Consider the following 144,179-nt stretch of genomic DNA (forward strand, 5'->3'; position numbering starts at 1 on the left):
GATATGTAGAGAACATGGACAACATTAAATTTTGTTCAATAGTTTTTGAGGAATTAGAATTTTGAGGAATTTAGAGCACTGTGAGGGAAAAAAAAATCTGAAGCCTTTGCTCTTATCCAAAATGTTATTGAAGCTTAATACATACGCAAATACATCAAACTTCCCAGAATCGTATCCAGAAGTACATGAACATCTTTGTAAACATCATATGAACTCTTTGTACTGTGAGCACCATCAATGAATGATGGCCTGGAAAGACAAAATTATCCATATATCCATCCACCCACCAATTTAGAAGCACTAAGTGTTAGTGCTAGGCGTTGGGACACAGAAATAAAAAAAATGTCATGAGTAGAATTCCTGCCCTCATGGAGATCCTGCCACCCCAAATGTAGGAGACAGAAATGAGGGTAGAACCAAACCATGAAGGACTTTTTATGCTGTGGTAAGGCATTTGCATTTTATTTTGAATTCTGAGAGGAAATGATGAAGCTGTTAAGCAAGAAAATAATGGTAATGATTTATGTTCTAGAAATATCTCTCTGGGAGCATTAGAAGTAATAGAGTGGAGATGTAGCAAAGCAAGTTTGAATATAGGGAGGTGAGAAATAGACCATTGGATATTCAAAATAGTCTCTCCAAACTCTCTTTAAGAATAGGTATCCACATATGAGTGAAACATACATCTGTCTTTCTCCGACTGACTTACTTCACTCAGCATAATACCTTCCAGTTTGATCCACATTGCTGCAGATGGCATGATTTCATTCTTTCTCATTGCCAAGTAGTATTCCATTGTATATATAAACCACATCTTCTTTATCTATTCATCAGTTGATGGACATTTAGGCTCTTTCCATAATTTGGCTATTGTTGAAAATGCTGCTATAAACAGAAGACCTTGGGGGAAGGGAAGGGGAAAAAAATAGTTACAGAGAGGGAGGGCGGCAAACCATAAGAGACTCTTAAATACAGAGAACAATCTGAGGGTTGATGGTGGGGGGTGGAGGAGAGGGGAAAATGGGTAATGAGGAGGGCACTTGTTGGGATGAGCACTGGGTGTTGTATGTAAGTGATGAACCATGGAAATCTGCGCCAAGAGCACACTTTACACACTGTATGTTAGCCAATTTGACAATAAATTAAATATATATTAAAAAAACAACAGTAGAGAGTCAATCACCCTCAAACTAAAAAAAAAGAATAGGTATCTAAACCACCAATTGGAGAGCTAAAGATATTTCTGGCTGAAAACTGTACCAGTTTAAAAGCTTTCTGATCATGCACACCAAAGACGAATTAAAGCAACCCGGGGCTTCTTGGCTTTATAAAAGGAATTTATTTTGAAAACAAAATTTGGTTATAATTATAAGCATTTTTATTAAACTTATGTGTAATGAGATGCTATATTTATTTAATTTGTTGAATTAAAAAAAGCATGGAGCTTTAAAAAATAAAGTTGCATTAAAAGGACTTGAAAATATTTTATGGTTTAATAGAACTTTTTGTTCTCTCACATAGGATTTTATTTTATTAATAAGACATACTAAGATTCAATTTGTTTCCTTCATCATGACTGTGTTCTCTCCAAAGAGTTGAAGGATTCATTTTCATATAAAGGAATGCATAAAAAAACTATAAAATTCAATGAAAGTAATAAAATTTTGTCTAGACATGCAGAGAAACATTTCATGAGCAAAGATTCTTTAGTTGACACACCAGAGAAATTTCAGAGATCTGCACAGCTGTTACCCACCCTACTGTCTAATTTGGTTAAAAGAAAATAATTCCTTAGCCTAGATTTGGTCCCTCCATTTCCCCCTCCCCCCCGCCCCTCCTACCTTGGAACAAATAGGACATTTTTAGGTTGAGCATCTTGTGGGGCCCATAATTAAAGATTCTACTGTGCACATAAATTTAGGTTATCCTTTTCAGTCTTGATGGGAGATTTATAACCCCACCTATCAAAAAGTCAAAATTCTGTTGCTCATTAGTCCTAATAAAGCAGCAGAAGTTTCCTGAAGGAAATGCTGATGAGCCTAATTGTTCACAGCTGGAGGGTGAAGGGTTGGTTTTATCAATGAAATTTTAACCTTCTTCTTCCCCATTTTGGGAAGGTAACAGGATAGAGAGTTATTGTGCAAAGACCAATAGTATTTCTATATAGTAGCAATGAATAACTGCAAAATAAAATTAAAATAACATCATTTACAATAGCCCAAATCATAAAATGCTTAAAGGTAATTTTATCAAATATATACTGTACCTTGAAAATTATAAAACACTGATGAGAGAAATCAATGAAAACAAAATAAATGTAGGGAAATGCTGTGTTCATAACTCAAAACATTTCATATGTTTAAGATACCAATTCACTTCAAACTGGGCTAAAGATTTAACATCACTCTAATTAAAATCCCACCAGACTTGTTTAATAAAATTTTTGGAGGGGGGTGTCTGGCTCCCCAGTCAGTTAAGCATCCAACTCTGGATTTCAGCTCCAGTCTTGATCTTGAGGTTGTGAGTTTGAGCCCCGCATTGAGCTCCACATGGAGCCTACTTAAATAAATTTTTTCTTCTTAACTTTTATAATGCAAATTCTAGGAATTCTAAAATCTTTGAAGAATTAGAACAATTTTGATGAGAAGAAAGTTGGAGAACATATACTATGTGATTTCACAACTTACTATAAAGATATGGCAATCATTCAGTGTGATTTGGGACTGTGACTGACACGTAGACAGACCAATGCAGCAAAATAGAGCCCAGAAACAGACCCCCACATGACTTGTCAATTGATATATCAAGGTAATTTCATGGGGGAAAGGATGGATTTCTTCAATAGTCTTGGGAGAATTGAATATCTTTATGTAGGGAAAAAACCCAACCTTCAATACTTCCCTCATACTATATTCAGAAATCAATTCTAAGTGGATCATGAACACAAGTATAAAATAAAAATTAGAAGAAACAAAAATTAACATCTTTGTGACCTTGGGGTAGGCAAAGATTTCTTAGGAGAAATAAAGCACTAACCATAAAAAGAAAAACAGATCAATTGTTCTTCATCAAAGTGTAAGTATTATTAAGAAAATAAAGATGAAAAGACAAGCCTCAGACTGGAAGAAAATACCGCAGTACATATATTTAGAGCTTTTATTAAGCACAACAAGAAGCAAAACCACCAAATTGACCAAATGGGCATATTTGAACAGGCATTTCACAAAACCAGATCTATAGCAAACACATAGTAGATGCTTGACATCATGAGTCATCAAGGAAAAACAAATTAAAACCACAATGAGAACATAATTCTTCCATGAGAATTGTCAGAATTAAAGACCCAATACCAAGTGTGAGGATGTGAGGCAGCTGGAACTCTTATATAGTTCTGGTGAAATGCAAAATAGTAAAACTATTGGAAAAATAATTGGTAGTTTTTAATAAAGTTAAATATACACTTAACATAAGACCCAGCGATGCCACTGTGTGGGTATTCATTTACCCAAGAGAAATGAAAAAACGTGTTTACAAAAAGACTTTTATGTGAATATTTGTGGAAGATTTATTTATAATACCAAAATGGAGACAACTCAAATGTCCATCAATAACTGAATGTATAAACAGATTGTGCCATATCCATATCAAACAAAAAAAAAACTATGCATTACTGATAGATACAACATTAATTCATCTTAAAACATAATGGTGAGTGAAAGAAGCCAGTCCCCCAAAAGCATATGGTATATAAATTTCTAGAATAGTCAAACCTAACATATAGTGACAAAAAGCAGATGCGTGGTTATCTCATGCAGAAGATGGAAGATGACTGGATGAGGCACAAAGGAACTTTTGAGGGAGATGAAAACATATAAATCTGTCATACTGCAGGTGTATGGGTAAAATGTGTGCATTTTATTCTATGTAAATTATACCCAATAAAGGTGATTCAGAAAGTAAAAAGACATGATATGTATCCAAATTGTATGGTTTTGTTTTGTCTTGTCTTTTAGAATAGGATTAATTTTATATATAGGTAGCACAGTGTCCAATATAGCAAGATATGATATAATTAAAAATTAATGATAGAATGCTTTTAGTGCATGATTTATGTTATATTTAAGTTCAGATTTTAAATTATGAACCTCCACAGTAAGTAACCAAGCAGCTTTTTGGTTCACTAAACAAAATCTTAAAAACACATTAGATTGTACATACTAGTTTATTCCAAATAGTCTTAGAAGTTGTTAAGCTCTTATTCCTTCTGTATCTTCATTTTCTTCTTGTTATTTTAATAAAATGAAAGTGTAAAAAGTATGTTACATTGGCTGATTTCAATCTAATGAAAGAATGCATCTGACAGCCATAAAGTATGGATGAGAAAATTCTAGTTCTCCTATTTGCAGTAAAGGAAACCAGTTAGTATTTGTTTCCACTGGAAAAATATTTGCCTTTCATAACTTTTTTTTATATACAATGGGTGAATTAGGGACCCCAGAGACTTGTTCAGGGCAAGATGAAGGAAATGTTGCTGATTTTTTCTTTAGAATTTTGGTTACTCTTTATTGCATTATTCTTTTGCATTGTACCAATTTGCTAGCAAATGGCAATTTAGTCTCATGTGTAAACCTCTAGACTCTATCACTCTATGATAGAAAATTTTCAAAGCAGTTTGATGTGGGCATGTGTTTCGGTTCAGGTCAAAAAGTGTATCTTTGAAAATAACAACTTAAAATATGACCATGGTGGGGTGCGTGGGTGGCTCACTCAGTTAAGTGTCCAATTCTTGATTTCAGCTCAGGTCATGATCTCACAGTTTGTGAGATTGAGCCTTGTGTTGGACTCTGCACTGACAGCATGAATGCTGCTTGAGATTCTCTCTGTCTCTCTCTCTCTGCCCCCTGCTCACACACATCTCTAGCTCTCTCTCTCTCTCTCTGTCTCTCTCACTCTGTCAAAATAAATATACAAACTTAAAAAAATATGATCATGGTACTAGATTTTTAAAAGGACAAGAATGGAATTTTTCTTTCATAAATTCAGTTCGGTGAATTAAATGTATGTGTTTCAAAGCACTGTGTTGGGACTACAGGGCAGACACAGATGAATAAGGCACCCACTATTCCAATATACTTAGAAAAACTAAATGACTTTCTTCATTTGAACATTAATTTGCACATGGTTTGGTGACTGGAAATACAGCAACAATGTGATAGTACATCAGTGAAAAAATGAAGTTGATGGCAAATAAAATGGAAACATTTGATTAAACAAGTCACTGTGAAGGTCATTAGCAATAAGAAGCTGTCTAGTCCATAAGTGTTGAACAGTAGTAGAGTCAGGACACTTGCGTGTTTATGAGAAAGAGGTGTGGGCGCAGAGCCCGTGGTTTGGTGTGCAGAGGCCACTATTATCAGTACTAAGGCTTCCCTTTCCCTGAACGGATACAAGCTCCAGTCCAAGGGTGTGTGTTGTTTCTGCCCCTATTTCACCTCAGCTCAGCACCCTTGCACTATTGCATGGTAGTGGTCTGACCTCAGTATGACAGCTGAATTAACAAGGGCATGTTCAAAGTCAAATTATACTTTTATCTTTCAGGATGATACTGTGTTACATTCCGCTTTTCCTTCCAGGAAGGAAGGGATTGACAGACTTTTTGATACCCTATTTCTGTGCTTATTCAAGTTGAATCCAGTCATTCTTTGGCCAAGAGAGACAATTATTTCCTGTATGTGTGTGGCCTGAAAAGTGTAGGCTATACATAGTGTTTTGGTATTTTCAACTGAGTTATACTCACTGTTTTAGTAATGTCTACTTTGTGTGCCTATGTTTGCTGGACATTGTGTTAAGCCACTCATATAATTGATCTCATTGAAATCCTTTCAACCTTATAAGGCAGAAATTATGATGACAACTTTACTGATAAGACACCTGCAAGCCAAGGAGGTTAAATGGCTTGCCCAGTCTCCCATATCATCACTGGCTGAACCAAGATATAAATGGGTCAGCCTCCCTTCCTGGGCTCTGCTGGATTGGTCACACTCAGATGTCCTGTGGAAAGAAGGAAGCCTAGTCTTGAGATCTTAGAATAAAAAGAATCATTAGAGATCACTCTAGAAATGGAGGCCCAGAGGTTTTTCAGAAGGTCTAAGGATTTGCCCAAAGTCACGGAGATAAAATAGAAGAGTTTGCCTGAGAGAAAAGGGTCTTTATTAAAGGGTTTCAAGAATCAGAACAACAGCTGTCATCAGCAAGCCTAACTAGTGAGTAGTTACTATTTAGGGGACACAAGGAGGCAGATCAGTGCCATGAATAAAGGCTTGGATTTGTGGGGTCATCTGGGCCCCAGTAACATCCTTGGTCTGTCATTCACTTGTTGTGTGACTTTGGGCTACATGACTGCCTCCATTTTCCATTCTGGAAGATGGAGATGGTGATAGTAATAACTCCTGCCTGGTTAGAGCGAAGATTATGTCGGGCCATCAATATGTAGTTACTACTATTATTTGTAGTATGTGTAATAGACGAACCCAGTGACAATGCTTGAATAATAATAAACAACAACAATCAAAAAGAAAAAACAAAAACCTAGTTTTGATAGGGACAGAAAGAAGTTTCAAGGGATAAATTTGGTTTTTGTTTGTTTGTTCTTTGTCTCTGTGATTGTATTTTACTGTCTCCTCTTTGTGCAGCTATGTAGTTGCTGTTCACTGCCTCACCCAGACCACTTAAGGACTGAGGTAGGTGTCTGGGAATCTGCAGACAGATATCCTCATTGTCAGAATTCATCATAGATATGGATCATAACAGCTGAACAAATTAGAGTGTTTTTTATTGATTTCTGTTTTTACATTAAAAAACACTTTGATTTGATTAAAAATATTAAATTACAAGCAAATAGGCATACAGATTGCATAGTAGGACATAGTAGAATTTCTAATTTCTTCAGCAGCTTTCCAACATAAACTTCTTTTCTGTGCCTTAAATCTAGATTGTCAGGTCTATGGAGAAATCAGGAAAAGGTTTCAAAAGTTACAAAACTGAAAGAAACATATTTCATTTTTATATAAACCATGATTATGATGCATACATTACTTCTACAATACTGATAGACATATTAATCAAACTTTAAAATCCTGGTGTGAATAACGTTTGTATATATGTCTTGAATACTCTGTATGAGGGTCAATGTGGTTCTCATTTCTACTCTACAATCTTATTTATGGCTTTCCCCTAAGGAGCTAGCTTTCTGTGAGAGTGAAAATTCAAAATAAAAAATAAAAAAAAAATACACATCAAATATTTCAGAAGTCAAGAGTTTAAAAAAGTCTACAGGCTGTTTTTAACATAACACAGATCTTTGTCCTCAAGGTAACAATAATCAGAGTTCCAACTGCATATCTACAGAGCTCTTTGTCCAGGTCACTGTCTCTTCTCTGTGCCTTTTGATCTCTGGCTACTATGGCCTGCTCCAGGCTTGGGAACTTTCTCCAGGGCAGTTAGCTGGGACAATTGTTTCCATCTCTCAGGGGTCCAGGGGTCACTGGCCTTCCCTGCCTCATGTTTTGTGTGATTTTTGTCATTTGGCTTGATTTGCTTTGTTTATTAGGAAAGGTGAATTTTGGTGTTTGGCAAGATTGTGCAGATAATGACTTATTCCTCACTTTCTAGCCCCATCTGCAAGGGTACTCAAATGCTCATACCTTAACTGTAAAGCCACATTGAGACTGGGAAGGATAGTAACCTGTTCTTTGGATGAGTTTTGTTTGGGCTAAGAAAAAATTTATTGTCTCCTATATCAACAGTATTTACACGCTTTAAATTGTGCTGTGTTTTATTAGGCCCACCTACTCTACTGAAAGGCTTTAACCACAAATGTAAGGTGATCTATTTGAGGTGGAGCTGTAGGTCTGCCAGAAGCTGAGGTTGCAGACTGTCTTCTTTAGCCCCTGTGTGAACTCAGCTCAAGAAACTCATGGGCTTTAATTTTTTTTAATTCTTTGTTTTGAAATTATTTTAGATTTAGAGAAAAATTGCAAAAATCATACTAACTAGGAAATTAGCATTGATACAACTTTATTAAGTAATCTATAGATCTTGTTCAATACCTGCCACTGTTTCATTAATGTCCTTTTTCTGGTGCGAGATCAACTTCAGAATCCCACATAAAAACACACTCATGTTAAGTGTACATGTAAGTAAGCTTTGACAAATTTATACATCATGTAACTACCATCTAAATTAATATGTAGAACATTTTTCCCATTCCCAAAAGAATCCCTTATATTTCCAACACAGCCCAAAGTTCACTGTGCCCCTTCCTAGTCCATCCCCCACCTACTTGCAGCCATGGCAACCACAGGTCTGCTTTCTGTCTCCTTAGATGAGACTGTTTTTTTCTAGTATTTTAAGTAGATGCAATTATCTAGCATATATTCTTCTGCATCTGGCCCTTTGTGTTCAGCATACTTACTTGGAAATTCATTCATGTTGCTGTACCTGTAGTTATTTATTTTTTTTTATTGCTGAGTTTGGAAATACCACCACAATTTGTTTATTTGTTCACCTGCTGATGAATATTTGGATTGTTTCTGGATTTGAGGTATCTAGAGGAGAAATCATAGGAAGGTGGACCCTTCCCTCCCATATTGCTTACTCTTCCTCCAAGTGGGATTCTTGACTAACAAAGGTAAATACAAAGAACTAGGCTAGTTCTAGCAGGCTAGAAACCAGAATACCATTAAATATCCCTGATTCAGAGCATTTTTTTCTGAAAGCTGCATTGGTGAGATTTATTTTGGGCTTAAGGCTTTAGTGAGGCTTCTTCTTCCCCCTGCCTTAAACCTGAGATGTCTGGAATTATAGATCTGGCTCCAGCCTAAATTATTCACCCAATTTCAGACACAAAGCTGGGATAAAGAGAAAGAGAGCCAGTATTGAGAATGTGGGCTCAAAACCAGACTGCACAGGTTCAAGTCTCAGCTCAGCTAATTGCTGGACATATGACCATTGGCAAGTTAATTCACTCTCTGGGCCTCACTTTTCTATAAAAGAGGGGTAACAATAGCACCTTCTTCCTGGGGTTGTTATGAGGATTGAAAAAGTTAATAGATGTGTTCATCCTGTCTGACCTCAGTATACATTCAGTGGATTTTAGATGTTGTTATTAAAATATTCAATATGTGCCTTTCATTCAGGTTTGCCTGGATGTTCCTAGAGGTCAGATTCACAGATATGTTTTTTATCTTTTCCATTACCTCTAAGTCTATCACACGGCTGGACAGATGGTAGCTGCTTAATATTTCTTTTCAAATTGAATATTGATGTCCAAATCATTCATCATTTTCATAGTGATGAAGTTATAGCTATTCTTTTGTGGGTTTCCGAAACTGAGCAGTAATATCCTGTTATTCTGGGTTATCAGTCTTTATAACATATATCATTGATGTATTTGTATCTCTGGGAATAGTATTTGAAGTTTAAGTATCTTCTTGGAAAGGCGAAGATAGAGATTTTGCAGATGATAATGTAGGTGGTAGAGCATCAGTGGTTAAGGACATGACCTAGGCTTAAATCTGACTTTACTTACTAGCTGTGAGAACTTGGGTAAGTTACTAAGTGCCTCAATTTCCCCTCTGTAAAATGTAGCTAATAGTAGTACCCATGTCATTGAGTTATGCTGAGGAGTGATATATTAATGCAAATAAAGCACTTAGAAAAGTCCCTTGCACAAGGTAAGCATTCAATACATGTTATTTGTTGTTACTGTTTTTTGTTTTTTTTGTTTTTTTTTTTTAATTTTTTTTTCAACGTTTATTTATTTTTGGGACAGAGAGAGACAGAGCATGAACAGGGGAGGGGCAGAGAGAGAGGGAGACACAGAATCGGAAACAGGCTCCAGGCTCTGAGCCATCAGCCCAGAGCCCGACGCGGGGCTCGAACTCCCGGACCGCGAGATCGTGACCTGGCTGAAGTCAGACGCTTAACCGACTGCGCCACCCAGGCGCCCCATTACTGTTTTTTGTAAGGTGGAATGTCCCCAATTTTTGAAGGTAGTTTCAATGTCAAATATTCTACTTCACTAGCTTAATTGTGCTAAAATTTATTGCCCCCTGTATCCCAATTAGGAATTCAGAAAATCTGATTATAGCAATATTGGCTTTTTTAAAAAGTCTTCTTAGTACTAAGCTTACTTACGCACCTGCATGAGTACGTACTGAAAGACGTGATTTTGTTTGCTTGGATTCCTTGGAGCTCTTCTGTGCAGTAAGTTTGGACAGATGGAAAGAGAAGAAAAAAAGATATTAAATTCCACATACTTATAGTCATGCAGCTAAGAGAACACTGAACTTCAGAAAACTCAAATTCAGGTTCATTGTTCACTGCCTCTGACCACTTTACCTCTGTGAGCCTCATTCTTAATATGGGGACAGTGTTACTGTCTGCCAACCTCAAAAGAGTCTTTCAAAGATTAAATAAGAAAATTGATGGAAAAGCCCAGTGTAACCTATACACTGATATATAAATACATAATGTGTATATTTATTTGAGTGACTGATAGTCTGGCAAATTAAATGTTCAGATAATAGAGAATTCTTATACATAACAAATTATTAACCAATCAGCAAAAGATTGAAATGCATTGAGAAAATACTTAGCATCTAAATCATTTCGACATATACATATAACATGCTTTTCTCACTCATCTTTACCCATGATTAGTAGAGTATTTAGTTCCTGACACAAGAGCCTTCTCAATATTTCTGAAAGTTCCTCTGATGATATGCCAGATGTTCTCCCAAAGTACTGTTGTCTACCTCTTATTTTGGCTCTCATCTCTGCTATTGCCCTCTGGTCCTTGGACATTGCCTCTCCACCCATTACCCAATTCCGTGGTGATGTATTCTTCTATGACTCCAGAGTGGCACTGTACAAATGTTGTACACTGCAGAATCTGCCCTGCTCAAAATCTGATCATGCCATGTACTTAAAGCCCTTCCTTGGCTCTCCACTGCTCAGAATAAAGGTAGGATTCTTTAACAGGCCTCAAAAGCTGGTTTTGTTCCTATCTCTCCCTTTCTCCCTAGCTTCACCTCTTACCACTATGCCAGTGGTTGATACTCCTGCCATATTGAATTTCCTTCATTTCCTTCCACATACTTGTTCTCTTTCAATTCTAAGATTTTTTTAATGCTCTTCCAAGTCATCTTCTGTCATCTCATGAATTCTTCATCATTCTTTATGTGTAAGCTTCAGTGCCATTCTTTCAGGACATTTGTCCATGACCCGCTGTCAGCTTCAGCTTGCAGCTTTTCTCAGCTTGGGATGCTAGGTCTGTGTTTTGGGGGCGGGTTGAGAGTTTGGTCTGAGAAGCTATAGTGTAGTGATCTGGTCTCGGGTTTCCTCTCTCAACTGTGTGTACCCTGTCCCTATGGTCAGTTGTTTTCCACTTGGAATTTCTAAATTAACCTATTCTATATAGGGTTCTATTTTATCTCACAGTTTCCAATATGTATATTTATATTTTAAAATATTTTGTAGAGGGCCCTTTAGGACTGCACACTGCCTAAGTTCTTCCTTCCTTCCTTCCTTCCTTCCTTCCTTCCTTCCTTCCTTCCTTCCTCCCTCCCTCCCTCCCTCCCTCCCTCCCTCCCTCCCTCTTTCTTTCTTTCTTTCTTTCTTTCTTTCTTTCTTTCTTTCTTTCTTTCTTTCTTTCTTTCTTTCTTTCTCTTTCTTTATTTCTACAAATGTTTATTTTGTATTTACTGTGTGCCAGGGACTATTCTAACTTATGGAGACATCCAAAATATGTGAAATGAGGTGGTTGTTTTTTAAATAAAAACCAACACTCATTGTATTACAGACACCCAGAAATACCAGTAAATACAAGATATCAAGTCAAAAACATGCTGGATAAACCAGCTTTTATTTTGCTTCTACAAGGTCTAGATTAGTTGATGGCTTTGAGTTTGTGTTGCGTCCTACTCTACTATTAGGCTCTGGGCTTCTGGATAAGAAATTTCCTAAGCCTCATCTACAAGACAAGGAGGAGTTCTGACTCAGACCATTGTGAGGATTAGAGAAGATAAAGCATGCAGTGAGTGTGCTTTGCACAGAGAACAGCACATATTAAATGCACTAAATGCCAAATCTGTTATTATATTGGAACTTCCCTGTTAACCACATAAGTAGCTGATAGCACCAAAATTGATTAAAGCTATTAATTGTAGAGAAAATAGAAATGATTCCTTTGGGGGCTCTGACTAAGTTATGGCATAGTGTATTGAGAAAAACACTGGACTAAGCATAAAGAATCTGAACGCCAGTTGATTTTTGACATTTTGACACTACATGACTATATGACTTTATGTAAATCATTTGATATCTTTGACTTTCTTTTTCTTATCTATAAAATTACAAGAGCCCGTATGGTCCCTTTTTATTAGAGTATACTAGAACTTTCAAACTGGTTTAGAGAATTAAAATTATATCCCCATAGGTCCTCTGTATCTCCTATTTCTACATTTTCTAGTATGATAACAGGACATATTTTCTTGTACGCAATTCTTTCTTCACAAGTAACATGCTGGAATATGAGTTTAACATTTTAGGAAGAAGAATTTATTGTAGCTATGGAGCAAGATACTGAAGGTTAATTGGAGTTTTGATGCAGTGGAGACATTTGTGAGTGTCTTTTTTGACTGGTTGGACAGCTTCTTCCCTTCCAAATCTGCCTCTGATTATCAAAGGAGACATCAAAGGTTGTTCTGCTCCTCTGTAGAATGCCATTGGTTATTAAAGTTTAGATGAAGCACTTCATTTGTTTAATGGAGTACATTTCAGAGAGAACCCACAGACACTTAAATTCTCTTTATTATTTTTGTTAAACTGTAATCTTTCCTAATATGAGATGCGTCTTTGCAGTTGAGGTCAGCTGAGAAATCTTTTTCCCTACTGTTCAAGGGGAAATAGGATTTCTGAATTTTTCTTCTAAAAACTTTAAATTCCAATTCTTTCTTATTAGAAGATATGACCCTTTCTTCCTCCATTTTATTGCTTAAAAGAACAAGGAAAACTATATCAGTATGAGTAATGTTTTAGAAATTTTATATAAAACTCTTTGCTATTTATAGGTATAATGTAAAATAGTAACAACTCTTTGCAATGAGGTGATGGTCACCAGAGTCAGTATTTAGGCAAAAATTAGTAAGTGTTTATATATTCTATGAAGGGCTTGAAATTCTACCAGAATATTTTTATTGAAACACCAGATATTAAGGTGGGTAAACAATACTTTCCAAGTGGTTCTTCCCCTCCATTCTGTTGTCCATATCCCAAACTGCGAGCACTCTTTTTTTTTAAGTTTATTTATTTTGAGAGAAAGAGCGCAAGTAGGGGAGGGGCGGAGAGAGAGAGAATCTCAAGCAGGCCCCACACTGCTAGTGCAGAGCCTGATGAGGGGCTCAAACCCATGAGCCATGAGATCATGATCTGAGCTGAAGTCGGACACTTAATCGACTGAGCCACCCAGGCACCCCCAAACTGTGAGCATTCTTATTTTTCACCCTGGTTAAGCACTGGCTGGAAAGAAAAAAAAGAGATCAAGAGAGTGAGAAAGAGTAAGAGAGATAGCAGAAGTGGGGAATGAGAATTCTACCTGGAGTAGCACTAATGATTTTATAAGTTCATTTAAGCTCAGTAAATATTTATTGATCATCTTGCTATAAGGTTAGGTATATCATTGTCATTTGGTGGTACAAATGAATAAGGAAGAAAGCTTCTTCATTATCCAGGAGCTCACAAACTTGTGAGAGGGATGGGTAAATGCATTTTTGACTACTATCAGGCTGATTTCTTGAAAGGGCTATCATAAAGACACCAAAGATGAGTATCTACAGAGTTAAGAGCAGAGACTCCCAAAGAGGCCAGACCTGGTGAAGCTAAGCTCTGTTCTTTATATTTTGTGTAACCTTGGCCAAGGTATTGACTGTTCTAAAGATCCAGTGTCCTCCTTTATAAATGGAGATAATGTCTGTCTCTAAGGGTCACTTTGAGAATTACAGGTATAGAAGATTATATGCATAGACACCTATATGCATTCACACAATGTCAGACATTTGGTAAAAGTTCTCAAAATGATAACTAAGTGATAGGAAAGTCCAGGGAATGGAGATATTAAATCCTACTGGGAGATTGTAGATACCCTCCTTGAGAAGGTGAGATTTTTATTTTGATGTTAAAGAATGAACAGATCTCTGCTAGGAACCATGGGAAGGAAAGGCATTCTGGGCAGAGGAAGCTGTTTATTCAGAGGTTGCAAAGGACAGAGGAGGACCCAGAGAACCCAGGAGAGATTTGGGTGTGTTGTAGTGGGAGAGCATCTGGATATGCCAGGTAGTCAGAGTTTGGAGATTTTGAATGCCAGGTCAAGAAATTTGGACTTTAATTTTAGTAAGAGCTATGTATTTGAAATGAATCTCACAGTTTTCAAAGAGTTTTCTCACACATTAAAAAAAAAGTCTTTGTAGCCTATGAGGTAGGTCAGGAAAATATTACATCATCTCACTACATACATAAAGAAATTTATTTTCAAATAAGAAAGAAGTACAAGGCTGCAGACCCAGTAAGTAGTAGACTTAGAACTGGGTCTCACATCCTTTGGCCTAGACAAAGTGTCTTGCCCTAGATGCTACCTCTGGCTGCAGTGAGTGTGGCTGAAGGTATTGATTAGGGGGCCTGGTGAGATCTTTTCTTTTCAGAAGGGAACTCCCCTTCAAGTGAATGGCATTGAGGAAAAACAGCCAAGTTGGGAAGACCAGTTGAGGGGGTGGGGCTTTAAGGTAATCAAGGGGGAGATAACAGGGAGCCCAACTAAGGAACTTTCAGGGCAGCAGACTGAATAGCCTTCATGAATATGGAATCAACAGGATCAACAGGATGGGAAGACTGATTAGCCATGGAGGATGAACTTTAAGTAAGGAGAAGGAGTTTATGGCTTTGATGTTTTGAATGTGACCAGCTGAGAAGGGGGATGTTCAGGCTCAGAGAATTTGAAGTGTTTTTATTATTCACTGTCTTTGTAGCAGCAAACCTTGGAGAAGTTGAACAAAATTGAAAAGTAGCTAATGACATTGGAATAGTGCCTTGTGTTTACACAGCACATTCAGGTCTTTAGCTCATGGTTGAATTAAGTAGCTGAGAACATCTGATATAATTATTATTTCTAGTTCTTTATTGTTCTCATCTATAAAATGGGGAATATAATGATTTCCCCCCTGGGCTTATATTGCGTTAGTTAATATATTTAAATCACAGCAGTGTCTGGCACATACAAATTGTTTCCCATTATTATTTTTGGTTTTATTGTTGTTAAGTTTCAGTTCTATAGGCTGTATATAATAAATGGGCTGACGAGGAAAATCCCACAGGCCACTTTTATAGGGATGCGAGGGAGGAGGAAGAGATTTGGAGAACTCAGTCCCTGAATTTATGAATTTCAGTCTCTGATATAGAGTGGGGAAAAGGCCAGATCATTGTTGGCTTATTTTCTATTTTATTATGAATTGATAACGAGAAATAGAAACCTTGAAATAGAGGTAATTTCTTAGAATTAGAATAGAATGGTCAGTGACCCTCATTGCTATGGAAAGCTAACTCTTAATTAAGAGTAAATTATTTGGGGGTGCCTGGTTGGCTCAGTTGGTTGAGCGTCCGACTTTGGCTCAGGTCATGATCTTGCAGTTTGTGGATTTGAGCCCCGTGTTGGGCTCTGTGCTGACAGCTCAGAGCCTGGAGCCTGCTTCAGATTCTGTGTCTCCTTCTCTGTCTGCCCCTCCCCCATTTGTGCTCTGTCTCTCTCTGTCTCTCAAAAATAAATAAATGTAAAAAAATTTTTAAAAAGAGTAAATTATTTGGTCCCTTTATATTCACTTCTTGAGGAAATGGAATTTTTCTTGGAGGAAGAATTGCCAAATAAGAAAGAGCCTCATAAATAGAACTCTTCATACAACACCCCTACCATACTTTCAGGGAACGGGAACATGAGAAATATACTTCAACATAACATTTTAAAAGAAATCCTCAAACACAAAGTTTGTCATTGCAGAAAAGAGGAACCACTTCTAGTTTCATTTGCTATGTTAAAATAAGTAAACAAAAGAAGAAATGGAGAAAATAAGCTTTCGGGAGTACTTTTTCATTTACCTCCAGCCCCCCAAGTACCTTTTTCCACACTGCCATTCTCTTTCCTTTCTTACTACTCTTCCTTTTGATCCTATAAAGAAGTTGCAGGAGCATATGATCCAGTAATTCTACTATGGATATTTACCCAAGAATATGAAAACACTAATTCTAAAAGATATATGCTCCCCTATGTTTATTGCAACATTATTTACAATAGCCAAGCTAAGGAAGCAGCTGAGGGGTCCATCAATAGATGAATGGATAGAGAAGATGCGGTATCTATACATAATGGAATATTACCCAGTCATAAAAAAGAATGAGACCTTGCTATGTGCAAAAACATGGATGGCTCTAGAGGGTATAATGCTAAGTGAAATAAGTCAGTCAGACAAAGGAAAATACCATATGATTTCACTCATTTGTAGAATGTAAGAAACAAAACAAACAAAGAAAAAAGAGACAAACAAGAAAACAGACTATTGACTATAAAATGATGGTCACCAGAGGGGAGATGGGTGAGTGGAGATGCATAAAATAGGTGATGGGGATTCAGAATACACTTATCTTGATGAGCACTGAGTAATGTATGACTTGTTGAATCACTATATTGTACACCTGAAACTAACATAACACTGTATGTTAAATATACTGGAATTAAAAATAAATAAATAGATAAAACTAGAAGAAAAAGATAAAATAAAATTAGATTAAATAAGCAAGAGAGATAGAGAGAGAGACAGAGAGAGAGAGAGAGAAGTTACATAAGTAACCAGAGTTTGGTCTTTGTGATGTTGAACTGAAAATAATTCCACCAGGGAGCCAGGGTTGAGAGGAAGAGGATACTTAGCTGGGCTTTAGCAATTTGGGATCACAGATCACATTGAGATTGAAAATCAGAGGTAGACTTTTACCCCCAAAATGTTTTAATGCAAATATATGCAAAATTTTTCTTATAATTTCAAGGGTTATGGACTGCCTTAGGCCAGTCCTGGGTCAGGAGGCTGCACCTGTTTTGGGAGAGCTGGTAGGACCTCTGGGCTTCCTCCTTGCCAAGCCCAGAGGGAGCTAACATAGGAGGAGGAGAGGGAGCTAACATAGGAGGGAGGGAGATAAATAATATGGTGCTTGGGGTGAATCCAGTCCAGGGCTTACTAAAAGGGATTCGGTTTTGTTTCCAGATTCTTTTCTTTTTTTTCCATTCCATAAATACTCACACAGCCAGTTTTCTAGGAACTTCTGCCAGGATTGTTGGTATGGTAGCAGGAAACCTGGTATTAAGAGAGAAAGAAGGAGGAGTGGGGAAAGAAGACACACGATCTGAGTGAGCTGGTCATTTCCTCTCTGTGCCATTTGGGTACAGTTAGGTGTTAGGAAGTATATGAGGCCACATGTATTTTCTAAGTATCAAAACAGAAGCTTCTTTTGGAATTACTGATTCACTCTGGTAGTCAGGCTTTACAGGATTTTCCCTGAGAGAGCTCATTCAAGTTCAAAATTTTGAGGGAAATGGGGAAAAATACTCTGAGGAAAAATTGTATGAAAAAAGAGTGAAAGGGTGAGGATAAAGTAGCAGTGTGTGGAGCGTAAGGGTGAGAGAAGTGTTTGTAGGATTTTATGATTAGATGCAACTCTCTTTGTCTCCTCTCTGTCCTTAAAATATAGTTGATTTGCATATAGTTTGCACATAGTAATTGCCTCTGGATATAACCAAAGAATTTATGCAAAATTTGACATTGAAAAGAAAGTAAATGATCACATAATTTAAAATTGTGGGCCTGAAAATCATAGAGGAAGTGATGACACAGGATGTAAAGCAGGTGGCCACGGAGCCTACCTTTGAGGCTTATTAACTCTGACTTTGGGGAAATTACATAACCTTGCCTACCTATAGTGTCCCCTCCTTTTTAGTATAAGCAATAGGTCTGTTTGGGAGATATTCAATAACATAAAATAACTCATTTATTCTACAGAATAGAACTATGAGGTAGATAACTATTATTGTCCCCATTTTATAATTAAGAAAAATACAGAGGTGTAGAAAAGTTAAATAAGTTGCCCAAGATGTCCCAGAGAGTAACTAGCAGAGCTGGGGGATTTAGACACAGCTGGTCTGGCTCCAGAGGCCATACCCTTAGCTTTGGTCCTTGTTGGTTTGCAAATAGGCCCCCATACATGGAGAGCAAGGAGAGACAGAAGAAAGAGGCAGGCCACTCCATATTGGCAGGTGGCAAGTATAGTAAGCAAGGGAACTCACCTACAAGAATTGTCTTCAGCAGCCACAAGAGTACATTTGTGTACCTGCTGGCCAGAATCTTCAAAGTTTATATAGAGGCCTTAACTGGGTTCAGTCCTGTATACTGTCCAGGTGGTCTCAACAGAACATCACTATCTCAAGGCTATTTGCTTGGAACCACTCCTACAGTAGGAACAGTAGGCAGAATGTATCTTCCAAGGATAGAGTAGGGAGTGACCAACTCCAGAGGGTCAAGTGGCAGTTATGTCCTCTCAAAGACCTCTTCCAAAAGTTCTTTACAGCTATCTGAAATTAATGCAGGTTGAGTGAAACATTTTTGAAGAGTAAATTAGTTTTGAAAGAATATTATACATGTAGTATAGTCTTAACATTGTTTTAGGAAAAATTTTTCCTTCCTGTTTCACATATCTGACTAAAAAGTAGCAATAGGTATTTCTGTTCCCATAAGACTGTTTTTAAAAGGACCATTCTGGTCATAAGCTATGTAAATATGTGTATACTTTTGGACTGTCTGGTAAGAAATGTTTTTGCTTTTATTTGGCTGAGACATGTATTTCATAAAATCTGCGTTGGAGTCTAATAACATGATCTAATAACAATGGATCTTGCTCATCCACTTGAAGTTGCTGAATCAATAAATGGTCCCACAAACGAAATCATTCTCCTGTGTTGTTGGAGTCTCCCAGTCAGCCAGCTTAGGAGGCCAGCCTTGTGTGATATTAATCTTTCTCATAAATTCCCTACCAACAGTTATTTATAAAAATATCTTTCTGTTTATTTGTAATGTCAGTCACTAACATAATGTGCTTATTTACCAAACATTAAAACATATTTGTGGGAGAAGAGACTTATCTAAAAATGGCCTGAAATGGAGATCAGCTTTTAAAAAAGTGGGAGGACCATGTGTCTAGAAAATACCCTAAAGCATCTTGCATAGAATTAAGATGCCATTGCCTGCCCTACAAATCTTTGTGTTTGTGTGTATGTTACTGTGATGAAAGTTGTCAAATTTCAACCCATCTGTTATTCTTTGAATAATTCAAGTCTCACAGATCACTTTACTATCAGTTTTCTTACGAGTTTTGTTGTTGGTATCACTACTTAAATGTCTTTAAGAATTTAAGTTTAGTCTGAAAATTCGTCAGTTACCTTAACCCACCCTAAAAGAGGACATTGTGTAAATATGAAATTGAAATGATGTTAAATTATTGCATATCTACTGTCACACTAACATTGGACTGATGCCACATGTGTATCCCAATTTTTGGATTTGGGCCATTATACTAATAAGTCTGTGATATGCATTTAAAAACACTTTTTTAATGTTTATTTTTGAGAGAGAGAGAGAGAGAGAGAGAGAGAGAGAATGAGTGGGGGGGGAGTTGCAGAGAGAGAGGGAGACACATAATGAGAAGCAGGCACCAGGCTCTGAGCTGTCAGCACAGAGACTGATGCGGGACTCAAAACCATAAACTGTGAGATCATGACCTGAGCCCAAGTCGAACTCTCACTGACTGAGCCACCCAGATGCCCCATGTGATATTCATTTTTTAAAAATCCAGCCATGACTACTTCAAAATATAATTCTTTGTCTTTTATTCAAGTGAAGAATGCGCAGACCACTGGAATTGGTCTTCACAGAAATGAGAAGAATGTCCAGCCTCAACTGTGAACAATACTTGCCAGGGCAGTAATGTCACCTCAGCCTCTGCAGTCCCCCTGCCCAAGGTAGCCACAGGGTCCCACTGGTCAATGAGATGAAAAAAAGGGAAGGAAAATCTTCCCTTGGGGTCTGTTGAAATAAACCTGTGCTAGCATTTTGTGTTAAGTCATTCAAGAATTGGCATTTTTCCAACTGTTTTCATGCAAGAAACAACAACATTATGCATCACATTAAAAATAACTTTCAGAAGGCTGCATGAGCAGGATGGTTAAGAGCTCAGGCTTTGATCTGAAAGCCTGGCTCTTGCCATTTTCTAGTTGTGTGACCCTGTACAGATTACTTAACTTCCCTAAGCCTCCATCTTTGTGTAAAGGGTGGGGTAGGGGGTAGTGATACCTACATTCTCGAGTATTATGAGAATAAAGTAAAATGAAAAGCATTTAGCACAATGATAGAAGGGCACAGTGACAAGCAGCTGCTACCTTATCAGTTTTGCCTTTGCCTCGTCACCTTCCTTACTTGCTCTTCTTCCACACAGTGAATTTTGCTCTTCCTCCTCAGTTCGTCATTAAGATAGCAAAGCTCACCACAAGGACTGTGTGTAAAGTGTCTTGAGATGACCAGAAAGGTGTATCACTCCACTGAGTGGTTATTTAGTCCTTAGTTTTTTTTTTTGTTGTTGTTGTTCTGTGGAGCAATTTTGCTTGTGCTGCTGTATTTCTGCCTGTGGATGATGGAAGAGTCCAGGCTACTCTTCCGAGCAAGACAGTCCAGTTTCATTCTTGCCTAACATTTTTGCAAGGTCAGTAGGAATGACATTTGAAACCTCATCTAGGTATTTGTTGGATAGTTTTAGAAATCTTAAATGTTTTATTTTGGTTTTGTACTTTGAGGAAACAAAAGTCACATTCTGTTCAGGGTGTGGAGAAGTTAAGAGTAGTAAAAAGAAATTAATAGGTATTTTTGCAAAGATACACTCAGTCATGTCTTTATTTGTCCATAAGAGTTCTAGAGTTATTAGGTCAGAGGGTATATGTTGATCAATGAGTTTGATTCAATGATAAGGCTTTCATAGAAATTGATGGCATTATTGGTTTGGTTATGGGGCTATGTAAACATTCTATTATATGGTACATTTACCACATGGAGTTTATATTTATTTATTACTTTTATTGAAGCATACTGGCATATAACATTGTATAAGTTTCAGGTGTACAACATTATAATCTGTCAACTGTATGCACTACAAAGTGATCACCACTAAATGTCTAGTTACTATCCATATGGTATTTATATGGGAAACTGTATAAATAATGCTAAATTAGGACACATTTGTTCTTTTGCATTTAACTTCACCTTGAGGTCTACTTTTTAAAAAATTGGAACTCAAGATTTTAATTTGTGGGGGAAGTTTTGAAGGATATTTATTGATTGTCACCATGCTATCAATGATGACTGTAACAATAATCATGAAAACTGTATTTAGAAGCATCTAATAAACTCTTTTATGTTCTTTCAAAACCTGTAAAATCAATTCTGAACAGCATATGGAAAGCTAGAGGCAATTATTTGAAAGTGAGACTAAAGCAGGGTGGGATTTCATTTGAGAAAGTGAAATATTAATGAATATCAACATCTTCTTAATTTCTACACCATTGAAACTGTTTATACTAGCGTGTAATACAAAAAATATGATGTCATATTTAATAAAAAGGTCACACTTCACATTATTTCCTTTTTTATCACAAAACAAGTCAGCTGTAATAACTTCTGATGCTTATTTTTAGCTACTTTAGAATGATTTAAATGATAAATTTTCATTTTTAATGTTTATATATTTATTTTGAGAGAGAGAGAGAGAGAGAGAGAGAGAGAGAGCGCACATAAGTGGGGAAGGGCAGAGAGAGAGAGAGAGAGAGAGAGAGAGAGAGAGAATTCCAAGCAGGCTCTGTGCTGTTAACACACAGATGTGGGGCTTGATTCCATGAACCATGAGATCATGACCTGAGCCAAGATCAAGAGCCAAATGCTTAACTGACTGAGCCACCCAGGTGCCCCAAAATAATAAGTTTTCTATTATGTTATCAACATTTGTTACAGGGGCGCCTGGGTGGCTCAGTCAGTTGAGCGTCTGACTTTAGCTCAGGTCATGATCTAATCACTGGTAAGTTTGAGCCCCGCACCTGGCTCTGCACTGACAGCTCAGAGCCTGGATCCTGCTTCAGACTGTCTCCCTCTCCCTCCACCCCTCCCCTGCTCGTGCTCTGTCTCTCTCTGTCTCTCTCTCTCTCAAAAATAAATAAACATGAAAAGATATTTACAAATAGACCTTTAACAAAAGCCTCCAGCAGTGTTATACTAGGCCTCTACTCCTATTTGATAGGCCAACTTCTATCATGTGTGATTCGGTGAAAGCTGGGAGGAATAGCAATATAGATGGTGGAGAGTTGGAGGTTAAGGAGATAAAAATGAATATTAATGAGTATTATTTTCTATTTATATCTCCTTAACATTTACTATCCTATGTGAGGGTTATATTCCATAATATTAAGATATACCAAATAATATGTTTATTATTCTATATATTTATAAATCCTTTATTTTTTAAAATATTGTTTTAATGTTTATTTATTATGAGAGAGAGAGAGAGAGCAGGGGAAAGGCAGAGAGAGGGAGAGAGAGAGAATCCCAAGCAGGCTCCGTGCTGTCAGCATGGAGTCCAACATGGGGTTCAATCTCACAAACTGTGAGACCATGACCTGAGCCAAAATTAAGAGTTGGATGCTTAACCAACTGAGCCACCCAGGAACCCCTATATATCCTTTAAAAATACTTTATTATCATCTGAATTTTCTCTATGACATAAGCATTAAAGGTATAATTTAAAATTTTTCACATAGTTGAGCAATTTTAGAGGCTGCTTTTGTTATTTCTCACATCACAAGGTGAAAATATAGGTTATATAGATTTTATGCCTTTCTGATACTTAATTTTTCTTACTTAAGCAATTCTTTATATATATATAATATATATATAATAATTATATATATTATATATATTATATATTGTCAAGTTAGCTAGCATAACAGTGTATATACAGTGTGCTCTTGATTTGGGGGGTACATTTCTGTGATTCATCACTTACATACAACACCGAATGCTCATCCCAACAAGTGCCCTCCTCAGTGCCCATCACCCATTTTCCCCTCTCCTCTGCCCCCCCACCCAAAGCCTCAGTTTGTTCTCTGTATTTATGAGTCTCTTATGGTTTGCTTCCCTTTCTGAAACTATTTTTTCCCCTTCCCTTCCCCCATGGTCTTCTGTGAAATTTCTCAAGTTCCACATGAGTGAAAACATATGATGTGTGTCTTTCTCTGACTGACTTATTTCGATTGGCATAATACCCTCCAGTTCCATCCACATTATTGCAAATGGCAGGATTTCATTCTTTCTCATTGCCAAGTAGTATTCCATTGTGTATATATACCACATCTTCTTTATCCATTCATTAGTTCATGGACATTTGGGCTCTTTCCATAATTTGGCTGTTGTTGAAAGCACTGCTATAAACATTGGGGTACATGTGCCCCTGTGAATCAGCACTCCTGTATCCTTTGGATAAATTTCTAGTAGTGCTATTGCTGGATTGTTGGGTAGTTCTATTTTTAACTTTTTTGAGGAACCTCCACACCGTTTTCCAGAGCAGCTGCAGCAGCTTGAATTCCCACCAAGAGTGCAAGAGGGTTCCCATTTCTCCACATCCTCACCAACATGTGTTGTTTCCTGAGTTGTTAATTTTAGCCACTCTGACCAGTGTGAGGTGGTATCTCAGTGTGGCTTTGATTTGTATTTCCCTGATGATGAGTGATGTTGAGCATTTTTTTCATGTGTCAGTTGGCCATCTGGATGTTTTCTTTGAATAAATGTCTATTCATGTCTTCTGCCCATTTCTTCCCTGGATTATTTGTTTTTTGTGGGTTGAGTTTGGTAAGTTCTTTATAGATTTTGGATACTAATGCTTTATTCAATATGTCATTTGCAAATATCTTCTCCCATTCTGTCGGTTGCCTTTTAGTTTTGTTAATTATTTCCTTTGTATTGCAGAAGCTTTTCATCTTGACGAGGTCCCAATAGTTTATTTTTGCTTTTAATTCCCTTGCCTTTGGAAACGTGTCGAGCAAGAAGTTGTTATGGCTGATGTCAAAGGGGTTGTTGCTTGTATTCTCCTCTAGGGTTTTTATGGTTTTGTCTCACATTTAGGTCTTTCATCCATTTTGAGTTTATTTTTGTGTATGGTGTAAGAAAGTGGTCCAGGTTCCTTCTTCTGCATGTTGCTGGCCAGTTCTCCTAGCACCATTTGCTAAAGAGACTGTCTTTTTTTCATTTACCTAGGCAATTCAAAAATATTAATAGATATGGATTTAGTAAGAAAAAAAAACAAACAAAAAAACCCAGTGACTCTTCCATCTTGTCATTAAATTTTTACTATTACAAAGTTATTTGTCATTTATTATTTGATGTAGCTTTAAAAATTCTGTTTTATCATTATTCTTAATGTGATATCTACTAAACCTGGTATTATAAACTGATGAGGTTTTCAGGTACAATTATATTTTCCATTTTTAATCTCTTTTTCTTCAGAATATGTTGTTACTATGTTGTTTGGAATAGACACATGTGATATTGTTAGGTAGTGTCTTCTTGAATATGACTTTATATATGAAGTTATTTGTTTATTAATTTGTCCTAACTTTTTGCCATAGTAGAAAACTCCAGATTTTTTCTTTTTGTATTTGCACAGGTACAAAAGACTTTAAATTATCACTTAACTTTTAGCCACTTATATTTTAATTTTAAGTATGTCTCATATAGGCCTCAGCTTGTTAAATTTTATTTTTATGCCAGTGACCTATACCTTATATTGGGGTTTAGTTCATTTACCTTAAAGATTTTAATTGATAACTTTCTACCACTTCCTGTTTTCTCCTATTGTTATCTTCTTTTATTCCATTTTATAATATTTCTGTAGCAGATTACAAACTTTTTAAAAAAGTTTCTTTAAATTCCAATTAGTTAACCTACAGTGCAATATTAATTTCAGGTGTACAGTTTAGTGATTCCATATTTACATATAACACCCAGTGCTCAACAAGTTCCCTCTTAATCCCCATCACCTATGAACCCATCCCCCCACTTACCTCCCCTTTGGTAGCCATCAGTTTGTTCCCTATAGTTAAGAGTCTGCTTCTTGGGTTGCTCTCTCTTATTTCTCCCAATGCTTGGTTGTTTTGTTTCTTAAATTCCACATATGAGTGAAATCATATGGTATTTGTCTTTCTCTGATTGACTTATTTTGCTTAGCATAATACTCTCTGGATCCATCTATATTGTTGCAAAATGCAAGATTTCATTTTTTTTTTCATGACTGAGAAGTAATAATCCATTTATTTATCCATTTATCAGTTGATGGGCATTTGGGCTCTTTCCATAATTTGGCTATTGTAGATAATGCTGCTGTAAACATCAGGCTGCATGTATCCCTTTGAATCAGTGTTTTTTTATACTTTGGGTAAATACCTAGTAGTGCAATTGCTGGATGGTAGGGTAGTTCTATTTTTAAGTTTCAAGGAATCTTCATACTGTTTTTCAGAGTGGCTGCAACAGTTTGCATTCCCACCAACAGTGTAAGAGGGTTCCCCTTTCTCCACATCCTCATCAACACCTGTTGTTTCTTGTGTTGCTGCTTTTAGCCAATCTGACCGGAGTGAGGTAATGTCTTATTGTGGTTTTGATTTGTATTTCCCTGATGATGAGTAATGTTGAGCATCTTTTCATATGTCTGTTAACTATCTGGATGTCTTCTTTGGAGAAATGTCTATTCATGTCTTCTGACCATTTCTTCACTGGATTATTTGTTTTTTGGGGGTTGAGTTTGGTAAGTTCTTTATAGATTTTGGATACTAACCCTTTATTCAATATGTCATTTGCAAATATCTTCTCCCATTCTGTCAGTTCCCTTTTAGTTTTGTTGATTGTTTCCTTCACTGTGCAGAAGCTTTTCATTTTGATGAAGCCCCAATAGTTTATTTTCGCTTTTGTTTCCCTTGCCTCAGGAGACGTATCTAGTAAGAAGTTGTTACTTCCTGTATTACTGCCTGTATTCTCCTCTAGAATTTTAATGGTTTCATATCTCACATTTAGGTCTTCAACCCATTTGGAATTTATTTTTGTGTATGGTGTAGGAAAGTGGTCCAGTTTCATTCTTCTGCATGTTGCTATCCAGTTTTCTCAACACCATCTGTTGAAAGGATTTTTTCCCTGTAGATATTCTTTCCTGCTTTGTTGAAGGTGAATTGACCATATAGTTGTGGGTTCATTTCTGTATTTTCTATTCTGTTCTATTGATCTATGTATCTCTTTTTTGTGCCAGTACCATACTGTTTTGATCATGACAGCTTTGCAATATATCTTGAAGTCTGGAATTGTGATGTCTCCAGTTTTGCTTTTCTTTTTCCAGATTGCTTTGGTTATTCGAGTTTCCATACAAATGTTATGATTGTTCTAACTCTGAAAAATACTGTTGCTATTTTGATAGGGATTGCATTAATTGAATAGATTGCTTTGGGTAGTGTAGACATTTTAATATTTGTTCTTCTGATCCTTGAGCACGGAATGTCTTTCCATTTCTTTGTGTCCTCTTCAATTTCTTTCCTCAGTGTTTTATAGTTTCAGAGTACAAGTCTTTCACCACTTTTATTAGGTTTATTACTAGGTGTCTTATGGTTTGGGGTGCAATTGTAAATGGGACTGATTCCTTAATTTTTCTTTCTGCTGCTTCATTATTGGTGTATAGAAATGCAACAAATTTCTGTACATTGATTTTGTATCCTGGGACTTTACTGAATTCATCCATCAATTCTAGCATTCTAGAATTCTTTGGTGGAGTCTTTCTGGTTTTCTATATAGAGTATCATGTCATCTGAAAATAGTGAAAGTTTGACTTCTTCCTTGCCAGTTTGGATGCCTTTTATTTCTTTTTGTTGTCTGATGCTGAGGCTAGGACTTCCGGCTTCCAGCACTATGTTGAACAATAGTGGTGAGAGTGGACATCCCTGTCTTGTTCCTGACCATAGAAGAAAAGCTCAGTTTTTCCCCAATGAGGATATTAACTATGGGTTTTTCATATATGACCTTTATTATGTTAAGGTGTATTTCCTCTAACCCTACTTTATTGAAGGTTTTTATCATGAATGGGTGTTGTATTTTGTCAAATGTTTTTTCTGCATCTATTGAAATGATCATATGGTTCTTATCCTTTCTTCTACTCATTGATTGATTTGTGAATATTGATCCACCTTGCAACCCAAGAATAAACCATGATCATGATGAATGATTTTTTAATGTACTTTTGGATTTGGTTTGCTAGTATTTTATTGAGAATTTTTGCATCCATGTTCATCAGGAATATTGGCCTGTAGTTCTCTTAAGTGGAGTCTTTATCAGATTTTGGTATCAGGGTAATGCTGGCCTCATATAATGAATTTAGATGTTTTCCTTCCCTTTTTAATGTTCTGGAATAGTTTGAGAAGCATAGGTATTAGCACTTCCTTCAGTGTTTGGTAGAATTTGTTTGTGAAGCCATCTGGCCCTGGACTTTTGTTTGTTGGGAGATTTTTGATTACTGATTCAATTTCTTTGCTGGTTATCAACCTATTCAAGTTTTCTATTTCTTCCTGTTTAAATTTTGGTAGTTTATATGTTTCTAGGAATTTATCCATTTCTTCCAGGTTGTCCAATTTGTTGGCATGTAGTTTTTGATAATATTCTCTTGTAATTGTTTTAGTTCTGTGGTGTTGGTCCTCTCTCATTAGTGATTTTATTTATTTGGGTACTTGTGCCTTTTCTTTCTGATAAGTTTGACTAGAGGTTTATCAATTTTATTAATTTTTTCAAATAGTAGGCTCTTATTTTCATTGATCTGTTCTGTGGGTTTTTTTAGTTTCCATATAATTTATTTCTGCTCTCACTTTATTGTTTCCTTCCTTCTGCTGGCTTTGGCTTTGTTTGTTGTTGTTCTTCTAGCTCCTTTAGGTGTAAGGTTGAGTTTTGTATTTTAGATTTTTCTTGCTTCTTAAGGTAGGCCTGTATAGCTATATACTTCCTCTTAGGACTACTTTTGCTGCATCCCAAAGGCTTTGAAACATTGTGGTTTCATTTTATTTCTTTCCATGTATTTTTTTAAGTTCTTCTTTGAGTTCCTGGTTGACCCATTCATTGCTAAGTAGCATGTTGTTTAACCTCAATGTATTTGTAGTCTTTCTAATTATTTTTTGTGTGTGGTTTACTTTAAGTTTCATAACATTGTGGTCAGAAAATATGGATGGTATGATTTCAGTCTTTTTGTGTTTGTTGAAGCCTGATTTGTTACCTAGTATTCTGGAGAACATTCCATGTGCAATTGAAAAGAATGTGTATTCTCCTATTTTAGGATGTAATGTTGTGAATATATCTGTTTAGTCCATCTGGTCCAGTGTGTCATTCAAAGCCATTGTTTTCTTGTTGATTTTCTCTTTAGATGATGTGTCCATTGATATAAGTGGGCTGTTAAAGTCCCCTACTATTATTGTATTATTACAAATTAGTTCCTTTATGTCTGTTATTTTTTAAAAATTTTTTAATGTTGAGCATCTGGGCAGCTCAGTTGGTTAAGTGTCCAACTTTGGCTCAGGTCATGATCTCACAGTTTGTGAGTTTGAGCCCCACGTTGGGCTCTGTGTTAACAGCTCGGAACCTGGAGCCTGTTTTGGATTCTGTGTCTCCTTCTCTCTCTGCCTGTCCCCCACTGGTGCTCCATCTCTCAAAAATAAATAAATGTAAAAAAATATTTTTAATTTTTTAATGTTTATTTTATTTTTGAGAGAGAGACAACGTGAGTGGGGGAGAGGCAGAAAGAGAGGGAGACACGGAATCTGAAGCAGGCTCCAGGCTATCAGCACAGAGCCCAACGGAGGGCTTGAACTCACAAACTGCAAGATCATGACCTGAGCCAGAGTTGGACACATAACCAAGTGAGCCATCCAGGTGCCCCTCCTTTATGTCTGTTATTAACTGTTTCATGTATTTGGGTGCTTTCATGTTACATGCATAAATATTTACAATTGTTAGATCCTCTTGTTGGATTGTCCCCTTTATTATTATATAGTACACTTCTTCGTCTCTTGTTACAGTCTTTGGTTTAAAATCTATTTGGTCCCATTTAAGTATTGCTACTCTGGCTTTCTTTTGGCATCCATTTGCATGAAAAATGTTTCTCCATCCCCTTACTTTCAATCTGCATGTGTCTTTAGGTCTAAAATGAGTCTCTTGTAGGCAGCATATAGATGGGTCTCATTTTTTATCTATTCTGACACCCTGTATCTTTAGATTGGAGCATTTAGTCCATTTTCATTCAGGGTAATTATTGATAGATATGTGTTTAATGACATTTTATTACTTGTTTTATTGTTTCTGGAGATTTTCTCTGTTCCTTTCTTTTTTTTCCCCTTGTGTTCCTTTCTTTTCTTTGTCACTTTTGGTCTTTGCTTTATACTCAAAAAGTCGCCTTCAATATTTTTTGCAGGACTGGTTTAGTGGTCACAAACTCCTTTAGTTTTTGTTTGTCTGGGAAACTCTTTAACTCTCCTATTCTGAAGGATAGCCTTGCTGGGTACAGTATACTTGGCTGCAGATTTTTCCCATTCAGCACATTGAAACAGTCATGCCACTCTCTTCTGGCTTGCCACGTTTCTGTTTAGAAATCTGCAGTTAGCCTTATGGTCTTCCATTGTAAGTTCAGGACTTCTTTTATCTTGCTGCTTTTAAGATTTTTTTTCTTTATCACTATATTTGGCAAATTTAATTATAATATGTCTTGGTGTTGGTCCTCCCCCCCACCCCCGACTTTTTTTTTTATTTTTATGGGAGTTCTCTATGCCTCCTGGATCTGGATGTCTGTTTCCTTCCCCATATTAGGGAGTTTTCAGCTATTATTTCCTGAAATAAATTTTCTGCCCCTCTTTCTCTCTCTTCTTCTTCTTTTTATAAAAATAATGTTTATTTATTTATTATGAGGGAGACAGAGAGAGCATGAATGTGGGAAGGGCAGAGAAAGAGGGAGAGAGAATCCCAAGCAGGCTCCATACTCAATGTGGAGCCCAATGCGGGGCTCAGTCTCACAGCTGTGAAATCAAAACCTGAACCAACATCAAGAGTTGGATGATTAACTGACTAGTCACCCCGGCGCCCCTCTCTCTTTTTCTACTGAGGTTCCTATGGTATGAATGTTATTACATTTGATGGAGTCAGAGTTCCCTAAGTCTATTCTTGTGTTCCATTACTCATCTTTCTGTCTTTTGTTCAGCTTCATTGTTTTTCCATTATTTTGTCCTCTATATCACTTATTCATTCCTCTTCTTCTTCCAGCCTTGGATTCATTGCACCAAACCTATTTTCAATCTCAGTTATTTTTCATTTCTTTTTTTAACTATTCTTTCTTTAAATTTTTTTAATGTTTTATTCATTTTTGAGAGAGAGAGACAGAGTGAGCAGGGAAGGAGCAGAGAGAGAGAGGGAGACACAGAATCTGAAACAGGCTCCAGGCTCTGAGCTGTCAGCACAGAGCCCAATGCGGTGTTTGAACTCTGAATGGCGAGATCATGACCTGAGCCCAAATCAGACATTTAACTGACTGAGCCACCCAGGTGCCCCTATATTTTTTATTTATAACTGATTCTTTTAACATTATTTTATCTCTGTTGTATCTCCCTCAAGTCTTCCATTCTTTTCTCAAGCCCAGTGAGTATCCTTATAATTGTTGTTTTAAATTCTCCATGAGGCATATTTCTTATATCTAGTTTGATTAGATCTCTGGCTAGACCTTATCTTGTTTTTTCATTTGGGATGAATTCCTCCTTCTGGGCATTTTGTCTAAGTTTCTGCCTTCTCTGTTAGAAAAGCCCATTATGTTTCCCTCTTCTAAGAGTAATGGTTTTATGAAGATGCAGTCATATAGTGTCCAGGGCTTAGTGCTTGATTGAGTGTCTCTGGTGTGTGCTGCGTGAGCTCTGCTGTTTGGCTGCTCTATCTTTCAGGCCAGTCATCTGCAGAGGCACTCCTTGCCTGCAGTGGGCAGTGTTTGTTCCTTGGCCAGAATGTGGCAGATTTTAACTAGGTGTGCTCTGGTCTGCTTATGAAATGGGACCTGACACCACCTCCACCAGAACTGAGGCCCCTCAGAACTCTCTAGTTGGGAGATGTGTAGGTAGGGGTTTGTGCTGGTCTTCTGGGGAAGGGGCCCACTATGCTAGGACTGAGGCAAGCTTGACTGAGAAGGGCAGTCTCACCATAGTAGAGGGGTGTGGCACTTGGTATAAGCAGGTTATGCCTAATAAGTAGCTAATGTGGGCACTGCCCTGCTTCCTTTAGGTGGTTCTGAGTTTATGCTGAGGGGCAAGGGAGAGAAATGGCACCAGCCAGCTCCTTTGTCCCTGAAGAAGCATCTCTGTGCTACTTCTCAAGGAAACACTCCAAGAAGAGCAAATAATCTCCCTAATGTGTACCCCAGTCATTCTTCAGATCACTGTTTCCACACTGTCTCCAGGTTGTTTGTTGCCTTCTCTTTCAGGAGCAGGGCAGTGCCTTTAGCGATCTATCCCAGCCAAGCCCACCAACCTTTAAACATCCTGTCTTTAAGCCCCATTGGTTGTAAGAGCTCACGAAAATCAGCTCCTCTCCCACCCAATGGCTTTTTCCCAGTCAATGGCTTTGGAGAGAGGTCCTCCTCGTGCATTCCCCTGTGTGCTCACCTTTCTCTGAGACCATGGCCCCTTCCCCTCCACAGCACCTTTGATCCTTTTCTCCCACAAACCACATCTCCACCCTTCCTACTTTCTTCAATGTTTCTTCTCTCCCTTTAGTTGTGGAGTTTGTTCTGTCATTCTTCAGGTTGATTTATAGGGTATTTAGAATGATTTGATAGTTATATAGTTGTGTTCGTGGGACAAGATGAGCGTAGGGCCCTTCTACTCTGCTGCCATATTGTCTGATACCTGATTTTAAAGGTTTTATTTCCAAATGAAAAGATTATCTACCAATCTGATTACCTATTTTTAACAACAATACATTTTGACACATTTGTCATCATTAGTTTTAATATACACTTCAACTAAATAAATTAACCTTTATCATTGTTTTGGAGGTGACATGAAATCTAAATTCTGTGCTGGCATTTCCATTGGCATAGCCTGGAACACTTTATAAAATATTTATATGCATCTCAAAATGAGGCCTAATTTTACATGGTATTTCTAACCATTCCTTTTATTAATTTTGCAGTCCACTGGTTCTTAATAGTTATCTGTCATTTCATTCTTCTCACTGGAGTATTTCCATCAAATTTTTTCCAGGGTTTTGAGGTTTTCTTTCATTTTCAAAAGCTATCTTTTGTCTTCAAAGACAAAAATGATCTTTGTTGGATTCTGTTCTTTTATAATGCCTCCTTTTCCCTTAGCTTTGGGTTGATGTCCCTTGAAGCCTGCCTTGTGCCTCAAGGCTGAGCATCAGGGCATTCTTACCTTTATAGTAAGATGGAGCCTGTTTTTTGAGGCCACCAATCTCTAGAAAATTAAGATGCATGGTCAAACAGATAGTTAGATGAGAGCAAGTGTAATCCTCACACCAGAGTGCTCTCAACTCACCAAGCAATGATTTCTATCATATGTTCTGCCATCAGTAAGGAAGTGGTCCTACACTCCTTTGATCTCCAACTTACTGTTCTCCAAACTGTGCCATCTTAGCTGCCCAAGGGCTTGTGTTATGGCTTCTTATCATCTGATGGCCTGAAAAAAAATTCTTCCCTTTTATTGGTGGATCTCAAGGCAAAATTAATACATTAGGTCATTCATTTATCAGGCCTTTCCCTCAACTCCTAAGAATCCAGACATATACAAGTTATAGGAGTAAAAATACTCCTTAGAAGGGGGCTCTGGAGGAAATTTGACCTTTGACTTCTCCATATGAGTTTATCCCGGTGTCTACACTCAGGTTACACAATCCATAGAGTGCAATAAAAATATCCCATTAATCACGTCTTTATCTTCTTTTATGCCTTTCTACTCAAGACCTCATATTCTTTTGTTCATGTGTGTCAGACTTTAAAAATGTAACAAGTAGGTACCCAGGTATATTTCAGTGAAGACTGTTTCCAACTGACTTTTCATATTTGTTCAAGATATCTGTATTGTAATTTGATTTCTTGACAGTCCATAAGATTATCTTTAATTTATTCCCTAAGTAAAATTCCACTTTATTTACATTTTTATTTCCTTTAATACATCAATTATTCTCAAATTGGTTATCCTGGTTTTTACCCTGGTTTGTAGGTTTCTTTTCTTTGTCATTGCTGTGTACCCTTGATGTACTTTCATTTGTTCTGTTATTGTCTTTTCAATATCACAGGTTCTTCGTTCTTGATGTCAGTTATGCTCATAATGGTCTTCTCTGATGCTTGACTGCTTTTATAGGATTTATAGATTTCATACAGTTTTTAATAGAATCTTTGCACCTTGTTTGGGTAAAAATTATTTCTTCTTTTAAAGTAGTGGGAATAAATTGCTCTCCAATCACATAAGCAGCTTTCAGACAATGGATGTTTTGTCTAGCTTCCTGTCCCTTTAGTAGTTGCCCTACTAATAAAATGTGGATTTTCAAAAATATTATTTTTGTTCTATATAACTTGTTGACATTTGCTCTTACAGTTTCCTTTTTCAAATAATATCTTCTTGCAAGTTTTTCTCTGAGTTTCCTTCTCTTTTGGATTCTCTTTACCTAAATTTAGCTAAGAGGTCATTTACTTTTCAGTCTGTCCAAGAAGTTCTCTCTTTTGCTTTAACTAAACTGAGGAGAAAAAAACCCAAGACATTGTGGTACGCTTATGTAAAAAGGCAGAGTGCTTGCCACCCCCAATTCATTTTTCCATCATCTTCATCTTAAATTCATTTATATACTAACTGTAGAATAATCCCTGCCACCATATTACTTAAACAAAAGGGTTGAAATAATAATAGTGGCAATAATACTTATGAGAATTTGTCAATGATTAAAAAGTATGCAATGGTAGAGTGCTTTCCTATCTTGCATGGTATATTGGATAGACAAATTGTCCACATTTACAAATGAGTAAACTTAGTTTCAGGGAAGTTCAGTGACTTGCTCTTGGTCACTTAGCAAAGCCAAACCAGTTATATAAATTTTGGCTATAAAGTTTGAGGATCCTGATTTCTAAATTAATGCTAAGCCTTTCAACTAAGCAGAAAAATTCTTTTTGTCTAAGTTTTTATTTAAATTCTAGTTATCATACAGTGCAATATTAGTTTCAGGTATACTATAGTTAAGAGTCTGTTTCATTGTTTGCCTCTCTCTCTTAATTTTTCCCCATGCTTGATTGTTTTGTTTCCTAATTCCACACATTAGTCAAGTCATATGGTATTTGTCTTTCTCTGACAGACTTATTTTGCTTAGTATTATACTCTCTAGCTCCATCCATATCATTGCAAATGCCAGTACATACTTTTTTATGAATACAAATAAAATATCTTATATAAATATATATACACACCATATCTTCCTATTGTTTTTTCTCAGATCTATGTTTAGGGTTTAGATTAAGCTTATAGTTAGAAATAGGGTTGGGGTTTGAGGTTTATGGTTTAGGGTTCTGGTTAGTGTTAGGGTTAGGGTTGGGGTATGTGCCTGGTCTCCTGCAGTTCAGAGGCCTCTTCAGAGAATAAAACCCTAGACTTCTAAGCAGAAAAAATTCTTAGTCCAGTAAGAGATAATGTTAGCCCAATAGGGTCTTTGTGATGCCCTAAAGTCAAACTAAACTGGTAACTTACCATATTTTGTTTGAGTGAGATATTCCGAAGATCAGCCACATAAGCGCTACTCAAAAATACCTAACAACATGACTGAGAAATAGTTAATGTTCCCCAAAGTTTGGATGCCTTTAAGAACTTGACTTCTTAATTTTGATCAGTTGGCCTGTCAAATCACACAGAGGACCATTATAATCAGGGACCATTATTCAAATATGCTAGTGACAAGAACCCTTTAATCTTTCACATTTCTGTTTTATCTCAAGTGGGCAATTGTAGGCTGTCAGCACTTCTGTGTGTTTGATCAATAACTTTTCCAACCTGTAGTGAATAGAGTGTGCTGGTCAATTGAATGATATGACATTGACTCATAAATGTGTTTGCTTTCAAGTTGTGTAGAAAACTGTGATTAAAAGTTTGAGGATAAAGGAGTCACTGCATTTTGATTGCCCATGCATTAGCAACGCATAAGGAGTGAGCAAAGTCCCTGAACAACTTTCTCTTGCCTATAGAAGCTCCTGGGGGTTCAGTCCTTCTACTAGTCCATGTTAAAACACTTGGCAATCTTTTTGTCTACTGTTTCCCTTCACCAGTCACAGTCAAGCAGTCACCAGGGCCTGTGGTTTTGATCATTCAGGTTCTCCAGAATTTGACCATTTATCTCTATCCCCAGTGCTTCCACTTTAGTTAAAGCTCTTATCATAGTTCACCTGGGTTACTGCAAATAGCTTCTTTACTCATCTCCATGCCCCCAGTTTTATACCTCTTCAGACCCATTCTCCACATTGCTGGTACTTGATCTTATAGTTATCTTAAAATAGTAAGTGGTTTCCTGTAACCTTTACGGTAGAGGCTAATAGTCCTTGATAAGGCATATGATTATGATCTGACCCTTGCTGATCATTTTGCCTCATCTCTTGACACCTCCCTTGCTCTTCTTTAACAATAAGCACTCTCCACCCTAAATTACTCTCGGTTCCTCAAATATACCAAGTTCTATTTGTCTCAGAGCTTTATCACAAGCTTCTTCCTTTTCCTGGAATGCTCTTTCCTTTATCCTTGGCTGCTATTGCTTCTATATGGCTTCTAGGACTTCTTGCCTGAACTTTCTTATCCCCAATGTTTGTTATGTCTGATGTCCTAAGACTCTGTACTTTCTTTTCTTTTATTGCACTAGATATTATTTGCTAGTGATTCTTCTTCCCTTTGATGTGAAGTCCTTGAGGGCTGAGACCATGCCTTCCTTTATGTCTCCAGCAGGTTGTATGGTGTTGAATCTAGAATAGACCTACAGTAAGTGGTTTTTTCCAGCTTCATTGAGATATAATTAACCAAAAATTTATATGTATTTAAAGTGTACAGCGTGATTATTTGATATACATATATACATTGTGAATGATTACCACAGTCAAGCAAATTAACGCATCCATCACCTCACATAGTTATTTTTTTGTGGTCCAAACACTTAAGATCTATGCTCTTAGCAAATTCAATAGTATTCACTACAGTCACTAAGCTATATATTATTAGATCACCAGAACTTATTTATCTTAGAACTGAAAGTTTGGGGGTGCCTGGGTAGCTCAGTCGGTTAAGTGTCTGACTTCAGCTGAGGCCATGATCTCATGATTCGTGATTTTAAGCCCCACATCGGGCTCTCTCCTGTCAGCACAGAGCCTGCTTTGGATCCTCTGTCTCCCTCTTTCTCTGCCCCTCCTCCACTCATGCTCAATCTCTCTCTCAAAAAAAAAAAAAAAAAAAAAAAAAGAAGAACTGAAAGTGTGTACCCTTTGACCAGCATCTTTTCATTTTACCCGTTGTCCAGTTCCTGATAACCTCTAGTAACCCCTATTCTACTCTGTTTCTGTAAGTTTGACTTTTTTTTTTTTTTTTTTTTAAATTCCACGTGTAAGTTAGATCATACAGTATTTGTCTTCTTTGTCTGGCTTATTTTCCTTAGCATAATGTCCTTCATTGTGCACATAGCACAATTTCCTTCTTTTTTTAATGAATGAATAATATTCCATTGTATATATCTACATATCATCTGTATCTATATCTGTCTATTCGTGTATCTATACATATACATCTTTTTATCCATTCAGCCTTTGATGGACACTTAGGTTGTTTCCATGTGTCAGCTGTTGTGAATAATGTTGTAATTAACATGGGAGTGCAGATATCTCTTTGACATAGTGATTTCATTTCCCTCAGATGTATAACCAGAAGTGGGATTGCTGGAAGATATTAGCTGTGGGTTTGTCATATATGGCCTTTATTATGTTGAGGTAAATTCCTTCCATATCTAATTTGTTGACAGTTTTATCATAAAAGGATGCTGAGTTTCGTCAAATGCTTTTTCTATATCTATTAAAATGGTCATCTGAATTTTACCCTTCATTCTGTTTGCTAGAGTATCACTCTTGCTAATATTTGTGTGTCAACTCATCCTTGCATCCTTGAGTCCTTTCAGTTTGCTGTTGAATTCAGTTTGCTAGTATTTTGTTGTGGATTTGTAAAACCTGTGTTCTTTAGGGATATTGGTAGTTTTCTTGTAGTATCCTTATTGATATCAGGATAATGCTGGCCTTGTAAAATGAATTTGGGAGTGTTTTCTTCTCTTCATTTTTTGCAAGAGTTTAAGAAGGACTGGTATTACTTATTTAAACATTTGATAGACTTCATCATAAAGTCATTTGGTCCCGGGCTTTTTTTTTTTTGTTGGGAGACTTTTGAGTACTCAGTCCCCTTACCCATTATTTGATCTTTCCACATTTTCTATTCATGATTCAGTCTTGGTTAGTTTTATGTTTTTAGGAACTTATTCATTTATTTTAGATTATCCAATCTGTTAGATGTTGCCATTTTTGAAAAAGTTCTTGGGGCACCTGGGTGGCTCAGTCGGTTGAGCGACTGACTTTGGCTCGGGTCATGATCTCATGGTCCATGAGCTCGAGCCCCACGTCGAGCTCTGTGCTGACAGCTCAGAGCCTGGAGCCTTCTTCTGATTCTGTGTGTCCCTCTCTCTCTGCCCCTCCCCCACTCATGCTCTGTCTCTGTCTCAGAAATGAATAAAATAAACATTAAAAAAATTAAAAAAAAAAAAGTTCTTTAGCCACCCTTGCCACAGGTGACTTCTTGTTGGTTGATTTTTTTTTTCGTGAAAATCCCTTGCCTGTACTGTGTTGCCTGACCTTTCCTTCTTACCCTCAGTTTCCTCTCTGTGCTCCTTCTCAAATTCATGCTAGTTTCTTATCCAGTCAGCTATCCTATAAGTTACCTCTTTGGCTAGCTCCATACCATATAGGCTATTACAGGCTACCCCATATTCAAAATCAAATCTTCCTATTATTATTTAGGTTAGGCTAGGCTACACACTTACACTGAAGTATCAAGTAACCACAAAATACCAGTGGCTTACCACATAAAGATTTCCATCTTGTTCACAAAAGGTCTGCTTTGGGTTATCAAGGCAACTCTCCTCTATGCAGTGACCTGGGATTCCACCCTATAGTATTATCCTAAAGCTTTACTTCTGGAATAGGTGGTTTTTGGATCACTTTTATAGGAAGGTAAAGGGAGAGGGTGTCAAACTAGTTGATCTTTTAAAAATTTGTGTTAATAGATTTCAGTTATGTAAACAATCATCAGTTCAGTTTTGCTTCAATTGTATCCCTACTCACCATACCTACTCTTACTGGATGATTTTGAAAATGATCCCAGAAATTTCCTCTATAAATGTTTAAGTATGTACCTTTAAAAGACATGGATTCTTTCTAAAAGCATCATCAAAATACCATTTTCACATCTAAAAGATGACACAATTTCTTAATATTATCAAATAATCACTCAGCCCTACCAGCCCTTAGGTATTTTAGCCAGAAAGAGACACATTACACACATTATTGGCCAGAACTAGTCACATGGCTCTAACTAAAGCTGGGAAGGCAGTTTTTTTGTGTACCCAGGAAAAGCATTATGAAGCAGGACTTGGTGAATACAACCTAACATTAGATAAGTTTTACTGAGCTCACTTTGCTTCTTTTTAAGCATTTCTTTCTTCCCTTGTGTTTATCAGTAAAGGTTCTCAGGCATATTGAGCAATGCTACTGTCATTAACTACTCAAACATGACATCTCAGAATTTTGGGACAGACACACAGATCTACTTTGTTTACTTAATTCATAAGTATTCCACTCTGATTCCTGCCCATACGTTTCATAAAGGTCCAATTTAAGTGTTAACCTCTTTTGGAGAAAGGTTTTCCTGACCTAAAACTGGCAGTGAACTTTCACTCCCTAATTGTTTAAACATAGTAGTTATTGGTACTAGATTGCGAATTATTTCAGTCATCGTGCTTTCTTTTTGCAGTCAAATGCTCTACCACTGAGCTATTCCCCCGTGGTACTTTCTTTTTGAAGCACAGCCAGGATCTGATCCCTAAGTGAGTGGGTGCCCTGCCTGGTGATTTTGCAGCATGAAGTATCTGCGCATGCTGCATAAGTGTAGATCGAGTAGGTCAAGAGAAGGGTGAGCCACAGGTGATATGGTGATATGGTTCAGGGTGAGCCTAGACTATAAAGGGATGTAGGTCTTAAGGTCAAGAGGAGCAGCCACTTATTTGCAGAAATTTTATCACTAAGTTAGGTGGGAGGGTGTGCTAATCGACAAACCTATCTCCTGCTCAGCTTTTCTTATATTCCTGGGGGTGACAGCGGCACCGATGACATACTTTTTATGCCATCTGTCATAGACTCTGGGTCTAGAGTTCTTTCTTGTCAAGCAGAAAGTGGGACACAGGATTAAAATGCGAGAGATGGCTAATGTCCAGGAGAAGACAAGAGCCCCTATGAAGGGTCCTTGCTCCATTTTTATTAGGATCAGAAGACTTACAAACATGGTGATGGACGTGCACAAAGAGACAGTGAAACAGTGAACATTAACTCATGGGCGTGAGGGAAAGGGGGTTTTGAAAACATGCCGTTTCAGGGATTTGGGTTAAAACAAAACAAAATCCTGGCTCTGGAGGAAAGTTGTTTATAGCAGATGTGAGGCACCACCTCTGTTTACCTAAACTGGTCTAGAAAGGCAGAGCTATCTCAGGGTCAACAAGGCACCTTTCTTTTGCTAATTAGCTTGGCTCTGGGCAATTTTGCTGGCAGTGGTCTATAGCCCTATTTACCTGTTTACCTAATTTGGTCCTTCCTTCCTGTAAAAGCAGCTTCCTGCTATAGTACTAAATTGGGGGGGGCGTTTCCTCCCTGAATACCTAATCTTATTTACCTCACAGACTTTTGTTCTATATTGGGGCCTTTGCCCCACCCTCTCTGTGCCTTTGTACCTAATCTTGTTTACTCAAACTTGGGTGTGAGCATCCTATGGCTTTCTAATTCCTTATACTTGTTAATCCATAGGTGCAAGCCCAGGGAATTCCTAAACTTATTCCCCTCAGACCTCAAAATTTCTTAGCATATTTATTGGCCTTGGCTGATTGAAATAATTTAGCTGACCTGGCCCCCAACTAAATCCTCTGTCCCTGATGGGAAGAAGGACTGCTGATGCCTGTGATGCACTTAGCAGTGAGACAGGAGGGACACTTGTCGAGGTACCCTCTGAAGGAGCAGCATCCACCTGATAGTCCCTGCTGCTGCATCAGAGTTTTGATAGGAACTTAAAATTCCATGTCTCATTCCTTGTCCAGTTTTTTAATCTTAAAGTTTAGTATCTACAGAAGCCTGTACAGTCATAGGCTTCCTTGAGAGTTTCTGAACTGATGCAGTGGAATGAGAAGTGGGACTTTCTAGTTAATTTAAGCATAGTTTCATCTAAAAGAAGATGTAAACTCTATATAGAGAAGATTTCTCTATATCATGCATGTTGTTCTTCAACAGTTAGCTAGTCACTTTTTTTTCCTAATTAAGAAAGGTTTAGCTCTCATATGTCCAAAGTCCTGTATCTCTCTTATCCTGTATCTTCTCTCTTATCCCAGCAGGAATTTCTATAGGAGCAAGCGCTAGAACAGAAGTTTTCACCAAAAACAAAGGAAGTAAGTAGAGACAAAAGCAATACAACAAGACCGAGGAAAAAAAACCCAGGATGTTGATTTGGGGACTCTTGACTGTGGAAGGAGGTGCCAGCCAACTACTGAGAGTAAGTATAGGGTCAGTAACCCTGAACTCAAAAGATGAGAACCATGGTGTGTGTGAATGGACAATGATGGAGGATGGGGTTGAAGGCTGTAGTGATTTTCGGGAACAAGCTCTGGTGTTCCTGGTTTGACTTTATGAGATGGAAGAAACTTGATTAGTGGATGGGATGGCCAGGTGTGAAGACTAGGTGGAACAGACACTGTGCACTCTGCAACCTTTGTTTATCTCTGGTTTGGGTGTTCTCTAAATCTGCCAACTCATGTTTTGTTCGGCTTACTCTCAGTGGTGGGAGGTTTGGGTTTTATTTATACTTTTGTTGTGATAAATAACTTAGAATTTAAGATCCACCTGAAAATGAAGGTGTTTCCTCCATGAGCCAGCAAAATGGTGCTATGACACTTCCCAAGTATGACCATCTAGTAGCATGTCCTGGCCAGAGCCACTCAGCTTGTTCTGTTCCACTTTCTGGCCACTGTAGGGTAGAGAGTGGTTCTCCCAGCCCTTGGCTGGGCATCAAGGACACCAGGAGAACATGTTAAAAGTACCAGTTCTGGCTGCTGTGCCCATGAGATTCTGATTAGTGGATTCAAATTTGGGAACTGATATCATAGATTTGCATGTAACTTGTTCCGTCAGAGTAGTGGCATTATATTTCTGTGAATATTAATCTTTAGAAACTGGGTAATTAGCACTTAACTATACAATCTGAGATTGTAAACAAACTAACAAAAAGCCCAAGTTAATTATGATTCTCCAAAAAATTGGAGCCTGCAGTAGACAACATAAGCTGGCAGTTTTCAAGGCAGACTAAATGTTGTGTAAATGGTAGCCAATCTCCACCTCCTAGTACTTGAAAGAGAGAAGAAGTGATACATTGTATGCTTCATCAAAGATGTTCTGCCTTTATAATGTTTAACATCTTGGCTTCCATATCCACATAAATGGATAAAATTGGACCTGTAGGGAAAGACATAAAGAATCCTTATTAGCATCATATTATTTTCCTGAGAAGATTAAATGGATTTACTTAAGTGACAGATATATTTCTGCTATAGAGAAATGTAAGAAAAAGCATGTGATACTTTTTAGGAAAACAATAGGATATGAAATGACAGAAAAGACTATTTAAGACAGAATTCATCATTGTTCCTTCTCTTTCTCCTGACTTTTCAATTTCTATCAATATCACAGAGACTCAAACCCTCAGATTTTATTTGTTACTGCCTTACAGGCTTTACTTTAGAGTGAACCACCACCCATAAGACAATTCTGGCTCCCACTGATTTTTGTAAGGCCCCCAAAATTGTTTTTACATTTTTTAAATGGTTGGAAAAAAACTCTAAAGATGAATGATATTTCATGACATGTGAAAACTATATGACATTCAAGTGCTAGTATCTAGAAATGAAGTTTTGTTGGAATGCAGCCAACTGCATTCATTTACATATTATCTCTGGCTGCTTTTATAGTAACAGAACCCAGTAGTTACACAGAAGCATGTGACCCACAATGCCTAAAACACTTAATCTCTGGCCCTTGACAGAAAAAGTTTATCTTAGTAGATTATAAGCTTCTTGAGCCCAGGAACTATATCTTTCTAATACCTTTATCCTAAGAAACCACTAACACAGCGCTTAGCACAGAGTAAATTCTCCATAGAAGTTTGAAGAAATATGCGTTTAAAAAATGATGTAGTACAAAGTGAGCTGCTCTTTTTTCCCTGAAGCAGCTAACCCAGGGACTTTACTCAGGAGGGTCTCAATATATGGTTTTTTTAAATTGAAATTTAACTATTCTCTCTCTTGTTGAAATCCGTGGTTCTCAAACTCCACCGTGTATCAAAACCATCTGGAGGACATGACAGAACACAGATTTCTGGGATATATGGTTGGCTTAGTTGGTTAAGCATCCAACTTTTGATTTCAGCTCAGGTCATGATCTCACAGTTCATGAGTGCAAGCCCTGCATCAGGCTCTGCACTGACAGCACAGAGCCTGCTTTGCATTCTCTCTCTCTCTCTCTCTCTCTCTCTCTCTCTCTCTGCCCCTCCCCCCTCTTAAAAATAAATAAACATTAACAAAACGAAACACAGATTTCTGTGGCCCCATCCTAAGAGTCTCTGATTTAGTAGGTCTGGGGCAGGACCTGAGAACTTTCATTTCTAGAATGTTCCCAGGTTCCCAAATGGGGGTGAACATCAGAATCATCCAAGGAAGTGTGTTAGAAATACATATTTCTAAGTCTCATTCCAGAAATTCTGATTTAGTACGTCTGGGTTTGGGCCCAGGAATCTGCTCAACAAGGCATCCAAGGCATATATAACAAGGTGTCCAACTGTTTCTGGGATTTCTGGGGGTCACCCTTTTGGGATCCACAGTGATAACATCCTCTGAGGTGTGAGTACTGTTTGATATTCATATAGTTAGTGCTTTTTTTCATAGACTAATAGATTGATGGGTTTAGAAGAGATCATCTAGTTTACTAGTTTGGTTTCCAAAACTCAAATGACACCAGGGTTGGGTGAAGTATTTGCTTTTTTTTTTTTTTTTACATCTCATACCTGGGAATGAAAAGATACAGTATGAAGTAGGGTGAAGAGGAGAGAGAGCTTATCGATCTGTGTTGTCTCTGGGAATGGTGTCTGGGGAGGTTGCTGTGGAGCTGACAAAATTTGCCTTTGGATAATGGCCCTACAGTTGGAGAAATACTGTTCCAGTCTAACTGCTGGGCTTTTACTTCATGGAGGAAACTACATAAGCCTACATGTTAATATTTCCATTAAATTCTCAGTTGCTGAAAAACCGATTAAGTTAAGAGAAAATCCTTTTCTTCATAAATTAGGACATAATGACAAAAATAATTTTTATAATGACAAAATTGCTAGGCTCCAGTGAACATTATGTAAAGCTTTTAATTTACAATTTTATTTCTGGCTGTGTGATGCTCTAACAAATTTTCAGCAGTCATCTATTAACTGAGCTGTTAGAAGAAATGGTACACTCATTGTAAGCTTGTGTCAGCTCTGATATAGTCACATAGAAACTCAAGTTCACTTGGGCTGCACTGCTAAACAGTCTGGATCTCAGGCACAGTGCTTCCATGAAAGCAATATTTGACACAACATATTCCCCTGTCCATTCTCCACATTAATAAAGGAGCTGAAATGAGAGGCCATGTGTTGTAGCAGAGAATTGGGTTTGGAGCCAGACAACCTACTCTCACGTGGGAGTCGACTGTGTACTTGGAGTGACCTTGAGGGAGTCATAACAACCACTCTATGCTATTCCTCCACTGTAAGATTAAAGGGGTTTTGTTGGTAGCAGATGATTCTTATATGAAAGTGTTCATGAGCCACAAAGCATTCTACCCACTTACGGCATTGTTAATGTGATTGCTAATGTGTTTGTTAACAGATAAACAAGACTCTTGTCTGGAAGTCCGGAAACATGTGCCTGGTGCATATAGTATGCAATCTGTACATGTTTATTGAATGAAACTGAGAGAATGAAATGACAAAGAAAATTTATTGGTTTAAAATAAATATGTTAAATGCTTTATAGAGCAGAACTAGACTAGAGGTAAGAAATGAACCAAGTATGTGTTTTGCAGAATGTCACATTTGCTTTTTTGCAGGTATGTGCTTTAGATTTTGTTAGCAGTCTTAGACGTAGAAATTTACTTTATTAAATTTACTCTGTTAATAAGATAACTGTATTAATACTGTATTAGAAAATTCACTGAGTCTTAATGGCATTTCAAATCCACTTTAGATTTATTCAGGGTGAGAAAAACCCTGATTTAAACTGTGTTGTTGTTCAATACAAAGTAAGAAAGAATCTCACATAGCTTTTTTTATATATTGATATCTCTTTATTGTTACTTTTTTGATTTAAATATAGTTGACATATAATGTTATATTAGTTCCAGGTGTACAACCTAGTGATTCAAGAGGTTTATACATTGTGCTGTGTTCATATATATTGATACTTCTGTAGCCTGTAAAGGGGACTGCATTCTCACGCATTTCTCACTGGTTCATTTCAGATAGTTACTATTCAAAAAAAGCAGACCTTCAACATGTGCCCTCAGCTAGATGCCTCAACAACTAGAAGCATAGCAGATGCTTTTATAGAAATGTAGAAATTTGTATGGTGGCTTCAGCAAGAGCAAAAAGTACAGACTTAATGTATTTCCATATTTGTAGGTATTATTTTAATATAGGGTTAATCCAAACCCATTGAACCCATGTTTATTTATTTAAAGAGCTAGATGCTGAGAAAATAATAATCCATGAGACACAACCCTGGCCCAGAAGCTTCTGCTGGGAAGACAGACAAGTGAACAGGCAGTTATTGGGTGGTGTGTAAGTCTGGGTGGGGCTGTGGGAGCACAGAGAGGCACCCACCTGGTCTAGCAGCCTGTGACAGGGCAGGTTTGTCAGAGGATGTGACATCCTCACTGGGACCTGAAGGGTCAGCGGGGGCTGGAGTTCAGCAACTTGTAAGAGTTGGTCCCAGAAGGTGAGGTGAGTTGATGGGCACTGCTCTCAGGACCTGGACACCAGAGAGAGAGCCGTGAAGACTGTAGTGATAAGTGTGTGAGGACAGGAGAAAAGGAGAGGGGGCCGCCCTCATGACCATGCTCCAGCCTCAGTCTGGAACAGGCCCAATAAGCCCATGAGCAGAAAGAGCAGGGGAACCATGTGCACAGGGTGAAGCAGGGTGGCCATGAAAGAGGCCCGTGGCCAAGATAGGAGTACTACCCCTCTCCTGTCAACTGATGGGAACTGCATGTGGTTTCCCACCACTATGCCCTTGACCTGGGCTCTGGCCCTGTTCCAAATCAGTCAAACCTCAGTTTCATGCCACTTTGCTTCAATGAACTCTTTGTCGCACACTCTCAGAATTTGCTCCCAACACTCAGTAGGTACCGTGGTCTGTGCTGTTGGTCTTGATGCCTGCTTCATATTATTATAATCTGTCTTGACTCCACTGGAACTTGAGCTATGATTGTCACCCTTCTCAAGGTGACATGGTTGCAGATCTATCACCATTTGACTCTTATGCAGTCACTAGGACACTAAATCTACCACTGTTTTCTCAGTTTACCTTTGGGTGTCTGTTGGTTGAAGTTACCAGAACAAAAATTCTCAAATATATAAGGTGCTACTTTTCTTTTATCTTTTCTTCCAGCAGTAGAATTGAACAAAAAGTAATGGTTGTTGGTTACTGCATGATATATGATAACATCAGAGTGGGCTGGGTAGATGTGATGCCAGCAGCTGGTATGAGGACTCCCATAGTGAAGCTAATGGGAACTCCCAGGGAGAAAAGGATGGAAATGAAATCCTATGTTTTTAAGAAGGGATATCCCCAGCCTAACTGACATTGTGATTTGTTATCCATATTAGACAGATTTTAGAACATGTAGGCTATAGTCAGCACCATAACCCATGTCTTCTCGCTCTTGAAGTGACTCAGACTCCTGAGATAATCAGGAAAACGACTCCTCTAACTCACACACACATCATCTACTTGGCTAGAAATATAAGAGTTGGGGGTCCCAGGAGCTCATCTAGTCAAGTCTGCCATACTGTCTGAAGCAGATGCTCTCACTGCAATATCCTTGCACATAATTCCTTAATTGCCATGATTCCAGACTTGCCAATAAGCAAACATATTCTCTTCGCCCACACTCTATTCTATAAACTTGAATTTCCTTCCTGAATGCTCTGTTCTGCCAGTGTATACTACCACTGTCCAGCCAACTAAGCCAGAAACAGGAGTCACATCTTGGACAAGTCCCCCTCCTTTCTTGTATGTTAGTATCTGAATCCTGGTTTTGTTTTCTTTTGTTTTGTTTTGCTTTGTTTCTTTGAAGCAGCTTTTCTCCTCTTCCTTTTTTTCTGTTATCACTGTCTATCTCCACCAAGACCATTATTTTGTTCTCTATTAGTAAATTTCACACAAGATCGATGTTTCTGTATCATTGATTTTGTCAGATCTCTCCTGTTCAAATCTTCTCCAGAGAAAACTGCAAAATAAGTTTTGCTGTATACCTGGAATTTAAGGATCTCTACAGCTTGCGACAAATGGCAACCTCTTCAAACTGATTTCGTAATTATTGCTACTATATGGTACACAGTCTTTACTGTGTTTTTAAAAATTTTTTGATGTTTTTTATTTTTTGAGAGATGGAGAGAGACAGAGGGCAAGCAGGGGAGGGGTAGAGAGAGAGGGAGACACAGAATCCAAAGCAAGCTTCAGGCTCTTAGCTGTCAGCACAGAGCCTGATGCAGAGCTTGAACTCACCAATGCAAGATCACGACATGAAGTTGGACACTTGACCGACGGAGCCACGCAGGCGCCTTTGTACCGTGTTTTTACCATCCTCAGAAAAATGTCACGTTTGTTCATAATGTTAAGGCTTTCTGATTCAGTGGCCCCTGCCAGACTGGTTCTTTTCCCATCATTCCAACTATCTAAATTCTGGCTAGAAAAGATACATCTTCCCATATTCTTCCCTTATTCATTAATGTCTTATTTCTTGAACTCCTTTGACACTTGGTGTTGGTGGCCCATACACCATTCCACCTTGCAATGTGAGTGGGAATGTGTGTGTGGCTATTAGTTGGAGTATAAGCAGATAGGGGACAGGTTCTACACATCCAGTGAAGTAAGTTGTGGTTCTGTTGAGAAGAGTTGTGCTAATAGTAACTTTCTTTGGATGGTCCTGGAGAAGGTAGGTGACAAAAGAGTAAGACGGTGATACCTGCCTAGACCTATTATAGCTGGTGCCAGGTCAGACCAAAGGCCCTTTGAAGCATCGGTGCTAACTCAGAAATGTTGAGGGCAAAAATAGGGGACAGACTTGGCAAGGAGGTCAGATCACCAGTATCTGGCAAGTAGAACAGAAGGAGTTAGGGCAGGGTGAAGTGCCACATGCTGGTCTTAAATGTGTTTAAATTGAAACTAGTGTCCTTGATAAAGCCAAATGATGTTCTTCCCCAAGGCGGAGGCAAGTCCTATGAAACAGACTAAGCCACTATAACATTACATAAATGGAGTTTTTAAGTAAAAGAATCAGAGGGATCATTTGGCTTTGAACACTAATGTTCTGATATAAGACAAACACTTGCTGCTTTTTAAAAAAAATTTCATATGTACCTTCCCCATGCTGAGGAAGTATTTTGGACTCCTGTTACTTCTCAGAAAATGTTCCTCAAAGACAAAAGAACAGAGCTCTGATCATCTTTTTGAATTTAAGGCATCCTGGGATTAAAAATTTTTTTCTTGATTAAAATAGTTTGAATATAAAGGGCTATACAATTTAATTAAGTGCCAGTTGATGGATGCCAATTTCCCTACAGTCTTATCTCCCCTTTCCCAGTCATATATTTTTGTTATGAATTCCTTTACTCTTTCCTGATTAACCAACAAAAATGCATGACTAAATTGTTTAAGCTTAATTCTTGGCTTATTTGTGTTTTACATTCTATTTTGTTGGCAAGATATTTTAATGTCTTTCCTCCCACTAGCAGAATTTATGGCAGAAAAATTGCTTTAGCTTTAAAAAAGAGACCTGGCAGGGCAGGAATTTTCGGCTGATCACTTGGTTTCTGAAATTTTAGCAGAAATAAACAAGATGATTAGTTTGAAATGTAATTCATAGTCAATGAGTTTAAAAAAAAATACTTGAGTTGCTGATTACAGCTAGCTCAAATAGACCCCCTAAAATGTAATTTACTTTTGGAATGATTCCAAATGGATTCTTTCTGCTTAAATTTGCAAAATTTCCCAATGCTGTGTCAATATTTCAAATAGTACTTAAAAAGTTTATTAGTAGCATTGATCTGACTTTAATCATCTGGCCTGAATGTTGGTGGTATCTTGAATTTTATGAGCACAATATACATGAATCGAAAAGAGACATTGGTTTGGATAAATGCATAGCCCTGATTTTCCCCCATGCACTTTCACTATTGCCCTTTTTCTTCTAATGTTTTTCTTTTTTCTTTTTGAAAATTTTTATTATGGATAATTTCAAATTTACAGACACAAGAGAAGAAAGCAAAGTAAAGCTCTAACTATGCAACACTCAGCTTCAAGCATCATGAGCTGTGCCAATCTTGTCTCATTCATCTCCTACCTACTTTTCCTTTCCCTGTGCTGATTTTTTTAAAGCAAATTCTGGATGTGCAAGTCATTTCATGTGTAAATATTTTAGCATGATATCTAAATTATGATTCTTTTAAAAAATAACTTTAATACCATTATCACATCTAAAAAAATCGAGATTGCTTCCTTCATCAAATATCCAACTCAAATTCCCTGTTTTATCTCATATAGATTTTATAGTCCATATATTCATTTCAAATCAGGGTCTGAATGAGGTCCATCCATATATTATAATTGCTCAGCATGTAACTTAAATTTCTTTTGAGTATAGGTTTCTTATTCTTTTTTTCCCCTTCTAATACATTTTTTGGAGAAACTAGTCATTTATTTTTCTAGATTGTCCTACAATATAGATTTTCTGGGTTGTATTCATTCCCATGTTTTTACTTGGCATCTTGCTCTGTCTTTTGTATTTGTTGAATAATCTGGTCACTGCATGATCTGTCCATGCCTGACTATTCAGTGTCATCTCACACAAGCATTCTGTACTCATCCAGAATTTGCCCACCTCTACCTAGAATGGTCTGACTGCTCAGCTCAAATGTTGTTTTCTTAGGAAAGCCTTATCTAAGGCAGGAACCTATCACGTGCTCTTCTAGCACTTTTTTCTTCATAGCAATTATCTTTATAACGTATTTGTTTGTATGTATATTATTTAATACATGTTTAAAAAACTGCCTTTTTTTTGCACACCATTGAATAGTCAGCACCTAATATAGCAACCAATCCGTGAAAATGTGTCAAAAAATGATGAATTTGATGATTAACTAAAATGAATTCTATACTATGCACTACTCAGCTTCAAGCATCATGAACTCATGGCCAATCTTGTCTCATTCATTTCCTGCCTACTTTCTCCTTTCCCCTACACTGAATTCTTTTGAAGCAAATTCTAGACATGGAAGTCATTTCATGTGTGAATATTTTATATCCCCCCTTGCTTCTTGAATATTACTTAATACAAATGAGGTGACCACAAGTTGTGCTCCAGTTATTCTTTATCTTGGTCCTACCTCCTGGTCTTCCACATGTGGCTACTTTTCACACTCACTATCATGTAATACTGCAAACAGCTGCTCAGTATTCCTCTAGGGGAGACTATAAAGGACATGCGGAATTTAGTCACATTTCTTTTGGTGGTCGTGATGGTCTTGGGAGCCTGCATTGCTTAGGGAGCTTTAAAGGAAATTTTCTCAAAATGCAAATGAACTCTTTATTTAAAAGGAGATGGTTATACTTCTATATTAGTGTGCTTGGGGTGCCATGACAGAATACCACAGACTGGGTGGGTTAAGTAATAGAAATTTATTTTCTTATAGTCTTGGAGGCTGGAAGTGCAAGATCAAGGTGCTGGGAAAGTTGGCTTCTGACACCTGTCTTTCTGGCTTGCAACAGCTGCCTTCTCACTATGTCCTCACGTAGCTTTTCCTTTGTGCACTTGAAAAGAGAGAGAGATACCTTTCTGGTGTCTCTTCCTCTTCCCAGAAGGACATCAGTTCTGTTGGATTAGGTCCCCACCTCACCTTTTTTCTGTTTTTGTTTTTTTGAGACAGAAAGAGAGAGAGAATGAGTGGAGGAGGGACGGGGGGCGAGGGGGGGGGCAGAGGATCTGAAGCAGACTCCATGCTGACAGCAGAGCCCAATGCAAAGCTCGAATTCATGACCTGTGAGATCATGAGCTGAGCTGAAGTCAGACACTTAACCGACTGAACCACACAGGTGCCGCAAACCCCCACCCTTTTACCTCATTTAACCTTAGTTACCTCCTAAAAGGCCCCATTTCCAAATACAGTACAGTCATTAAACATTTGATTTAATATAATGGTTAAATAACAATTTTAAGTACTAAAAATAAAGTTTAAAACATACAAAAAGGGTAAAAGCAGGGCTACATTTAGAACTAAGATTTGAATACAAAATGTAATATGTATTTCTGAAAATCTTTGTAAAGTACTTAAAACATACTTACGTAACTGTGACATCTTAGATCAATTTATAAGTGGGCCTTAGAAAAATGATGTGAAAAACCACTCTGACATACCAATTAGTGACCCAAAGCTCAAATTTTATGAACTACAACCATGTCATATCAAATGCATGTATGCCCCTTCTCATCAATGCCCCATATTCCTTTCATTGTTTTATTTCTTCTACAGTATTTATTTTCTAAAATACCATGTAGTTTGCTTATTTTGTTTGTCTGTCTGCCTACTTCAACTAGAATGTTTAATGATCCATGAGGTCAGAGTTTGTGTCTGTTCTGTTTGCTGTAGAATCTCTGGCTTCCAGAGCAATAGTTATTACAAGATGGGCACTTAATATACATTGGCTAAATAAGTAAATAAATTAGTAGTAAGTCAATTATTCTGTCCAATTGGATTTTAATAGTCAGGTTTTTAAAAAATTATAAATTAAATATTACTTATAATGCAATGCACCAGAATCACCTGGAGGGCTTGTTTTAGGGCTTATTGAACTCCATCTCCAAATTCTGGACTCTGTAGATCTAATGTGAGAATCTGCATTTCTAATGTTTTGTTACTGGTGCTGTTACTGGTGGTAGAGGAAACATTCTTTGAAAAAACACTAACTTACAAAGACCAAACTCAATAGCATCATGAAATTTGGGGGAGGGATATGAATTATTAGCATTTGGCCCTAACTCATGGTATAGTGCATCTGCTACGTTGTAATTAACTTGCAGAAGCACATGTAGTGGAACACTGGATTGGTGTGTTGGTAAGTGATTTTCTTGACTCCTTCGCAACAAATTAAAGAGAGTGCTGACTTCCCATAGGCTGTCATCTCACTCACGTATTTTAAATATGGACCTTCATGATGGCAGTAGATTCACAGAAGGCAAATCTTGGCTGTCCCCAGAGTGTCTTTGTTAATGTGATGAATGAATGGAAATTTCCCTTTGGAAGGCTGTTCAGGCTTTTCTTTTGGTAGAATGTATTTAAAAGTATTTGTAATGTAGCATGAAAAAAAAATAGCATTCCAGTTATTGAGATAGTAGGATTTAGCTCTTCTCTGATACTTTTCATCTTGAAAATTCTTTGCAAACATTAACTAATGCCTCAGGCAATCCTTGGAGGCAATTTATACTCTATATTTTGTTCTTTTAAAGGTTGGAGACAGAAGTTTGGCTTCTATTTCATGTTTTTGTGGCCTGGCCTCTCTGCTTTTTGGTCTGTTTATGCACTGGTAGAGAGTTGGAAATCAGCCCTTAAAAATCAGATTCTCCTGCTACTCAGCAACCTCTTGAGGCCTGTTGTTTCCTGCCTCACTTGTTATTTCTAACCATCCTATTTTTCATGTGCAATGATTAGTTACTAAGGCAATGATCTTAAGGACTCTGACTCTGTTTATCATCCAGTAGGGAGTGAACTTATAGGAAAACAGAGGTCTTGCTTTTATAGACATTCTTTTGTGTTAAAAAAAACAAATATTATGCTGAGTGAAATAAGTCAGTCAGAGAAGGACAGATATCATATGTTTTCACTCATATGTGGATCTTGAGAAACTTAACAGAAGACCATGGGGGAAGGGAGGGGGAAAAATAGTTACAAACAGAGAGGGAGGGAGGCAAACCACAAGAGACTCTTAAATACAGAGAACAAACTGAAGGTGGACGGGGGAGGGGGGAGAGAAAACAGGTGATGGGCATTGAGGAGGGTGCTTGTTGGGATGAGCACTGGGTGTTGAATGTAAGCCAATTTGACAATAATTTATATTAAAACAAACAAACAATGAATGAGATGTATACAGAATTGTCAGCAAAATAAGCACAACTCTGTTGGCCTAGAAATGTTTTCATTAACGTGCTCACTATATTCAATAAGTATTGTGTTAAATTTATCTCATAACTCTTCCTATATTCTTAAATTTTGAGGGGATAGGAAGCCTATTATCAGAAAGTATATTTTTTATTGGATAAGAAAGCATGTACACAAAGTCCAGAGGATCAGAGAAAATATTTCTTTCATTCTTAAGTATACCACGCCACCTTGACCAGTAAGGAGAGGGCAGGTGCTCTTTCTAGTCTTTCTTCTTCCTTCATCATTGAATATTTGTTGAGTGCCTAGTACAGACTAGGTACCTGTCTAGTTCTGGAATTAGAGCAGAGAACAAAACAAAGGTTCTGGTCTCATGGACTTAGATTTTAGTAGAGGGGAATAATTAATAAATAAAATTGTGTGTCTGTATTAGAATTAAGTGTTGATAATGGCGCTTGGGTGGCTCAGTCAGTTGAGTGTATGGCTCTTGATTTCAGCTCAGTACATAACTTTGAGGTTCATGAGATGGAGCCCCACATTGGGCTCTGTGCTGACAGCATGGAGCCTGCTTGTGATGCTCGCTCGCTCTCTCTCTCTCTCTCTCTCTTTGCCCCTTCCCTGCTTGCACATGCATGTGTATTTTCTCTCTCTCAATATAAATAAATTAAGAATAAATAAATAAAATTGAATTAAGTATTGATAAATACTGTGTAGACATTAAGACAAGAGCTTTCAAGTAAGATGACACATGGTACAAGTCCAGAAGGCACCAGGGGAATGAGCCACTTAGAGTATTGAGGGAAAAGCATTCTAGGCAGAGGAAAATTAGGCACCAGTATCCTGAGGAGGGAGCATGGCTGATAATTCAGGACCAATAGGGAAGCAATGGGCTGCAGTACAATGAGTCAGGAGTACAGTGGTACCAACTGAAATCAGAGAGATACAGGAGTATACAGAGTTACAAATCATGTCTCCTCATTAAAAAAATGTTTATTCTGAGAGAGAGAGAATATGCATGTGCACATGAGCCGGGGGGGGGGGGGGGGTGCAAAGAGAGAGAGAGAGAGAGAGAGAGAGAGAGAGAATCTCAAGTAGGCTCCATCCTGACAGCACAGGGGCCAAATGTGGGGCTCGATCTCACAAACCATGAGATCATGACCTGAGCCAAAATCAAGAGTCAGATACTTAATTGATTGATCCACCCAGGTTCCCTGAGTCTCCTCATTAAAAAAATTTTTCATAAACTAGCTAGAGGGTTAGGTTAGGTAGGAGACCCAATGAATAGATATTTAAAGTTTATAAGATATTGTCCAGAATTGGGTAAAAGCCCTAAGATGTGTTACCTAGGTTTTCCTCTAGAAAAATTGCAGATTGAATATATGGATTGTTTGAAATTTATGCTTTTTCATAGCATTAGAAATTCAAGACCTCAAGCTTAGCTTCTTATTTATCTCAAAAGAACTCAGGTTTCATCTCTAAGTGTTGTGCCCCTTAAAGAGAATCACAGTGAGAATTTGTGTGTAGAACTTGGTTCATTCTGTGCCTTTCTATCATATTCTCCTCCTACTCCTATTATACCTGCACTAAGACTGAATTTCAACATATATTACATCATGCAAACAATCATTTAAGAATTTAGCATTTAATTCAGTCCTCTGTTAGCATTAAATTTTTAAATGAACTAATTTGTTGTTGACCATTATGATTAGAATAATCACCCCATTGGAATGTATGTACAGTAGAGATAAAGGGAATTAAAACTGAAGGCTGATTCTTTCTTCTATGAATAGTTAATGTTATACCCCAGGAGGACCATCATCTGAAAATGTACTTGGGTTTCCTTTATGACTCTTGCACATTTAAGCTGGACTAAGAATGTTGGTTTGCAATAAATAGTGGCATAAATCAGGAAAATAACCAGTCTAATTTTGATTGGCAGAATCATTGTCATTGGATCTATTTTTTATAGTTCTCAATTTCCTATGTCTTCTAATGTGGTTTCCCTGCATAACAAAAAACATCACTGAATTTTATTTATGAGTAATTTATTTGGTTATTGGTTTTTCATTACTTTCTCACAAGGTGCCTTGAGGTTTGGGGTTATTTTTATTATGTATTTTAGAATCATATGGCCTACTTACAAGCGGAGAATGTTGAGTGGGGTTGAGGGTACCGGAGATCTGACTTGCCTAAAAATGACAATGATATATCTTTTCATCATTTTGGGAAGCAATGGAACCCCCACTGGAAGGGTGGGTGATTTGAAGCCTTTTTTTCTCCAGTTGAGGTGACCTCATCCATCCATCCATCCATCCATCCATCCATCCATCCATTCATCCATCCATCCATCCAAACCCTCCCTTGAGCTCACATTTCCCTTCAACTACCATCTCATTTATAAATTCCCTTTTCATAGAAAAAAGTCATAATTATTGTATACACACATTGCCTTTATACCTCTTTTCTTTCTTGAATGCTTTCCAGGTAGTCTTCTGTTTTTACTATACCATGAAAGTAATTCTTACTGAGGTGATCAAGAATCACAATTTCAAAGTTCTCACCCTCCTCTTGACCTTTCAACTCATTAAACTCTCTTCATTTTTTTCTTTCTCCATGAAATACTTCCTTCAATTTGTCCTCACTCTTGTTTAGATTTCCTTTGGCTTCACCTTTTCTCAGTCACCTCCTCATTTCCCTTCTAAATTTTATAATACTCCAAGGCTGATCCATAGATTTCTTCTAGCCTATGAATTGTCTTCTTTATCTTATCTTTATAGTGATCTCATCTAGTCTCTTGGCTTTAAGTACCATCTGGATAGTGCAACCTCAACATTTAGGTCTTCTGCTTGGACTTCTCCAAACTTCAAACTCATATTAAATTGTCTAAATTATATCTCCTACTGGTTATAAAAATATGCATCTTAAGTTTAATGTGTCTAAACTGGACTTCTGATTCCCACCACCCCAACCTGTACTTCCTGAAATCTTTCCCATCTAGTAATCACTAAGCCCACTGTTCCAGTTTTTCAGACAAAAATCTTAGATTGCCATAGATTCCTCTTTCTCTTACATAATACATTTAATCCATCATAAAGCCTGTTGACTTTTTCCTTAAAATACATTCAATCTTTTAACCTCTACCACTACCATTCTAGTTCCAGTCACTATCATTACCTGAGACAGTTTTCTAATGTGGTTGTCCCTTTTACATTTCCATAGCAACATGAGGGTTCCAGTTTCCTAATCAATATTTGCTCTTATCACTCATTTTCATTTTAGCCAATTTAGTAGGCATGAAGTGGTATCTCATGGTGACTTTAATTTTCATTTTCATTATAAGTAATGATGTTGAGCAGGTTGACCCATCATATTTAATTGCAACTCATCCCATGATACCCTCCAGGTACTCTTTATCTGTTCAATCTCTAATTTTTTTCATAGCACTTATTACCTTCTGACATGATGCATAATTTATTTATATTTACTGCTTATTACCTCCTTCCCTGATAATCTCCCTTCCCAACTAGAATGTTAGCATGGAATCTTCCCCCATTTTGCTTGTCAATGTAGCCCAAAGAACCTAGAATAAAACCAGTATTTATTTGGTATTAGATGCATATTGCTTGAGCAAATGAATGATCAATAGCCTTGGATTACTAGGAGTACCACTGCTGAGAATGGGATAGTTTCCAAGACTCACACAAAAGAAGTGAAGTGGAAGCTTCCTGTCTATTATTTCCCTTCATCATCCCTGTGCCACTTGTACTTTCTGTGTCTCTCATAGGCAGGGACCAGGTGTCTGAGTAGCATGAGTAGTCACAGTTAGCAGCTACATATATAGCTATATATACTGCACTATATGGGGATTCTCACTTGGAGAACATGATGGACATGAAAAATTACTGTGAAAGTAACAAAGTATTCAAGTGAAACACAATAGCTTTCATGGTAGTGAGATACACACACACACACAAACACACACACACACACACACACGGCAATACCTTTGCAAGAAAAATCAGTGGTAAAGTAGGAGACAAAATACTAGATACTATGCTGAATGTGGCAAATAAAAATGGAATAAGACCTACTACCTGCCTTGAGGAGCTTGGCTTCCCTACTTCCATTTCATTCACTCCACCAGGGATATGATGTAAACATGTCACTCCCATGTCAAGAACTCATCATGGTCTCTTTGTTCTCCATTAAGTCTATATTCCTTAGTGGAGCATTCAGGCTCCTTCACGGACTGGCTCTAGCCATCTTTCTTTCTAGTTTCAGTTCTTGTTTTTTCCCCTTATCCAACTCCGAGCAACACAAGAATCAAAGTTCCAGGTTATGGGCTCTTTCCGACACAGAATACTCATTTCATATCTACTTGCCTTTTCTCCTGCTCCATTTGCATAAAAATTTCCCAAGCCCCCCACTATACATTTCCACATACACAACATGCACACAGCACCTTTCCACAGTTAATAAAATCCTCCTTGTTGTTCAAGACTTGATACTTTTGGGGCAACATTCTTCCATGATTTAAGCAGAATGAATTTCTTCCCTTCCTATACAATTATGATACTTAATACAGTCTTATTTTGATTTTGGTTTTGTTTATGCTTGTTTCCATCAAATATGAAGTCTGAGACCAGAGGTTGGGTCATATTCATGTTTTTGCCCAATATTCCCCCCTCCTGTTGCCTATTGTAATTGTTTACTGAACATTGAAACAGAATAAAACGAATAATAAATAGACTCCTCTTTCCTTGTACTTAGAATATAACGAATAGATTTTTTTTAACGTTTATTTATTAATCAGAGACAGAGAGACACAGAGCATGAGCATGGGAGGGGCAAAGAAAGGAGGAGACACAGAATCCGAAGCAGGCTCCAGGCTCCGAGCTGTCAGCACAGAGCCTGACATGGGGCTCGAACTCACAAACCGTGAGATCGTGACCTGAGTTGTTGTCAGACGCTTAACCGACTGAGCCACCCAGGCGCCCCTGAATAGATTTTTAAAAACGTAACTAAAATGATAATCAAATGCATTTTGACATAAAGTTATTTGCATCATAGGTACATTTGCACAAATGCAATTATAGTAGATTAGTTTTAAATCTCAAAAGCAAAAATGAAAGAGAAAAATCACAACTTAATAGTGTGGATACAATTCACAGTATTGCTCTCACTGACTGCAGACCCAGGAGAAAGCAGGAAATAAGAGATAGGGATTGGTTCTTCTCTTTGTCAGTTCCAGATCCAGCTCCTGTGAGTCCTCTTGGTGTGAGCATCTTGCTGTGGTGAACAGGATTCTAGTGTTAAAAGATATGCATTGTTCATACAACGTGGCCTCTGAGAAGAAGCCAACTACTTTATTTGGTACAGCCCCTAGATCTGGAGGGAGATGCATCTTTGGGGATGGCATGTCCTTCTTCACCATCAAGCCTTTAATAGGGTCTGAAGAGTATTTTAACTCTACATGATTTTGCTTCATTTGTTGCCTTTTAGACCCGATTCCCACATGAGGTATTACTCCACAGTAATCTGTCAGTACTGTGGTACTAAGTACCGGTCATATTTCTAATAGAGTAGCTATACTTATGGTCTTTCTAACTTAAAAATGTAATGGAGAAAGTAGATGATTCCAAGTAGAGCTGCAAAGATAGTTAACATTTGTGGAAGATGAATATCTAAGAAAGATTTAATCATTGTACTTGCTCTTGTTGTGACAAAGAAGGTAGATAGATGCCCTAATACAGGTCTCTAAACGAAAAATGATTTCTCACATGGAAAATGGTGGCCAGCTGTTCTTCTCCGCAGAGTACGTAACAGCAGGGAATGTTTAAAATGTAGCATGAGGGATTTATCTCAGATACAGAAAGATTTTCTGTTTGTCAGACACTGAGATGACTTCTTGAGAGAAGTTATAGAATCTCTGAATGTGGAAACTTTTCTTTTTAACCTCATTCTGTCTGGAATAGTTCATACCCACATTTTTCATAGTATGTTCTAGTATTTTATGGGCTGTTAAGGGAAGTTACTCAAATAAAGATTCTGTTATCAAATGCATTTCAGAAACACTAGGTTTAACAAAGTTAAAAAAGAAAAAGCTCTACTGAGGGCTTTATGGCATTTGCTTTATAGTTTGTGAATTTCTGGTTAGAGTTAGGGACATGTAGTAAAACTTCTTTCTAAACTTTATTTAATCATATATAACCCATTTTTAAAGAGGCTTTTTAAAGGATTGGTATTCTGTGTTACTTTCTGGGAGATATGTTGACCCACATATTTGAAGTGGACTTTCACATAATGTTGAAAAAATTCTCACTTGCCACATTCCTACTTTTGAAAACAATAACAAAGTTATCCACGGAGATATCTCTTTTTAAAAACCACCTAAATATGGGTTCCTTTGGAATAATTTCTTTTACAGTTTTAGATGTCCAGTGAGCCATAGTGGAGTGAAAACAATAAGTGTTCAGAAGCAGAAACAGACTTATGGAATCTTACTCCTCATTCTGGTTTCTGAGCACAGTATTTGTGCTAATGTAGAGGCAGAGGCTATAAATGTGCACGTTAGGTTTTGCTGTAGTGAGGATTGCAGCTCCAAACACTTCTAATGAAATGAGAGGTGAGTATATCCATAAGATAGTATAATTTGGGGAGGACAATTTCACCTAGAATAGCTAGCTTACTCACTACTACATTACATGACATCTTACCCATGGAAAGCAAAACTATCACCCTACATAACTCTTCACTACTTACACTTGCTCTAGTAAGTTCTCAGGGTCTTGAGTGAATCTTTTGGGAGCTACATAAACGTAACTGGACAGATGTATGGGAGAGAAGTTATCTCCACATCTACTTAACTGTTAATCTGAAGTGAGGCAAAACATATATAGAAGAAACAGTAAGGGAAGGGACATACAGAACAAGGTGACATATTGTCTGGATGGTAATATACTTTGATATTGTATTGAATGTGTGTGGGATTAAGTGACCTATAATGTACACTCTTAGAGGTGGTTAGTTAGCACTTGAAGTGCTTCAAGAAGCACTTGAAGATCCCCCATTAGGGATCTAAGTTACTCTTGGTTCTCCAGAAAAACTGTGTGTGTGTGTGTATGTGTGTGTGTGTGTGTGTGTGTGTGTGTGTGTGTGTGTGAAAGAGAGATTTATTTTAAGGAATTGACTCATGGTGATCATGGGGGTGGGCAAGTTTGAAATTTGTGGGACAGACCAGAACCTTGAACAGGCAGGATTTCTATGTTGGAGTCTTGAGGAAGAATTACTTCTTCCTTAGGAAGCCTCAGTCTCTGTTTTTAGAGCTCAAGCTGATTGGATGAGGCCCACCTAGCCATGGAGGTAATGTCCTTTACTTAAAATCCGCTAACTATAAACATTAATCACATATAAGAAATAACTTCACAGCAACATCTAGACTGATGTTTAACTAAACGATTAGAAAGTATAGCCTAGCCTGAAAACTATCACAGAGTCTACACTTCCGATATTGTCAAAATTCCTACCAGAGCTTTGTTCTTTAGCATGAGAATTGTTAGAAAATAATCTTACATCATTGAAATAAGTAGTGGTCAAACTAAGTAGCCGGCCAGAAGGAGTGTACGGGCACTATTGGCCTTAAATGAACAAGATCCCACTCTGGCAAGCCCAGCAGGCTTATGGAGCTAGAACTGAACTCTGTTCGGGTGTGTTTCCCTACAGAAAAGACTGTCCACTGTCCTGACTAGAAGGTAAGCTGATGCTGCCTCACAGTACTGGACATCCTCCTCAGAGTGAATCTGTTAAGCAAGATTCTCCTAAAAGGCCTGAAAACAGAGGGGGTCTCTCTGAGGTTCCAAGAACAGGTGGTGTAGACTTTATCTAGTTGCACATAAATGTTTACATCCCAGCAGACCCTCATCTAAGACTTGTTTTCATTGTTACGTCCCATCTGGCTCTTATCGCTAGAGGCTTTTACAAAGGTTTTGGCTGTTTTCAGATAGCCAAACCAGCTCAGCTTAGTTCACAACAAAAGGAATTTGGAAGTCAATATCAAAAAACTATCCATTGGGAGAAACGCTGTGATTTCCTCTCCATCCCAGCCGACTACTGTCCTTTTTTGGTTTGAGTGACTTTGGTCAGCAAGGTCTAGTCTTCTGTCTCCCACAGATGTAGGTCTTCATTATGATATTCATGTAAGAATAATTGAATGCCAGGGGTTGTTGAAGCAACCATTTCACTCTTTTTGTTTCCTGACACTTAAAATTCTTTTTTTTTTATTAAAAAAATTTTTTTTAACGTTTATTTATTTTTGAGACAGAGAGATACAGAGCATGAACGGGGGAGGGTCAGAGAGAGGGAGACACAGAATCTGAAACAGGCTCCAGACTCTGAGCTGTCAACACAGAGCCTGACACGGGGCTTGAACTCATGGACCGCGAAATCATGACCTGAGCCGAAGTCGGCCGCTTAACCGACTGAGCCACCCAGGCGCCCCTTAAAATTCTTAAAGGAATTAATTAATGTGTTGGGGCTTTACTCTTACCTTTAATGTAATTTTGAGCATTATACAAATGACACAAAGCTTCCTCTCTTGTATATACACTTAGGAGATGTGGGTTGATGCCACTTGATGGAAAACAGTCCTTTTAAGAATGCATTTTCCATACCATGAAACAGTGAAAACAGGGGTATGAGAGTCTGAATTCTGAAAAACACAGATATTTGACCAATTCATATCCATAGAACCTTTATTACATTTTATTACCCCATTAACATTTCCCCACTTAAGTTATGGAAGGTAGATGTTTGCATACTTAAAAGTGGTAGGGGCGCCTGGGTGGCGCAGTCGGTTAAGCGTCCGACTTCAGCCAGGTCACGATCTCGCGGTCCGGGAGTTCGAGCCCCGCGTCAGGCTCTGGGCTGGTGGCTCGGAGCCTGGAGCCTGTTTCCGATTCTGTGTCTCCCTCTCTCTCTGCCCCTCCCCCGTTCATGCTCTGTCTCTCTCTGTCCCAAAAATAAATAAATAAAAAAAAAGGTTGAAAAAAAAAAAAGTGGAGAAAGGGGAGTATTCCATCAAGTGAGTTTTTTCTTAAAATAGCTGTTTAACCACCTCTTAAGAAGCTAAATAATCCATCATGCTTTATTACCATGAACTTGGAAGTAGGAAAGTGGATCTTGTCCAAAGAGATACACTGTATTTTGATTTAGAAGATATTTTGCTTTTGGATGAATACATTGATTGATAACAGGAATCAGCTACAGTATTAATAGTAGCTCCCCCAAAAGCTCTGTTATACAAATAAATCTCTCACATCTTTCTTAGCTGCTAAAATAGATGCTTACTAGATTTATCTTTCCTTTCATATTATGTGGCCTTGAAGTAAGCCAAGAATTTCTCTGCAAATTTGTTAGATAAAGCACAGTGAATTCTTACCTGTTTTTAGGAAATAGTGTTCTAAACTATTTAGATCTTTACAAGTGAGTGAAACTGGAATTTTTGACTCTTTCCTTTTGTTTATTTTATTTTTTTTAAATTTTTAATTATTTATTTTTGAGAGAGAGAGAGCCAGGGAGGGGCAGAGAGAGTGAGACAAGAATCTGAAGCAGTCTGAGCTGTCAGCACAGAGGCTGATGTGGGGCTTGAACTCATGAACTGCACGATCATGACCTCAGCCAAAGTTGGACGCCTAACCAACTGAGCCACCCAGGTGCCCCACTTTTTGTTTATTTTAGATTATAGAATGAAGGGCACCACTTTCTGTGTGTCAAGCTGTGGTGACAGATGAATGAGAAGTATTCCTTGAGTGAAGACAACTCAGCAGATTTTGGTGGACAAATGTTTTATTAAAGCAGTACTGAGTAATGTTAGAAGGCTACTTTATCCACAGGAACAAAACTATTAATGCCAGCTTCTAATTTATACAGATCTATGTTATCTACCTTCTCATTTTCTCTACCTCTGTTTTCTCCACTTCATCAAAGCTAACCTCACGGTATGACTCCATTTAGGATTCCATAACCTAGGGGCTTAGGGACTTAGGGTGCCATAATTCAGACCTTACCTGAACCATACGCTTCTCCAACCAGGACCACAATGTGGTGAATGAGGTGCTGCCTGGGCATCTAAAGAGCTGTTGACTTGTTCACCTTTTCTTGCCTCTCTGCTCTGAGTTGGCTCTGAGCACAGGAATGGGGTTTGCTTAGGTTTTCTCTCTTTAGTTCTCATGAGTTATCCTGTCTGGTGTCATATCTGGTGCTCACCCTGTGGTATAGTCTTTCCTGAAGCCAAGTGATTCTGATGGGGGGTCTTGGTACTTTACCTAATCTCCTGCTTGACCCTTACTCAAGTAGCTTTGGTCCTACCATGTGAACACATCTCCTACACAGCAATACCACTGCTTAGATTTTCCAGCTGTGCCCACTTAAGTGAATACCCAGCATTTAATGCTGTGAGAGTGGGACTGGAAAGCCAGCAATATTCTCCCAAGTGAGCATTTGTAGCTAAGTGGATATCTGTCCCCACATCTGCCTGATGTCAGCTCATCCTGCCTTCCCACAACAGTTTCTTGTTGCCTCAGTAACCATACTGCTTGTGATGGTTAATTTTTATGTATCATCTTGGAAGGTGTTTTGAGATGAAATTAACATTTAATTATGTGAACTCAGAGTAAAGCAGCTTGTCCTTCATAGTGTGGGTGGGCCTCATCTAATCAGTTGATGGCTTGAATAGAACAAAAAGACTGGTCTTCTCAAGCACGAGGGAAATTTTCAGCAGACTGTCTTGGGATTTCCTCTGCACATTGGCTTTTCTGGATCTCTACCTGCTGACCCTCAGACTGGAGCTGCACCATCGGCTCTCCTGGGTCTCATGCCTGCCAGCCCACAGTGCAGATTTGGATTTGCCAGCCTCCATACTTGCATGAGCCAATTCCTTGTAATAAATCTCTTTCTGGATATATACACATCCTATTGGTTCTGTTTCTTTGAAGAACCCTGAAAATTATAATGTTTTATGTTGTAGGACCTCAAACTGTAACACTCTTATAAATGTTTATGTTAAATTTGCCTCTGTATATATGCATGTTTTTACTGTGGGAAAAATGAGGCTTCACATTGACTTTGGATCAGAACTCTAATAGGCAGTTTTACTATCCACAGTCAAGGGAGAATGTCAGCCCCAAAACCTTCTAACAAAAAGCCTCAAAGCTTTTGTAGTTGCTGTTTCTTCTTCTGGAATACTCTTCCTCCTGAGAGTTGCAGGGATTATTCCCATATTTTGATTTAGGTCGATACTCAAATGCCTCTTCTCAAAGAAGACTTCTTCAACCACAGTCTAAAATAACCCCCTTTATCACCCTGCACAGCCTTACCTTAATTGGTATTTCTTTATAGCATTTACAACCACTTGGTATTTTATTATGCATGTATTTATTTCTTTGTTGTCTAGCACTCCACTAGCATGTGAAGTCCAAGGACTTTGCTTTATTCACTGCTGTATCCCTGGTGCTCAGACTTGCTCAGACTAGATTTTTGAATAATATTTGTTGTCTGAATGAATAAACGAATGAATGTTCTATGTAATAATAGAATAATTAACCCAAGGCTTGTGAATTTATGTACCACTCAGTTTGAGCAAAATTAGAATCCTATAGCAAGTGTTATATTACTTTAGTGAAAAATGTAATTTCCTGCAGCAAATACGTTACAAGGTTGAGAGGTCATGATAAAATTATATTATTGGGAAGTTAATAGAAAATTTTATGGAGTAAAGAATTGTGGATGAAAAAGATTAAAAAAAAGTGTGGTTGTAATGACAAGTAATAGAATATGTATGGATGTCATGTTTAAGATCTTTGTCCCATTTGGCCCATTTCCAGATGTGCTGTTTATTCATGGGCCCTCTGTGGTCCCTGGAATATGAATGCTCTCCAGCCTTCTCTAGCTTTTCTTACTGAGAAGGGCAGTTTCAACAGAGCACTTCAATGCTTATGTTAAAATAAGCAGGGAGAAGAGGGTATTTGTATATAGTTGTTTATTCCCAAGGTATAATATTGTGGCTAGTACTCATGATGTGTGTATTAAGTGCTAGCATAAGCAGGTGGTTCATACAAAGTAATGGGACAGACTAATTTGTAAGGAGCTCCATTCTGGAGTTATCTCTCTCTAGGTTAAAGAATAGCTATTTCTCTATTCAGCTGGCAAATTGAAGCAGGGATGCCCATTGCTAGAGACCCACAGGGTTGAGATATTCCTAAAACACTGTGGCAGTCTTACCTGGCAACCCCAGCCCGCTGCACCTCATCCGCTAGCAGAGTGCATTTCAACTACATAACAATTAAGCAATGGACAGGCTGGAATTACTTCCCATATCTGAGGATGGCTTTGGGGTTCAGAGCCAGATGGGCTGTGGGAAGAGAACAGGCTTTGGAGTCAGCCAAGTGTCAGATTAAAACCCAGCCGTGCCCCTCACTGGATGAACTTGGCTAAGTTATTAAATCTCCTTGAGCTGTAATTTCTTCACCCGTGACATAGGACTAATTGTACTTATCTGGTAAGGTTACCAGGAAGGTTCATCTGGCTCACAGCTGACACTTGAAGAGATGATAATTTTTCTCCTACTGTCCACCATTTGCAGCTTATTAGGTGTTTTCTTTTTATTTGTTGGCTTTTTGGGTTTTTTCCCCCCTTTGACATGTCTACCTCTTGTAGGACACATAAAATTTATAATTTGGAAGGAATCTTACAGATTAACTAAGCCACTTCCTTCCTCCATCTCCTTCTTCTACTTTACTCATACACACACACACACACACACACACACACACACACACACACACACACACACAATTTTCTACTTCCTTTCCTGTTTCTGGTCATATCCATAGATGATGAAGAATGTGCATGTATTGTATACTCCCCAGGTCTCCATAAAAAGCTATAATAGTTTCTTTCCAATTGGAAAAGATTTATTCATGATTTTCAGTCTCATAAACCCTCCTCCTTTCTAGCAGTTGCTTAACACAAACCATGAATGAAATTTCAGTGCTAGACCCTGTCCTTTCCCATCCCGCCCCTTCTAGAGAAGTGATTTTTATTTATTTTTATTTTTTTTTATTTTTGAATTTTTTTTTCAACGTTTATTTATTTTTGGGACAGAGAGAGACAGAGCATGAACGGGGGAGGGGCAGAGAGAGAGGGAGACACAGAATCGGAAACAGGCTCCAGGCTCCGAGCCACAGCCCAGAGCCTGACGCGGGGCTCGAACTCCCGGACCGCGAGATCGTGACCTGGCTGAAGTCGGATGCTTAACCGACTGCGCCACCCAGGCGCCCCAGAGAAGTGATTTTTAAAAAGGCTTTGCCTTATTTCCCTTTGAACATTTGGAAACATATAAGCAGAATGTAGTTTGCATTTCTAAATAAAGCTACAAATTTGTGTATTCATGTTTACATTAAAACAAACAAACTGGAACTTCAGTATCTCACCCCACTTAACCTAGAAAAGTTTTTTTTTTGTTCTTATGAGATAAGATGTCTTTTTAATTGAGGTATAATTTAACACAATAAAATGCACGGATCATAATTTTTCTGAGGAGATAAGGAATTTTAAGCTCATGACATAGTTTTTAAGAAGTTTAAGACTACTGATTAAAAGCAAAACCAAACCAAAAGAGTGATGCAAAAAATCTAGTTCAGAACTCAAAACCCAGAAGTGGAAAATATCCGTGTAGGGACACCGAATTTTCCTCAGCTTCAGCTCGCTGATTATTATTGCATGTGGCAGTGCCTCTCGCGGAAGAAATTGGCCTTTGGAAGGCCAAATTGTAAAAAAATTTAAATTGTAAAATCTATAAAATTGTAAGGCTAATTGTAATCCTAATTAGCTTTACCATTGGTAGCATTAACAAGTATAAGGATTTGCTTGGATTAAAAGTTCTGTGATATTTTAAATAAACCTGGTACTCTGATTCACTCCATTAAAAATACTGTTTCATCTTCTGTGGTCAACAGCAAAGGCATTACCCTGCAGAAAACTCTTAAAGCATACACCAGCTCCTCAGTTTTGCCACTGTCACACCTATATATGGGGTATAGTGTATGGTGTACAGACCTGTGTATAGTGTCCACATTTGCTGGCTTAGCATTTGTGGTGAAAATTATTTGTGAGGGACCCAACAGTCTAAGATATATGCCACTTTTGAATAGGGATAATACTCACCTCCATCATATTGCTGTGGAGATCAAACAAGACTTCATTGGTACCTGGCACAAATTTAGATTGCCACGGCACAAGATTCATACAGGGGAATTATTTAACTAGTGAATAACCCATCTGATGGCCCACTCCCCACGCCCCCTCACGTAACTGGAGTTCTGAACATATTTCTCAAGAATGTCAAGAATTGTGCGATCAGATGATGTATGATAGGTTTCAGTTGGTTAAAAATGCTTAGCCTTCTCTGTTTTGAAATTCTTCAATAATGAAAATAATAAATGTCTCTGAAACATGTGGATTCCCCCAGGCAAGAAAGTTATTAGGAGAAATGATGATATCAAAGAACGAATGGTAACCAAGAGCAACAAGCCCAATTGGAGAATTTCAAATGGCAAACACTGTATCATGATGAAAAAGATCTCCTCAAGTGTCAGTTCTATCAGACCATTAGGAGACACCCTTGTGTGCTCAGCTCAAGGCTGAGAGAACTTGCCACTCAACTTCATGTCCCATCTACTATATGCTGGTGCATTCTCAGAGATCGGTTACCTTCACGGGAATTCCCTTAAAGCCACACGAGTGCCTGAACACCCCAGTGATAAATATATATAGCCTTAACTGCAATTTTTTCCTAACACATTTTTATTGAGTATCTATTTTGAATGTGCCTGGTCCTGACATGACAAATTTGAATACATTTAGCATACCCCTGAGGAATTTGCAGTGTGATGGAAAACATTGCCATATAAAGAGATATAAAACAGTGAGCTAAGGGCAACAACAGAAGTCCGTGGAGGGTGCAGGGAGTACCCAGGAGAGGGCTGTCTAAGCTGGACGGTGGGGATGGAGGTGTGTGTGGAGTAGATCTAGTTACCCAAAATCAACTATCTTCCTACAGCATAAACAGACACAGTGAGAGAAAACAACTGCACATTTAGATCCGTGTCTACCGAATTTCACTCTCTGGATTGTTCAATAGCCCCTCCTTCATCCATGGTTTCACTTTCCATGGTTTCAGTTACCTGCAGTCAGTTGTGGTCCCGCATCTCATCATATAAGCATCTTATCACTTCTCATCAATACAAGAAGAGGGGTGTACACAGTATAGTAAGACATGGTGGGAGAGACCACATTCACGTAGCTTTTTTTATATCATTACAATTGTTCTATTTTATTATTAGTTATTGTTCAGCTCTTCTGTGCCTAATTTACAAATTAAACTTTATCCATAGGTGTGTATGTATAGGAAAAATGTAGTAGATATAGAGTTTGGTGCTGTCTGGGGTTTCAGGCATCCACAGGGGTCTTGGCACACATCCCCTGCAGGTAAGTGGGGACTATTATAATTGAGAGTATAGGGGGAAGTAGCAGTATCTGTAGTCCAGGAAGAGAGGCAGAAAGGAGAGGAAACCCCAAAGGGGGATGCTGGGACCCCCTAACTGCAGCCTTAGCTGTGAATTGGGTTTTGCCTCCTACCTGTTGTACCACCCTTTTCTGGACAGCTGTGTCTAATACTTGTCAGTGGGAAAGTTTATGCATTTTCAGATATGTGGCCTTTGACGTGAATCCAGCAGGGAGTCTAGATGCAGAGGCGCAGCCAGGCCAGTTGTCAGCTTCACAAGTGTCTTAATCCGGGGCAGAAGGGGAGAGCTTGGCTGTCATCAGCTTCCGGGAAGATTGATAAATTGGAGGCAGACAGCTAGAGCCTAGGGCTGCCAAATAGATCTTTAGGATGGAAATACAACTGCTGTATGTAGAACTCTGTGAAACACCCACACACCCCCAAACACATGAGGATCTTGTTTAGAGCTACATCATGTTGTATTAGAAATGATAATTGTAATTAATATCATGAGGCTTATTGTCTGCCTCCTCGGGAAGGCAACAGCCTGCAGTGGATGGAATTTGTGTTGTTTGGGCAGGGCAGGGGTGCCTCTTCCTCTCAGGCACACTCACCCCTACAGTGCTGGCCATGGTACCTGAGTCCAGGGAGAATGTGTAGTGTGGGCATATATATGGATTTGTGTGTGCCCGTCTGTCTTTGGGTAGGAGTATGCGGGCATCGATAATCTGTGTCCATCAGTCTGTACACACGTGCGTGTGTGTGTGTGTGTGTGTGTGTGACAGTGTCTGCCTCTGTGTCTGTGTGTATCGTATGTATCTATCTTTATGTACATGTGTGGGCATATGCCTTTATCTGTGTCTCTGTCTCTGTATACATGTGTGGATATATGTGTGCACCTGTGTGTGTTTGTTTCACTGTCTACATCTGTCTGTGTATATATGTGAAGGATTGTGTGCATGTGTCTGTATGTTATTGTGTACATGTGTGGACATATGTGTACGTCTGTGTGTCTGACTGCCTGTACCTGCGTGGGTCTGTGTGTATATGTTTCCCCGCAGTGTCCCATGCTCTGGAAGCCGAGCTTCTAAGTTACACTTAAGCCCCAAGCTGGACTTCCTCTGTGGTGACTGATAGCACTGAGGAAGGCCGCTGCTGTTGCTGCTTGGCCGTCTGCCTGGCTGTACCCATAGCAGCTAAACAGTAATGTGGGCTTACACTCGGTCACCTCAGAGACTCTTAACGGGAATGTTGAGAAAAGATATCTACCTCTTTGCGGCTCAGGAAGACCCTCCCAAGCCAGAAAATGAAATTCAGTCTCAGTTATATCTGCTGCAGGGAATCTATTAATATCCCACTAATTGTCTTCACAGGTTTGCTATGAGGTAACGTATGTGTGTCAGCTTCAAGTATAGAGAGGTCTAAAGTCATGTTAATTATAGGCAGAAATACTGTGTGTTATCAGGGACTGTATCATTAGCTGTTTTAATTCTCACTTCTCTTAGTTCCTTGTGTGTTCAGAAATACGCACCTTCCCATTGGCCTCTTTTCCCAGAAACAAATGCACTATGTTAACTTTGGAAAATGCCTCAAATGCCTTCTTTCTGGTTCCTCGAATTGTGTTTGAGTTTTATCTGAATTTATTTGGCTGAAATCAGCTATAATTTTTAAAAACAATTTTGTCACACAAACTACAAGAATGTTTAGCCAATTTTTGATCCCCGCTTTTCAAAATTGGAATCCTCTCCCAGTCTTTCTTGTGCTTAGAAATCCAGACATATCTTAGTGACATATTTTTGCCTCATTTTCCAACTTTGTACTTGGCAGGTGCATGTGCAATGTAACAAAATACCATCTTAGATATTTTAAATCCAACTTGGCTGATTGGGGAGGAGGGAGGGAAAGGAGTGTTATGAACAGTCGTGTTTGAAGTTAAAGAAGCGTTGGCGAATATTACTGTTTTCAAAATTAACCCCAGGGAGTGTGGGAGTTTTGTCTTTAGCTGAAAATTTTAAAAATAGGGGCGCCTGTGGGGCGCCTGGGTGGCTCAGTCAGTTAAGCATCTGACTTCGGCTCAGGTCATGATCTCACAGTCTGTGAGTTTGAGCCCCGTGTCGGGCTCTGTGCTGACAGCTCAGAGCCTGGAGCCTGTTACGGATTCTGTGTCTGCCTCTCTCTCTGCCCCTGTCCCACTCGCACTCTGTCTCTCTCTGAAATAAATAAACACTAAAAAAAAAAAATTAAAAAAAATAGGGGCGCCTGGGTGGCTCAGTCAGTTAAGCGTCTTGACTTTGGCTCAGGTCACGATCTCACGGTTTATGGGTTTGAGCCCACCTCAGATCCTCTGTCTTTCTGTCTCTCTCATTCTCTCTGTCTCTCTCTCAAAAATAAATAAACATTAAAAAAATAAAAATAAATCACAGATCCACTCCTTGCCTCTTCAAACTAGTGCTGTGGAACAAATAGAATGTGGTGCTTCCAGTGTTCAGAGCTCATGCTATGGGATCTCCACCTTATTCACCCTATGATGGCCTTGTGACTCAGGGTAACGTAACTCAAATAACGTGGACTTTCAGAGCTGGAGCATGTCTGCAATCACTCAAGCCCCACTGAACCCTAAGCCTCAGGAGGTCCTTAAAGGCAGGAAAAGCCACGACTTGACTCCGGGCTTGCTGACTCCTGATCAGCAAGGATCAGCAAGGATGCTGTCCTCCTGTGCATGTGAGACTCTTCAGCAGCTTCCTAGTGACTGCTAGGTGAGGGTTGACTCCACAACAGGGCATGGGAAAACCTCACTTCCCATCTCCTGCCCACATGCCTGGTCCAACTTATTGCCATTCTTCCCTTGCCACTTTACACTCAGGAAATACAAATGTCTCATAAATACACTGTAGCATTTTACATCTTCCCGTCTCAGTACTTTTTGTACCTTCTGCGTAGAATGCTCTTAGCTACTAGTGTCATTTGAGAGGTACCAAGAAAACTCTCACATGAGCACCTAAAACATCACCATTAATTCCCTTTATACTCAGCTTTGCTTCCATTGGTGCTCCCCCTGCCCCACATGCCTGCCCCCATAATTCATGTCATTTCTGTGAAGACAACAACTTAAAATTGCATTGGTACTGATTGAGTTTTCCAGATGCTTTGCTGCCAGGGAGGACTAGGTGCCCGGGCAACAGGGATGCTGAAAGGGGCAGGAAGCAAAGAACAGGGACTTCTGAGGGCAGTCTCATTTGATCACAGTTTTGCTCAGGTCCAGCCTACTGACTACACCATACACCTGTCAGAAGTTTTTGGATGGCACTCGGGTGTCAGAGGTGCAACATGGGAATATTCAGGTGTGCTACGTTCTCACCTGTATGGGGGTTTCTCTGTTCAGTTCAGCACATTGATCAAAATATGTACACGAATTATTAATTTATTCAATGAGAATCTGAGAATAAGAATCAGGGTTAAAAACCAACACAAAGAATTAAATGAAATTTCATTTGTCCTTCGTGATTGTGCCTTTCAAAAACTAGATGTTCTGGGAAAAAAAAAAAAACGAAAGAAAGAAAGAAACCTAGCTGTTCTGATTATTTATTGCTGGGTAACAGACCACTACAGTCGTGGCTTACAATAACATTTATTTTGCACATGAGTCTGCAATTTGGGCAGGTCTCTAGGGGGGCTAGCTCCTGTCCGCTCCACTGGGTGTCAGGTGGGGCAGCTGGAAGGCTCATGTGGAATTATCTGACGGCTCCCCTCACTCACATGTCAAGCAGATGATGCTGGCTGTCAGCTGACAGCGCAGCTGAAGCTGTCACCAGGACTACCCACGGGTGGCTGCTTCCTGTGGCCCGTGCTTCCTCCCAGCGGCGTGGCTGGGTTCCAAGATGAGTGTCCTGAGAAAAGGAGCCAGGAGAAAGCCCTATCTGCTTTATGACTTAGCCTAAGAAATTATGCAGAATCATTTCTGCCACATTCCATTCATCCCCACAGCCACAAAGCCTCTCAAATTCAGGAAGGGACGTGCAGGGCCAGAAATACTGCTTTGGCCATTTTTAGAAAATACAATCTGCTACACTGGAGCATACAGAAATTTTAATGGACTTGTTATTGCTGGTTTTCCCGTTCATTCCAGCCACCAGCCACCAGAGTCTTCATGGTGGGTTGTGTGGGGGCCAAGAAAGTCTTTTACACGACTAAGTAATTATTGTATTTGGTTTCTTTGTTAATGAGACCTGCTCTCCATCACCAACATCTCTTTGTCCAGAGAGAAAAGCTTTCGTGCATATAACAATTAGATCCATGTGGATCAAAGGTTTTTATTACAACAGCTTTAAAAACAACTTCACAAACTGTTGTACAAGATTAAATTCTGGCCCATCCACTTTAGTATTTAATACTCTGTACAATTGAAAGATTTACAGGAAATTTGAAATATTGATTTGAGTACATATAGATGATCTTTGCAGCAGGAGTTGAGCACAAAGTCTTTGGCCAAACATCTGTGTTTTCTGGAATATTTTCTGGAATGTAATTAAAGTAGTTGTCTAGCAAATCTGTCTATTTGCATAACATTAATTAATTGTGTTTAATTAAGTAGTTCAGTTTTAATTAAGCTTTTCTTCTTTAAAATTAAAGATAAGGAAAATCACATTAAGAATTTGACCTTGACTCAGTCTGTTAAGCATCTGCCTCTTGATTTGAAATCAGGTCATGATCTCATGGTTTATGAATTCAAGCCTTGCATCGGGTTCTGTGCTGACAGAGGGAGCCTGCTTGGGATTCTCTCTCTCTCCCTCTCTCTCTCTCCCTGCCTCTCCCTCACTTACACTCTCTCTCTCTCAAAGTAAATAAATAAACTTTAAAAAAAGAATTTGGCCTTGAGAAAAATAATACAAGGTTTCAAAATTGTAGCAGTATTGCGATATTTGGGATTATGTAATGCCACTTAGCTTTTGGATATTTGAACTGTTCTGAAGCTTGTCTTTTGTCTCATTCAACCTGCATCATCCTAAGGCCATGTTCATTTTTGGATGCCTGGAAAAAAACCCTGAATCAGGAGATTCAGCCCTATAGGGTTGAATAGGTTCAGCCCTATTCGTTGAATGGCCATAAAAGCAGAACACTAAACTTGGTGGTACCTCACTTGTAGAATGAAAGCATTTGATTAAACATTCTCTAAAATTGTTTATGAATAATATATAAGAATGTCATTTACTGAGAGCATAACAAAACAAAACAATATGAAGAATTAATTTTTTCCGATGCTGGGCTAGTAATTAGAAATAATCAAAACCATATATTTTACTTAGAAGCACACTTCAAAATCTTTTATTTCCCAACAACCAATTATTCAAGCTTTCTTGAGACATTTCAGGGTCTTGTTTGGATTTGATTAAGGGAGTAGTCAGCCCTTAGCTTCTTTTATATGACTTCATTACAATTTGAGAAGCAGATGGTTACTTAATAGATACTATTTGATAATGGCAAAAATGGGACAAGGCTCTTCACATCTTAAATAGGTCTTAAAATAACAGTCTTATAAAGCCTTGCCAGTAATTAGGGCTGTGTCCATATTACAGACAGGCAAAAGGAGGCGGGGACCTTTGTTGTAGCATAGTTACTAATGCCAAAGTCTTTCTTCTTTGGGTATTATAAGCTATAATATCCCTTAAAACAATATTATATTCATTCTATTTTGTATTAATCAAAACATTCTTTTGATATGAACAAAAAACAATAGCAAACTTTTGTGTATCCCTTATAACATGTCAGATACAATGCTGTGTGCTTTATATTCATTGCCTAATATGATACCCACTTTTAAGGAGTCTTTTTCAGCATGACTTCTACGGTCATAGGTTTTGGATTCAAATTACTGCTTACCTAATAGTTGTGATGACCTCACATCTCATTGCCTTGACCTTTGAGGATTACATGAGATTCGTCATGCAAAATACTTAATATAGTGTCTGGAATAGTAAACATTCAATAGACATTAACTCTTTATAATTATTATTGTCACCATCAGCTCTGTCAGGTAGGTAATGTGGATAATTTTTGTGTGGCTTTAAACAGTGAAGTAATTTGCCTGGTCACATAGCTCTTAAGCAGTGGAGCTAGAAAGATAGTTGTTGTTTAATGCCAAATTTCTTAACTTCTAAACCATAATTCTTCCTAATAGTTAAAATGGTGAAACTTAGTAAAATATTTCAGTTCTCTCAATTCTGTTAAGTGATCAACCCTTGATACTTCCAAGGATCCTGGGATCAAAATCCCAAGTTGTTTCATTTTGTGTGGCCTTTCTCATCTAGAGTTTCTGGATCTGGGAAAATAGTTTATGGGGGGGGTAGAAAAAAGATTGTGGATGCCCCTTTTGAACAGTCAGGAGTCTTCGTGGATTGAATTATTCTTTCTAAAACTTTTGATCTCTTATTCTTATCCTAAGAGAAACTGATACAATTATGTTTCTTTTTTCACTTTTGTAAAACCCACATTAGAATGGGTCAGGTGTCTAAAATTTTGGGGGATTAATGAAGCAGAAGTAGTTGATGAAAGCTCTCAAAATAAAGGCGTAGAATGTGATCAGATATTCATTCACATGCCAGATTAAGTGTGATTTATTCACTTCAGTGCCAAAAAGCAAGTTCCTAAACTACTTTAGGAAAACATGAATGAGAAAGGAAAAATATACTGGAATGAAAAAAAGCAAATTCTAAGCAGAGGCTTAAGGTCAGAGCAAGACTACCCATAGGATGACAGGTGCCATTCAGAGTGTTGAGTTAGTGTAAGTCCTTCTGTGTAAGGCATCCATGGTGGGGATTGGACAAGATTGAGCCTGCTGATATAACTCAAGGAGTTCCAGATTTAAAGGGAACCAGACCACAGCAGGGGTAGAGAGCCCAGATGCCTTTAGCTTGATTCTCTGTTTGACATCTCACAAAGCCATTCGTTGAAGAGACAGGAAGAGCAAGCTGGGCTTGTCAAGAAGCCCTTCTACTGAGAACACCAGTAAATAAGTCAACATGTGTTTTTCATAGTTCTGATGTCCACTGCATCACACTCTGTATCAGTGCACGCCCTGTGCATATGTGCATGGCTAAATTATAAAACTTATCCTGTCATTATTTCCTCATCCTGAATGCATTTGCTATGCCTTCCTTTTCATTTATTCTTCATGTCTGAACTTATTTTTAGTTTCATTTCTGTTTTCAAGTGCATCACATTCCTCATTTCTTGCCTCTGCTTCTCCTGCGCAGATGCTGATGAGCCATAGCTCTCAAGACCACGTATATTTAGAACCCGATCAGACAGTGTTGTAATTTTTGCTTCAACTGTTAAACATAATTCAGAAAGCTCCAGAGGAAAAGGAAAGTCTATTTATTCACCCATATTTTTGCTTACTATGTTCTCTCTTTCTTCTTCATGTAGCAGGTTTCCTTCTACCGTTTCCTCTCTTTAGGGCACTCCCTTCAGCCATTGTCTTAGGGTAGGTCTGCTGGTGGGTGGCACATTGTATTCATCCAAGAATGGCTTCATTTCCCCTTTCTTCCTGAAGGATACTTTCACTGGAGGTAGAATTGTCAGTTGACAGCTCTTTCTCTAAGCATTTTTCAATATTTCGCCATTTCCTCTGGCCTCTGTGGATTCTGGTGGGAAATCCACTGGCATCTGAGTTATTTTTCCCCTATCCATAGTGCTGCCTTCAAGAGTTTTTCTTTGTCTTTAGTTTCCTGAAGTTTATGATGTGACTTGGTATGGATGTTTTTTTGAATTATCCTGTTTGGCATTTGCTTAGCTTTTGAAACTGTAAGTTTATGTCTTTTGCCAAACTTGGAAAGTTTTCTTTTTAATGTTTATCTATTTTTGAGAGAGAGAGGGCGAGAGAGAGAGAGAAAGAGAGAGAGAGAGAGAACAAATGATCAGGGGAGGGGCACAGAGAGGTGACACAGAATCCGAAGCAGGCTCCAGGCTCTGAGCTGTCAGCATAGAGCCCAACCAGAGGCTTGAACCCATGAACCATGAGATCATGACCTCAGCCAAAGTCGACACTCAACCAACTGAGCCACCCAGGTGCCCCCCACCTTTTTTTAATGTTTATTTATTTTTGAGAGAGAGAGAGATAGACAGACAAATTTGGAAAGTTTTTAGCCATAATTTCTTCTAGTACTTTTTCAGCCATGTCCTCTCTCTCCTGTCTTTTGGGGACTCCAGCGATATGACTGTTTGATCTTTTGTTATAGTCCAGATCTCTGAGGAGCAATCTGTGGATTTTTTTTTCCTCCAGTCTATTTTCTCTCTGTTGTTCAAATTTGATAACACATTATTCTGTCTTCCTGCTCACTGACTCTCCTCTGACCCCCTCATTCTGCTATTGTACCCATTCATTGAGTTTTTAGTTTCAATTATTGTATTTTTCAATTCTAAAAATTTCCACTTGGTTCTTCTTGTATCTTTCTATTTTCTTGCTAGAACTTTCTAGTCCTTTGCTGAGGCTTCCTATTTTTTTCATTAGCTTTGATCATGCTCATAATTGCTTGTTGAAGCATTTAAAATTTTTTTTTTTAATGTTTATTTATTATTGAGAGACAGAGACAGAGCTCAAGCATGGGAGGGGCAGAGAGAGAAGGAAATACAGAATCTGAAGCAGGCTTCGGGCTCTGAGCTGTCAGCACAGAGCCCAACACAGGGCTCGAACCCACAGACGGCGAGATCATGTCCTGAGCCAAGGTCAGACACTTAACCAACTGAGCCACCCAGGTGCCCCAGCTTGTGGAAGCATTTTAATGATGTCTGCTTTAAAAATCGTTGTCAGATATTTCTAATGTCAGATAATCTCAATGTTGACTTCTGTTGATTATCATTTATCCCTCATTTGGGGATCTTCCTGTTTCTTGGTATGATGTGTGAGTTTTAGCTGAAATCTAGATATTTTGGGTATTTTGTTGTGAGACTCTGGATCTTATTTAAACCTTCAGATTACGCTATCTTTCTTTGACACCTCCCTGGCCAGGCAAGTGGGGTCTCACCTTGTCACTGCCAGGTGGGATTAGAATTCATTTCACCTGTTGGCTTCTGTTGACACCACAGTGGTGGTAGTGGGAGGGTCCCCTTGTTACTTCTGGGCAGGGGTGAGACTTCCTCCCCACTAGGCCTCTGCTGACACTTCCCTGGCAGAAGGATAGGAATGCCTGTATACTGCTCCTCCGTGACCTCCATGACACCAAGTGGGTGGGGGCTGCCTGGCTGCCTCATTACCAGTAGGTGGTGGTGAAAGTCCTGATTCTCTAGGAGGCCTCTCCTGACACCCACCAGGGGTGGGAAGGAGGGATGCCTCATTACTGTTGGGTGGGAGTAGAAGTCCAGGCTCCCATGTGGTTCCCACTGACACTGGGAGTCAGGGAGGTGCAGGGTTTGTTGCCACCCAAGTGGAGATAACAGTCCCAGCTCCTTACTTGGCCTTATATGATACTATGGCAACAGGGGAGGGGGAAGATTGAGGCACTTTGTTACAGCCCTATGATGGTGGAAGTGTGGCTCCCCACTTAGCATATGCTGGAATGGTGAGAAGGGGCCACTGTGTTATCTGTGGTGTCTGGCTAGAGTAGAGCAGTTTTTGTCTTAAAGTTTTCTGTCTTTCTGACTGCTCCTTTCCTGATCCTTTGGCTAGAAAGAACAGGCTTCCTTTGGGCCTTTTTGTCTGCCCGTGTTGGCATCCAAGTTGCTGGCTTCTCCAGTTCCAAATCCGGGATACTTAAGGCAAAGAGAAGAGCCACCATGTCATTCCTTGGGTCCTCAAGTCCCTAGCCAGTCTGCCTTCTTCTCACCAACTTTCAGAGTCTTCATAGATTTGTTTTACTTACAATGTCCAAGGCTCTTCATCGTACTTAGCAGGCAGAATGGGGAAAAGTATGTATGTTCTATTTTCCCAGAAGTGGAAATCAACTGCCTACATTTTACACAGAATTACTTACGTGATCCATCATTGTCCTTGTTGTTGTTCATTTATTTGTTCACTCCCTCATTCGTGTAGGAGCTCTGAGGGAGAGCCGGCCACTTAGCACTTGTCAGTGCAGGAAGGCCTAGTGCTGGGTGGGGAGAGGCTCCAGAGGAAGGGGAAGCCATGGCCTAGCCTCTTTCTCCCCGAGTACAGCTTCTTGACGTCTCTGGTTCTGTTGCCTGCTGCCACACCGATTCCCAACCAGGCTTCCCCAGACTCAGCTGGAACCAATAGGATTATAATAAGTCAAGGAATGTAAATATTAAATATTTATTTATAGTTATATGGCTGAGCTTGTGAATAATGAATACAAGAATTTTACAGGCGAAAAAAAACTTCTAAGGGGACTTTTTTTGTAACATGCCATTTAAAGAAGTTTTTTGGGGAAATAATCTCCCACCTGGTAAAAGTTGCAAAAATAGAATAGTAAAAGGAAAGCCCATATACCCCTTACCCAGATTCACCTGTTTCTAATACTTAACACTTTATTTTCTTTATCATTTGCACACTGTCTCCCTACAACACCCACCCACCCACCCACCCACCCACACACACACACACACACACACACACACACACACTAATTTAACAGACCATCTGCACTCAAATTTTTCAATTGACTCAATATCTTTTATAGGATTTCCCCTCGAGGACGGGACTCAGCATAGCATCAAGTATCACATACATTTATAGAGCCTCCTTAGTCTCCTTTCATTGGGAACAGTTCCTAACTGTGATTTTTTTTAAAAAACAATAAAATGGTAAAACTGTGTCTGTCTCATATCATTAATGTTATTTATGGGTACACTTAGCAGATTGTGAACTTATTAACTTGCAAAAAAAGTAGAATTTCAGTACTCAGTAGTAGTAAAGAGGATCTTGCAGCAGCATGTAATTAAATCAAAAACTGAAGCCACAGCAAAACCATAAAAACCATAAAATGCTTGACCCAAAATTAGAAAGTTGTTTATGTAAAGTTAGAATGGAGAGCATTGTTCTTTTATCACCTAAAAGCTTCTGGGGGTGATTAATGAAAGTGCATTTGTACAATTTACACTTAAATTAAATGCTTGCAAAGTTCTAAAATGACAGTTTTTAAAGCCTAGCTGGAAAATTTGTTTTATTCTAACTTGCAGTCAAATATTGCTAATGTGCCTGTCCTGATAAATCCCCTCTGGACACGCACCATAAAAGCACAAGTGAGAGCAGCACAGTGTCTTTCCTTATTTTAAATGCTGAATTCTGAACAGACTACCAATAAACCCATTTCTAATTTGGAGGTGCCATTAGCCTGCAAATGAATGATCACCTTTATATGCTAGGGATAATCTCTATTCCCTGAGACTGCAGTGGTGTTTCTCCAGCATGCTTTGAAAATGCATCTGAAATGCATCTTCTTAGTATGCAGCAAAACCGAACATTTGGCAACCAGCTCCAAATCTGGGATACATAAGGCAAAGAGAAAAGCCACTGTGTCATTCCTTGGGTCCTCAAGTCCCTAGCCAGCCTGGCTTCTTCTCACCAACTTTCAGAGTCTTCATAGATTTGGCAACCAGAGTTTACCTTCTGGTTCTTGTGTGTCAGTGGCTTGCCCTGGCTCTTTTGTGCTCCTTATTGAGATCTCTAGTCAGAGCAAAGAGTTTCCCTCACAGCCAGGACCGGCTGGTTTCATCTCCTTGGAGGCCAGAAAAACACATGGTTTGCTCTTCACTTTAATTTCCCTTTTCAAGAAGAGGCCTTGCCCTGTTCCTGGAGATGGAGAGAGAGTACTCCTCTCAAAACCTTGGACTGATGAGGTCTGGATTAGACCAGACATTGAAAGATCTTTCCTATTGAAGAAGCGTGTTAATCTTTGTAATGTTTGTATTAGGATTTTAAGCAATGTGACACCTGTCAAGATATTTTCAAACCCGAGTAGAGATTATTTTAGATGAATTACGGCTGCTTGAAACCCTATCTCTTTTCAGTGGTTTAGAAAAAAAATCATCTCCGTTTTATTCTATATAGATGTCTTGGGTTATCGCATTGTGTTAGGGGCAGGCTCTGGAGGCAAGGCTGCCCTCATTGCATTCCTCACCAGTGAGCATGTTACTGAACCCCGTAAGTCTCAGTTTCCTCATGTGTAAGATGATAAGAATAGTAGTGACTTCCTGGGATTTGAAGAGCAGTAAAATTTTAAATTAGATGATACCTTTAAAACCAGTGTACCTCAGACCCAGGCACGAGGTTCCCATCCCGTGCCTTAGACTTCAGAGGATTCCACTCTGGCTCTCCTATAGCAATATTCTACAAAATGAAGAATCTGGGATGAGTGGAGGGGTAGCAAGAAAGTGCTCTCCCTTCTCCCTGTCTCTCATTGCATGCTACACCATCCAGAACAAGTTCTAGGCACTAGAAACTCCAGATCCCTGCCCAGTTGTCCCGAAGTCCACTTACAGGGTCGTTAAACACTTCTTTTCTGCTTCTCCTGAAGGGTGACCTCCCCCTTGCCCCCTCTGGTATGAGCATCCGCCCTCCTGAGGGATGGCCAGAGAGTGGCAGTTAGTAGGGCTGTGGGGAGGAGCTTGGGTTCTCAGTGTGGCTGTCTACACATGCATGTGGCCCCTTGCACAGTCACCCAGAGTGAGTGGGAGGAAAAGGGGGGTGACCTGGAGCTGCCTTTTCCTGAGCTTCCATATTCCTACATGGAATGTCAAGGAGTCTGAGCAAGCTAAATTCTCAGTCTCATGGCCTCCCAGGTTGTTATGAAGGCATATTTGTCAAATAAGAGACCAGATGTATTTTATGTGTTTAGCTCTATTTGTACATGTGCCCCAGACTCCACCAATGTTGGGAGTGAGAGTGTGTTTAGGCAGTGACTGGCACATAGTAAGAACTCAACAAACATTGTCATTATTGTTGTCGTTGTTATCTTCTGCCACATGTGGCATGTGGCCACTTCTCTGAAATGGGTGGGAAACCAGTCCTTCTCTCACCCCTTCATGGTTAAATACCAGCTCTGTTTCTTACAAGAGAGAGTAGATGACTATGAAGATTTCACGGATGGTTTTGGGGAAGGCAGTGGGGGAGGCAGTGTAATCTGGACTGGAGTGAGCAGACCATCGAAGGTGACTACCCTCACCCTTTGCTGTGGGTTCTGTCCAGGGTCTGTCATCCTGCCAGCTCCTATTTGGCACAGTTCTCAGACTCTGGTGGCCTCATTCCCTCAGACTACCCGGTACCAAAGTCATTTGATAAACACAGGTGTGTGGACATCTGCTACTTCAACTTTCTCTTAGCTTCTGCCTAATTTTTTTCTTTCATCTTTTAAATGTTGGTGCTTTTATAAGAGACTTAGGATGGTTCTGTCCTGTGGTAGGCTCTTGCCTGAATAAAGGTACCCATAGTCTAACAGCACCCATGCCTCTGGGACAGGATCTTTGGCAGACAGCAGTTTATCTCAAGGATTAAGGTGCTCAAACCCTCCTCAGGTGATGCCAGTGGCCCAAAAATATCTGGCTGATTTTGCATCTAGGATGGTTTTGTAGTAGAAGCAATCTGACAGAATACCTTAGCATAGGCCTTTGTGTTAGAGAAAATACAAATTTTGGTCAAGTTCCAGTCTTTTCAAATAAACTTCTTTGCATGAGAGAGATCCCACCATCTGATGCCTTTTTGGGAGAAACACATAGAGTCATTTTAGCTGTGTGAGTGATGTGCCTCATTGGCAAGAAGCATGACGACCACAAAAACACAGAACTTGGGTTTCACCAAGTTGGGTAATGCTAATGACAGAGATCATTTATGGCATGCTTATTATATGCCAAGGCTGTATTCAGTGATTCGTACATAATATTTAATCAATGAGAAATTAATATGTCCAAGTTAACAAAGCTAACACAATGAGAAGCCAAGATTTGAACCACATTTAATTAAAAAAAAAAGCTAAGAGATATGAAACCTCACTACTCTTTTTGTTTGCGAGAGGAGGGCATTTTTCAGCCTAATGTATGTCCAATGTAAATAAGGAGAGGTACTTATAATTATAGCTGCACGGAACTTTAATTTTGATTAGCAAGAACAGTATTATCTTGAGGGCTGGGCGAAATGAGTGAAGGGAAGTGGGAGGTACACGCTTCCAGTTATGAAATGAATAAGTCATGGGGAGGAGATGTACAGCACAGGGCATCCAGGCAGTGGTACTGTAATAGGGTTGTTTGCTGACAGATGGTAGCTACATTGTGGTGAGCACAGTATAATGTGTAGATTGGTGAAATCACCATGTTGTACACCTGAAACTGACACTGTGTGTCAGCTATACTTTAATTAAAAAAAACAAACAAACAGTGTTATCTCCTGGAAACAGTGATGACTGCCATCCCCAGACATGAATTTTTATAATTTATATTACCTTATATTGTTTATAGTAAAATAACACCATAACAGTACAATTTGACAAACTTTTCTCCAATCTTCACAATAGCAGATAAACATGAAATAAAACATTCTCAATTCTTTCCTCTGTTTTATCATCTATTTTTCCCTCCTGGCTGTCCTCCTCACCATAACCCCCTCCCCTGTCATCTAATCAAGAGCAGTTTCGAGTCATTTCCTCCCAGACAGCTCTCAAAATTATCTATTTTTGTTTCCCCACTATCACTACCTTGGTCCAGGCCAGGGAACAGACTGTAGAACCAAACTATTGGAGTTGTGATTCCAGCTCACTGCTGCTTACCAGCGGTGTGACCTCAGTCAAATAACTCAACATCTCTGTGCCCAGTTTTCAGTTTGTAATTTGGGAATGATAGTACATAGTTCACAGGGCTGTAAAGATTAAAGAATAGATACAACACAAAAAAGGTACTTAGAATAGTGCATTGCACATGTAAGGTGCTGCTGTCCTTAGCCCATTATAAAAGCTTTAGGAACTACAGTCCTGTTCAATTAACTACCTGTTCATAGTCATTTTCATTTTCAACTTATTTTGTCGGGAAAATTATCCACTACTTACAAGTGGGCAAAAGAAAACTTGCTGGCTATCCTTTCAGTGGAGCATTGGTATCTTGTCCAGTGGAACCTCCTGGCATTATTGGATTCTGTAGCCGTGGGCATCTTTGATAACCTTTGCATTGATTAGACTATTTTACAACATTGCATGTGTAAAAGTTGTAGAAAACTCACAGTAAAGCAAGTGATCTTTGTCATAAAAAAAAAAGGAAAGGAATTTTGTCTTAAAAAAGATAAAATTGATTTCCACGCTGTGGAAAAGATGACCTCAAACATTATGTTTTTCTGCCCTAGATGGTATCAACCACTTTTGTATCTGTTAGCAAATATATTTCATAATTCCTGGTTGTATATATGTGTGTGTATGTTCATGAATTCTACTTAAAAATTTTTTTTAATATTTACTTTGAGAGAGAGATAGAGTCCAGTGGAGGGAGGGGCAGAGAGAGGGAGACAGAATCTGAAGCAGGCTCCAGGCTCTGAGCTGTCAGCACAGAGCCTGATGTGGAGTTCGAACTCAACAACCATGAGATCATGACCTGAGCCAAAGTCGGACACTTAACCTACTGAGCCACTCAGGCACCCTGTGAATTCTACTTTGAAATAGTTTTAACATCTTAGTGGTACCTTCCTCAACTATTGAGTTAAATGAAATCTTTTTACATGTGCAAAGCTCCCAAACAATATAACTAAGCCAAATGAGAGTCCCTGATTAAAAATTTACAAACCTTCCTTCTCTCATCATTTTCTGAAACCCAAGGAAGAGCCCCAAGTTTGTCCTAATGCAACACTGAGAACTGATAAACTTGTTGCTGGCTATTTTCTTCTCCCTTTCTGTTTTCTGCCTTTTTCAATAGTCCTCCTCACTATCAGGGCAGGTGCCAGTATCCCATGGTGGTGGAGACACCCCATTCCCCACACCAACCAGCCTTATCTACCCTGGTCTCACCCAGTGCCCCTCCTTGATTGTCACCTCAAAAGCAGTTTGTGTCCTGGGGCACCGATACAGCTCAGTTGTTTGGGCGTCCGACTTTGGCTCAGGTCATGATCTTGAGGTTCGTTAGTTTGAGCCCCACAACAGGTTCACTGCTGTTATCCTGTCAGCACAGAGCCTGCTTCAGATCCTCTGTCCCCTCTCTCTGCCTCTCCCCCACTTGCTCTCTGCCTAAAATAAATAATTATTTTTTTTAAAAAAGCAGTTTGTGTCCTGAATCTTCCCTCATCACCATCCTCAGCTTATCCCCTTATCAGTTCTGATCCTCAGTTCCTCAGATCATGAAGGCTGATAACAGGCAATATCAGAAAATCATTCATTCATTGAGCTAAGATTATTTGTTGAACTCCTGCTAAGTGCCAGACACTCTGCTTGGTGCTAGTGATAGAAGAGTGAAGACAACACAATTCATGTCTCGAAGAGCTTTAAAGTCTATTGAGAGAGAGACCAGCAAACCAGAGATTTGGATACAGTGTGTAGGGACAGTGACTCAGGTAAGAACAGTAGCTATGGGAGTGAAGGGAAGTGACGATGAAAGGGATATGGAGGAGAGCATTCTGGGAAGCACAAATTCTATGGCTTGATCCCCAGGAAAAGACCAACAGAATCCTTCAAGCTAAAGTAGCCCTAAATGGCCAACAGACCTCGTGTTGCCTTCAGAAAGATTACGGTCCCTAAGTAGATGGCCTTAGCATAGAGGAGCAGAGAGGAAAACCTTTGGCGTCCTATTTTTGTTCCCACCTCTCAGTGTCCTTTGTGATGAAAAACTCCACAGAAAACAAGACAAAAATGGAACGCTTGGTTCTGTGTACTTCAGGAAGGCCTGGAGAAGAGGGGTTCCTTCACTTGGGGAGAGCTTCATATCCCGCCTTGTGCTAGTAGCAAACCTCTGGTGGCATTTGGCTGGCTGTACCTCCTGTACCTGAGGAGAAAGCGTTATGTTCTTCCTAGTAGTTAAGTGCATGGCCTTTGAAGTACATCAGGTTGAAGTTTAAGTTCTGGTCTCTCATTTGCTGGATGGTGACCTTGAATATGACATTAAACCACTCCGAGAGAACCCTCCCTTTCCTGCCTGTATACAAGTGCTTGACACAATGCCTGGCACATGGGAAGTAATACTAAAAGGAGGTGATATTCAACCTTCCAAGCAAAGCTTATCAACAGTCGACAAACAATGCAACCTGCTGTTGCTTGCAAAGTTTTGTCCAAACAAGCAGGCAGAACCATTTTTACATTTGCTAGTTCGGAAATATGAGGGTGATAAGTTCAAAACCATCTATTTCCATATGGGTGACAGATTCTAATGCAGTGCAGAGTTTAGCGATACTGAAATATTCCTATATTACACCATTTGGGTGTTTTATATCCCTTAGAAAAGTAATCATCTCAGTGTCCTTTTCATGTGTGTGTCTCAGCCCAGTGCACCCCTGGTCTACAGCAGAGAGGAGCCAATTTACAACTCTGTCCGGCGCTTTACCCCCAGGCCATTCCAGGACTGACTTGAAGGGATGGCAGTAGGGCTGTTGCAGGACCTGTGCAGTTTCTCTGAGCAGGAGAGACACCTCTGCCTTTCCCCATTCACAGCATCCCCCACCCCACAATGCACTGCATTTTGGAATTATGCCACACAACAATCCCAGAGTCTCTACTCGCTGTGTTTCCTGGGAATCATGCCTTTACAGCAATATGCCTACGCATGTATTTTTGTATTCAGGAAATTTGGTTCAACCAAATAGTGTCAACAGCAGCTTGGGGAGCAGCACACATAAAGACCAGGAAGATATCATGTCTCTGTTCTTCCCCCTCACTTCCCCCACCCCCTGACCAACCCACTAGAGAGCACAAAGTTGAATAAGTGTCATCTGCCAACACAGGGCTATTCATGCAAAGATATATTGACAGCATGAACACTGGGTCAGAGCCAGGATGAGCCATCATCTCTGATAGGACAACTGGAAGAGAGACACCATTGTAGTATTCACAGAGGAAAGAATGGTTGAATTGGGCTTTGAAAGATGAGCAGGATTTCATCAGGTGGAGATACTACCATCCACCACAGGGCTGTTGAGACTACCATGTCCAGTAGCAGGCAGAGGAAGAGCAGTGTTTGGGTGGTGATTCTGGGGAAGATAACCAGTTAGTAGGGCTAAGGGAGATTCCCAAGCTAGGGAACTGTGAAAAATATGTGATGCCTGACCTCTTGTTTCTTGACACTGTCAATAGAAATCTATGGCCAAGCTATTAGTACTTACTCATCTCAGCCCAGCTAAGGGGGTTTCCTGTGTAATGTTCACCAGTGTTTCTAGGAATGTACAAGATTATAGACCTCTAGGTCTACCCATAATAGTTGCTCATTATTGTGAGATGTCAGTGAGAGAGCTGACTTGGCTCTGTCAGCATCCTTGTCCACGTAAAGCCCTTCCTGATGTAGTTGAGAAATCAGTACTATATCCATATCTTTCTGAGGACTGCAAGACAGAAAATTCTGATTTAGCTGCCTCATGCCTCCACTTACTCCCATTTCCATTTTTCTTCATGTTCTAATTACCACAATAATATGGAGTACAGGGAGAAAAGCAAGATTTTGATGAGGGGAATGGGTACAAACGAGTTTAGTATTCAACTTGTTAAATGCAGTCCCAGCGGGATGTCTGGAGGTTGAGCTAATAGACAACCATGGGAACTAATCTCGAGCTGAAGGGCTTGGTGCAACTTAATCCAGGTGTAACCCATGGCAGAGTGAGAAAGGAGGATGGGGTGGAGTAGTTGAGGACGTTCACAGGTGATGTTCCCCATCTCAATGACAGGATAAGCAAGATCTTCTGGAAGAGCGGGAGGATGAGGTAGATTAAGGTCCAAGAGGAAAGCAAGACACGTTGGAATTATTACATTGGAGAGTTCAAAAGATAGGTGATCAGTAACGAGTGAAGGAATATCTAAGCAACACTGATGCTTAAAATGCAGTGGGAAACCATGGGGTTATGGAGTGTCTGTCATGCTGTTCAGTTATATAGCTTTTACCACAAAGTTTGACAACCTAGGAGGAAGCAGAAAGTTGGGCTGGTTCTGAGTTGGGGACTGGTCAGAAAATCCGGCGGGGGATTTCTGCTCATGCTAGCATGTGATTTTAGTGTCTGGTGGTTTTAGGTGCTGGTTTGTACTTCCCCATGCCTACCCCAGATAAAGCTATCTAGCTGCCTCCGTGTGAATGCATGTGATTATATGTGACAAACCCAAACCGACTCAAATAACAGAAGGAATTTGTTGGTTTATGAAACAGGATTCAAGATTGTAACTTGCCTCACAGGATCGTTATGGGGATTAAAGAAATTAATTGTGTAAAGTGCATAAAACAGCTTTTAGTTCAAAATAGATACTCCATAAAGAATTTGGCATGTTAACATTATCATCCAGAATCCATCATATCTTTGTATCTATTCTGGCTACCATGTTGTTAGCTTCTTCCTTGTTCATGTCCAGTGAAAAAAGACCTGTCTTCTAACTTCTCTCCTGGAAGGGTGAGGAGCCATCTTTCTCAAACATCTCAAAACTCATTGGTCTGATCTGGGTCTATAACAACGTCTGTGGCAAAGGAAATGTCATTTGCTCATTCGCATTGTCTCAGTAGGACAATCACGGTGGTTGGAGAAATGGGTTTTTTAATTGGCTAGATAAAGCAGAGCCCACGCTAGAGTTGAGGGTGATCCATATTCCTGTCTAGATTACATGACTATTACATCATAAGTATTAGTGTGGTATTTGCTAGAGAGACAATCAAGAAGTTCACTGCAATCACTGAAGGTTTTAAGCAAAAAAGTACAGTTTTGCTTAATTAAGACTGAACAGAAAAATATTCTCCTGGGCCCCCGTGGAATTGTTTTATTGTCACAAGATAGAGATAGGATTCTCCTGAACAAAGAGCTGGTCTTGCTGTGTAATTCCTGTCAGAAAAACCACTGTATTAGTTTACTGTGGTTCTGTAACAAATTACTTGAAGCATGCTGACTCAAAACAACAGAAATGCAGTCCCTCATTGTAGACCAGCATTTCAGAATCAGTATCACTGGGTTGAAGCAAGGTGTGAGCAGGACCATATTCCCTCTGGAGGCTCAGGTCAGCATCTTCGAATCTCTCTCTGCCCTCTTGTCACATTACCTTCTCTGTGTAATGATGCAGGTGTCCTCTTACAAGGATGCAGGTGTCCTCAGTTTTCAAAAGTTCACATTACACCACTTTGCTTTTATGAAAGACTTGTATTGGTACCTGTTTTCACTAAGTAAAAGCAATCCAAAGAGGATTTTGACTTTTATGAAAAAAAGGCAAAAAGAGGAGATAGCGTGCAGTAGTTTTTTAAATAAATTTTTTAATGTTTATTATTTTTGAGAGAGAGAGAGTGAGATATACAGAGTGCAAGCAGGGGAGGGGCAGAGAAAGAGGGAGACACAGAATCCGAAGCAGGCTCCAAGCTGTCAGCATGGAGCCCAACAGGGGCTCAAACCCATGAACCGTGAGATCATGATCTGAGCCAAAATTGGCCACTCAATCGACTGGGCCACCCAGGTACCATATGCAGTGTTTGTTTTACAGCAGAAACTTTATAGAGGCAATGGGCACCCTGGGCAGCAAGAGTGGCTCCGTCAGGCTTCTGCTCGGGAACCTCACTCAGCATCTCAGCCTCAAGCTGCTGTAGCTTTGAACTGTGTGAGCATCTGTGCTTTATCTTGACTTACGTTGTGCCTCTGTTAGCAAGATGTGTCTTAAGATATCAGAAAAGCCTAAGAGAGGTTATTTTTGGGGTCTGGGAATGCTAAAAAATATTTCCATATAAATTAAGGTCAGTGGTGTCATTTTGGTTTACAAAAGATTTAATAGTAACACTCACTGTACTATCATAGTAAGGAAAGCCTGTGTACATGGGATTGCATTTAGAGTCCACCCTGATAATCCAGGATAATCTTCCTGTCTCAAGACCTTTATTTTAATCACATCTGCAAAGATTTTGCCACATAAAATAATATTCACAGGTTCTAAGACTGGAACTTGATATCTTTGTGTGCCATTATTTAGATCAATTACTCCAAAATAATTATATTCTGTATTGGCAGACACCCTTAGATAATCGATAACCCAGTATAGAAGAACAATTTGTTATTTAGAAGGATATTATGCAATTACCACATACCCTTAATTGCCAGACTTCATCTGTTGAAAACAGCTTTTGAGAGGAACAAAAAAGAATAAACACTATACTAAATGTCCACATCCATCCTGATTTCAGAAACATAATGTGGGGAAATATGCATTTTAGAATTGAGGAAATGTGGTAATTTATCTTGGGAATATCACCAGGAAGTTACATTGTTTAAAACTAGATGTTTTATGGGTAGTTATTGAGATTTTTCTAAAGAGCTATCAAAGGTGAGTGATAATACTTCCCTGAAAATTTTCCAGAGTGAAATCATCATGGCTATGAGTAGAGCATAGGAATGCGTCCTTTGCTGGTTTGTTGGAGATCTCAGAACTATTTCTAAAGGTAAATTTTGGCCATTTACTCAGATTTTTTCCTTGAGACACCTCTGATCTCTTTTTCTACATTTCTCATATTGTAATAATTCAAGCTTTGTCATCTGCCTAGATTATCCCCCCCCCCACCCAAATAATATAAGGCTATAGGATAACAGAGAGAAGAACAAACTGAATTGACTAAGCATGCAGCTGTTCTCCAGGGAACCACATGTCACCAAGGGTTTTTACTTCCGTTTCCCCAATTTCTCCTGAACCCCTCCACTTGTTGCAATAGCCGCTGTACAAAGAGAACGACTCCCAAAGATGCCAACACCATAATCCCCAATCTGAATATGTTCTGTTACAAGGCAATTGGTCTAAAAAACAGAATAAAGGATGCTAATCTGCTGATCTTAAAGAGATTGGCCTGGGTTTTCAGGGAGGCCCAATGTAATGGCAGAGCCCCTAAAGGGGCAAGAGGGAATGGAAGATTCAGAACCAGAAAGTTGACATTGTCAGGGAGAATTTACCAGCCATTGCTGGCTTTGAAGATGGAGAAAGGGGACCATTATGTGGGGAATATGTCACCTGCTAGAGGCTGGAAAAGATGAGCAAATGGAGGGGCATCTGGGTGTCTCAGTCAGTTAAGCGTTTCACTTTGGCTCAGGTCATGATCTCGTGGTTCAAGCCCCACCTTGGGTTCTGCACTCTCTCTTTCTCTCTCTCCCTGCCCCTCCCCCAACTCATGGTTCCTCTCTCTCTCTCTCTCTCTCTCTCTCTCTCAAAAAAATAAATAAACTTAAAAAAAAAAAAAGATGAGGAAATGGATTCTTCCCTTGAGCCTCCAGAAAGTCACACACCCATACTGACTCCTTGATGATAGCCCAGTGAGACCCATTTTGAACTTCAGATCTCCAGAGCTGTAAGATAACAAATGTGTTGTTTTAAGTTATGAAGGTTGTGGTAATTCTTTCTAGCAGCACCCTTGTGGTTCTGCACATCCTATTCCCTAGGTCACTGAAACAAACCTTGATATGATTTCCCGCCTTGCCCCCTTCCACCACATTTCCACACCGTGGTTACAGCTGTCTTAATAAAGTGCTGTACAAGAGGTCTCAGTGACCTCAGTCACCTTCCAGTGACTCTCTTCTGCCTTTAAAGCCCAAAGTCTCTAATATGACCCCCAAGGTCCCTTCAGGATTGCTCTGCTCTAGATTCCCCTCGACCATCCACCCAGCCTGAATTTCTTCCAGTTCCTCAAAAGCCTCTCACTCTCCTCTCTCTGGATTCTCTGCTCAGAGGACTCTCCTCCCTCCCCGGGTGCTCCTCCTCCTCTAGACACTCATCTCCATAAAGTAGCTCCTTAGCTGTTGCTGCTTCCTGACTTTCCTGGACTCCACAGCCAGGCCAGTTGCCTTCCTTTCTGCTCACATGAGACCCTGGTCACCACTCTTACAAGTCATCTTGTAGTTGCCCATGTTTCCTGCCAGCCTGTAAGCTTCCTGGAGACAGAGACCCTGACTGCCTGAGCAGCCAGCACAGTTCTTGGCACCCAGCAGGCCCCACTTTGTATGTAATGTCTGTACCCATTATTCAGATCGCAGGAATGCTGGATGTTAATTGGGCCAAACCATTTCAGTTCAGGAATTTCCCCCTTTTGATGGTTCTACAAGGGCTCACACATACTTTTATTCTCTCTTCTCCTTCCCTCATTACTTAACACTGTACTCTTCCCCGGGTGGCTGGGTGGCTCAATCAGTTAAGTATCCAACTGGCTGAGGTCATGATCTCACCGGTTCGTGAGTTCTAGCCCCACGTTGGGCTCTGTGCACAGAGCCTGCTTGGGATTCTCTCTCTCTCCCTCCCTCCCTCCTTCTGCCCCTCGCCTGCTTGCACTCTCTGTCTCTAAAAGAGGAAGAAAAGAAAGAAAGAAAGAAAGAAAGAAAGAAAGAAAGAAAGAAAGAGAAAGAGAAAGAAAGAACTGTACTCTTCCCATGTTGTCCAGGGTAGGCATGTGAGAATTACATCAACCAAGCCAACTTTCCCACCTGCCATGATTATGTGCTTGAGGAGCTGTACAAATCCCCCTGCACAGTCTTTAGGTCTAGAATGTGTTTCTTCTCCAAACATGGAGCCCCTAAGATTTATGCAAACAAAAGTAAAAACGTGGAGATGGAAAAGAGTCCTTGAACCTTCAGAGATACAAACTGAATTCTAATATTACAAGAATAATTATCTAATTATCTAATATTAGTAATATTATCTAATATTACAAGAATAATTATCTAATTATCTTGTAATTTCTAATATTACAAGAAACTAGAATGGAGGAAATAATAAAGGTAAAGAAAAGCAAAGAACAAAGATACATTGCACGTTGTAGCTAATTTTTTAATTTACAGAGGAGGATGTACTTTTAGTCTATTTCTTGTTATAAAAATCATTTAATCTTTTGTTCTTTTGTACTCACATCAGTCAACTAAGGCTATTTTCTCAAATCTCCATGATTAAAAAGCCTGCCCTTTTTAGGTGGATAGACATGAAAAGAAGAAAGGGTTTATCTAATGCCAGTCTCCCCCAGATAGGATGAATAGTTAATTACTCTCTGTGGGGTCTAGCCTTGCTATAGTATAGCCCCAATGTCCTCACATCTGCTGCTCACTGCACCCTGGCTTAGGAAAGCCAGACTGGCCTGGTAGTTTCAAGTTATGCATTTCCCTGGTTGTATGATGTGCACTGAGGTCTATAACTGGGCCCTGCTAGGCTCCCCGGAGTCCCTTAGGTAAGATGGCAAAGCTCTGCCCAGGCTCTGCATGTGACTCTGGTGGACACAAACCCTTATATTTACATGCTAAAGGCATTTTGTTCATGTGCAAGTGGCATGTTTGTTTAGATGTGCACTCTTGCCTTTTGTGTAGTTTTGTGTACAGGCATGTTTAATAACTTATATAGTTCACTTATTTTGGAATCCTTGGCTTAGATATAATATATCATTTCAAATAGAAGTTCATAAATCCATGAGTAAAAACATAAGGTAAAATGACAGATTCCTAATTATCACTCTTTGTTTTCGTGGTTTTTGTTGTTTTTTTTTTTTTTAACGTTTATTTATTTTTGAGACAGAGAGAGACAGAGCATGAATGGGGGAGGGTCAGAGAGAGGGAGACACAGAATCAGAAACAGGCTCCAGGCTCTGAGCTGTCAGCACAGAGCCCGACGCGAGGCTCGAACTCACGGACCGCGAGATCATGACCTGAGCCGAAGTCGGCCGCCCAACCGACTGAGCCACCCAGGCGCCCCTGTTGTTTTTATTTTTTGGTATTTTTGTTGTTGTTTTAAGCTCAGAAGTCAACTGTGTATCATAATGCCTAGGTACACTACTTCTGCGGTAATTTTCTGAAAGCCCAAGGTTGGAAAGTGAAACAGTCTTCTGCTGTCCTCAAGTAAGTGTGTGACACATGTTTACACTTTTCAGAACACTATTTATTTTACTTGTCTCCTCCAGTATATGGAGTTTTTTTGTTCTTGTTTTTTTCTCTTGACAATGAGCATGACCTTGGAGGAGGTATAGTTCTTGGACTTTCAGTCTCAATATTCTAAACATTCTACTGGAGTTCCTAGCCAGTGCAATTAGGCAAGGAAAGAAATGACATGCATATGTCTAAGAAAGGCAGAAAAGATGATTTTGTTTATATAAAATCTTAAGAAATATTTGAACAAAGCTACTAGAACCAATAAGTGAATTTAGCAAACCAATGGAACACAAGATCAATGCACAAAAATCAGCATTTCTATATTTGTAAGAAGTAATTGGAAATAACAATTAAAGAATAACCATTACGATAGTACTAAAAAAGTTAGGGCAACTTTAACACAATATATGCAAGACTCGAACACTGAATACTACAAAACATTGCAGAGAAAAATTAAATTAAATCTAAAGAAATAGAACAGTATACCATGTTCATTAAAGAAGACTCAATTTATTTAGATGCTAACAACTCCCAAATTGATTTATAAATTTAATGCAGTTTCAATCAAATTCTCAGCAGGTTTTTCTTTTTATTTCAGTTTTTCTTTTTTTTAATGTGAAATTTATTGTCAAATTGGTTTCCATACAACATCCAGTGCTCATCCCAACAAGTGCCCTCCCCACTTTCCCCTCCCTCCCCACCCCCATCAATCCTCAGTTTATTCTCAGTGTTTAAGAGTCTCTTATGGTTCGCCTCCTTCCCTCTCTGTAACTTCTTTTTTTTCCCCTTCCCCTCCCCCATGGTCTTCTGTTAAGTTTCTCAGGATCCACATATGAGTGAAAACATATGGTATCTGTCTTTCTCTGCCTGACTTATTTCACTTAGCATAATAATCTCCAGTTCCATCCACGTTGCTACAAATGGCCATATTTCATTCTTTCTCATTGCCAAGTAGTATTCCATTGTGTATATAAACCACAACTTCTTTTTTTTTTTAGGTTTTTATTTATTATTTTTTTCAATATATGAAATTTATTGTCAAATTGGTTTCCATACAACTCCCAGTGCTCATCCCAAAAGGTGCCCTCCTCAATACCCATCACCCACCCTCCCCTCCCTCCCACCCCCCATCAACCCTCAGTTTGTTCTCAGTTTTTAAGGGTCTCTTATGCTTTGGCTCTCTCCCACTCTAACCTCCTTTTTTTTTTCCTTCCCCTCCCCCCGTGGGTTTCTGTTAAGTTTCTCAGGATCCTCATAACACTGAAAACATATGGTATCTGTCTTTCTCTGTATGGCTTATTTCACTTAGCATCACACTCTCCAGTTCCATCCACGTTGCTACAAAGGGCCATATTTCATTATTTCTCATTGCCACGTAGTACTCCGTTGTGTATATAAACCACAATTTCTTTATCCATTCATCAGTTGATGGACATTTAGGCTCTTTCCATAACTTGGCTGTTGTTGAAAGTGCTGCTATAAACATTGGGGTACAAGTGCCCTTATGCATCAGCACTCCTATATCCCTTGGGTAAATTCCTAGCAGTGCTATCGCTGGGTCATAGGGTAGATCTATTTTTAATTTTTTGAGGAACCTCCACACTGTTTTCCAGAGTGGCTGCACCAGTTTGCATTCCCACCAACAGTGCAAGAGGATTCCCATTTCTCCACATCTTCACCAGCATCTCTAGAGTCCTGATTTGTTCATTTTAGCCACTCTGGCTGGCATGAGGTGGTATCTCCGTGTGGTTTTGATTTGTATTTCCCTGATGAGGAGTGACGTTGAGCATCTTTTCATGTGCCTATTGGCCATCTGGATGTGTTCTTTAGAGAAGTGTCTATTCATGTCTTCTGCCCATGTCTTCACTGGATTATTTGTTTTTCAGGTGTGGAGTTTGGTGAGTTCTTCATAGATTTTGGATACTAGCCCTTTGTGTCATATGTCATTTGTGAATATCTTTTCCCATTCTGTTGGTTGCCTTTTAGTTTTGTTGATTGTTTCCTTTGCAGTGCAGAAGCTTTTTACCTTTGTGAGGTCCCAATAGTTCATTTTTGCTTTCAGTTCCCTTGCCTTTGGATACGTGTCAAGTAAGAAATTCAGCAGGTTTTTCTGAAGAAATTTATAAGGTGAATGTAAAATCTATACAGAAATGCAAATAACCCAGAATAGACAAAAACCACTTGGAAAAACAAGAATTATACTGCCTAATTTAAAGAATTCTTATAAATGCACATTAAACAAGATAGTGTGGTATTGATTTAATCATTGACATATTTATTAGTGAAACAGAACCCAGAGTACAGAGATAGATCCAAATGTATAGGGTCAATTGATCTTTGATGAATTTCCAAAGTAATTGCATAGTGAAAGAGTTCATCTTTCTGATTGATGGTATTGGTACAGTTGGATATCCATACGAAAACAATACATCTTAACCTTTACCTCACATCATATATAAAAAAAATGACCAAAGGAAATATATCAATGGCCAATAAGCACACAAATGATTCTCAATATCATTAGTCATTAGGGAAATGCAAATCAAATCCCTAATGATATAGCACTATACACCCATCAGAATGGCTAAAACTTGAGGAAATAATACTAACAAATATATGTCTGATGAGAAGGTAAATGGTGTGCACCAGTCTGTAAAATGCTTTGGCAGTTTTTTTTATCAAATCAAACATGTGTATATTGAATGTTGGGACCCGGAAATCCCACATTTAAGTATTTATTTACAGAAGAAATGAAAACACATGCCCACACAAATATTGTTATACAAATGTTCAGAGCAGTTTTAAACATAATGGCTCCCAACTGGAAACAACCTAAATGTCCAATCAACTGGTGAATAAACAAATTATTGTATAACCATATAATGGACTACTACTTAGTAATAAAAATAACATTGTATTGTCACATGCAACAATATGGATGAATCTTAAAACAATTACGTCAAGTGAAAAAAGCCAGACACAAAAGATTATATACTATATGATTCCATTTATGTGAAACTCTTAGTAACAGAAAGCAGATCAATTGTTGCCTGGTGCCATGGATGAGCAGAGGTGATTGGCCACAAAAGGGCACAAAGGAATTTATAGGAGTGATGAAAGTGTTCTCTGTCTTGATTGTGTCATGGTTACATGAGTGTGTAAAGAATTATCCTTTTCCACCTTATTCTGCACCATAGTATTGTTCATCACTTGTTTAATATCCAGCTAACAAATAATTTAAAACAGTATCCATCAAAATCTTTACCAAAGATCACAAGAAATGTAAACTGTAAAGAGAAAATCAGACCAAAGTGTCATGTTTTATTGAAGAATAGAAGATCTGTTTGAGATGCATTAAGCATTCACGTTTCTTCATTGGGAAACAATTTACCAAAATTTGCAGTAATTATCTCTGGGTCATGTGATTATTCTCAATTTATTTTTTCTTTTTAAGATTTTCTTATTTGCCAAATGCTCAAGGATAAATGTCTTATTACTTTAGCTATTAGAGGATGTCATTTTAAACTGAGAGGAGACAAATTAGGTGATGGTGACTTTAACAATTAATTATTTAACTTAGTAGTTTTAGTGGTATTCCAAAGTGAAGATAAAGGGCACTAAGTTTATCGGACAACTATAAAATGAAAAAATGTTTTAGTAATTTATTTTCATTCTGAGAGTTTATTTTTTTATCTGGTTCAAACAGAAGAATAAGGCATTCGTTAAAGCAAAGCTCAGACTAAGGTATACAATGAACAAAAATCACTAGCAGTTAATTTTACAGGATTATTGAAGCTGGTTAGGTACTTTCAGCTTTTCTCTGGTGAAATTATACAAATAAATCATGTTTTATCAACTGTGCTTCTGGAAGAAACCTGTCTCTTGAGAAATGAAAAAAAAATAAAGCCACAAATATCCCGCATAGTAATTTTTTATCTTCTTGTACCAGGCTGAAAGCACTTCCTGCTTTAAAAATATTATCACGTGTGGGTAGCCCCTGATGTAAATATTCAAATGACGTTGGTCATTTCCGAAATAAATTATCATTTTTTAATATGCACTGGAGAGAAAGGAGAAAATGCAAGGATGATTCATCATTTTAATGGTTATTTACACAAGTGATTGGAAGATTGTTTTTACTTTGATATAGCAGCAGTTCCTGAGGGAGAGATTCCTCCTCTCCCATTTGCCCCTTCCCAGCTCTAAGTGCTGCGTGTCTGATGTTCTCCGCCTTCGCACACAGCAGGGAGGAGAATAATTGGGAAACGCAGGGATAAGGGGATAGAATTGGAAATCAGTTCTAACAATGGTCTGTTACTGCTGCAGCGAACGCACCGATTCCAAAGATCATAGTTACATTAGTCATCAGGGTTATATTTATCTGTAATGATCAATCTGTTTGGTCTGGCTTATATTTTTCAAATTATTAGCACACTATTAAATTGGTATTCATAGACTGTCTGACTGTTCTGCTTCAACTTTTCATTTTATTTTTCAAGCATTGTAGAATTCCCATTGCCCTTTCTCTTTTTAGCATCGCATATTTTATTTCTGCACTAAGAGCAAAATCGCCTTTGGAAAATGCTGCTTCTAAGGTTATGGATTTAATTTAAACCCTGAATCAAAGAAAAATGTCAGAACCCTTTTCTTAAAGCTTCAGCAAACATGAGTGCTAGCTTTCCTTTTTTTTTTTGTATGAGGCAGCTTTCTTATTTTACTGTTGCTAGTGCCTTAGAGCTTCTGAGTATTTATTTCCAGACACCAGAGAACCACTGGGACATCTGTCATAGGCTTCCAAAGTTTTGTGACAGTCGCTTTTTACTGTGTAACAGACTACCTCCCAAGTTTAGTGGACTAAAATAACAACAGTCATCTATTTGTGCAAAATTCTGCAAACAGGCTGGGCAGCTGGGCAGCTGGTCTCTGTTCCGTGTGGTATCAGCTGGCCAGACTCACGTGTTTGCAGTCAGCTGCTGTTGTGACTGGGTCTGGAGCATCCAAGACAGACTTAGTCATATGTTTGCACCATCATCATCTATGATGGCTGGAACAAGTGGGTGGTGGTTTAGCCTTTCCTTCTTCAAAGTGGTCTTTTATCTTCCAAAGTCTGTCTCTTTACATGAGGTGCAGTTCACGAGGAGGCTGGCTTGGGCTTCCTTGCATGGCATCATATGGCAGCAAGAGAACAAAAACGAATGAGGCTTCTTAAGGTCAAGGCCCAGTTCTTGTACAACATTGCTTTTGTCATGTCTTGTCAGTCCAAGAAATTAATAATATTGGAGAGTTGTATCCAAGGGTATGAAATCAAGGAGGAGTGACTCACTGGGAGCTCTTTTGTAGCAATAAGCCCTAGTTATTCTGAGGAATGTTTTTTTTTATCATTTCATTACAGTGGAGGCAAATAACAAGTTATATATATATTTTTCCCCTTCAGTGACCATCTGAAATCAGCTCACTATTTCTACACAGGAACTTGAAAGTAGTTGTCCAATAAGAAGAAATTCAGTAAACCCGAGTGAATAGGTGCAGGAGGAATCCTCCAAGTGAATGGGTACTTGGTCAATAGTTGACTGATTAATTTGAAAAGTCAGTTAAGTATAAGGAATCATAAAACAAATTATATATAATCTCACACACTTTGTTTTAACCTAAAATGAGCAAATATGTATGCATTCATCAGTATTTAATATCAGTCCCAAGGCTTTTTTTTTTTAAATATTTTTTAATGTTTATTTATTTTTGAGAGAGAGAGTGTGTGTGCATGGAGGAGGGGTAGAGACAGAGAGGGAGACACAGAATCTGATGCAGGCTCCAGGCTGCGAGCTGTCAGCACAGAGCCTGCTGCGGGGCTCGAACTTAGGAATGGTGAAATCATGATCTGAGCCAAAGTTGGACACTTAACTGCCTGAGGCCCCAGGTGCCTCAGACCCAAGGCTCTTCTTTGAGTAAGCATCCACTGTTTAGAATACCACTTCATCTTTCTTGTATTAACCCGCCAGTAATGATAGCCAGTGATTATCAATATCAATAGCTTTGAAGTGGAATGAATACAAATATGGTTGCATATCAATCTGTTTAGAGAATCTGACACTTATATATTTTCTTCCAAGCTCTTACAGTTGTCTCACTCACACCTCATTCACAGCAATTACTTGGACCACTTGGTGATTGTGACATTATCTTTCTACTTAAATGGTTTTCATTAGAAGAGCGATGAGTCCCTTTACACTTATATTTTTATCAACTTCCAGATACGTTATACAATTTTGATAAAAAGTACAACACAGATAAATTTGGGAATAAACTCAGTTGACTTTTAGCAGTTGTCAATTCAAAACAATGGAAACACAAATGCACGAGCATACCAGAGAATGTTTATTGGGCTGTGGGCATCCACCAATATGTTTTACAGAGGAAATGGGGAGTATCTATTAACTGATGACCTGATGAAGTGGACATTATTTAAAAGAGTTTTTATTATAAGGGAAATAGGTAATTTATAATAGGTGGATCAGTACCAACTATGAATTTTACTATTGTTCAAATAGTATTGGAATGATTCAATTACTGGTTGACTAATGTGAGCTGGTCATCAAAAAATCCTGCATCTTAGAATGTAAAATAAAATTCTCTATGCCTAATGATTTGGAAGGTCTCAGTGCTATCACCAGAAAATTACCCATTTCCCGTTGAATATTAGTTCACCTGGATGCTCATTCTGAAACTCCACCCCATAAGGACTTGCTGAATTCAGTGGTCTAAATTTGCTGATATGTCCAGTTGTTTGGTTATCAGCTGTGTGCAGGATTCCAACCTGATAAAAGGGCTGTGATCCTCACTCAAACTTGACGGCCATTTCCTTCTGCAAAAGTATTAGTTTCAGTATAAAAATGTATAAATCAAATAGGATTTATTTTCTCCCTGCTATTTTGGACAAACAAGATATGTTGCCATGTCCTGAAGGAAACTGAAATGTATTTGCGCAGTCATAGGACTTTTGGAAATGTCTGATCAGTTCCCAGTGTATCTGTTACTGAACTTTTAAGTAGAAAATACATACTGAAATACACATATATGTTTAAAGAATTTGAAGTCCTTGATGTCCTATTGGTAAATTAAGGGGAAGGAATGTGTTTTTAATGTTCCTGTACAAAAGGAATGCTCATTCAATTTTTAATTTGGTAACACATGGGAAAGAAAAGGATTGAAATAGTTTTGATTAAAATTAATTTAACACATAAGGAGAGACTTGTCATGAGACTGGGTCCACTAATATGCTACTTTGTTATCTCTCCTATATGGAAATTCCATTAGACTCTGATAATATAGATTGAGTAAACAAATAACCAATGAATGGATATTGGAGAAACACCATATTGTTTGTATTGTAATGAAATCCAAAAAAAAAAAATCGAATCTCAGTTGTAAATTAACCTACTGTTCAATAGTATCTTATGATATCATTAATAAAGGTCTTATTATAATTCCAAATGAAAAGTATAGTCAATAAATTAAAAATAGCAAAAATTAGAATTCACTGAATATTATAAAAATCCCACACTTCTTTACATTGCTTATTTAAAAGAGTATTTAGGGGCAGCTGGGTGGCTCAGTCTGTTAATGGTTGGACTCTTGATTTCTGCTCAGGTCATGATCTCATTCATGGTCTTGAGATCCAGCCCCACATCAGGCTCTGTGCTCAGCACAGAGCCTGCTTGGGATTCTCTCTCTCCTTCTGTCTCTGCCTCTCCCCGGCTCACATGCTCTTTCTCTCTCTCTCAAAATTAATAAATAAATGTTAAAGAATAAAAGGACATTTAAAATAGCTTTCTCATGGCTATAGGTGGCCTTGGATACCAGCTGCCATGTATTTCTGGAAGAATTAAAATACCAAGGCCATTTGTAACCCAGGCTTAACAAGTGGAGAGAGGTTCCTCTGCTAAAGTGGTGTTACTATTTTGGGACTTGCCTGTAGAACTCCCGAAATATCCTTCTGGTATCACAATTAGAAACTTGAAATTATTTGTCTCCTCTCATTAATAAAATAATATTCTCACTCCCTGTTCTGTGTTAAGTCTGGTAAAAAGTAACAAATGAATGTTCATTAAATAAAATAAATATTACTTCATTTTAAAAAGTGTACTACAGTTTTAGTTCATACTGGTCATGCCTGTAAACCAAATTTCAAAATCAAAGCACAATACTTTTTATTCAAAAATAGTGGGTTTTTTTGTGTTTTTTTGTTTTTTCAGTTTTTTTTTGTTTTTTGTTTTTTGTTTTTTTGGTTTGGTTTTTGACCTCATATCTTTCTTGCACTTCAAAAGTAGATTGATAGTCCATCACATGAGTAAGTATGGCTGCCTGGGGAGGGTATCTCTCAGATTGAGTAGTGGTACCTATCTCACAGAGTTCTTGTCAGAATAGAGCAGTTAATTCATGTTAAGCACTTAGAACAGTATGGCACTGCAAATGCAGTCAGACCCATGTCTCTGCCCTCCTTTGCTTCTCCAGCCTGTCCCCTGGAACCCAGCCTAGGTCACTGCCTTTCCTCCCACAGGTCTTCAGGCTCCCACCTTTGTTTCCATCCCCTCAGTTCTCACCTGGGCAGCCTCAGGGATTCATGGGTCGTGGATTCAAGTCCCTACTCAGCTCAGAGCCTGGCACTGGACCCCATCTCATCCATAGGAAAGGTCAAAGCCCCCACGTGGGTGCATACACTCCACGTTGCCTGGCCTTCCCTGTTCTGACCCCACCGCCTGCTGCTGGCTTCTTGCCCCCTGCCACCTGAGGCTCCTTGCTGTCACTGGAGCTCCACAGGCTCAGTCCTGCATCCGGGCTTTTACATTTGCAGTTCCCACGGTCCAGAGTGCTTTTCCCTCAGCCTTGCATGGCTCACGTTCTGCTTCCTTCAGATCCTGTGTCCCCACCACAAGGCTTTCCCTGACCTCGCTGCATAAAATTAACAGCCCCCCACCTCCAGCACTTCCTCACCTCTGACCTTTGTTTTCTCTCTTAGTTCTCCTCACCACCAGATAGATCACATACTGTTTTGTTAATTGTCTGTCTCCCACTACCTGAAGAGCAGATATTTTGTAAATGTGCTCAGCACATCAGGCTCATGTCAGGCCTACAATAAATACTTGTTGGATGAATGAATGCTGCAGGTATGTACTTTGAATACATGCACTACTCATGCTGTTGGGTTTTTTTTAAGGTTCATTGTCTGAAATTAAAAGTAGTGACTGAGGTATAAGGAAATCAGTCAGTCATTGTAGGGGGAGAGCCTCAACTACCTTACAGCAAATCCATAAAGGCACCTGCCTTTACCACTGTGCTGCCCTCCTCCCTCCTGTGGCCAGGACGCCAAGCTTCTAGGTTCTCAAGTTCACTTTGTAGTTATACTTTTCCTTGAAAACCTAATGGCTCATTCCTATTAGTGTATAAATGTTTCAGATTTCTCTCATCTTTAAATAAGCAAATAAACAGACCTCCTTGAACCTCTTTTCTCCCCTCCAGCTATTCCTCCCCTCCTTTCTCTCCTTTCCTAGGTCACGTCCACGTTTCAATGGCAGCTACTCCTTGAGAGAGTTGCCAGGGTCGCTCTCACCAGGTTCCTGGTGGCTGGACCCAGTGGGCTCTTCCTAGACATTATCCTCATTGACCTCTCAGCTGCATTTGACCTTGTGGACCACTGACTCCTCCTCTATACTGTCTCTTCTCTTGGCTTAAGATATATCACAGTCCCTTCAACTACTCTTAACCTCTTTCTCTGTGGCTGTGCCAACCTCTTGCACTCTAGCTTGCTTTTTCTTAAGAGGTCTCTTTAGTTTCAACAGTTTTGGTTACAGCCTACATGCTAACTCTCAAATCTATATTTTCACCCCATATTTTCCCCCAAATATCAGAGCCATCTACCCCACTACCTAAAGAGCATTTCCACCATTTGCCCTCTGCACCTCCAACCCCAGAATATCTAAAACTAAGCTCGTTGTCTTCTTTCCAAAGCCCACTCCTGGTCCTTTATTCTCCCCACACCCTCCCTGTGCTTCGTCTGAGTGAAATGTTTTCAGTGGCCTGACTTTTATTTGGGTGTTGGTTTCTCTCCTTGGAAAGCCTTTACTCTTCTCCCTTTTACCCCCACCCCTATCCCTGGACCCGATTCTGGGTCCAACATCACTCTCTCTGCTAAGACCTCAGTGAGTACCTGGTCCTCCTGGCTGTTCCTGTCATCCCTTGTTCCTCTCTGTCTCAGCCCTCACCACACTGTATTGAAATAAATTGGTTTTCTTCCACCATGAGAGCTTCTTGAGGACAAGGACTACATTCTTTTTTCTTTTCTGTCCTCTGCACTTAGCAGAGGGCCTGCCACTTTGTAAGTGCTTAATAATTGTCTGTCGAAAGAAAGACTGAATAAGTGTGAGTGCATAAGGGCTACAGAGCTCTTGGGAGAGAGGACAACTTGGTAATATTAAGCAGAGTTTCTTAATGGGAGACATGTTGGCATTTTGGATGGAACAACTCCATTTGGTAGAATTGTTAAAGTCACCCCTCTGCTCAGAGCCTGACACCTGTCCTGAGCATTGCAGGATGGTTAGCACCACAGTGGTACCCTCAGTCACTAAAATCAGAAATGCACCCCCCCACCCCCAAACACACACATATTTCTAGATGCTTCTTGTGGAGATAGCTTGCCTTGGGCTGGGAATCTCTGGACAAAGGTTGGTGCTCTGGGTAGTGCAGTGGTTTATACAGTGGGAGTACTCGGGGAATCAGAGAGAAGTAGACCTCTTATTAAAACTATCTAATTGTATAGATTCCAACTGCTGTACTGAAAATCAGAAGGGAGACGCCTGGGTGGTTTAGTTGGTTGAGGATCCAACTCTTGATTTTGGTTCAGGTCATGATCCCGGGGTCATGGGATCAAGCCCTGAGTTGGGCTCAGCGCGGAGTGTGGAACCTGCTTAAGATAGTCTCTCTCTGTCTCTCTCTGTCTCTCTCACTCTCTCTCACTTACTCCCTCCCTCTGCCCCTCTCTTGAGCTTGCTCTCTCTGTCTAAAAAAAAAAGAAGAAAATCAGAAGGCTGATGCATTAAGAAAAATGTGGATCTTCACTAGAAACAGATGAAGGCATTAAACTGCTGCAGAGTCAGTTAATTTTTTAGCACTCCTTACCTTTATAATGCCCAGCTTTAGAAAAGCTATCTGTCATTGTGCTCTGCACATCTTGAGTCATTGAAGTTTGATGCAGTTGCAAACACTGAATCACAATCAGAGCTCACAGAACAGTAAAATCCAGACTGTGACTGGAGTGCTTTCTATGAATTCAGATTCCTAGGTGCCACCCCAGACCCACCACTGGACAAGCCCTGAGAAGCTTGGACATTTCAACAAACTTCATAGGAGATTCTTAAGCACCCTCCTTTGAGAACTATTGACCCAGACCATGTTCTTTTGTGAATGGATCTCGAGAAATTTCCTGATTTCTGGCTATTTATTTCTTAAAAGGACAAAGATTTACATGATTAATTAAGGCATATTAACTTTAGGGAGGGGAGTTTTGGCATTTCAGATTCACACGGCATTGAAGAAAATGGATGTGACTGTGACTACCAAAAGAAAAAAAATTCTGTCAATTTTCCAGAAAGCGTATTTTCTAACAAGAGTCTAATTTCTGATGGACTAGTCCACTTTGGTATGCTTTTGCCAATGTCTGTCTGCAAGTGAATCAAGTTCTCCAAGACATAAGAAAAATAAAGAGAAACTGCATGTTCTTCTATGTTTGAACATTCTTGGGTCTCGTGCAGGATAACATTTGGTGATCCAACATGTCTTAATTCCAGAATACTCAAAGATGTTACAATGTCCATGTTTCTCATAGAGATGTATGGATGCACAAATACTTTTTTTCTGGGGGTGCCTGGGGGTCAGTCAGTTAAGCATAGGATTCTTAATTTCGGCTCAGGTCATGACCTCACAGTTCATGAGTTCAAACTCCACATTGGGCTCTGTGCTGACAGCTCAGAGCCTGCTTGGGATTTTCTCATTGCCCCTCCCCTGCTCGCTCGCTCTCTCTCTCTCTCTCTCTCTCTCTCTCTCTCTCTGTGTCTCTCTGAAAAATAAATAAATAAACTAAAAAAAAAAAGACTTTTTTTCTGGCTGATTCTGTCATCTTTTTTTGTTCTATGAAAGAAATTTCCAGAGCTCAAGTTTTCAGTGAGAATTATGAGTGGATACCCTAGCCTGTCCATTTAGAGTTTCTCACGGGAAGCCTAATATGATCCGTGTCCTGTAAATGATATCCGTGTCCTGTCTGCATTCCTGGAAAGGGAATACAGGATATATCGCCTCCCAGGTCTCCTCAGAGGACAGTTACTGACTAGGCACACACTTCCTGCTACTTCTGTCTCTTCCCTGAGTGGATCCACCAACCAGAGTGCTATTCATGCTACAAAGTATTGTAACAACAGCAATTCCAAGAACATGTGGATCTGTCACCCTGGCACCTCACAGAATTTTGAACATTATTATCACCTTAGGTGTAGACTTTTAAATTGAGCATGCCTGGAATTCCACTTGATGTTGGCATTTCAGAGAAGCTTCAAGAAAAACTGCTCACGTGTCTAAGATTATCTGCTCTGGATGATGAAGGATTGACAGACTTTGGAGTGAGTTCTTGACACACTCTCACCATCTTGAAATAGAGATGATCACTCATCTTTCACACCTAAAAGCGCTCAGTGTAAGGGAAGGTTGTCTCGAGTGTCACTGGGTTAGTGGTGGAGAAATAATGGATGATATCTTGACTGATGGGAACAAGTCGAAGGCTGTTGACAGGTGTGTCGAGAATGGTTTGGGGGAAGATGAAAGAAGGATAGGAGAGAAGCAGAGCCGGGTCTTCAGCGTGGTCTGGGCTTATCCTGGCTGTGGAGCCAGCATCACTGCACAGAGGTCCTGTGGTTGCACGGGCTCTGATGCATCTCCAAGTGACAGAGCTAAAGGTCCTTCCCCCCGGGGGGAAGTTCGGAATGGAGACAACCACATTTAAATACTTAAATATAACAACATATTGTAAATGTGTACTAGTGGCTGGTTTTACACAAATCATTTTATTTATGTTTTTAAGTTTTTTTAATGTTTATTTGTTTTTAAGAGGGGTGGGGGACAGAAGATCCAAAGCAGGCTTAGTGATGACAGCAGAGAGCCCGATGCAGGGTTTGAACCCACAGACTGGGAGATCATGACCTGAGCCGAAGTCAGAGGCCCAACTGACTGAGCCACCCAAGTGCCCCCAAATCATTTTTATTTGTTCACACAGCAGCTCAAGGAGATGTTGTTGGCCTTAATTTTCAGAGAGAGAAACTAAAACAAAGACATAAGTCTAAAATCGTGTGGTTATAAAGTATCATAATCAGAAAAGTCAGGGCTGTTGAATCCAAATTCACTTGTCTTTCCATTTTTCCAAAGTGGTTTCCCATCATTCTGTCACAAAAACTGAGGCTCAGTATTCTCATTCCAAGCCACCAAGAAGGGTTTTAAAAGGGCAGAGAGGGGCGCCTGGGTGGCACAGTCAGTTAAGCATCTGACTTCAACTCAGGTCACCATCTCACAGTTTGTGAGTTCCAGCCCCATGTCGGGCTCTGTGCTGACAGCTCAGAGCCTGGAGCCTGCTTCGGATTCTGTGTCTCCCTCTCTCTCTCTGCCCATCCTCTGCTCGTGCTCTGTCTCTGTCTCTCAAAAATAAATGTTAAAAAAAAAATTAAAAGAGCAGAGAAGGGAGGTGGCGGATGGGCAGTATGGGTGAAGAGGAGTGAGAGGTACAGGTTTCTAGTTAGGGAATATAGTCAATGGTATTGTAGTAGCCTTGTATGGTGACAGATAATAGCTACAGTTGTGAGTGCACCATAATTTATAGAATTGTCCAAACACCGTGTTGGACACCTGAAACTAACATTATGTGCCAACTCTACATCAATTACAAATAAATAAATAAATAAATAAATAAATAAATAAATAAACAGCAGAGAGTATAATAGTGCAATTTAGAAAGAGTTTCATTCAATAAAATCCCTGCTTACTGGTACTTAAAGGATTAACTCCTCGGCTATCAGCCAATTCAGTTATTTACCAAGGTTCATTTCCTGAGGAAATAGACAGCGGTGGTCTTACTGTAAATTCACTTGGAAAATAAACAGGGTAGTGTCCTCTGAGGTCATTCCTAGAAGTCATCCGTACTCCTTTTGTTATGTAGTAGACCACTCATTTGAAAATGTCCACATTTTCCTAAATCACCTTAGAGTTTTTTCAGATCTGTCCATTATGGATCAGAAGCAGTACAATTAGCGCCCACAGCGACTGTCTGAATTGTTCACAGCAATTCCAAATATTGAAGGAAACAGACCAGTAGGGTTAGCTATATTTGTCAGTGGCAGTTTATTGATATGATAATTCAAATGTTATAACAGGAATTAAGTACAGGTTAAGGTTACAGACCAAATGCTTCCCAGGAATAAGGAAAGATCTAGGCACTTAACGAATGACACAAGCTAACTTGAGTGAGATAAAGTTTCTTTGGGTATTTTTTAGTTCTGTGAAAGTTACATTTATGAATTTCAAGTCATATTTTTCTCTTGATTTTTTAAAACATGAAATAGAAAATATATATCTTAAGCATAGTTAACTTCAAGTAAATGAATGTTTGAGAATGGCAATCAGACAAGTAATAATGATGCATGCATTCACATGTGACAGTAAGAAAATGACTAAGACAATAAAAAGCTGGCCCAAATCATTGAATTTTGAAGAATGTTAAAAAAATCTAAAGGAAATGACTGAAATCAAATGTAAAGTTAACATTTAATCCTATGAATTTCATCAATAAATAATCTTTGTTTATTATCTGGACTACAGGCCCATTTTCCAGACTTCAGCCTTTGGACCTTTGGCTGAAGTCAAGATAGTAGAGCTGAATGCTCTACTATTTTATATTTTTATATTTATATTTTACTTTGTTATATTTTATTTTATATTTTTCTATAAAACTTAGGAAGCTAAGTTTCATACATTTTCTGAATATCCTCTTTTCTAAATCAGCTTTCCATAATGCCATACCTTTCAGGAATGTCATGTTCATTTTGTGTAATAGGAAACAAATTTTTATTTAAAAAAAGAAATCTCTGTAGCCCAGGATCCTGAAAATTGAGTTTGTTTGACTTCTATTGTGGCCCTTAAAAGCTGACTAGATTGGCCAATGAAACCAAATGAAGTAACTATCCCAACAGATTTAACTAGTAGCTATTTAAACATTTCATTAGTGAGCTGTTTTCCCTGAAAATTAACTGAATTCTTTTTTTGAAAACTCACAGATTGACAGGAGACACTTGGACTCCTTTCATTTCCTTTAAGAGTAGTTCTTAATAATATAATTGAAGTAATAATTATTTATATTTTTTATAATACATTCTTTACTTAATTTCTTCCAGCTGTGGTTTTCTCAGTTGTAAAGTAGAGACAACAGTAATTTCACCTTAAAGAATTGTGAAGATTACATGATCTAATGACAGTAACACAAGTATCAAGTATCAGCTTTACTAACATAGATCATTTGGACCTCTTTTTGTTATGGTTTAGCTTTTTCCCTTAGGCAAATTCTCCCTCCCAAAGACTACGTCTTATTCAAATGTCACTGTCACGGATGCATTGGCTGGATGGAAGGAAATAACAATATCCTCACCAATTTGACTAGTTGTGTTTAAGGAAATGCTGTTAGATACTAAGATCCCCTTAAATGATCAAATAGTTGTGTTTTAAAACTTAAATAGCATTTAAGTTTTCTAATGTTTTAATTAAAAGGATTAAAATTCTCAGTGGATTAAAGATTATTTCCATGGCAACTGATTTCTTTCTTTTTCCTTCAGCACATTAAACAATATTTCTGTAGTTAGTCTTTTAAAAGAAAATAAGCTCTTCCACCTCAGAACTACTTAAAATATCAAACATAGTACCTTATGATAAATTTTTAAAATCCAAGTCAGAAAAAGATGAAAAAGCAATAGTAAGAGAGTCCTCCACAAACAATGCAAATGTTGAACAAGACTGTGAGAACAAAAATCCAGTGGCTATTCATGCCGGACTTTGAAACGGGCTTGAAAAACACCGTTCTGCTCCAGTTCAGTGAAGCTTTTGTTGAGTTATATTAGTGCAACTCTGTTTTTCAGATGGGGTAGGGAATAATTACCGACAGGATTTTTGTATGACACACCTGTAAAAGTCAAAATCAAGATGCACTTAAATTTATTCAGATAGACATCTCTTGAATTATTCATCTTTCCAAAGGAAAATAATCCTACTTGACTCTTCTGGGGACCTCAAACCCCAATCTAGTTTAAACACATCTAAAGGGGAAACACACAAAGTGTGTATTGTTTCTGCATGAGTCTGTGATAAATAAAAAAATATATGTATATGTTTTAAGAGAGTATTTGATTTAGAAAATCAAAATAAAGTATGATACTTTTCATCACCTGATTGTTGAAGAATCCTTTTAATGAAATTTAGCTTTGTTTCATAACTAATGCAATGATTGTACATGATTAGGTGAACTCCAAAGGAATTTTCACCTAACCAGATACCTGGTAAGAAAGGATATTTGCTTTCAGAAGTTTAGTGTTACGAGGAACAAAAAGTATCTGCATATTCTCCATATGGAGGGCTATGGTTGATAGTAGAATCATTAAATTGCCATAAGTACTAGTGATTCCATTCTATGATGGTTTGGGCTATTTGTTAAAGCAAAGTTCCTCCTTTGATTGTGGCCAGCTTGAAGTCTCCCCATAAACTTCATGATTCTGCAGCTGCAGACAGTGTCTGAGCACAGAATATAGGAAAGGCCTTCTCTGCTCACAGAGTTTATATTTGTTTCTCTCTCCTAGGGAATGGATCAGGCTTTTAAGAAATTACTTCTGTGATGAAGAGAGGAAAAGATCCCAGGTAGGTTTTTATTACTACATGTCATCAAGGAAACAACCAGCTTGGGAATTGCCTCACCAGGTTGCCTGGACATTCCTTAAATCTGTTAGTGACCAGAGAGCTTAGCTTGATATATACATAGGGAGATGATAGATAGACAGATAGATAATAGATAGATAGATAGATAGATAGATAGATAGATAGATAGATAGAACAAAATTTTAAATTATACTTTTGGCTATGATGTGCTCTTATAACCACTTCTAAGAAGCAGCAAGGCAATTTTTAGACACAGCTGCCTAGGAGAGTTGCTAGGGCAAGGCCTGAGTAGGTTAGCAGAAGGGTATTTTTATGCTGCAGTTGTAGCTATGGTATCCACTAGCTGCCTCCAGAGATGGCACTTGGGATTTGCTATCCCCTCACTGGGGAGATTAGAAGGTCCTTGAACTGTTCTTGCCAATTAAAGATATCCAGAAAGAAGCAGTGGGTCATTCTGAGGCTCATGGTTTTCTTTGTCCAGCTAGCTCTTATATGTCACTCATCACAGCTGCCTAAGCTCTTGTGTGGGCCTTTTAAACTAATGCAACTTGTCTTCCTTAGCCTTTCAATAGAATCTACTTCTGCCCCACATTAAATTGATCGTTTTGATAGGGCAGGACAGGGGAGCAAGCTTGGCATTTAATTGTCCAGAGACTTGACAAGCACTGATCCTGTTTTTATTAGTTGGGCATTATCTTGGCTTTACTACATTAAAGGCCAGTCCCATAGGCTTATTTCCAGTACCTTTGGTGACAGAGATAGAGGGAACCTATTACATGCCAAATATGTCTACTGTAAATGTAGCAAAAACAGCTGAGTCATGTAGGGGTGCTGATTTGGCTGCTTTATAGTTTTGAGTCAAAGAAGTTAGTAAGCTAAGTCTCTTGTTTCCTTAATTGGTGCAGACATCCAGTCCTCCTTTGCATCTGCTTCTGGATATTGGAAATGTTGACCTGGCTTCTGTTTTGTTTTTGTTTTGTTTCCATATACTTTTGCATCGCTTAATACTTTTCACAGTATTTGCCAGGATTTCAATGCTAAAAATATATATCATGCCAGACAGAGTCTAGTGGCAGAAGAAGAGGGAAATGAAATAAAACAGAAAAAAAAAATCAAGAGAAAGAACTATTTTGGCAGAAATTTTGTACAGTTTCCTTTCTCCATGATGTAGATTCTTTACCCAAGGAATTTCCACCACCTTGTGTGAACAGAGAACAGAGAGCGAACAGAGAACATGTAGGAGCAGGTGGTCAGCAGCCCTGGGACGGGGTGGGGGACAGAAACTCAGCACCTGACTGAGGTAAGGAGGATTTCCTAATGCAAAAACTTGGAAGTAATCTTATCCCCGTGAGCTAAAATTTATTTAATGCTTGTAGCTTTTCCCGAGTAGCTCCAAATCATGCATTATTGGGTGGTTATTTATTTTAATATTCTCTGTCAATGGTTTTCTTACTGAGGGACAATTTACCAGTGTTTGATTTTGATAGTGGAATATTTGGGGACGAAAGAACAAATAAACTCTGCCTCATTTAGAGCTTTTTGTACAAACAAATGGCTTAACATTTTCAATCTTTCACGTTATGTCTCCACCATGCAAGTGCCTTGAACAACCATGGGTATAGCAGGGGAAAAAATGTACTATCTGAGGGTTCTCCAGTTAGATCCCCAGCATAACTGGGCCACTTGAAATCTTGGAAATATCTTTAAGGAAGCAGAATATCAAGAAGCATTGTAACTTAAACACTGTTTTAGGTACCCCGCATTGGTGTCTTCCTAAGGCAGAGTAGTTAGACTTTTCAGGCTTTAGGAGGATGTAATCTCCATCTGAATTAATTCTTTCCTGTGTCAGTCAACAATAACATTTCTCAAAGTCTCTTCCTGAAAGTATTAGTTCTGAGAGATATCCATGACTGTTCTTAAATGGGCAAGGTGGGAACGGGGAGTTGCCTGGTCAAATAAATTCAGGAAGCAAAGGCTTAGGCAAAGGTAAATGATTATTGCAGGAGCCTTTAATATGCTAAGAACCCTGTGAAACTTAAAAAAAAAGAAATACGGACACAATTGCCCAAGGGATGGTTTTTAGGAGATAAGCATTTCTTAAGACAAACATTTCAAAACACGTAATTTGGGGAGAAACATTCAGGATTATAATTCAGTTATCATGCCCAGTTTATGCTACAAATAAGAAACACCTTGAGCTGGGATTAGTAGTGGTGACCTTGGTTCCTATGAATAGTATTTGGTTTTTGCTTACATCTATGTTATGAGGTGATAATGTAATTAAGCCATTGAAGACTGAATTAGAACTGGGTGAATCTTGTGTTTTTATTGATATAAACCTTAGACATGGGGGTGATGTGTTGTGATGGTAGCATCAATGATAGTGTTTTTACTTCCAAACTAGTCAGAATGAAAACAATAATAACAAAAATTAGAAACACTTTTTAAAAAACGGACTCAAAGAAAAGCAAGCAGTGCAATATTTTGTATATGTCTTTTGAGAAGCTGAGAAGTCACACACAAATAATGAAATAGCTTCTGTATTTATAAACTTCTAGAGGACAAATAATACACTTATTCATGTTTGTACATCTTTAGCATGTATTTACTAGATAATTGATGATGCTTTTAAATGAATGAAAACAACTCATCAGAAATTCAGCCTTCATACATCATGCTATTGGAATGTCCTGCTTTATCTACAAGGATAAAAAATTAAAACCTTTCTCTATATTTTTAGTTTAAAACTTTAGGAATAAAAATATTTTCAAGTGTTTTCTCTTAAAATTTGAAATAGTATAAACTAATTTTGATGAGGCAATAAGACTTACTTTTTGTTCGTAAATATTTTTGTCCCATCACAATGAGTAATTATTCTATAAATTCTGGTTATTCTAAGCAGACATAATCTTTTCTCATTCCTTTTTGTAAAGTCATGGTTGCCAGCTGAGTATACACGTACAATGATTGACATGACGCCTTTAGTTTTGTCTTCCATTAATGCTTTGTCAAGGGCTCTCTCCAGATGGCCCTTAAAGTTAATGGGTTGCTTGTGTTCCTCCAGCCTTTCCATAACAAAACTGATTCATTTGCCTTGGTAACTGAAAGTATAATGCATCTGCCTGTTTACCCCCTGAATCTTAGGATCATATTCATAGGAGACTTGTGCTTGTGTGTGTGTGTGTGTGTGTGTGTGCACGTGCGTGCACGTGCACACACGCACACACTCATCTTTTTCTTTAGTCCCATTAAACAAAAGCATTGGTGTTTGTCAGTTATGGAATGATTTTAATATAGTGTATGGTGATAACATCCATCAGGGGTGTGAAGTAATTTGTATCTTCAAAAATGGCCTTAGATCTCATGATGGAATACAAAATAAAGGGGACACACAACGCAAAAAATAACTGCTATTATTGGACTACTAAATAAGGTTTAAAAAGTATAAATCAGTAAAAAAAAATTAAACCTTCATTTGAAAACCAGGTACTATTTGATAGAAACAGAGAAAGATAAACATTGAGGATAATTGAAAGAGTACACAGTGAGTCAGAACTATCATTTTAGTACCAAGAAGTTCTGTATGAAAATGAAAGGAAATCCAAAGATGAAAGAAGAATGAGTATAGTTATTATAGTATTTATTTAGAATACAGGACTATATGAAACTTATTATTTTATCCTACTGTGTTTCGATTTTATGGCCACTTATTTCTTCATGTGTAGTTCTAAAGACTCATTTTTTGAAGTTATCGCTTCTCAATATGTTCTACCTAAAGCCCAAATAACAGAAGACCTGGAAAAAACCCTTTTTATACTTTTTTGGGTCCCTGGATAGTGTAATACAATGAAATAAAATCATTTCAAGTATCATGTAGATGTGTATTATTTTTTTCTTGGCTAATTCTTTTCAAGAAAGCCAGCTTTAACAGCCTGGCTACATTTTGTTCTTATGAAAGATACACTGCAATTATGTTATAACATTGTGCTGAATGTGGTTCCACACAAGAAGGATGGCAGAAATTCTTTTAAATTTCATTTTGCCAAGACCTAAGGAAGAGATCGATGCTATAATCTTTCCTTTTCGATTCACATAAATTGCCAGTAACTGTTTTCTTGAATTAATATATATCAGTTCAATTTAGAAAAAAAAAATATTTTGAGGGATGAAAATTGTTCCTTTTTACAGTAAAAGGGTTCAAGAAACACCAACATAGAAGTTCTTTTCTCTAAGTCCACTGCAGTAAAGTCAACTCTTGCTGACAATCCCAGATAATGACCATGGCTTACATTTATGTAGTACTTTGCAATTTTCAAAGTGTGTTCTTGTCATTATTTCATGAGAACTCATATTAAGTATGCAAAATAGGCCAGGATGAGGAGAAACCAAGGTCCTGAGATATGAAGTGACCTGTAGAAGATCACACCAGAAGATATTTGCAAATGACATATGTGATAAAGGGTTAGTTTCTAAAATCTATGAAAACCTTATTAAACTCAACACCCAAAAAACAAATAATCCAATTTAAAATGGGCAGACGGCATGATCAGACATTTCTCCAAAGAAGACATACATGAAAAGATGCTCAACGTCACTCACCATCAGAGAAATACAAATCAATACTACGATGAGATACCACCTCACACCTGTCAGAATGGCTAAAATTAACAACACAGGGAACAACAGATGGTGGCGAGGATATGGAGGAAGGGGAACCCTTTTACACTGTTGGTGGGAATGCAAACTAGTGCAGCCACTCTGGAAAACAGTGTGAAGTTTTCTTAAAAAGTTAAAAGTAGGTGGGGTACCTCGGTGACTCAGTCAGTTAAATGTCTGACTCTTGATTTCGGCTCAGGTCGTGATCTCATGGTTCATGACACTGAGCCCTGCATCAGGTTCTGTGCTGACAGTGCAGAACCTGCTTGGGATTGTCTCTCTCTCCTTGTCTCTCTGCCTCTTCCACACATACTCTCTCTCTTTCTCTCTCTCAAAAAAATTTAAACGTAGAACTACCCTACAACCCAGCAATTGCACTACTAGGTTATTACCCAAAGGATACAAAAATACAGATTTGAAGGAGTACAGGCACCCCAATGTTTATAGCAGCACTATTGACAGTAGCCAAACTATGGAAAGAGCCCAAATATCCATCAACTGATGAATGGATAAAGAAGGTGTTTATTACTCAGGAATATTAGTCATCAAAAAGAATGAAATCTTGCCATTTGCAATGTTGTGAATGGAGCTAGAGTATATTATGCTAACTAAGCAAAATAAGTCAGTCAAAGAAAGACAAACACCATATGATTTCACTCTTATGTGCAATTTAAGAAACAAAACAGATGAACATAGACGATGGGGGGAAAAAAGAGAGAGGGAAGCAAACCATAACAGAATATTAACTATAGAGTACTAACTGAGGGTTGATAGAAGGAGGTGGGTAGGGGATGAACTAAATGGGTGATGGGTGTTAAGGAAAGCACTTGTGATGAGCACTGGGTGTTATATGTAAGTGATGAATCACTGAATTCTACATCTAAAACCAATTTTACTGTGTATGTTAACTAACTAGAATTTAAATAAAAGCTTGAAAAAAAAAGATCATATAACTAATGAATGACAGTACCTGGTTGGATTGTCACCCTGGTTTACACTCTCAGGTGTGTGTGTGTGTGTGTGTGTGTGTGTGTGTGTGTGTGTGTTTCATAAACAGAATCATTGATAATATGGTTCAGCAGTTTAGAATAATTATAATAGTTAACATCTGTATAATGCTTTTCACTTTACTGAATTATTTCATGTCCTTTACCTTACTTAAGTTTTATGGCAACTTTAGCTGTATCTATTTTTATCATCTGCATCCCCATTTTACAGATGAGGAAGCCAAGGCTCAGAGATCTCATGTGACCTTGGCTCTGGCAGATCCTGGACTGAGGTTTTGACCAGTCTGGAAGGTCTAAAAATGAGGGAATATCAGAACATTCCATTCCTGTAGTAACAGTGCTGTAGTGCTGGAACACATTTTATTTGGATCCTTGCAATTACATGACAATTTACTATGAATCTTTTCAGGGTGAAAGAATTCTCTGAATGCCATGTGAATACTCTGACTTCTTCAGCAAACACTTAGGTTCTTCCATGAACCTAGAAGGAAATCAGCCAAGATTCTGTATAGCATAGTGCCAATATGAGAGATTCATAAAGAATAGCTTTCATATTGTTATTCTTGATTTATATTATTTACGACTGGCTTTCTTTAGAATTAAGCACTCTTAGATTGCCACCTTAACATAAAGAGGGGCTCTTGCTGTTACTTCTACTTCTTCCCACCCATTCAGTGCAAGCAAGCTGATCGCTTGAACATCAGCTATGAATTCCCAAGACCTTCTCTCAGCCCTTAGCATGCTTGATTTTTCTAGAATGAAGAATTTGACACTGTTTAATTCCCTTCTTTTGAAAGTTCTCTTTCTTTGCTTCTGTGGTATTTTTCTTCAACCTCTGTATCTGGTGGCTACCCTTCTTTAACCCACTCTGAATTTACAGGCATCAGAGATAATTAATCCATGATTATATATTGTATGTATACATAAAAAGCCTTAGTTGAGGCGCCTGGGTGGCTCAGTCAGTTGGGCATTCAACTCTTGATTTTGGCTCAGGTCATGATCCGAGGGTCATGGAATCAAGCCCTGAGTCAGGCTCTGCACTGAGTGTGGAGCCTGGTTAAGATATTATCTCTCTCTCTCTCTCTCTCTCTCTCTCTCACTCTCTCTGCGCCTCTATCCACTTGCTCTCTCTCTCTCTGTAAAATTAAAAAAAGGCTTAGCACTCAGGGTTTGCAGTAATACAGTTACTTTCTATGGCTGTTTTTTTCACCATTTTCCTGTACCCTGTATACCCAGCCCTCCAGCCAAACTAAACACTTGGCAGTAATTGGGAAACAAAAATCTACCAAAATTCAACTTGAGGAAATGTTACAAAGGGAATCACCTAAGGGTTTCTTTAAAGTGAGAACTCTTCTTATTCACCTAAAATGTGTTTCCATTTGAGTTGTTTTTTACTCGTAATCAGATTTCTTTCTAAACTTGAATTGCCTATAATGAGAATGAGAATGCTTACTTATTACCCCAGATGTTCATATAGAAACTTGTCCACAAATGGCCATAAAAGCAGCATCCATAATAGCCAAAAGGTGGAAACAACCCAAATATCCATCAACTGATGTATGGATAACCAGTATGTGGTATATCCATACAATGGTATATGATTCAGCAATAAAAAGAAATAGACTCTTGATATACATGATCTAACATGGATGAACCCTGAAAACTGATGCTAAGTGAAAGAAGCCAGTCACAAAGGACAAGATATTGGTAATTTTTATTTATAGGAAGTGTCTAGAATAGGCAAATCCATAGACACAAAGTAGATTAGTGGCTGCCAAGAGCTGTGAGGGATGGAGAATTAGGGTGTGATGTCTAAGAGATGTGGAGTTATGGGGAGGGAGATGAAAATATTCTAAAATTGTTTGGGGTGGTATTTGCACAATGCTATTAATACACTGATAACCACTGAATTATACACTTTGAATTGTATGGTATGTGAATTTTACCTCAATAAACCTGTTTTTAAAAAAAGAATAAAAGGTCAGCAAGATGGCTGAATAAGAGGTCCCCTGTTGTATTCCTCTTTGGCAATAATAATTTGGCAGCCATGCATGGGCAAAATTGCCTTGGTGGAAGCTTTTGTGGAGGTGGCCAAATCTGTGGCTGGGACCACAGAAATAGAAATAGCTCTTTATCCCAGAGGACTCAGCCACAGCCCTGTGTGGCTTGATCCTGTCACCAGCATCATATACCAAAGGACCCAGAAGGAGTCATATCCACCTAAGTAGTAAGCATACAGACCTCTGTCCTGGCTGTAGACCCTGAAGTGTCCTATGAATCAGCTCTAGATCTTCTTGGTTATGATCTGGGAGATCCTTGAGGTAAGTCCGCCAAACTTGGCCTGACGGTAGAGTCTAAAAGGGTCCAATAACTGGGCTTCAGACCCTTTCAGCCACAGTCCATTAGTAGCCATGCTGGCACAGGAACTCAGCAGGAAACATTCCCAGGTACCCGCAGAGATCTGTGACTAGTCCCCACCTAGTCATAGTCTATGGATTGACCTGTTGGCACAGGAACCAGGTAGGAGAAGTTCTGGGCCTACACATGGCTCCAGGCCCCTCTCAGCTGCAGTCTGTAAGCAGGCCTGCCAGTACAGGGACACAAACATAGACATGTCTGTCTGCTCCCCCATAAATTCTGAAAGAGCCCACACTCGGCTCCAGCCCCCTCCTAGCTACAGTCTGCAAGCATTTTTGTGAGTCCAGGGACCTAGCAGGAAACACTCCCATTTATACATCCAGAGATTCTGAAAGGGCCTTAGAGGGGCACTTGGGTGGCTCAGTCAGTTGAGCATCAGCATCCGAGTTCAGCTTAAGTCATGATCAACGGTTCATGGGTTTGAGCCTGTGTCAGGCTCTATGCTGACAGCTCAGAGCCTGTAGCCTGCTCCGAGTTTTATGTCTCCCTTGCTTTCTGCCCCTTCCCTGCTCATGCTCTGTCTCTCTCTTTCTCTAAAAAATAAATAAACTTTAGAAAAACATTTTTTAAATGAAAGGGCCTTATAGTTAGCTTCAACCCCTCCCACCCGCAGTCCACAAACTATCCTGCTGGCACAGGGACCTGTCAGGAGACACTCCTGTGTGTACCTCAGGAGATTCTGAAACAACCATATACTTGGCTCCAGTCATGGTAATGGGGCAGCCCAACCTACCCAGGGACTTGGTGGGAGACACGCTCATTCATGTCTCCTGGGCAAGATCTGCAGACATAATCTTGCCTGTGGACCTTGAAATAGCAGTAGGGCTCAGTTCTAGCACCTCTCAGCCATGGTCCAGGGCTAGTCCTTTCCACCCAGGGACCCAGCAGGAGTCTTCCAGGGACCTGGTGGGAGTCACATCTATGCACACCTGCTATCAGGTCCACTGTCTGAGGACCTAACTGTAGACCCTGAAGTGGACTCTTGTCCCAGTGCAACCCTACTGAACAAGGTATTAGAGTCAGTCCCGTCCACCTGGGGACTAGACAGAATCTGCCAAAAGCAGTTGTAAGAAGGAAGTTTATAGTGATAAATTTCCACATTAAGAAGAAAGATTTCAAATAAACAACCCAACTTGACACCTGAAGGAATTAGAAAAAGAAGAAAAAACTAAGCCAAAAGTTAGAAGGAAGGAAATAATAGAGATTAGAGCAGAAATAAATTAAATATACTTGAAACACAATAGAAAAAATCAATGAAATTAACAGGTTGTTTTTTAAAAGATAAACAAAATTAACACCCTTAGCTTAGCTAAACTAACCAAGAAAAAAAGAGGAAGGACTAAAACAAAATTGTCAATGAAAGAGGGGACATAATTGATACCACAGAAATACAAAAGAAGCTACTATTAACAATTATATGCCAAAAAACTAGATAACATAGAAGAAATGAAAAAGTTCCTAGAATCATACAACCTACAACATACATAGCAAGTCCAAATTATGAAGAAATAAAAATATTAACAGTCCAATAACAATTGAAGAGATTCAAGCAATAATAAAAAACCTTCCCCAAAAAATAAAAGCCCTAAACTAATGGCTCTTTGGGTGAATTCTACCAAACTTTTAAAGAATAATTAATGCCAATGCTTCTCAAATTCCCCCAATGTTTGAAGAAGAAGGAACACTCCCAAACTCATTTTATGAGGCTGTACCATTACTCTGATACCAAAGCCAGATAATGGCACTATAAAAGAAAAGAAAGCTACAGGCCAATATCTCTGATGAAAATAGATGCAAAAATTCTGAACAAAATACTAGCAAACAAAATTCAATAGCACATTAAAAGGATCCTACCCATGATCAAGTAGGATCCATGCCTGGGATGAAAGCATGATTCAACATGCAAATGAATAAACATGATATGCCACATTAATAAATGAAAGGAAAATCATTTGATCCTCTCAACAGATGCAAAGAAAGAATTTGACAAAATTCAACACCCATTCATGATAAAAACTGTCAACAAATTGGTTATAGAAGGAACATACTTCAACATAGTAAAGGCCATATATGAAAAGTCCACAGCAAATATTATATGAAATGGTGAGAAGTTGAAAGCTTTTCCTCTAAGATCAGGAACAAGACAAGGATGCCTGCTCTCACCACTCCTATTCAACATAGTACTGGAAGTCCTAGCCACAGTAGCTAACTAGGCTAGCAAAAAGAAATAAAAGGCATTCATATCAGAAAGGAAGAAGTAAAATTGTCTCTGTTTATGTATTATATGACCTTATATGTAGAAAACTCTAAAGACTCCACCAAAAAACTGTTAGAACTAATAAACAAATTCAGCAATGCTGCAGTATGCAAAATCAATATGCAAAAATTAGATGCATATCTATACACTAACAACAAACTATCTGCAAAAAAGTAAAGAAAACAATCATATAAAATAGCATCAAACAATAAAAATACTTAGGCATACATGTAAGGAGATAAAAGATCTGTATATGAAAAACTCTAAAAAACTGATGAAATAAATAGAAGAAAACACAAGTAAATGAAAAAATATCACATGTTCATGTGTCAAAAGAGATAGTGTTGTTAAAAATGTCCACATTAGCCAAAGCCATCCATAGATTCAATGCAATCACTATCAAAATTTCAATGGCATTTTCCACAGAAATGAAAAACAGTCCTAAAATGTGTTTGGAATCATAAAAGATCCTGAATAGCCACGGCAGTCTTGAAGAAGAACAAAGTTGGAGGCATCACGCTTCCTGATTTCAAAATCTTACAAAGCTAGAGTAGTCAGAACAATGTAGTACAGGTGTAAAAACAGACACATCAACCAATGGAGCAGAATCAACAGTCCATAAATAAACCCATTCATATATGGCCAAGAAATATTTGGCAAGGAAGCCAAGACTACTCAATAGGGAAAGGATAATCTCTTCAATAAATGGTATTGGTTATCCACATACAAAAGAGTGAAACCAGACCCCTATCTTACACCACCCAGAAAAATTAACTCAAAATAGATTAAGGACTTAAACATAAGAACTGAAACTGTAAAAGTCCTAGAAGAAAACATAGAGAAAAACTCCTTGACATTGGTCTTAGCAATAATTGTTTGGATATAACACCAAAATCACAAGCAACAAATAAAAAAAATCAATAAGCAGGACTATATCAAACTAAAAGGCTTCAACACAGCATGAACAAACGAACAAGAAAAACAAAACAAAACAATCAACAAAATTAAAAGGCAACCCACAGAGCAGGAGAAAATATTTGCAAGTTGTATATATCTGATAAGTGGTTAATATCCAAAAAATATAAAGAACTTGTATGATTCCACAGCACAAAAACAATTGGCAAAGGATCTGAATAATCATGTTTCCAAAAAAGACCTATAGTCTGCCAACAGGTACACAAAAAAGTGCTCAACATCAGTAATCATCAGGGAAATGCAAATCAAAATCATAATGAGATATCACCTCACATCTGTTAGAATGACTATTATCAAAAAGATAAGATATAACAAGTGCTGGTAAGGATGTGGAGAAAAGGAAACCTTTGTGCACTGTTGGTAGAAGTGAAACTGGTACCGCCACCATGGAAAACAGTGTGGAGGTTTCTCAAAAAATTAAAAATAGAAATACCATATGATCCAACAATTCCACTTCTGGGTGTATACCCAAAGGAAATGAACTCACTATCTTGGAGAGAAATCTGCACCCCCATGTTGATTGCAGTGTCATTTATATAGCCAACACATGGAAGCAACGCAAGTGTTCATTAACATGTACAATGCAATATTATTCAGCCATAAAAAGAAGGAAATTCTGCCATTTGAGACAACATGAATGAATCTTGAGGGCATTAAGCTAAGTGAAATAAGTCAGACAGAGAAATACAAATACTGTATGATCTCACTTATATGTGGAATCTAAAAAGTCAGCTCATAGAAACAGTAAAATGGTGGTTACCAGAGGCTGGGTGTGGGGGGACTGTGGAGACACTGGTCAAGAGGTACAAACTTTCAATCACAATATGAATAAGTTTTGAGAAGCTCACGTGCAGCATGGTGACTATAGCTGACAAAACTGTAGCATATACTTGAAATTTTCTAAGAGAGTAGAGCTTGAATGTTTTCAATACACACACACACACACACACACACACTCACACACATGATTTAAAAGAAAGCAAATAAAAAAAACAGGGGTCTTTTGAAACTTTCATTTTAGAGAGACAAACAAGCTTCCTAGTCAGTTAATTTTTTCAAGAGTTACTTAAACATAAAACCAAGAGGGGATACTAAGAAGACATATGAGAAATATCAGGTAATTGTTATGCAGTTTCTTAATACTATTTACCTATTTTCTCTAACAACACAGATCACCCCTGAGGTGGCATCAGACAATATTAAAACTTCCTAATGCATGTATTTTGACTATGCAATAAATATTTAGGGAAGCCAGAAGCCATCTATTAACTTAGGCCTTATCTGTAAAGGAATATCATGTTAATTATCTGAACCAGGTTGACAGGTATATTCAGAAAGTAAAAGAATTAGTAAAATAAAATTTCTTCTGAGTTCACTAGGCAAGTGTCATATGTAATGAAGTTGTTTTTCTTTTTTTAAATTTTTTTTTCAACGTTTTTATTTATTTTTGGGACAGAGAGAGACAGAGCATGAACGGGGGAGGGGCAGAGAGAGAGGGAGACACAGAATCGGAAACAGGCTCCAGGCTCTGAGCCATCAGCCCAGAGCCTGACGCGGGGCTCGAACTCACGGACCGCAAGATCGTGACCTGGCTGAAGTCGGACGCTTAACCGACTGCGCCACCCAGGCGCCCCTGTTTTTCTATATTATATCAATGGAGCCTAAAATCCCTAAGTCATATGTGTTGAACAAATAAAAAATGGTTGAAACAGCTGTACAAGTAGATGACACTTCAGTACATATTCTATACAATTAGCCAAGGATCCACTTTAGTCTGAAGCCAGAGAAAAGAATGCTTTCATTCTTCTTTGAAAATCATGTGATATAGTGGCTCTCAGAACCTCTGTTAAGAGTTGTGCAGTTGGTACTGAATAGAACCAATAAATTTTGGTCGCTGTGGTCTGAATGTTTGTGTCCCTCCCACACCATTCATATGTTGAAATCCTAATGTCCAATATGATGGTGTGTAGTATATGGGGATCTTTGGGAAGTGCTTAGGTCATTTAATTAGGCAGACACCTCATGAATCAGACTAGTGCTCTTATAAAAGAGACCCAAGAGAGCTCCCCTACCCCTTCCACCATGTGAGACGTCTGCTGCCCCGACAAAGTCCTTCACCAAACCATGCTGGCTCCCTGACTTCAGACTTCCAACTTCAGAACTGGGAGAAATACATTTCTAAGTCACCCAGACTGTGGCATTTGTGATAGCAGCCTGGACAGAAGAAGACACTAGTTAAATGAGATGAGCAAAGTAAAAATTGCTCTAGGATAAAGCAGTATTATTTCCCTCTAGAAACCTGCACTTCCTTATCAAATGGTGTAAATAAGTAAGGATCAACAATCCTCGGCTTTTCCTCTAGATCAGCAGTGATCAAATTTCAGTGCCGTAAGTATTAGTGTATTTGTTACAATGCATAGCCCTAGGCCATTCAGTAACATAGTGGGTCTCGGGCAGGGACCCAGGGATCAGCTTTCAAAATAAACACCATAGTGATGCTGATAGAAGTGGTGTGGGGGCGCCTGGGTGGCGCAGTCAGTTAAGCGTCCGACTTCAGCCAGGTCACGATCTCGCGGTCCGTGAGTTCGAGCCTGGGCTGGTGGCTCAGAGCCTGGAGCCTGTTTCCGATTCTGTGTCTCCCTCTCTCTCTGCCCCTCCCCCGTTCATGCTCTGTCTCTCTCTGTCCCAAAAATAAATAAACGTTGAAAAAAAAAATTAAAAAAAAAAAAAAAAAGAAGTGGTGTGTAGGCTACATTTTGAGAAATACTAGCATGTGAATTTTCCTTATCCCTTGATGCTTGCTATCAGATTAAATGTATCAATGGTAACAGCTAACAAATAAAAAGAGAAGACTTCCCTCAGACTATTTGAGCTAAGGTCACAATAGGTGGCTCATTTTCTTTTCTTTTTTTTTTCAGTGTATGAAGTTTATTGTCAAATTGGTTTCCATACAACACCCGTGTGTTCATCCCAAAAGGTGCCCTCCTCGATACCCCTCACCCACCCTCCCCTCCCTCCCACCCCCTATCAACCCTCAGTTTGTTCTCAGTTCTCAACAGTCTCTTATGCTTTGGCTCTCTCCCACTCTAACCTCCTTTTTTTTTTTCCTTCCCCTCCCCCATGGGTTTCTGTTAAGTTTCTCAGGATCCACCTAAGAGTGAAAACATATGGTATCTGTCCTTCTCTGTATGGCTTATTTCACTTAGCATAACACTCTCCAGTTCCATCCATGTTGCTACAAAGGGCCATGTTTCATTCTTTCTCATTGCCACGTAGTACTCCGTTGTGTATATAAACCACAATTTCTTTATCCATTCATCAGTTGATGGACATTTAGGCTCTTTCCACAATGTAGCTATTGTTGAGAGTGCTGCTATAAACATTGGGGTACAAGTGCCCCTATGCATCAGTACTCAGTATGTATCCCTTGGGTAAATTCCTAGCAGTGCTATTGCTGGGTCATAGGGTAGGTCTATTTTTAATTTTTTGAGGAACCTCCACACTGTTTTCCAGAGCCCCAGTTTGCATTCCCACCAACAGTGCAAGAGGGTTCCCGTTTCTCCACATCCTCTCCAGCATCTATAGTCTCCTGATTTGTTCATTTTGGCCACTCTGACTGGCGTGAGGTGATATCTGAGTGTGGTTTTAATTTGTATTTACCTGATGAGGAGCGATGTTGAGCATCTTTTCATGTGCCTGTTGGCCATCTGGATGTCTTCTTTAGAGAAGTGTCTATTCATGTTTTCTGCCCATTTCTTCACTGGGTTATTTGTTTTTCGGGTGTGGAGTTTGGTGAGCTCTTTATAGATTTTGGATACTAGCCCTTTGTCCGATATGTCATTTGCAAATATCTTCTCCCATTCCATTGCTTGCCTTTTAGTTTTGTTGGTTGTTTCCTTTGCTGTGCAGAAGCTTTTTATCTTCATAAGGTCCCAGTAGTTCATTTTTGCTTCTAATTCCCTTGCCTTTGGAGATGTGTCAAGTAAGAAATTGCTACAGCTGAGGTCAGAGAGGTCTTTTCCTGCTTTCTCCTCTAGGGTTTTGATGGTTTCCTGTCTCACATTCAGGTCCTTTATCCATTTTGAGTTTATTTTTGTGAATGGTGTAAGAAAGTGGTCTAGTTTCATTCTTCTGCATGTTGCTGTCCAGTTCTCCCAGCACCATTTGTTAAAGAGACTGTCTTTTTTCCATTGGATGTTCTTTCCTGCTTTGTCAAAGATTAGTTGGCCATACGTTTGTGGGTCCAGTTCTGGGGTTTCTATTCTATTTCTTTGGTCTATGTGTCTGTTTTTGTGCCAATACCATGCTGTCTTGATGATTACAGCTTTGTAGTAGAGGCTAAAGTCTGGGATTGTGATGCCTCCTGCTTTGGTCTTCTTCAAAATTACTTTGGCTATTCGGAGCCTTTTGTGGTTCCATATGAATTTTAGGATTGCTTGTTCTAGTTTCGAGAAGAATGCTGGTACGATTTTGATTGGGGTTGCATTGAATGTGTAGATAGCTTTGGGTAGTATTGACATTTTGACAATATTTATTCTTCCAATCCATGAGCACGGAATGTTTTTCCATTTCTTTATATCTTCTTCAATTTCCTTCATAAGCTTTCTATAGTTTTCAGCATACAGATCTTTTATATCTTTGGTTAGATTTATTCCTAGGTATTTTATGCTTCTTGGTGCAATTGTGAATGGGATCAGTTTCTTTGTCTTTCTGTTGCTTCATTATTAGTGTATAAGAATGCAACTGATTTCTGTACATTGATTTTGTATCCTGCAACTTTGCTAAATTCATGTATCAGTTCTAGCAGACTTTTAGTGGAGTCTATCGGATTTTCCATGTATAATATGTCATCTGCAAAAAGTGAAAGCTTAAGTTCATCTTTGCCAATTTTGATGCCTTTGATTTCCTTTTGTTGTCTGATTGCTGATGCTAGCACTTCCAACACTATGTTAAAAAACAGCAGTGAGAGTGGACATCCCTGTCGTGTTCCTGATCTCAGGGAAAAAGCTCTTAGTTTTTCCCTGTTGAGGATGATGTTAACTGTGGGCTTTTCATAAATGGCTTTTATGATCTTTAAGTATGTTCCTTCTATCCCGACTTTCTCAAGGGTTTTTATTAAGAAAGGTTGCTGAATTTTGTCAAATGCCTTTTCTGCATCGATTGACAGGATCATATGGTTCTTATCTTTTCTTTTATTAATGTGATGTATCACGTTGATTGATTTACGAATGTTGAACCAGCCCTGCATCCCAGGAATGAATCCAACTTGATCATGGTGAATAATTCTTTTTATATGCCGTTGAATTCGATTTGCTAGTATCTTATTGAGAATTTTTGCATCCATATTCATCAGGGATATTGGCCTGCAGTTCTTTTTTTTGCTGGGTTTCTGTCTGGTTTAGGAATCAAAGTAATACTGGCTTCATAGAATGAGTCTGGAAGTTTTCCTTCACTTTCTATTTTTTGGAATAGCTTGAGAAGGATAGGTATTATCTCTGCTTTAAACGTCTGGTAGAACTCCCCTGGGAAGCCATCTGGTCGTGGACTCTTACTTGGGAGATTTTTGATGACTGATTCAATTTCTTTGCTGGTTATGGGTCTGTTCAGGCTTTCTATTTCCTCCTGATTGAGTTTTGGAAGCGTGTGGGTGTTTAGGAATTTGTCCATTTCTTCCAGGTTGTCCAGTTTGTTGGCATGTAATTTTTCATAGTATTCCCTGATAATTGCTTGTATCTCTGAGGGATTGGTTGTAATAATTCCATTTTCATTCATGAATTTATCTATTTGGGTCATCTCCCTTTTCTTTTTGAGAAGTCTGGCTAAAGGTTTATCAATTTTGTTTATTTTTTCTAAAAACCAACTCTTGGTTTCGTTGATCTGCTCTACAGTTTTTTTAGATTCTATATTGTTTATTTCTGCTCTGATCTTTATTATTTATCTTCTTCTGCTGGGTTTAGGCTGTCTTTCGTGTTCAGCACACCTTTAGGTGTGCTGTTAGATTTTGTATTTGGGATTTTTCTTGTTTCTTGAGATAGGCCTGGATTGCAATGTATTTTCCTCTCAGGACTGCCTTCGCTGCATCCCAAAGCATTTGGATTGTTGTATTTTCATTTTCGTTTGTTTCCATATATTTTTAAATTTCTTCTCTAATTGCCTGGTTGACCCACTCATTTTTTAGTAGGGTGTTCTTTAACCTCCATGCTTTTGGAGGTTTTCCAGACTTTTTCCTGTGGTTGATTTCAAGCTTCATAGCATTGTGGTCTGAAAGTATGCATGGTATGATTTCAATTCTTGTATACTTATGAAGGGCTGTTTTGTGGCCCAGTATATGATCTATCTTGGAGAATGTTCCATGTGCACTCGAGAAGAAAGTATATTCTGTTGCTTTGGGATGCAGAGTTCTAAATATATCTGTCAAGTCCATCTGATCCAATGTCTCATTCAGGGCCCTTGTTTCTTTATTGACCGTGTGTCTAGATGATCTATCCATTTCTGTAAGTGGGGTGTTAAAGTCCCCTGCAATTACCACATTCTTGTCAATAAGGTTGCTTATGTTTGTGAGTAATTGTTTTATATATTTGGGGGCTCCTGTATTCGGCGCATAGACATTTATAATTGTTAGCTCTTCCTGATGGATAGACCCTGTGATTATTATATAATACCCTTCTTCATCTCTTGTTACAGCCTTTAATTTAAAGTCTAGTTTGTCTGATATAAGTATGGCTACTCCAGCTTTCTTTTGACTCCCAGTGGCGTGATAAATAGTTCTCCATCCACTCACTCTCAATCTGAAGGTGTCCTCAGGTCTAAAATGAGTCTCTTGTAGACAGCAAATAGATGGGTCTTGTTTTTTTATCCATTCTGATACCCTATGTCTTTTGGTTGGCGCATTTAGTCCATTTACATTCAGTGTTATTATAGAAAGATATGGGTTTAGAGTCATTGTGATGTCCGTAGGTTTCATGCTTGTAGCGATGTCTCTGGTACTTTGTCTCATAGGATCCCCCTTAGGATCTCTTGTAGGGCTGGTTTAGTGGTGACGAATTCTTCAGTTTTTGTTTGTTTGAGAAGACCTTTATCTCTCCTTCTATTCTAAACGACAGACTTGCTCGATAAAGGATTCTTGGCTGCATATTTTTTCTGTTCATCACATTAAAGATCTCCTGCCATTCCTTTCTGGCCTGCCAAGTTTCAGTAGAGAGATCAGTCACAAGTCTTATAGGTCTCCCTTTATATGTTAGAGCACATTTATCTCTAGCTGCTTTCAGAATTTTCTCTTTATCCTTGTATTTTGCCAGTTTCACTATGATATGTCGTGCAGAAGATCGATTCATGTTCCGTCTGAAGGGAGTTCTCTGTGCCTCTTGGATTTCAATGCCTTTTTCCTTCCCCAGATCTGGGAAGTTCTCAGCTATTATTTCTTCAAGTACACCTTCAGCACCTTTCCCTCTCTCTTCCTCCTCTGGAATACCAATTATGTGTATATTATTTCTCTTTAGTGCATCACTTAATTCTCTAATTTTCCCCTCATACTCCTGGATTTTTTTATCTCTCTTTTTCTCAGCTTCTTCTTTTTCCATAATTTTATCTTCTAGTTCACCTCTTCTCTCCTCTGCCTCTTCAATCCAAGCCGTGGTTGTCTCCATTTTATTTTGCAGCTCATTGATAGCATTTTTTAGCTCCTCCTGGCTGTTCCTTAGTCCCTTGATCTCTGTAGCAATAGATTCTCTGCTGTCCTTTATACTGTTTTCAAGCCCAGTGATTAATTTTATGACTATTATTCTAAATTCACTTTCTGTTATATTGTTAAATCGTTTTTGATCAGTTCGTTAGCTGTTGTTATTTCCTGGACGTTTTTTTGAGGGGAATTCTTCCGTTTTGTCATTTTGGATAGTCCTTGAAGTGGTGCGGAACTGTGGGGCACTTCCCCTGTGCTGTCTCGAATAACTTGCGTTGGTGGGCGGGGCTGCAGTCAGACCTGATGTCTGCCCCCAGCCCACCACTGGGGCCACAGTCAGACTGGTGTGAACCTTCTCTTCCCCTCTCCTAGGGGCGGGATTCACTGTGGGGTGGCATGGCTCGTCTGGGCTACTTGCACACTGCCAGGCTTGTGGTGCTGGGGATCTGGCGTATTAGCTGGGGTGGATTGGCAAGGTGCACAGGGGCGGGAGGGGCAGACTCAGCTTGCTTATCCTTGGGTGATCCTCTTTGGGAGGGGCCCTATGGCCCTGGGAGAGAGTCAGACCCACCACCAGAGGGATGGATCCGCAGAAGCACAGCCTTGGGTGTTTGCGCGGAGTGAGCAAGTTCCCTGGCAGGAACTGGTTCCCTTTGGGATTTTGGCTGGGGAATGGGCGAGGGAGATGGCGCTGACTAGTGCCTTTGTTCCCCACCAAGCTGAGCTCTGTCGTCCAGGGCTCAACAACTCTCCCTCCCGTTGTCCATCAGCCCTCCCATTCTGCAAGCAGAGCTGTTAGCTTATAACCTTGCAGATGTCAAGTCCCACTTGCTGTCAGAACACACTCCGTCCAGCCCCTCTGCTTATGCAAGCCAGACTCGGGGGCTCTGCTTGGCCAGCGGGCCGCCTCTCCGCCCCGGCTCCCTCCCGCCAGTCCGTGGAGCGTGCACTCCCTGCCGCCCTTTCTACCCTCTTCCATGGGCCTCTTGTCTGCACTTGGCTCCGGAGACTCCGTTCTGCTAGTCTTCTGGTGGTTTTCTGGGTTATTTAAGCAGGTGTAGGTGGAATCTAAGTGATCAGCAGGACGCACGGTGAGCCCAGTGTCTTCCTACCCCGCCATCTTCCCAGGATCCCCCAGTGGCTCATTTTCCATGATGATATATTGTCTCCACTTGGTGAGATGAGGAGGCTGGAGGTTGGATGGTACTGAGAAATGCTGCAATGATAAGAGATTGTCCACTTTGAGTTAGGTGAGAAACACTGAAGCCCCAGCTCCTGCAGATCCAAATGTCTATCAAAATAGGAACAAAGGTTCCCAGTGTTTTGTAAGCAAACCCCACATTCCACTCTGTACATTTCTCTCAGAAACCTCCAAAAGGTCACATCTGTGAAAGAGGGATACTGGGGCCAGCAACAGCTTTATCATATTTAAAAAAGGGACATTTACTTGAGGCATCTCGGTGGCTCAGTCAGTTGAGGTTCATACTCTTTATTTCAGTTCAGGTCATGTGGGGCTTGAACTCACAAATTGTGGGATCATGACCTGAGCCGAAATCAAGATGCCTAACTGACTGAGCCACCCAGGGGCCCCTACCCGGATTTTTTTTTCAATAAATACAGTATAGTACTGTAGATGTATTTTCTCTTCCTTATGATTTTCTTAATACCATTTCCCCTTCCCTAGCTTACTTTATTGTAAGAATACAATGTATAATAATACATGTAACACACAAAATATGTTAATCAACCGTTTATGTTATTGGTAAGGCTTCTAATCAACAGTAGGCTATTAGTAGTTAAGTTTTTGGGGGAATCAAAAGTTATACATGATTTTCAACTGCACAGGGGGCTGGCACCCCTAACTCCAACATTGTTCAAGGGTAACTGTAATATGATAAGGATTACAGAGGAGTGCACAACTACCTAAGAGTAAATGGAGGAAGGGGAATGCTGAGTGTGCCCATGGAACTGGCTAGATCTAATGTTGCAAATGAGAATTGTGGTGAAGTATTTGGGAGGTTAGTGCCCTGCAGTGGTTAAGGAATTGGAAGAATTGGCACACCCAGGTTCAAATTACAACATTATCACTGAGTAAGTAGCTGGTTGACTGGGCCAATGCTAATGCAAATGCAAATTTACAAATTTCCTATTTGATTTTAGCATGGGAATAATATTGCCTACTTCAAAATGTTTAATATGAATTAAAGTATGTTATACGTTACAAAGCATGATACCTGGCAGAAAGAAAATGGTCCATAAGTAGAGACTTTCTGGAATGATGGAAATGATTGAGATGATGGTTACATGGGTATTTACATTTATCAAAACTCCCTGAACTGTACACTTAGTTGCACTGAATTATATGTAAATTATGTAAATAATTTTGATTTTAAAAATCACCAATTATCTCTTGTAACTTTTTGGGCTTGGTGACTTTATTTTTTAAAAAGTTTTTAAACAACTTTCCAAGTGGCATGAACTAGACTTGTTAGCCTGAGTCTTCAGTGTCTAATGACTCTCCAAAAGTCCCCAAGAAAAGGTAGAGTCATCCTACAGTGCAGAGCTAAGAGGAAATGTTCTATGTGCCTTAGAAGGCTTTGCATTTTTTAATACTCCTATACTGTAATTTTATGTGTCAATTTGCAGGGTGTTTTAGGCTAAGACTAACATTTAAATAGGTGAACACTGAGTAAAGCAGATTGTATTCCATTATATCGATGGGTCTAATCCAATCATTTGAAGGCCTGAATAGAACAGAAAGATCAACCTCTCCCAAGCAAGAGATGATTCTCCAGCACACAGCCTTCAGCCTGGGACTTGAACCAAAACATCAGCTGTCCTGGGTCTTTAGCCTGCTGGCCCATTCTTTAGATTTTAGACTTGCCAGCCTCATAATAACATGAACCAGATCCTTATAATAAATCTCTCCCTTTATATTTATACGTTTTATTATTTTCCCCCCTCTGGAAAACACTAACACATATACTAAATTATGTAATGAGATGCTTTTCTTTATAGGGGCCAGTCCCTCATGGGATTTTTAGAGGTATATCTTCCTGTAAAGAAGCACTTTCTAGTGAAGGTGACACTTAATAACACTTGTTAATTTGGCACATGAATGTGAAAGGGGGAACTGAAATAAATTCATCATGTGTGTTTAGTGCCAGATACCCTACTAGAGTCATTATATAAAAGGCCAATCCTGGTATAAAATCAAATAAATTAAGCACTGTCAAATCTATACTATCAAATTGTGTTGTTTCTTTTTTCTTTTCTGCTGATTTTGAAAAGCATAGAAGTTATATTATTATGGAGACAATAAATCCTGGGTGTTTTCAGCCTTTGTTTCTTAAACTGACTCCTCCTTGAGATAGCTCTCCAAGGAAAACATTGGTAAAAAACTTTTAAATCCTTAAACTGAAGAACTATATTAGCCATAAAATCCATGACAAATTTAAGTGCTTTAAAAAAAACAGAATTTCATTAAAAAAATATGTGCCCATTGAAGGATTACTTCATCAGATAGTTTAGTGTAAAAGCTGAGTATATGTAAACATAATGGACTTCTGAAGTGCTTTGTACACACTCTTCAAATATTTGTTGACTAAATGAATGGATCAATAATGTAGCAACAAGTAGAGAGCTGCAGATGCATTTTATTATAAGCATGCAACTTTAAAACCAAGAATTGGCCAAATCACCCTAAGCAGGGAGTAACGTGGACCACCACTTCCCACAGGAAACCTCTGAGACTTGCACTGCAAACAGGGCCTGGCAAATAATACACAGTGATAAATGTTTGCAAACTGAATCATTAAATGTAGGGTCTGTGTGGGAAACAGAATTTTTCAATGCCTGTGATAGGAAACTGCCTCCTAGATGAAATCGCCACGTGATAAGCTCCCGTGGCACTCACAAACCCCAATTTATGGAGTCAAGTGAGTTTTCCCTCTACTGCATCCTGCAGAGACTTGAGCCAGAGGGGTTCTGTAGCAGGAGCTTCTTTGATGGTTCACGGAGCAGTTCTGCTGAGATCTCAGCCTGCAGACAGACTCTCTGGGGTGGGGGTGGGGGGCTTGTTAAACACAAGGTCTGATTCAGAAGGTCTGGGTGGGGTCCGAGATTCTGCATGTCTAACAAGCTCCCAGGTGACGCCAACATGGCATCCATGGAACACACTTGGGGCAGCAAGGTTGTAGAAAAAGAGCAAGAATCCTGAATAACCAGGCAGACTAAGCAGATATGGGGTGATGGAAGGCACTGAACCTGGAGAGGACAGGTTATGTGACCACATAGGAGTCACTTAACTTTTCAGAATCCAAACTGTCTCATGGGGAAAATGGGTATAATAATGATGATGATTGGATGATAATGACACATTATGAGATCCTTATGGAATTAATGAATAACTTAATGTAAAAATGTAGGCGCATGCTCCACACACAGCCTTTGTTCTGCAAATGCTTACTGACTGAATGGTAAGCACAGGTCACGTGCTCTCCGTAGGTCAGAGGACTCAGCGCCTCATCCCCCCTAGTGCCAAGCACAGGTGCTGAGCAGGTGCTCAGGCAGTGTTTGCTCAGTTCAGTTAGCAGCACAGCAATGGATGCTGTAAAGACACAGACACCTGGACGATGGCTCCCTGTGGCACCAACAGGAGAGAATCTTCACCGAGAAAGCAGTAACTTTGAGGCCTTGGGTAACTTCCAGGCTCCTCTGAGCCAGCGGTGGGAGAGAGAACCAGCTCTTCCCAATAAAGGTACGGTGTTAGGGTAGCTGATCTTTCATATCCTTCAACATAAATTGTGTCTAAATCACCTACCTGTGATACAAGGCCAGGCCTGTCTGGAGGAAGGCTCAGCTGCTCTTGGGCACAGCCCACAGTTGTGATTAGTGCCTGAGAGTCAAGTCAATCTCCGGATTCTCTGACTCTGGCTCCCGGCCACCAGTATTGCCCCGGACGATGCTCTGCTGAAGGTCAGGTGAAGGTCTTGTGAACAACTTGTTGAGGATGGAACAGAACTCCCAAGCAGCACAGCAGGAACATAGGTAGAGGACACTGAGAATTACCCTCAGGTTCACTTAAATCATAACACCTCTTTCTGATGAGGAGTCAGAGACACTGAATCTGTTAGCACCTTGAGAAAGCCTGGTTTCATCCACTTTCAGTGAAAATCTAGGGTAAGTCACTTGATCTTTGTTAAAAGAAATTAGATACTATTGAAATCTGATCAAAGTATTTAGACAAAGTGTTTTTAAAAGGTGTTCTTTCTCTCCCTTTCATAATCTGTTGATCCCAGGAGAAAAAAGAAGCTGGTATCATCTTACTGAAGGATTGATTCCAATAAATATGGTTCAGAGTTGGATGAGTATCCAAGTTTTGCTCCTTTACTGGCTGACAAGTAATTGCTTCCATTTAATTTCACACCATATTTTGAAAAATTCCTTGTCAAATATATAAATTAAGATTGAACAAATTTTCATAAAATGGCTTTAATTTTTAAGGTCATAATTGACATATAATCTCTGTGACTATTTTCTTTTTTTAATATTTGTTTATTTTGAGAGAGAGTATGAGCAGAGGAAGGCCGGGGGGTGGGGTGGAGAGAGAAAGAATCCCCAATCAGCTCCACACCGTTAGTGGGCTCGAACTTGTGAACCATGAGATCATGACCTGAGCCCAAATCAAGAGTTGTATACTTAGCCGACTGAGCCACCCGTGCACCCCTTTGACTATTTTCTTTCTTTTAAAAAAAATTGTTTCATGTTTATTTATTTTTGAGAGAGAGAGAGAGAGTGTGTGTGTGTGTGAGCAGGGGACGGACAGAGAGAGGGCGACACAGAATCTGAAGCAGGCTCCAGGTTCTGAGGTGTCAGCATAGAGCCTGATGTGGGGCTTGAACTCATGAACTGTGAGATCATGACCTGAGCTGAAGTTGGACGCTTAACCAACTGAGCCACCCAGGTGCTCCTGACTATTTTCTTTTGATTAGAATTTCTTACACACATATTACATACACATATTTGCTGCTCCAGGTTAGGTAGGTTCTAGGCCAGAATAATCCATTATATTAATATATTCTTTATTAACCTTGGGAAAAAATATTTCATGAACAATAAAAGATTGCTTGCAGCTTTTAAAGAAGTTTTTATTTTAATTCCAGTTAATATACAGTGTTATATTAGCTTCAAGTGTATGATATAGTAAGTCAACAATTCCATACATCATCTGGTGCTTATCAAGATAAGTGCACTTCTTACTCTGCATCACCTATTTCACCCATGTCTCCTGTCCCCCTCTCCTCTGGTAACCACCAATATGTTCTCTATAGTGAAGAGTCTCTTTCTTGGTTTCTCTCTCTCTCTCTCTCTCTCTCTCTTTCTCTCCCTTTCCTTTCTTGTTTTTCAAATTCCACATGTGAGTGGAATACATATATGGTATTTGTTTTTTTCTAACTGACTTATTTCACTTAGTGCTATAACCTCTAGTTCCATCCATCTCTTTGCAAATGGCAAGACTTAATCGTTTCTTATGGCTGAATAATATTCTATTGTATCACCTCTTCTTTATCCATACATCTATTGATGGACACTTGGGCCGCCTCCATATCTTCACTATTATAAATAATGCTGCTATACACATACCAGACTTATTTTGCTTAGCATTATACCCTCTAGTTCCATCCATCTCATTGCAAATGGCAAGACTTCATCCTTTTTTATAGCTGAATAATATTCCAGTAGTTTGATTACTCACTGAGTAGTTTTACTTTTAACTTTTTCAGGAACTGAAAAAGTTTTCCACAGTGGGTGCACCAGTTTGCATTCCCACCAACAGTGTAGAGGTTTACTTTTTCTCCACATCCTTGCCAACACCTGTTGTTTCTTGTATTGGTGATGTTAGCCATCTGACAGGTGAGATGATATTGTATTGTAGCTTTAATTTGCATTTCTCTGATGTTAAGTGGCAATGAGCATCTTTTCATATGTCTGTTGGCCATCTGGATGTGTTCTTTGGAGAAATGTCTATTCATGTCTTCTGCCCTTTTTTCATTGGATTATTTTTTTGGGGGGTGGTTAGTTGTATCACTTCTTTATGTATTTTGGATACTAACCCTTTATCAGCTATGTCATTTATAAATATCTTCTTGCATTGAGTAGGTTGTCTTTTAGTTTTGTTGTTTCTTCCACTGTGCAGAAGCTTTTTATCTTGATGTAGTCTCAGTAGTTTATTTTTTTTGTTTCCCTTGCCTTAAGGGACCTATCTAGAAAGAAATTGCTATAGCGGATATCAGAAAACATACTGCCTATGTTCTTTTCTAGGAACTTTATGGTTACGGGTCTCAAATTTAAGTCTTCAATCCATTTTGAATTTATTTTTGTTTATAGTGTAAGAGTGATCCAGTTTTATTGTTTTGCATGTTGCTGTCTGCTACTTTTATTAATCTTTTTTCAGGCTTTGCATAGGAATTGGTTATGTTACTAGTCAGATGGATCCAATTACTTATAATCTTACAGAATCTGCATCTTAATACCTCTTAGAAGATCAAGGGCAGTTGTGATGATGGCCTTTTTAGAGAAAATATTTTTAATGGCATAAAACACATGTAGTTGACCTCTCCTCTTTCATTTTTACTTTACTTTCATTTTTACTTTCATTTTTACTCTCCTTTTTCATTTTTACATTTTAAATGATTTTGTATTGTTTTCCAATGTCCTGGATACATGCCACCTGCTATTAAAAGTAAAAATATAAATTGTCTCCTGTAATATGATGACATAGTTCTGCTAATACCTAGAAACATCCAAAATAGACAACAGGTCCTATATTATGATTTTTTTTTTTTTTTGCCAGAGAAAACATCTTTAAAATCATATCCAGGGGCACCTGGGTGGCTCAGTCAGTTAAGCATCTGACTTCAGCTTAGACCATGATCTCACAGCTCATGAGTTCGAGCCCCACATCTGACTCTGTGCTGACAGCTCAGAGCCTGGAACCTGCTTCATATTCTGTGTCTCCCTCTCTCTGCCTCCTTACCTCTCTCTCTCTCTCTCTCTCTCAAAAATAAATAAGCGTTAAAAAATTTTTAAATCAAATCCAACATTTTTAATAGAAGCTCTCAACATTCAATTGACTTACAGTCAGTAAATGGTTCTATGCTACAGATCAATTACCAAGGGCTGTAATTTGTGGTCATTTAATCCTGGAAGATCCACCAGGAAGCAAAACTCGAATATTCTTTTTTTTTTTTTATTTTTTTTTTTATTTTTTTTTTTATTTTTTTTTTTTCAACGTTTATTTATTTTTGGGACAGAGAGAGAGAGACAGAGCATGAACGGGGGAGGGGCAGAGAGAGAGGGAGACACAGAATCGGAAACAGGCTCCAGGCTCTGAGCCATCAGCCCAGAGCCCGACACGGGGCTCGAACTCGCAGACCGCGAGATCGTGACCTGGCTGAAGTCGGACGCTTAACTGACTGCGCCACCCAGGCGCCCCAAAACTCGAATATTCTTTACATATTTTAGAGGATTTGTTTATGGCTGTGCATGTGGTTTAAAGCATGAGGGATTTTTTTGGTTCTAACATCTTAAATAATGTTAGCCATGCTCTATGTATATATCAGGCATCCCTGGCCCATTTGCGTATGTATTGAAGTAGACACAGAACTTCTCCGTTGAGAAGACACTGGCTCTGTCCATCAGTGTTCTCTTGGTCTACCTAATCCTCACTCTTTCATGTTCAAAAGAGGACTCTCACTTTGCCCTCCACCTAGCTGGTTATGAAGAATGGGAAATGCTCTTCAAACTGGAACATTTCTGCTGCAAGTTCTCACCAGAGACTGCAACCTCAGAACTCTCTGCCATCAAATTCTCACCAACACTTAGTTCTGAGAAATAATGTTTATGAAGAAGCCAACCTATTGGTGTTCCTGCTATTGTCTAAACTGACAGTTATTTTAGGGTTTTTGCTGTTTCCTATGCCCTTTTCTCCTAACTTTCTTTATAGATTCCTTCCTCATTTCAGTCATGTCTCTATTCAGATATGTTCACATTAGAAAGGTCTTTCATGCGAACTCTTCCTAGTGTAGCAGTGCCCACCACACCCCCCCATCTTCTCTGTCACCTCCCCCTGGTTTCGATATTTCCATAGCATTCATGACAAAGCATCTATCTTATCTGTTCATCTAGTATGTGCATTCCCTCAATACCATATTATTCACTGACATCTGCCTCTCTGAATGCCACTGCACATAACAGGTGCTCAATAAAATTGTACAATGCTCGAATGAGTATAAACTAAAGAATATGTAGTCCATCCATTCCTGTATGTATTAGAAATTTTACTCTTGTATCAAGATGTTCAGATCATCCGAAATCTGGGGCGTGCAGGGCACACTGCTTTGAGGCCCCTCATAGAATTGCCTTTAGCAAGTTATACCTCAGCATTCTGTTCTTGTTCTATACTAAGTGACATTGCAAAAAACAGCCATGTGAAATTATTCTTCATAACTATAGGTTTAGGGATGGAGTTATGGCCATCACCTGGACATCAACAGGTGACTTCTTATACAAACAGAGGCAAAATTCCTTTCCTGAATTACAGATTTGTTTTTAAATGACAGGTAAGTTTCTTTGCTAGTCAGATTTGTGCCCCTGAGGAACAGCTGTAGGTCTTATATACTATACTTCTCTGTTGGCCAGTCTTCCTCTTCCTCTTGGGTTTATTATTTTCCCTCAGTGATTCATTTTGTATGATTTTTGTATATATTTTCACATGCTATCTCCATTACTTTGTGGAAAGAAAGGGCAAAAAATAAGTAAAGCATTGAATTAAAATTCTTTGTTTGTTCCCTCTGAACTCAACCAGGATAGGAAATATACATGTCATTGCTCTCCCTGAATGATAATCATTCTTAGGGACAGTATCTCTCATGTAATACAAATGTTAACATATTCATTATTTGAAGGGACAGTACTTTACACACGTGAATGTGATTTATATTTACTTATCTCCCTTCAATAGCATCTTCCCTGTTTTCTCTCTTTAGGCCCCATCTATTCTCCAAGATCCAGTTCCACTTCTACTTCCTCCCAAGAGTATGTTCACACCTCCCCATCTTCCTTTAGTGTTTTTGCAAAACATATTGAACACGCATCAATAAGCAAACCAGTCATGTGTTTTTATTTCCTATATTAGTATCTTGAACTGTGCTTTAAGCCTTGTGTTGATTTTCAGGTCTTTAGTCTTGTCCCCTGAAATAAAACTATTTCTTTAAAGTGCTAAGCTTTTTGGTAAACCTACTTTTCCTACAAGGGTGTATAAACCAGGAAGTCCATTTCAGTCTCTCTTGAGTTAATTTACTTTGGGCTTCATTTACCCTGCCATGTGTTATAAAAGAGCATTTCACTATGAACAGGGAATCTTGGGTTCTGGACCTCACACCAAAGTAACCAGCTACATGGGCTTTGGTAGGGGCTGGATCTCTCTGGGTCTTAGCTGCTAAATCTAAGGCTAAAAAATATTCTCAGTGATGTTTTCTCTTCTAGTTCCAAAATTTCAAAAGTGTCTAGTACTATTGCCCTTGATATCAATAAACTAGTAGCCACTATTATGATGAATAACTTGTCTCTATTGCAATCAGTATTATTATCCCAAATGCAAATATGTTAATATGCTAAAATAGCTTATATTTTAATAACACTTCATGTTCTTTTTTTTTTTTTTTTTTTTTAATTTTTTTTTCAACGTTTATTTATTTTTGGGACAGAGAGAGACAGAGCATGAACGGGGGAGGGGCAGAGAGAGAGGGAGACACAGAATCGGAAACAGGCTCCAGGCTCTGAGCCATCAGCCCAGAGCCTGACGCGGGGCTCGAACTCCCAGACCGCGAGATCATGACCTGGCTGAAGTCGGACGCTTAACCGACTACGCCACCCAGGTGCCCCAACACTTCATGTTCTAATTGAACACATGGCTTGTAATATTTACATGTAGGCTCTAGATTTGTCAACTACAAATTCATGAAAAGTTACTTTTTTAAATGTTTGAGTTGTTTAGTGGCCTCAAAACTGACTTTAATGTCTTTCTGCTGATCTTTGCATTCATCTTTACTATTGACAGTTTTTATAAAAGATGGAGGTTTTAACAAGATAACATATATGGGACACCTGGGTGGCTCAGTCAGGTCCAACCTCAGCTCAGGTTATGATCTCGCAGTTCTGATCTTTGAGCCCCATGTTGGGCTCTGTGCTGACAGCTCAGAGCCTGGAGCCTGCTTCGGATTCTTTGTCTCCCTCTCCCTCTGCCCCTACCCCAATCATGCTCTGTCTCTCTCTCTCTCTCTCAAAAATAAATATTAACAAAATTTAAAAAATATAACATATATATATTTGTCTTCACTTATGTTTAAGAAATGACAGATGCTCTATTTTAAAATCAGTAATGTGACAGGTTTAATCTGAGTGAACCTCAAGGGTACACTGATGCAAAGTTATTACATTTCACATATTTGAGGTTGTGAGCCATTTTAAAGAAAAACAAAACATTAGTAAGATCATGATCTTGTCTTATATACAAAGGTCACATCCTTTGGTAGGCTTTCTCACATTAAATACAATACTGAAATGTTATGAGATCTAAGAAATAAATCGAAAGTTTGAAAGTTTCTTTCTTTAGCTTTTTGGGTAATTGATTTTAGCATCAAAGAGGCAGAGTAGCTGGTGGACATTACTCAGAATTATTCACCTCTCTCTGACTTTCATGATCTCATCATGTTTTGAATTTTATAATAATAAGAGCATGCTCCTAATCCATGCTAAGCACAGAGAATCTGTTAACGAAAAACCCACTTGACTCAACATTCTTTAGCAGAAAACAAATTCCTTTTGTGATGATACCACTTTGTTTATCATCCCAACAATTCAGGCACCCACACCAGATGAAATCATTGTCTACAAACCTTTCTCAATCCATCACAACTTGTGAAACCCTGTCAAACCACCTGTCATTTTTCAGTGACACCATCTGTCTGCACGCACAGCTCATGCTTATTGTAGATGTGCATATGCAGTTATGGAGGGGTGGGGTGGAGAGGACTATACGAGCAGCAGCATACATTAGTTATTCTCTGCCTTTTCTCAATTCAGTATCCTACAAAATGCAGGAATCCCTATATATAATACACACCCCAAGGGGAATTATTCAACATCTGCCTGAAAACTTCCAGGAAGAGGCATCTCGCTCTTCCGCAAGAAGACACATTTTATTTGGGGGACAGTTGACTTGTTAGAAAGGTTTTCCCTACATTGAGCTAGAATCAACCTTGCTATAATTTTCACCACGTGGGCCCTGTGTTTCCATCTGAGAACCTGTGAGGTGTATGTCAATGTCCACCATGCTCCTTCTCTAACCATGTCTTTTATAAGCCAAACACCTCGCTTTTTCCAATTTTCCCCTTATTTGCCAGGTTTCTCATATAGTTATCTTTCTGATGACATTGCTTGGCTAGTCTTCAGATTATCTGTTTTCCCCATTAAAATATAGCACCCGGAATCTGAAATGGCTTTTTTACCTGAAGTTCAATAAGTTCAGGGTAGAGTGATTATTTACTTGCCAGACACTGGATTGATATAATCCAGCATGAAATAATATATATTTTTTACATTCACAAGACTTTATGGCTCAGATTGGAGAGGCAGTCAACATAAACATTTGTTCTTGTTTTTTGTTAATGTAAACATTTGTTATGTCTCACCCATGATGAAATAGGCCCAAGAAAAAGGATACGTATTTATTTGTATTTAGTTTCTCTTGATATCAGCCTGAAATTTCAAATTTCCTGGAACTTCTTGATTTTTTTTCTGCTACTCAATGACTTAATAAATTTTCTCTAGCTAACTTAATTGACAGATTTGGTAAGAACGCCTCCAAAAATTTAAATCATTGATACCTGTGTTAAGTGAGAGTGGGCTGATGTTAAACTTTGTGGCATGTCTATGGGATCTCTCTTCAAGTTGACCTCTATCTTATTCAAATTCTTGGATGTAGTTATTCCTCTAGCTTTGAATTTACCTACTTGGTTATCACCCAGCTCAGTTCTCAGTCTCATCTACAATGATATCATGAGACTCTTTGTCAGGTGCCTTGCTGAAAGCATTCCTTTGATGGAAGCTAATGAAATCTATCAAAACTATGGTTAGTTCTGTCAATCATATCTCAATAAAGCTGAAAAAATGTATGATTAGATAACACTCTTATTGTGTCTACTGATCATATTTCCTGTCTTAAGTGACAAAAATCCCCACATAATCCCTTCTACTATTTTGCCTAATCCCTTCTACTATTTTGCCTGTGACTAATACTATGTTCACTAATCTCTTATTTTTACGACACACCTTTCCAATTTAAAAAAACTTGAAAAATATTCGTTTTAAGGGTTCTGGGACCTTTTCTACCAACCATAATTTTTAAAATGACTACGCTATGCTATAACAATATCTTACATAACAGCTGCATATCTTCAAATATCTTTTCACATATTTAGAAATTCCATGGAAATAAGTACCAAGAAGACCTGGAATAAGGTGTCATTAAATTGATAGGTTTGAATGAGAGAGGAAAAAGACAGACAGTTGGGTACAGATCCTGTTGATGAATCCAGCAAAGCTTACTTGGCCAAAGGAGAGAATTCAAAATAAGGAAATATTAAAATTAAGGTAGGAGTTGAAGAAAGATTATATAAAGGGAGTAGTAAGACACACATTGAAGTCTAAATTTAAATTGGTAGGCAAAGGTATATTTTGAGGGGGGGATTTTGATACAATATGTGGGAAAGATTTTTGTGGAAATATGTAGAGTATTTGGGATCTATTGAAGACATTCTGTTGAGATTGGCTGAAAGCCTGGAGGTAGGCAGAGAGTGTTGGAATGGATAGAATCCATCATGGAAGCAGATTTGTTTGTACTTGGGGAGAGCTTAAATATGAAGAGAGAAGCAGTAGAGAAATAGAAAACTAAGGAATCTAGGACAAAACACCTAGAGGACCAAGAAGAACAGCCACTGAGGCCACTGATGAAGACACTAGGGTGAGGCAAAATTTTAGGAAGGGATGAAACAAAATCAGATTCGTTTTTCATGTACACATGTAACAGAAAAAATGTAATGGAATATTTGGAAAGAGGAAAAGCAAAAATAAATAAATAAATTATAATATACATTTATTTATTTATTTATTTATTTATTTATTTATTTATGTATTTATTTAAGTGTCTTTCCTATAGAATATATGCATATGTGGCATCTTTAATCTTACTATCTGAATCAAATTTTGCATGGGGAGTCCTCCTTCATTTGTGGAGAGATAGATAAATAGATAAAGAGAGTATTACTCAAGGTTCTCCAGAGAGACAAAACCATTAGGATATATAGATAGATTATAAGACATTGGCTCACACTATTATGGAGGTTGAGAAGTCCCACAGTCTGCCTTCTGGAAGCTGGAAACCCAAGGAAGTTCATGGTATAGCTGGAAGGTCTGAGACCAGAAAGCCAATGGTGTAAAT

General features: G+C 38.8%; 1 long non-coding RNA gene across 1 annotated transcript; it reads left to right on the forward strand.

The window, feature by feature from the left end:
- Positions 1-20,700: 20,700 nt before the first annotated feature.
- Positions 20,701-111,919, forward strand: LOC147579241 (uncharacterized). The gene is made up of 4 exons (XR_015253150.1): positions 20,701-20,901; positions 41,001-41,158; positions 110,550-110,607; positions 111,797-111,919. It is a non-coding gene; the product is annotated as an uncharacterized LOC147579241 (long non-coding RNA).
- The last annotated feature ends 32,260 nt before the right edge of the window (positions 111,920-144,179 follow it).

The sequence above is a fragment of the Puma concolor genome, chromosome B4, assembly GCF_028749965.1.
Source record: "Puma concolor isolate L17-30 chromosome B4, mPumCon1.1.hap2, whole genome shotgun sequence".
NCBI classification, from domain to species: domain Eukaryota; kingdom Metazoa; phylum Chordata; class Mammalia; order Carnivora; family Felidae; genus Puma; species Puma concolor.